General features: G+C 45.9%; 1 long non-coding RNA gene across 1 annotated transcript; it reads left to right on the forward strand.

Moving 5' to 3' along the window:
* Positions 1–24,785: 24,785 nt before the first annotated feature.
* Positions 24,786–95,359, forward strand: LOC138548646 (uncharacterized). Its single transcript, XR_011292444.1, has 3 exons — positions 24,786–24,829; positions 27,435–28,280; positions 91,698–95,359. It is a non-coding gene; the product is annotated as an uncharacterized lncRNA (long non-coding RNA).
* The last annotated feature ends 48,820 nt before the right edge of the window (positions 95,360–144,179 follow it).

Below are 144,179 nucleotides of genomic sequence, written 5' to 3' on the forward strand. Positions count from 1 at the left end.
AGTAGTTCCTTTTTCATCTGGAAGTTGTAGAATGATCTGCCAGGTAAGGAAATTGCAGCATGGTCTGCCAGGTAAGTTTGCACCAAACACTATTCCTTCCATATCTTGTATGAGCCTGGCGCTGATGGTGCCAGGACTGTTATCCCTTATGAGCCTGACGCCAACTGCGCCAGGACTGAGTCCAAAGAGCCCCTATCTGGGGTGGCTGGGACTTCCCTAGTATACATGTTGCCTGCCTCTGAGGGTGCCGGGCCCTGTCTGGCCCCTTGGAGGTAGGCATCATGACATCTACTGAATTGGGCCTTTCACAAGACCTTTCTTCTGTTTGGCAGACTTCCTTTTCCGCTGCACCTGAGTCCACTCATCCTTTGACTCAGAGCTGCTACTCTTGGTGGTCCATTCCATGTCCTCTAGGTGCTTCCAAACTCGATGAGACTGGAATACCTCCCAAAATTACAGGGTCTGGACTCTTCTCTCCTGTGGTGCTGTGGGCTCTCATGGTAATTTCCCTTTTCTCCCCTTTTCGCTCTGGAAAGTACTCATCCTCCTCATCCCTCCTTCCAGGGATGGTGGGGAATTCCCCCCACCTCCCTGAATGTGTGGAGGTTTTTACTATGCTCTTTTGAGGCCTAAACTCTGTTTCTTCTCTGTCTGCAAAGTAGACCAGGTGGTCCCTTTGTAACTTCATTTTCTGCCAGTCCAATTCCCTGATCTTTTCATCATAGGAGCCCTCCTGGTCATCAGTACATGCCAGTGTATTTTTAAATTCCCAGAGCCCACTGGTCTGGCCACCTTCCCTTCTACTTGGAAACCCTGAACCCTCATCAATGTCGGGTAAAGACTGGCCTTCTGGATCAGTTGGACTAGGCCTGGGTGAGTCCAGCTGCCTCATATTTTCCTGTTCTTGAGAAGGTGGATGCATGAGGTCAGCTGCACTCTGCACAAATGAGGTTGTTGACTTGAGGTTCCTGGTAGAGAGGACATTACTCCCTAATCGGAGTGCACTTTTCCATACCCTGACTGGTGAGGGTCCCTCAAAGCCTGTTTATATTTGGCTATTTTACTTTCCAATTTCTCACATTTATTTTACTCCGACCCTATCTCTTGGTGGTATGCAGAGACCTGAGGTTTCAATTCGTACACCAGTGCTTGAATGGCTTCCAGCACTTTACTTTGTGCCATTAATCAGTCTCATAGTCATTTGTTCTCTTCACAATGGGACTCATTTTTCTTCTGCGAGGCTTTCATCATCTGCGCATATTCAGAGCGTTTCTTTTTCAGGAGACTAATCTCCTCACCTTTCACAATTTCTGCCTGTGTTGCCTGCTCTAGGTCAATCTCTGCTTGCCTCACACGTTCCTTTAATTGTGCATTTTGTAACCTACTGTCAGTCAGTTCCCGAGAACATGACTCACTTTTCTCCACGTCTATCCTTAACTGATGCAGTTCCTAAAACAGGGCCTAATTTTCTTGACTTAATGTGTTATTTTCTTCCCTCAACTGCTCTCTCTGCTTTTTCAAGGCGTTCAGTTCTTGGCGCAACTGATCAAACTCACCCTGAGAATCAACACCTTTGATAATAAACTGGCTGTTTTCAGCTTTCAGTTGTTTTACTTGTGATTGAAATGTGAAGAATGTCCTGTAAGCAGGCTCTAGTATGAATAACCTGTTCATTTAATTTATGTTGACTTGCTCTCAGATTTTCAACACATTCTTTATACCCCCATTGCAGTGCATAAAATGGAATCTCTTGTTCTACATTTTCTTGCTGCTGTGTTTTCAACTCTTCGTTTAGCTGTTCAAAACGATTTTATAATTTTAACTCTAAATTTTGGCTCTGTTGTGCTTTCTCTTCTAATTGTTGCAGCTCTTTCTGGGCTTGAGTGAAAAGTTCAGTCTGGTTTTGCACAGTGGCCATACCATGCTGGTGTCTTTCTTCCATATGCTTTGAGCTGAGCCATTTTGATTTGCTCTTCTTTGCTGGTCTGTGGCATGTAAACTTCTGATGTAACAGCCCATTATCCTGCAACATGTCAACATTTGCAGAAGTAACCGCCTGCACTATTCTGGGTTGCCAAATTTCATGTTCTTCCTTCACCTTTGATAAATATTTTGGATAGGAAGTGCACACTAGCAATATTGATTTATAGGGTGCTCATTCTGAAATGTGTTTTGCAACCGTATATACTCTCTATGCAAGGGCAAACATCTCAACCCTGTTACGCTTAGCTCCCACTCACAATGACAACTTAAATTCAACACTGTTTTATCTATACACCACCCTGCAACCCGTGGTACGGTCTGAATGGCACCTTACCAATGCAACACAACTTTCTATCCACTGCAATGCAATTACACCCAAATGAATAATCTGCTGATACTGCAACTGTCACAAGTGAAGACTCTCAACCAAATCCCAGCCACAAGCCTCCAGTTTTGTCACTATTTTATGGGAGGTCACTCTCAACTCAGGGAGTTCCTTTCCCCCAAGCAAGGTGGCATGCAACAAAGCCCTTTGCAGATTAAACTTTAGTGAGGCCTCCAACCTATATCGTGCCATTCAGCAAATATCATCTTTACCACCCATGAGCTAGGAACCAGGAGGGTGTATAGTAAGAATATATATTTATTTAAGGTTTGACAAAGAATAATAGAACGACCAAAACATCAGCCACCAATGCTGTGACACTACACAATATCACAATTTCAAATTACTTGCACCAATTGACTGACGTATATTTCTAAAGGACTTACAGATACTACAACACACAGGTATATCAGATTTTGTGCAATTGCACCAATAGAACAATATAACTCACAAAGTGATATCTTCGTTTGTTATAAGGCTCTTTTCTCCCAGCAGCCAACACCCCCAGGCATCAATTAGATTGGACCCCTCCAATTATAAGGCAGGGTACAGGGAGTGGGAATGCAATGGAAACATCATTTGGCTTTTTTTTTTTATTAGAAAGGATATGCTAGGCAAAAAGGCAGTCCAATGGGGAAATAGTTTTGGACTTTTTATTTTAATAACATGCTGGTCCCTGGGGTTCTGTTTTGGGATAAAAGTGAATAAAAGGGAAATTTTGTTTTGTACACTCTACATTCACTTAAATGCCAACATTTTAAGGTTACTTATTTTGGGAGTATGGACGCCCCCCTTGATAAGGAAGACAGGGGTTTCAGAAAGGTAGAGTTACCCAAGTACTTTATTGTCTATACCAGCTCTAACACACTGGGTATGATCTTTGTTACTTTCAAACTCTATCAACACTCATCCCGTGATTTTTCTAAATCGATTTAACTTTAATTCAATGCGCTAGGGGTCTGCACAGTTTCACCCCCTCCCCCACCATTTAAAGGAAAGTATTAAGGCAGGCAGGTTATGGGGCATCCAGAGCTCCTCTGAAGACAGCACAGATCTGGTAGAAGGCTTCAGTCTAGGATAGTCCTCAGCAACCCAGTCCTCCTCTGGCTCTTCAAATGGCAGGCCCAGCTAGCTTCTAGGGTTCCCAGACTCTGGCTCCCATAAGAGGTTTAAGCTCTTTCCAGGTAACCAGCTCTTCTTCTGGCAAGGTTTACCCTGATGGCCTGGGTAGCTCTCCTTGCCTCTCTGCTAGCTATTCCTTGCAAGAGCCCAGAGGTAGACTACCTCCAGGAATATAGTGGAAACGTCAAGCCAAAAGTCCCTCTCATATTGAAAACTGATCTCTTAAAGGGATGGTGACACTCCATTATTATCATAGTTCCCATGATATGGATTGGCTGGCTCTCTGCTTTCCCCTAATACGCCCACTGCCTGCTGATAAGACAAGGGGTTGGGAGGTGTGGATGATGGAGGCTGAGGGAGGAGAAAGATTCATCATCCCAAAATGACACGTGGGTTTAACTTTTAGTGTTCCTAAAAATCTCACAACATGGCAGCTACCCTAATTTTTCAGATAACTGCAGGCACATATATTTACTTAACTCACATTGTATACATCACAAAGAATTAATATTTACATGGTACTGATGGGCTTCGTATCCCCTTTAATGTGAGTCTGGGATGAGTACACTAGGAGACACAATGCTCTTTTTATTAAGGAAAATGTAATCCTATGTTAATCAGCCAATGCTTCACACGTGCACCTCTGTTTCAAAATAGCCCCCTGCTTTTCTAAGTTTCATTTCACTTCAGTCACATGACATGAACATCTGTTTATCAGCAGGGCCTGTTTTTTTTTACAAGGTTTGAAGATCCATTAGTGGCTCTGCAGGACATTTCTTGAGGTCGAGTCAGCCCTAAAAAGGTAATTTCTGTTGGCAACTAATGCATAGTTAATGGGGAGGCCTTACCTTAAAGGTAATTTCTGCTGGCCGGCGTATCTACCCCTCCACAATTTGGATGTAATTCTCTGTAATTCTTATCATTTAACTGAACACCAGGCCTTTTTCTCCTAGAGTGCCATAGCCCAAAGATCTGGAGATCATAGTTCCAGATACAAAGCAGTTCAGTGGGGAAAGCAGCAGCAGCCAGTTACACGCATAATTCTGAGAAAAATAGTATTTTAAATTGAAAAGATGTGTTTACATGTAACATTTTACATTGCCTATGGGGCTTCTGGTCATATGTTAACATATTTCTTTCATCTGCTGATTGAAAAGACATGAGTGTTCCTCTTAACTTCTCCACATATAGGCTATATTTAACATGGGAAAGCAGTGTCCCTTTTTAAAACAAAGTAGGTCTTTACAACATTTAAATGCCAGTTTATTTGGGAAAGGTAAGTGTCTTTCTCTGTGTCAAATGAAATATGTCACTTGTCTTAACTTTTTAAATGTAAGGCACAAGCCCTCCTTTTTATTTTTCAAAGGCACAGCATTTCTATGTATCTTTTCCCATGTGTACTGCTGCAATTTGGAATCCTTCAAAAGGTTCCTTTTTCCGGTTTACGAGATGTCAGCATCTGCAGAACCACATGTCTTTTTCCATTCATTGGGCATATCCTGCATTCTAAGCTCTCAGGTAGATTCCCTTTCACTTGAGCACCGGTCCATTTTAGTAGAGTTGAAATAGGCCCATTTCTTTCATTTCACTAGGCCTTATGTCGAAATCACTGTTTTGTACTGGCTTTTATATTTCAATGCAACCCCACAGCTGGTAAACATTTGCATAGATAGAGGAGGGAAACATGGGAGGAGTCCTTTGGGGATTGATAGGATATTAAAAGGGAACACTCTTTGAGTTCTCTCTCATAGTAGAAGGAGGCAATGGAGTGCATCACCGATGCACACCCAGGGACTCAACAGTGCACTTGGGAAGGTCAGATCTCGCAGAACTATAGCTGTAACGAGACTACAGATTCAGAACGTCCCTGACTCATATTGAGTCCACATGTCCCTCCCTAACAGGTATCCCTGGTCTGTAACACGCAGTATACCCCTCTTTTCATATCCTTCCTTCTGTGCACACACTGCTCTATTCTGTAATGTTAGCTATATTATTATTTTATTGCATTACTGTGTCCCCTCATTGCAGTTGTATTTGCATGCATTGAGCGTACAGGATGACCTTGACCTCTGGAGGCTCTCATACCTCATGTAGCAAAACCATCTAAAGGTTGGAGTGCAAACTAGCCAGTAAAGAGAAGACTCGCAACCCGTCCTCCTGCTGTCGCACTCTGGCCATCTGGAACTCAATTCTGGCAGAGGATCAAAATGCCCGCCCACCTTACTCCAATTCCGTGAACTACTAAAAATATGTCTCTTTCAACAATACCTGCCGAAAAAAATAAAAATCCCTTTCTCCCTCCATCAACAGTGCTGCGCTACTGTATAAAATGCTCAACCCAATGATGGCACCCGCCTAATGTAATGCAATCTGCTGCTCTCAAGATAAATCTGCATAATAGGCAATAATATTAAATTACAAAATTCACTTTGAAACACTTTTAAACCAATTAACCATCAGAGGTCCAATCCTGAGGCAGTTACCTTATATAAGCAAGAGAGAGAGAAACGGACCTGTGGATGATTGGAGTACGTGTTACAGAAAAAGGAACCAGATATTTAGAAGCAGAGGGCCAATGGAAGAGGCTATTTATGGGATTGAATGTGCATTCACACCCGGGGAAAGGTGCTCAGCCAATCACATGGTTGTAAATATGGGCGAGAACACAGTGTCCCACCCGTGATTCTCCAGCCATCCAAGACCTTTGCTGGGTGCCACCATCTTGAGTGTGGGAAGGTAGCAGGGAGCCCCTCCCTCTTGCCTCCCTACATCCCCACTCTCTCCTGACCGCCAAGACATCCTGCACCTTTCCCCCACCCACCTCCCTCTCTACACACTTACCTTCTGGACTGGAGTTTTGTACTCCGGTCCTGGTGCTCCATTCTGCCCATGGCCACCATAGAAACAAAAAAGCGACTAATTCCCTTTTTATTTACTATGGCAGCAGCCATCTTGCTTACTTTTCCAGTACTGGAGATTGGGTTCGCTCGTATCCAGTAAAAAAAAATCTATGTGTACTCCGAACGACCCTTAGGGCGCAAATAGCAATCCCCCCACTTAAGGGGGGGCATATGGTGGTATTGGCCCTTAGCTCTTGCAGAGGCCCTCATTTTGCTCGGACATGCCTACGCGCTGGCTGGTGGGTGTTACCGGCCCTGTGCGCCCTCTAAGTCAGGGTGATTGCTACAGTAAAGTAGGGTTCATTACTAGGCTTCTGTAGATTGTGCAATGGTCTTTTGCTTCCTAGCTAAATTGGCACTGTATAAAATCCAAAGCATACACAGAAACTGTGAGGGAGCCATGGTGCTCTGGTGCTGACCAAGGGGTGCCACAGTGTTAATATGAGACAATAATGTGCCCAAACAATAGGGAGCAAAAATGGTACTCTTGCATGTGTCCATGCCAAGGCAAGTTATGTTATTTTATATGTCACTTGTATAGCGCTGTGGGGTTGAACGCACATCGGAAGACCTTAGTCAAGAGATGAAGAAAGGATTTCTAAGATGTATGTGTGCATTTTTAGCCATGACGAATGTCGGAGTGGCTATGTCCCTGGGAGCTACCCATAGTTATCCGGTGAGACAATGGGTGCCGTGGCAAACTGTCAGGGAAGTGGGACAGTTCTAAGGGTCCGATTAAGTGAACGGCTGGTTCTAATTTTGCATGGGTCTCAACTGTATTTTATAGGATATGATGATGCATGTTATGGGTGTGTGTAATTGAGAAGACTTTATTGATATGTTGAAGAGGGAAAATCCGAGGAGACGCTCAGTCCCGGACGAGCCCCTAACTGGAAGAAGCACCAGCAACAGCACGGCCGCCGATCCTATGAACTTATGCCGGACCTCACTGTACCAGCCGTGGACAACTACCTCGAAAAGTACCCTGCAGGCCAACCATATGCTCCTGCTACCATGCAAACTCTGCCTAGAGTGGACGAAGAAACACAAGACAGAGTTGGGGACACCCCATGGATCGACTTGACTAAAAGCATTGAATCAAAGCCGGCAGGATGCAGGTTGTTAGAGACATCCCAACGACATAGCTCCGTTAGACACGAAGCACAGGTGCAATCCCCACAACTCACATGCACACACACTCACCAATTTACACGAAGAACACGTAAGGTTTATGAGATAGAGGACGGTGACACATACACATGGTCAGCACGTTTATTATTTTGTAATTAGGCTTACCATAGCACCCCAGCAACGCAAGACGCAAAGAAGAGCTTGTGTAGATGCTTACATGCAATTAACCCTATGGAAGGACAGAAGCACTCAAGGGACAAGGGACCTGACCCCCCATAAAGCTTTCACTAACCTATGGACACTATGACGACTCCATAATGGATGCCAGAGAAGGCATCAGGAGAATACAATAGGCCGCAATGATCTCAGATAAATCCCAAACCGCAAGGTGCTGTGCTAGCAGAATAAACCCTGGTGTGAGCAGCAGGCTGCCAAGGCCACCATGTTGCAAAGCTGCACTCCACATCCCGAGCCAAGGTGACTTTTGCTGCTGCAGGGAATACTCCATACAAAATCCACATTAATTTGAAGTAATTGAGCCTGCAAGAGTGGTCTCCGACCACGTGACTCGGCCAAGCTGTGAACAGGCCAAGACGTGGAGGTTGGGAACGAGCAGCAGCCCCACGGCTGTACAGCGACTTGCAACATAATTGTTACCTCCAGACACCTTGCACAATGGGAATGGAGCACTCCCATGGCATTAGTCGTCTTCACACTATTGTAATATGCAGACGCATAGTTACAATTGGGTAAACACAGTACTATGAACAGGTGTCTTGCGGGTTGGGAACGAAGTTTGTCCCAGACTTGGGGGCCCGCAGCTCGACCAATCAGGACTTTGGGTTCTGGGGGTAGATGACGAGGGTTGCCAACCAATCATGAGGCCTCCTTGCTCTAACTATTTTGATGGAGCAACGTTCAGGGATGATCCAAGTACACCACCGGACACAACAAAGTCCAATGGTAAAACGTACCTGTAGGGTCCTCTACGAGACCTTTCACTCAGGGACCTATCCTAGGCCTCGATATGTTTAGGAAGGAGTTTGCTGAGTGACAAAGGCTATTAAGTCACGGGTGTATAAAACTGGCCTGCGAGCCAGACTGCAGCGAGATGTGCCTGAAAGTCATCAACGCATATGACCCCGGTGCTTTTTGTATAATAAACCACAGTTATCCTTGCTCCTTGTGTGGACCTCGACTTCTTGGGACCAGGGAAGGAGTTAGGGCCTTTCGTGAGCTGGGAGTCTGCAGACCCTTGTCACGGCTCTGCCGGCCCCAGAAATTACCCTAACAATGTATGCAGGTGAGTGGGCTGAGCCTGTGCGGTTACGGATATGCTTTGTTTTGAAGGCGTGCTTGCCGTTCCATGGTAGAGATACTGATAGGTGTTTGCAGAAGATCTTGTCAAGCTTGTCATAAATGCTTGGCTGGGGTGCCTTCTGAGGTGTGGTGATGTATCCCTATTTATTTATTTATTTATTCATTTATTTATTTATTTATTTATTGATTTATTTTTTTGGATTTAAAAAGCGCGTAGTGGCCCAGAAGCATTGTGGCGCTGTTACAGATTGTTTGCTTCTTACAGCGTATACAGGTTATGACAGACTTTCACAGGAGGTGCATACAAATATGATACGCATTTCATAGTAGGTGCATACAAGTTATTACAGATAGTTTCTTAGGCATATACAGGTGACAGAAAGTTTTAGATGACAGTGTTAGATAGATATTCCTACCTGCAGAGGAACTGTGTCAGGGACTGTACTGTGTTGATGAGTAGTCTAATTGAATAGTTTCGGTTTTAGCACCTTTCGGAATACAGTGAGGGAGTTTTCGTTTCTTAGGCTGGGTGGGAGAGCATTCCAGGCTTTAAGGGCTAGTACTTCTAAGCTTGGCCTGCCTGTTTTAGCTCTGTTGAATGCCGAGACTGAAGGTAGGTGGGAGTATTGCTCACGTTTTGGCCTGTTAGTTGGAGCCTGGTGTATTCTGTCTGAGAGGTAGGCTGGAGCAGTCTGGGTGAGGCATTTGTGTGTGATTGTGAGGGCCTTGAATGTTATGCGTTCCTTGATTGGGAGCCAGTGGGCATCTTTTCTTGCCTGGGAGATGTGCTCTCTCCTGGGGATGCTGAGGGCCGCTCTTAGGGCGCTGTTCTGTGCAGTTTGTAGTCTGTTAATGTTATTATTGGAGGTGCCTAGGAGTAGAATGTTAAAGTAATCAAGTTTTGTGCCAATAGTGGCTCTGGCAATGTTAAGGCGGTTCATTGATGACAGATGGGGTTTTACTGCGTTTATGATTTTTGTTGTTAGTGCAGCTAAGGACGATATGACGCTGACTTGCCTGTCCATTGATAAGGTTGAGTCCAGATAGACTCCAAGGGTTTTCACTGCAGTGGAGGCTGTGATGACCGTGTTTTCAATAATGAAGGAGCTGTATTTTTCATTTAGTTTGTTTAGGGATTCTTTGGGGCCTATCAATAAAATTTCAGTTTTTTACCCCTTTAGACAGAGACCATTGGTTGTCATCCAGGCTTGGATGTGCGCATACGTCTTCTGGAGTGTTTTGAGGTCTTGTTCATAGTTTCCTGTTAGGGGGAGAAGAATTTGGGTGTCGTCGGCATAGTTGGTAAAGGCTATGCCGAAGTCTTCTAGGTCGCTGAAGAGTGGGAAGGTGAATAGGTTGTATAATGTCGGGGAGGTGCACGATCCTTTTGGCACTCCGTATTCAATGGGGGATGGAGAGGCTGAAGCCTGGTCAGAAAAGGCTCTCATGGCTCGGCCTTCCAGGAAGGAAGTGATCCTGGCTGTGGCTCCTTGGGAGAATTGAGCGGTGTTGGTGAGATGTTTACAAAGGTTCTTGTGGTCAACCAAGTCAAAGGCTGCCGAGAGATCCAGGATTAGGAGGAGTGAGGGTTTGCTTTTGTCCATGGCTTCGAGTAATTGATTCTTAAGGTCCAATAGAGTTGATTCTGTGCTGTGACGCGGGTGGAAGCCAGATTGTTTTTTGCCTAATATGTTGTGAGTTTCAAGGTAGGACTGAATCTGTAAATAAGCAGCCTTGTCCAGAATTTTTAACAGGAATGGCACGGTGGTGATTGGGCGGTAGTTATTAGGGAAGTTAGGGTCAAGGGTAGGTTTCTTTAATAGTGGCCTAAACCACGCTTCCTTAAGGGTGAGCGGGACGGTGCTGTTCACGAAGGAGGTGTTGATAAATGATGTGACAAACGGTGCTAGGGCTGTCACACACTCCTTGATTAGGTTGTCTGGGCAGGTGTTCCCTTTACATAAAGATGTTTTGATGCGTTTCATGATTAGAAGTCCTTCAGGGGTTGTTACTTCCCTGAATGCAAAGGGTGCAGGTTTGTTAGAGGCATGTGTGGGGTATGCTATTGGTAGAGTGGCTACAGGAGGCGATGTGGAGGGTGTGGCTTTGGGTAGTTTGTCAAATTGAGTCTTGATTTTGTTTTGAAGAGTTGTGCTTTTGGTTAGCATGACCTGCTGGATGTTGTTGCACCAGATTTCGTTTTTTTCTGTAGATTGTGTGGAGGTATGGGGGCCAGTCAGCTCGGTGGGTGGATGGACTGAGAAAGATGAGCCCCCTATTCATGTTGATTTTGTCACTGTTATTGTGAGAGTGCTGCGCCTGTTCTGAGGTTGCTGTTATGCTTGTATTGTGTGAGTTTGTGCTGCAGGTTTTCTGGTCATGTGTTGTGGAGTGCCTGGTTGGTTATGCACATTGCCTTGAAGGTGGATCGTTACCCGATTTGGAGCCATTGTAGGACGCGGAGGTCGGGTGAGAAGTGATCTCTAGGTCGAAGTGCTAGGAGGAGTATATTTTGCCCCCGTTGGAGTATTCATAGTTTTGACGCAGGGCCTCCAGGTATAGTGCGTTGGCATGGTTTAAACATAAAAAGGATGATAGCCATCATTGCAGACATTCTGTGAGGGAAGGTCAGGTAGAGGAATACGCAGCTGGGAAAGTGAATGTGTAAGTAGCAGCTTTTTGTCACAGAGTTGATATGATGTGATAGGGTCGGTCCGCGTCCATAATACATCTGAGGTGTTTTACTGTGTTGGAGGTCGTGAGGGTGGACCTGGAGTGGGTGGCCACGGGCGACCACGGGATGGGTTGGGGGAAGAGGGCGGTCTTCCCATAAAGCATGGTCTCAGTTGTGCTATGCTTGAGTACGAGGTGCTTGACAGTCATCCAGTGCTCCCTTTCTGAGAGGCATGTTGTGAGATTGGGAAATGAGGCAGTGGGGTTCTTTGGGTTTTTAAGACAATTTGGGTGTCATCTGCTTAATTGTAGCAGGTTAGGCCTTGGGATCGAATGAGTGTGGGAAGGAGGCTCAGGTAGAGATTAAAGAGCTGTGGGGCGAGAGCAGCCCCCTGCGGCACACCGCGGGCGACTGGGCAGGGGGTAGAGGAGAAAAGAGGAAGGTGTACTCATTGGGATCTATTGCAGAGGAAGTAGGATGTCCACTTCAGAGCCATGATGCTGAGAGAGTGAAGTCTGTCCATGAGGGTGGTCTTTTAAGATCATCTCAGATGAAAACTAGGCAGGATTCAGTACCTCGTTGGGGTCTGAAGCCAGATTGGACGGGGTCGAAGATCTGGTTCGATTCTGTGTACTGGCATAGTTGTGTGTATGCCGCTTAGTCAATTAGTTTAGCTACAAATCGGTTGTTTGAGATGGGTCTGTAATTGGTCAGGATGAGGGGGTCGAGTGTGATTTTTTTGAGGAGGGGCTTGATGTTGGAGTTTTGGAATTCTGCGTGGAACGTACCGGAGATCAGAGATGTGTTGACGATGGACCATGCAAATTCATCGGTGCAGGTGGTTGTCAGGATTTCTTTAAGTAGAGCGAGGGGCAGGAGTCTCCGTGGGATACTGAGGCATGGCTGCTTGTTAATAGCTTGATAAATTCAGGGTTGGAAAAAGGAGTGAAGAATGAGAAGAGCATGGGTGGAGGGTTGTCCTGGTGTCCCAATTGAGGTCAGAAATGAAGGAAGCATGAGCAATGCTATTTTCGAGGCAATGGTGTTGTTTCTTTCTAGAGCTATGTTGTGGGAGTCATCAGAGTGGGAGTCACAGAGGGTTTGTGTTTGGATGGAAGTAGAGGCAGTGCATTCTGGTGAATAGAATTCGGAAATTAGCTTGTTGAGTTATCTGTAGGGGTTAGGCGTGTTGTTGATTCTATTCCAGTAACATGTTTTTTGACCTTGTGTATTTCTGTCTGTTAATGCCTGATGTATGCTAATTTGTTTGACGGCGAAGGGTCTGCCCTCCAAGCTGTGGTTCTATGATTTCAGTGTTTTATGGCCAGTTGGTAACCATTTGGGGTAGAGGGCTTGTCTTTTGGGGAGGGATCTGAGCAGGAGGAGGGGGCTGAGGTCTTCAGAGTGCCAACAATCGAGGTGGGGGATGGAGATTTAGCCGCAGTGGGGGAGTGAGGACATCAGGGAGGCCAGAAGGGAATCTGCAAGATCAGGAATTACTTTCTGTTTTTTCCACAGATGAGAGTGGGTAGGTGTCACCGGGGCTGGTGGAGGGGAGGGAGTGTTTACTGTGGGAAGGCTGCACAAGATGGCTGCATTGTCAGTTTAGATAAGTGGGTGGGGTGGGGTGGCAGTGCAGTGATGAGATCTGGTGAGCTAAAGATTGTGTTGGGGCTGTGAGCTGCAGATTGTGAAGCGCCTGGCACTAGTTGTGCTAGCTGCAGGGTTATGTGTGTTAGGGCTGGGTGGGATGTATAGATAAATAAATAAATAAATAAATGTCCAACCCAATATTTAAGCACCCTAGTATTGTGAGGAGGAGGTGGGAGACTATGAGACCATTATGGCTGCTACGGAGTCACTAAGGGATTCTTCAAAGCATCTATTGTATACTGAAAGTCTATATATAAGCCTGAAACTGTGAGTGAGCAAGAGGGTGACCTGAAATTCTCCCAGGAGTGATCTGCGGTCTGCTTTGCTGGCTTCTATCTCAGTGTGCGAATTGGAGAGGAAGGGTTTGTGGAGGATAGCAATGCCCCCTGCCCTGCTGGTCCTGTTATGTACAGTAGGATTATAGCCAGGGGGAAGGCTTCATGTGCAATGGGCCGGACGTCTTGGGAGTACCAGGTTTCAACGATGAAGAGAATATCAGGGCCCTCCACTGAGGTGATCAGGTCATAAAAGTCGTGGCATTTTTTGTGATGGCTCCGGTGTTGATCAGCATGCACTTAGGCTGCCAATTGGTTGTTCGTTTGATTTCAGGGGGGGGGGTGTAAATTATGAGAGGGAGCTGGGGGAGAGAGGTTCTAGGTGGGAGGGCTGAGAGGATGTAGATGTGAGGGAGTGTGAAGGTTGAAATGGTGATAGCAGTAGTGAAGTGGGGGAAGGCTGCTGGGGTTGGTCAGGTGGATGGCTTGTGCTTGTAATGTCCTACGATCGGAAGACAGGTTTTGGTAGCAGGTCTGAGATGGGTTTGAAGGTGAGGTGTTACCGTGGTGTGGCCGAGGATTTTCGGTGGAGGGAGGGGCGAAGGTGGCTTTATTTATTTTTGGTCAGTGTGTGTGAAGGGGGCTGGGGCAGTGGAAGGCCTAGGGTTAGGGGTGGGTATAGGGGATATCAGGGATGCAAATTTGTGCGGGGATAAGAATTGCAGTCCCTCATGTGTTATAGAGGGTCTGGCTAGGTTTCCCTGTCAGAACTGATTGAAAGACCTACCTACCATATTTGGTAATCCTGGCTATTCCCAGAATGATCTAAAAACCTACCCACCATCCATGGGATCTACAAGGAAAGTTGCATATGCCCATTAAGATCAAAAGACTGACTGACAATATGTGGCATTTCTCAGGATGCCTGCCTATGCCCAGTATGATCTAAAGATTTACCCACCTTCTGTGGCATCTCCAAGGGTTTCTGCTTGTGCCAATTATGCTCTATAGACTTAACAACACATGGGTTAGCTCCCAAGATGTATGCCCTTGTCCAGTATGATCTACAGACCTACCCATCATTTACAAAATCTCACAGGAATCCTGCCTATACCCAGTAAGATTTAAAGACCTACCTACCAACCATCCGTGTCATCAGTCAGAAATCCCACCTGTGCCCAGTATGATCTATATCCCTAACCACTATCCTTGGCATCTCCCAGGATTGCTGCCTGTGTCCAGAATTCTCTATGGACATTATGTGGCATCTACCAGGAACTATACTTATGCCCAGTATGATATATAGGCCTACCCACTATCTGTGGCATCTACCAGGACTCCAACTTGTGTCCAATATAATCTATAGACCTCACCACTATCTGTGGCATCGCCCAATAATGCTCCCCTATGCAGATACCACCCATTGCCAAATATGGTCAAAAGACTGAACCACCATCTGTGGCCTATACCAGGAATCCATCCTATGCCATATGTAATCAAATGACCACCACCTTCCATTGCAACTCTCAAGAATCCTGCCTGTGCCCACAATGATCTATAGACATACCGGCCATCTGTTGCAACTTTCAGGAATCCTGCCTGTGTCCATTATGAACTATAGATCTAACCACTATCCTTGGCATCTTCAGGAATCCTGCCTGTGTCCATTATGAACTATAGATCTAACCACTATCCTTGGCATCTTCAGGAATCCTGCCTGTGTCCATTATGAACTATAGATCTAACCACTATCCTTGGCATCTTCAGGAATCCTGCCTGTGTCCAGTATGATCTAACCTAACCACCATCCATTGCTTCTGCCAGGAATCCTGCCTGTGTCCATTATGAACTATAGATCTAACCACTATCCTTGGCATCTTCAGGAATCCTGCCTGTGTCCATTATGAACTATAGATCTAACCACTATCCTTGGCATCTTCAGGAATCCTGCCTGTGTCCATTATGAACTATAGATCTAACCACTATCCTTGGCATCTTCAGGAATCCTGCCTGTGTCCAGTATGATCTAACCTAACCACCATCCATTGCTTCTGCCAGGAATCCTGCCTGTGTCCATTTTGAACTATAGATCTAACCACTATCCTTGGCATCTTCAGGAATCCTGCCTGTGTCCATTATGAACTATAGATCTAACCACTATCCTTGGCATCTTCAGGAACCCTGCCTGTGTCCAGTATGATCTACCCTAACCACCATCCATTGCTTCTGCCAGCAATCCTGCCTGTGTCCATTATGAACTATAGATCTAACCACTATCCTTGGCATCTTCAGGAATCCTGCCTGTGTCCAGTATGATCTAACCTAACCACCATCCATTGCTTCTGCCAGGAATCCTGCCTGTGTCCATTATGAACTATAGATCTAACCACTATCCTTGGCATCTTCAGGAATCCTGCCTGTGTCCATTATGAACTATAGATCTAACCACTATCCTTGGCATCTTCAGGAACCCTGCCTGTGTCCAGTATGATCTACCCTAACCACCATCCATTGCTTCTGCCAGCAATCCTGCCTGTGTCCATTATGAACTATAGATCTAAGCACTATCCTTGGCATCTTCAGGAATCCTGCCTGTGTCCAGTATGATCTAACCTAACCACCATCCATTGCTTCTGCCAGGAATCCTGCCTGTGTCCATTATGAACTATAGATCTAACCACTATCCTTGGCATCTTCAGGAATCCTGCCTGTGTCCAGTATGATCTAACCTAATCACCATCCATTGCTTCTGCCAGGAATCCTGCCTGTGTCCATTATGAACTATAGATCTAACCACTATCCTTGGCATCTTCAGGAATCCTGCCTGTGTCCAGTATGATCTAACCTTACCACCATCCATTGCTTCTGCCAGGAATCCTGCCTGTGTCCATTATGAACTATAGATCTAACCACTATCCGTGGCATCTTCAGGAATCCTGCCTGGGTCCAGTATGAACTATAGATCTAACCACTATCCGTGGCATCTTCAGGAATCCTGCCTGGGTCCATTATAATCTAACCTAACCATCATCCGTGGCATCGCCCAGGAACCTGCCTATGCCAAGTGTGATCTAGAGTCCCACTTACAATCCGTGGCATCTCCCAGGAATCCCATCTATGCCCAGGATCTTTCAGTGCCCAGGTCTTCCCTTTATGAGATCTAATCTAGGTCTGTGATCCCCTCCATCGTGAAATGTAGAAATATGACCCGACTTTTAGCAGAGAACAGAATGCCCACGGGTCATTTGAACCCTGTCAGCTGCCTCTCAGGCCTCCAGCAGATGATGTTTCACAAATGTCTCATCTCTATCATTTCACATCCTGCTAGTAGGCTCTCAATTCTCGCTAAATCCATTCCCTGTGAATTTGCTCTGTGCCTCAACACCACAATAGTGCCCCCAGCTGAACTCTTTTGGGTTGATTCATGGAATTTTAGCATGGTCCAAAGTGACTTTGCACTGGTGCAAAGTAACTTTGCACTGACTTTGCAATGGTGCACTGCAAAAATACACTTTGCACCGCTCTGTGAATCAGGGTGATTGTTGGCAATGCGAAGTCACTTTGCACCGCAAAGAAAATTCCATGACACAGGCCCTTTGTCTTGCTAGTTGACTTATCACTCACCTCCCAACAGATCCTCATGAAAGCAGCAGGAGTGTGGCTATACCCCCACACAAATTTACCTGCTAGGCCCCATCTCTCCCCTTATCATCGAATGACTGTCATACTCACACAGATATGATCAAGTCTAGGCGGTGTTCATAACATTTTGATTGGGAGAGGAGAGTGGTCACACACGTCATCTGATAGTGTGTGCGGACGGGAGCACATGGATGGGGCATACGTACCCCCTCTGTAGAGCGACCCTCCATGCCCTCTAAAATCTATTTCTAACCCTAGCTTGGCCGGCGGCACAGGGTTGGAGGATGAACCTTGGGGGGAAGAAGCACACTGGGCATGGTTGGCAAATCTTGTTGCACAAAATGGGAAAAAGGGCTTTTGGCCCCCATTCAAGGGCATTCTGCCCAAATGATCTGTTGGAATAACCGTGGCAACCACCACGTTTTGTGGTGGATGGTCTGATGGAACATATACCGTGTGGTATGGCTCGGAAAAGAGCCAATCCACACGTTGTATTCCTGGTGCGAAGCACGTGCCGGGTACTCTGTTTCCGCCGAGGGGCATGGCAGCCCCTTAGCCAAAGAGGAGGCTCGAAATGGGGCAATCCCTGCGCCGAGCCTCCCCATGGCTGGAAGCTGCCTTTGTCGCTCGCTGGGGACTCAGGTAAGTGTTTCGAGGTACGACAAGACAAGGTAAGGAGGACAGAGGGAGGACAAGACAACAATCTTACTAGGCCTTGTAACATTCAGATTGTGCAAGTGCAACAGTGTCTGTTTCCAGACAAGAGTCTACACACAAACGGCAAAAACGTTGGTAAGCTCCACTAATTTCAAAGGTTTTAACCTCCTTCATTTTTAGCCTCAAGTAATCCCAGACCAGAGAGTTTCCCACAAACTGCTGGAGGTAGCCAGGTGGGCACTCTCTGTATATGATGTATTCAAAGAGATGGTTTAAACTTCCACGTGCAGCATTGGCCAGTTTCCAGTGGGTGTTAAGGCTAGAGAGCTGGGCTCTCGCTGCATATGGCACTATACGCAATTCTAAGTAGATCATTTCAACCGGTGTATGTGTCGGAAGTCGAAACCACTTTTTCAGGAGTACACCCTCCATATTAGACAGTTCAGGATGTTAGTGGTGGCCCAACTTTCCACTCCATACATGAAGATTGTCAGGAGTTTGGCTGAACACAATTGCAGCAAAATGCCCACAGAGTAACCCACGCCTTTGCAACCCAGTTTCTTCAAGCGCCCGATAACCTGGGCACCTTTCAATTTAAGATGTCCCATATGGCGGGAGCCGGTTAAATTAAAGTTGAATAGGATACCAAGATATTTGTAATCACGAACCACCTCCAGCGGGCTCCCATCCAGACTCCATCCCGTTTGTTTGATTTTACAATGACAGGGACTGAAGACCATAACCTTGGTCTCATTGATGTTAATGACCAAGGAGTTGGCTTCCAAAAATGAGGCTTGCAGGCCAGCCCGAGTGAGGTCCATCAACACTATATCATCTGCGTACCCCATCCACAACAGTGGCAAGGTACCCAACTTTGGCGCAATTGAGACAGGATTGCTCAATGCCGTTACCATGTCAGCTAGATATAGATTAAAAAGGAGGGAGAAGATCTTGGACGTGGTGTCTAGAATCGCGAGTAGGTGATAGTTACCCAGCTCCGCGTGGCAGCCCTTCTTCCAAATAGGTACGATAATGCTGTCATGCCATGAAGGTGGAATGAGTTGACATTCATCAATCCAATGGAAAAGCCGGCCGAATGCAGCGGCCCAGTGAACAGCATCCTTTTTAATCAATGAGCTGCAAATGCCATCCGGGCCTACAACTCTTGAACTATTGCTTCCCGTGATCAGTTTCAGGATATCAAGAGGAACCTTGCTGTAGTGCCATTTAGCCTGTTGCATTTTTGGCATGGGTAACGCATTCCCTCAATTTCCGTAGGTTTTTGTAAGGAATGCAATCCATACACCAATGATGTCACGTGGTGCTGGGCTATGGCCCTCTATAGCCCTCCAGAACTGCTGGCTGTCTTTCTATAGCGCCAGCCCGACCAACGATCGCCAGTAGGCACATTCTTGGTGGTATCAATGACATCTCAGCCATTTACGATACTGATTCTTTGCAGAATTAATGCATGATGCAAGTACAACTCGATCCAGAGATAATCTTGATAATTTACGCAGAGTAGCCCGGGGTTCCTTCTCCTCTTAACAATGAGCTGATCAAAGAGGTGACTATGAGCAGGTCTTGTATTTTGACGTCCTCTGGTGTTTCTCTCAATAATTAATGCAACAATAACCCCAAATTCTTTAATCATAGACTCCGGTGTATTAGGGAAGTTATTAATGGCCCGTTTATTGCAGTGCGCAATGAAACATACCAAAGCAACCTGCATGTTAGCCGAAACCTCCTCAAGGCGTCGGTCATTCCAAGAGATGCGCTTCAGTGCAGAACTGACACCCAACACCCCTGTGGAAGTGGGAAGCAGAGCGGGCGGAAATACATTCCGGCTAAGAACAAGGGGACGGTCAGTCTCGAGCCTATGTATTATGGTAATATCCGTGATGAAAGTAGAAGTATTGGCCATAAAAGCATAGTCCAAGATGTTACAGGACTAATGACCAATGTGTGTAATCTAGGGGGGAGAGTCTGAAAGGAACAAACCATAGATCATCATAAATTGGGGAAAATAGAGAACACTAGCCCACTCCAACCTCTGTTTGCAGTATTTTGAGATCCGGTCACCATCCTCTGACAGGGGGGGTGAGGAATTCTTCCGCTCCATGGATTCCAAGGCCTTTGGGATTTTAGAGTTGAAGTCGCCACATATGATGAGCGGGAGAAATCCCAATTGGTCATCCATCAAGGAGTTTACTTCCGCTAACACTGTCCCATGGGCGAGCCTGTAGCGTGGATCGTAGATGGTAACAATAATACATTCCTTATTGTCTCCATTGTGAGCTACTGGACCAGAAACTGTACCCCAAAATATTCGGGGAGTTTGTAACAAGTTCTTCCAAGTTCATGGGTTTCCAGATGCGAGTAATAATCCTCCCTTTGGACGTCCCTGTTCACCTTTTGTGGCCAATTTAAAGAGGAAGTGCCGCCATCCACAAGAACGGGGATGGTGAGCCAAGTCTCCTGTAAGGCTACGATGGAATATTGTGGCAATAAGACCCGAGGCGGTGGGCCAATACCGCCCCAGGTAATGCCCCCGGGGCCATAGTTACAGGCACGAGCGTAGCGAGGGCCTTAATGAAGCCCTGGGGGCATTACCGTGGGCGGTATTGGCCCGCCGACGAGGGTCCTATAGCCATTAGTACCCCGGCCCGTTAGACCGGGGTACTAATGGCATTTTTTTCTGTTTCAAAATGCCGCGTTTCGAAACAGAAAAAAAAGTGAACAAAAAATGGCCGCTGGGAAAGGGAAAACGTAGTCCGGTGTCCCTTTCCATTGCGGCCATCCGGACCGGACGCGCTGGGAACAGAAGTGTTTCAGCGCGTTCGCTCCCAAGAAAAGAAGAAAAAAGAAGGTAAGTTGGGTTGGGAGGGCAGGGGGGTATAGTTTGCGGGGGAGCGGGGTGAAGGGAAAAAAAAACGTACCTGAGTCCCCAGCGAGCGACAAAGGCAGCTTCCAGCCATGGGGAGGGGAGGGTGTTATAAATGACATGTATCATATCATGGTTTTCTTTCGATTGGGGTTTTGATCAGCATGCATGCATTGCTTTGGATGGGGTGGTGATCAGTATGGATGATATCCTTTGGTTGGTGTGATCAGCATGTATGATGGTTTTGGTTGGAGTTTTGATCAGCGTGCATATTTTTTGTTTGGTTGGGGTGGTGATGAGCATGGATGATTGAATTGTTTGGGGTTTTGATCAGCATGAGCGATTTGGCTTGGTTGCAGTGATGATCAAAATGCATGATTTGCTTTGGTTGGGGTTTTGATCAGCATGCATGCATTGCTTTGGATGGGGTGGTGATCAGTATGTACGCTCTGCTTTGCTTTGGTTGAGGGGTGATTAGCATGCATGCTTTGCTTTGATTGAGGTAGTGATGTGCATGGATGATTTGCTTTGGTTGGGGTTTTGATCAGCATGCATGCATTGCTTTGGGTGAGGGGTGATCAGCATGCACGCATTGCTTTGGATGGGGTGGTGATCAGTATGGATGATATCCTTTGGTTGGGGTTGTGATCAGCACGCACACTTTGCTTTGGGTGAGGGGTGATCAGCGTTCACGCGTTTCTTTGGTTGGTGTGATCAGCATGCACGCATTGCTTTGGATGGGGTGGTGATCAGTATGGATGATATCCTTTGGTTGGGGTTGTGATCAGCACGCACACTTTGCTTTGGGTGAGGGGTGATCAGCGTTCACGCGTTTCTTTGGTTGGTGTGATCAGCATGCATGCTTTGCTTTGGATGGGGTGGTGATCAGTATGGATGATATCCTTTGGTTGGGGTTGTGATCAGCATGCATTGCTTTGGGTGAGGGGTGATCAGCATTCACGTGTTTCTTTGGTTGGTGTGATCAGCATGCATGCTTTGCTTTGGATGGGGTGGTGATCAGTATGGATGATATCCTTTGGTTGGGGTTGTGATCAGCATGCACGCTCTGCTTTGGTTGGGGTGATAGTATGAACACTTTGGAATGGTTGGGTTGGTGGGTCAGCTTGCATGATTTGCTCTGGCTGGAATGGTGATGAATATTTTGCTTTGGTTGGGGTGGTGATCAGCATGTACGCTCTGCTTTGCTTTGGGTGAGGGGTGATTAGCATTCACGTTTTCCTTTGGTTGGTGTGATCAGCATGCATGCATTGCTTTGGATGGGGTGGTGATCAGTATGGATGATATCCTTTGGTTGGGGTTGTGATCAGCATGCACACTGTGCTTTGGGTGAGGGGTGATCAGCATTCACGTGTTTCTTTGGTTGGTGTGATCAGCATGCATGCTTTGCTTTGGATGGGGTGGTGATCAGTATGGATGATATCCTTTGGTTGGGGTTGTGATCAGCATGCACGCTCTGCTTTGGTTGGGGTGATAGTATGAACACTTTGGAATGGTTGGGTTGGTGGGTCAGCTTGCATGATTTGCTCTGGCTGGAATGGTGATGAATATTTTGCTTTGGTTGGGGTGGTGATCAGCATGCACGCTCTGCTTTGCTTTGGTTGAGGGGTGATTAGCATTCACGTTTTCCTTTGGTTGGTGTGGCTGGTGAGCAGCTCATTCCAGATCCAGTTGAGATGCTCAACAGCCTGACTGGAAATGGGAATAACCTCAGAGACGATTGGAAGTAAGGATGACTGGGAATTATGGAGCCACCACAGTTTCCAGTGTCGTACTACCCATGATAAATGCAAGCTGGATCGATAGTCGAACAGTATCAGGATCCGCACTTGGTGTGCCAGGAGTAAAGTCACGAAGGATTACTTCTTTTAGTTTTGGGGGGACTCGCCCAGTGAAGGGTGAAGCCTAGAAGAGGTTGGTGAGGAAACCCAACATTTACGACACTTATATTTATGATTTCTGACTCTTAGGTCCTGCGGAACTTGCACAAGGGTGTTTTTGATACAGTGGGTGCTCAAGGAAGGCAGCCATTCTGGACAGCTCAGCGAGTGCACGATTCCCCCAAAGAGTAGTGATCTTATTGTGGCAGAAGCCCGGCAGAAGTCCTTGGAGGTGATGGGGTGCTTCATGTCAGTTTGGGGGCCAGAACCTGCTTGTAGATTTGTGAGGGTCCACACTAGACTGTTGTGCCTCTGGGTTGCTGACCTGGAAGTCAGACTTCTTTACCCGACTGTCGTCTGGATTATAACCACTGGATTGTACCAACTGCTCCGTGTGGTCTATCGGCAGTTAATTCACTTCATTGCTCTACCATTGCCGACCTTTGCAGTTCATTAGCAAGAGGGCATCCATAACCATTTTTTAGGGGAGGTGGCACATTTGCCAGGGTAATATTCACATTGATTTGCAGTCGAGAAGTATTTTGCTTGGGTTGGGTGTAGAATGCCACGGCTTGGTATGAGAAGATAGGTTATAGTAAAGAGGAATGCAACCTGCAGCTTTCCAGATGTTTTGGAATACAACTCCCATAATTGCTCGCTAGAGACTATGCTGGCTCAGGCTGATGGGAGCTGGAAACATCTGGAGATCCAAAGGTTGCAGACCCTGAAGTTTGATCAGGCTAGGCCATATGTAGGTACCTATGCCTCTCCAGGTGTTCCTAGCTGCAACTCGTTGACAATACTAGCTAAGGCTGATGGAAATTGTAGACCAAAACATCTGGAAAGATCCATATTGCCTACCATCGGGCTTTTCTGTGATGCATGGTTGCATACACTATATGGACTTCCAAGTGGAAGAGAAGGTTGGATAGTAGGGGGTGCTTGGCACGCATTCTTGTCATGTAAACACAATTTTGGGAATAGTTAGAGTGATATTTCCTTCGACCCTGTTGACTCCCCTTCAACATCATATGTAGAGGTAGTTAAAGTGACCCAATAGCATAGCTCTGTGGCAGCAGATGGTAAACTTGGCGGTCAATGTGACATTCTCTTCCATGGTATGGAGTTCCTGAGGGTGGAGTGTTCTGCATGCTCTGATTGGCTGAAATCCCCAGCGTTCTGGAGCATTCTGAACCCTAGGAATGACAGCAATGTGTGTGCACCGCTTGAGTCGGCTTTGACCGTGTCAATGGTTGATATTGCAACATGGTGGGGTTTGGGGTTGGAATGGAGAGATCCACCCTTGCCTAACCATGTGGCTGTCCATGCCGATGACATACAGGAAGTGACAGCACACATCCTTCAACCATGATGTATTCACAGGAAGTGGATGAAAACAGTCATACACTAAGTGTAAAACCAGCAGATGGGCCCAGATTCTTAAAGCGTAAGCCAAGAGGCAGGCGTTGGAGAGCTACTCATAGAATGACGCAGATGCCACCAGCGACTTTGGCGCAGAACGCCTGCCCATCATGCCACCTCCTTACAGGCTCTTGGTGTGTGGGGGTGGTGCAGAGCACACGTATTCCTGCGCCCATGGGTGCTTCAGAATCAGGAGTTGGCATTTCTGAAAGCTAGCAGTCTGTGAAGTATATGCGTTGCAAGGGAGCCCGTAGGAACTAGCAATTTGAACCTTTGAAAGCATGCCTTGCCCTTTGGTTATTCGGGGTGGCAGGGAGGTCCTGTCAGGAGTTGGATCCTACTTAGGCGGGCACATGCTTCTATATACCCCCTTATGCTGCTTACCCGGGCATAGCCAGCCATCCTGTTGCTGGGGCCTCGCCAATCCTTCCGTCACCCACCTACCACCTGCTCTGTGCCTAGAAGCCTCTCTGAAGCTGCCGATTTTTCTGCAGACAGCTCATTCCATTTAATTATTTCTTAAGACGAGTGCCATTCCCCTCCCCAAGGTGAGAGCACCAGGATGGGTGGCGAGGTGAAAGCCCCCGACTCCCCCCTCCAGGCTGCTGCCTCCCTGCTTCTGTGTTTCCATGGGCAGAGAATCGACTCTGCCTCCCTACACGCTGCGGGAGCCCAGCGCCCTGCCAACCAGAAGACGCGGCTCCACTCACACGACTTCCAGAATTCTCCTGCCCTGGCACCGCGACAACCAATCGGGAGGCGGCGGCCGGCTGTCCAATCCCAGGCCTTCCCAGTGATATCATTCAAGAAGGGAAAGTTTAACTGTGTCTCTGCCAGGCTGGCACTATCATTGCTGCCACAAGAGCAAAGGGGGAGAAATGTCTGTCTATGTATCTATCTATATATCCGTATAGCTGTCTATGTATCTGCCTACAGTATCCTTCTATGTATCTGTTTTATATCTATGTACTTATGCACTGTATATATATATGTCTATCTATTCATCTGACTATTCATTCATGTGTGTATCTATGCAACTATGTAAACCTCTATGTATCTGTCTACATACCTGTCGTATATCTATGTACCTATCCACTGTATATGTCTATATGCCTGTCTATGGATCTGTATATGCATCTGACCATCTATCCCTACATCAATGTATCTATGCAACGATGTAAACATCTATGCATCTATCTACTGTATCTGCCTATTTATATGTCTATATATCTATGTATTTCTTTGCTGTATATATCTATATATCTGTCGTATATCTATGTATTGTATATGTCCATATCTCTGTCTATTTATTTATGTATCTATCTTCTGTATATAGCTATATAAATGTCTGTTTAGCTATCTATGTAGCTGATTATCTATGCATGCATCTATTTATATATCTAACTACTGTGTATGTATCCCTCTGTGTATGTATATGTCTATCTAAGCGCCTGCCTCTCTATCATCAACCTACCTATCTACCCACCTATCTATATATCCACCTATCTATCTATTAAACTATCTATCTATCTATCCAACAGCCTATCTATCTATCCACCTATCTACCTATCCATCTATCTATATATCCACCTATCTATCTATTAAACTATCTATCTATCCAACAGCCTCTCTATCTATCCACCTATCCATCTATCTATATATCCACCTATCTATCTATCAAACTATCTATCTACTCATCTACCTATCTATATATCCACCTATCTATCTATCTATATATCCACCTATCTATCTATCAGACTATCTATATATCTATCCAACAGCCTCTCTATCTATCCACCTATCCATCTATCTATATATCCACCTATCTATGTATCCACCTATTTATATATCCATCTACCTGTCTATCCGCCAACCTATCTGGCCACCTACCTATCTATCCATCTATGTATATATCCACCTATCTATCTATTAAACTATCTATCTATCTATCCACCTATCTATATATCCACCTATCTATCTATCTATCTATCTATCTATATATCCACCTATCTATCTATCAGACTATCTATATATCTATCCAACAGCCTCTCTATCTATCCACCTATCCATCTATCTATATATCCACCTATCTATCTATCAGACTATCTATATATCTATCCAAAAGCCTCTCTATCTATCCACCTATCCATCTATCTATATATCCACCTGTCTATCTATCAAACTATCTATCTACTCATCCACCTATCTATGTATCCACCTATTTATATATCCATCTACCTGTCTATCCGCCAACCTATCTGGCCACCTACCTATCTATCCATCTATGTATATATCCACATATCTATCTATTAAACTATCTATCTATCTATCTATCTATCTATCTATCTATCTATCTATCTATCTATCTATCCAACAGCCTATCTATCTATTAAACTATCTATCTATCTATCTATCTATCTATCTATTAAACTATCTATCTATCTATCCACCTATCTATATATCCACGTGTCTATTTATTAAACTATCTATCTATCCATCTACCTATCTATCAATGCACATGTGTATCTATGTAACTATGTATGTATCTGTGTACGCATCTGTGTATCTATTTAACGAATCTATGTATATAGAGTGTATGCACCTGTCTATCTAGGTACCCCTTTAGCTGTCTATGTGTGTATGTATGCATCTAGCTATCTATGTGCGCATGTTTCTGACTTTCTATGTATGTATGTGTGTGTGTGTGTGTGTGTGTGTGTGTGTGTGTGTGTGTGTGTGTGTGTGTGTGTGTGTGTGTGTGTGTGTGTGTGTGTGTGTGTGTGTGTGTGTGTGTGTGTGTGTGTGTGTGTGTGTGTGTGTGTGTGTGTGTGTGTGTGTGTGTGTGTGTGTGTGTGTGTGTGTGTGTGTGTGTGTGTGTGTGTGTGTGTGTGTGTGTGTGTGACTGTGCGCGCGTGTCCATCAATTTAAGTGTCAGTCTTTTGGCATGTCGGTCTGTGGGTCTGTCCAGCTGTTGGCATCTGTCTGGCTGTCCCCCTATGTATCTGTCTTTCTGCATACCCATCTCTCTGTATGTCTGGCTGTCTGCCTATCCTTCTTTCTGTCTATGTCTACTACCTGTCTGCCTACCTGGTTGTCTTCCTTTACACTGAGCACTAGTGGCACCTGATCTTACAGTGCCTAGAAGTCGGGGAAAATATCATGAAACGCTTTAAACAGTTGTGATATTATTAATATTATTATCACTCATATATGTTTGCCCATCTACCCACCCTGCCTGTCTCCCTCTCTTGGTTAAGTCGTCGTGCTACATTACGTCATCATATCGATGCAAGTGCTGCTGTCTGTGGGGGTTGGGGGGCGGGTGCAGAGCGCGTGAATGGCCTGCGCCGTATTGCGGGTCCATTATGCGCTATTACTGACCTCTCGGTTTTCGGGGCAACACTTGACAGTTGTCCTGGGGGACAGACAAGTGTATGTGTGTTTGAGAGAATACGCTTTAACTTTGTGTAACTTTTAATTGGCAGGTGACATAAGGTGTTTTGAAGACGGAAGAAAGAGCGATCAAAGGTTATGAACAATGACCGTTACGATCTGGTGACAGCAACTGCCCCTTTCTAAAAGCCCTGCCCGCGCTGTCGGGGTCTCCGGGGAGGAGACGGGGCTGTGAGCCACGCTCGAGTCTCTGGGCTGTGGAGCGACGTGTCTAACACCGACCACAACTAGAGCGCTTCGTCAACTCTACAGGCTCCATTATGTTAGCGCTTCGACGCCCTGCAAGGCCATGCGGGCGCTGCCTTACCACGGGTGACCGATGGCGCTGATTGCATTTTGAGAGGCAGGGGCAAGATTACAGAGACTGTCTACTCCTGCACTCCTGTACCCGCCGGTGCCGGGAAGTATTGCAAAAACATCTCACCAAAAATGTGAACGATTTCCCTGCGCACTTGGGTGCTAATGTCAGTGCCAACACTCCTCCATTTGCGAATCATGGCCCCTAATGGAGCAAACCATATATTCGGGTCTTGAGAAATGTACGAGGAAGAATGGGCACGAAAACAAGAAGCCTTCGCCAGAATGTCAAGCGCTATTTGAATTGTTAAAAAGGCACGTGAAGTCCAGCAGTATTTGCGTTGCTAAAGTGGTCCAATGTTTGGTATTTCATAAACGCGGGTTCTTGACCCCTGACCTGTCACGAATCCCATCGGTCGAGGAGCTAGCCACCTGAAGGCAGGTTGGATGAAATCAGGGGTCTGTCTCCGGGTTGGTGCCCTGTCCGGCTGTCTGCCAGAAGATTGTGTTTTTGGGGTGCAGCAGAGGTCGAAGAGTTGAAGGAGAATCGGCCCTGGCAGGCCAGCCCCTTTGAAAAGCAGGTAGGACTGGGTTGGAATCAGTACTTGTTAGGCTGGTTTGCGGGACTGTAGGATGAGGCATTGCTGTCGATGTATGGGGTTCGGCCTTTTGATCGAAGTTCGTAAACTGTGACTTGATGTCCTTGCTCAGGCACACGGCACTGTGTGATCCTGGGCAGGTGCTGGCCCCAAGTCCAAACATATAGACTGATAAAGTCAGGAGTGGAGGCGGTGCTCCTGCAAAACTGGGCCCCCTGGAAACTATGACTAAGTGAGAAAACAGGAATAACTCTAACACACGTGTAAGAGATGATATGCAACAAAATAAAATAGTCAAACCCACGGCATGTTTTCAGGGTATCCCTACAATACACATTAGGGTTCATCTACAGAGTAGACAGTTATCCTGAATATCTGGTGGGATGGGGCTCTCACGGACGACACGAGGACCCTGGGTGAGAATCACTGTGGGACGACTCCGCCTTTTATCCCTCCCAGGTACTTAGAGTGGATGTTATTCACTTGGCATTAGATACACTTTGATCTGTCAGACGTTGGATGAGGCCGTGCGATGGAACATCCCATTACTGGTATTCACATTACTCTATCTGCCCCCATGTGAGACGGAGTGTCCCCTCCCAAAGGTGCACTCCAGGGTGCACGAGCATCCATTCAGGGCGATGAAGTGTCCCCTCCCAAAGGTGCAGTCCAGGGTCCACGTACGTCCATTCAGGGCGATGACGTAACCCCTCCCAAAGGTGCACTCCAGGGTGCACGTACGCCCATTCAGGGCGATGAAGTGTCCCCTCCCAAAGGTGCATTACAGGGTGCACGTACGCCCATTCAGGGCGATGACGTAACCCCTCCCAAAGGTGCATTACAGGGTGCACGTACGCCCATTCAGGGCGATGAAGTGTCCCCTCCCAAAGGTGCCATCCAGGGTGCACGTGCATCCATTCAGGGCGATGAAGTGTCCCCTCCCAAAGGTGCAGTCCAGGGTGCACGTACGTCCATTCAGGGCGATGAAGTGTCCCCTCCCAAAGGTGCATTACAGGGTGCACGTACGCCCATTCAGGGCGATGAAGTGTCCCCTCCCAAAGGTGCCATCGAGGGTGCACGTGCATCCATCCAGGGCGATGAAGTGTCCCCTCACAAAGGTGCAGTCCAGGGTGCACTTACGTCCATTCAGGGCGATGACGTAACCCCTCCCAAAGGTGCCATCCAGGGTGCACGTGCATCCATTCAGAGCGATGAAGTGTCCTCTCCCAAAGGTGCCATCCAGGGTGCACGTGCACCCATTCAGGGCGATGAAGTATCCCCTCCCAAAGGTGCATTACAGGGTGCACGTACGCCCATTCAGGGCGATGAAGTGTCCCCTCCCAAAGGTGCCATCCAGGGTGCACGTGCATCCGTTCAGGGCGATGAAGTGTCCCCTCCCAAAGGTGCCATCCAGGGTGCACGTGCATCCATTCAGGGCGATGAAGTGTCCCCTCCCAAAGGTGCAGTCCAGGGTGCACGTGCATCCATTCAGGGCGATGAAGTGTCCCCTCCCAAAGGTGCACGTACGTCCATTCAGGGCGATGACGTAATCCCATCCCAAAGGTGCATTACAGGGTGCACGTACGTCCATTCAGGGCGATGAAGTGTCCCCTCCCAAAGGTGGAGTCCAGGGCGCACGTACGTCCATTCAGGGCGATGACGTAACCCCTCCCAAAGGTGCACGTACGTCCATTCAGGGCGATGACGTAATCCCCTCCCAAAGGTGCATTACAGGGTGCACGTACGTCCATTCAGGGCGATGAAGTGTCCCCTCCCAAAGGTGCAGTCCAGGGTGCACGTACGTCCATTCAGGGCGATGACGTAACCCCTCCCAAAGGTGCACGTACGTCCATTCAGGGCGATGACGTAACCCCTCCCAAAGGTGCATTACAGGGTGCACGTACGTCCATTCAGGGCGATGAAGTGTCCCCCCAAAGGTGCACTCCAGGGTGTACGTACGTCCATTCACGGCGATGACGTAATCCCCTCCCAAAGGTGCACTCCAGGGTGCATGTACAGCCATTCAGGGCGATGAAGCGTCCCCTCCCAGAGGTGCACTCCAGGGTGCATGTGCTTCCATTCAGGGAGATGACGTAATCCAATCCCAAAGGTGCACTACGGGGTGCACGCACGTCCATTCAGGGCAATGACGTAATGCCCTCCCAAAGATGCACTCTAGGGTGCATGTGCATCTTCCAGGGCGATGAAGTGTCCTCTCCCAAAGGTGCACACCAGGGTGCACGTGCGTCCATTCAGGGCGATGACGTAATGCCCTCCCAAAGGTGCACGGCAGGGTGCGTGTGCATCTTCCATGGCGATGCAGCGACCCCTCCCAAAGGTGCACTACAGGGTGCATGTGCATCTTCCAGGGCGATGAAGTGTCCCCTCCCAAAGGTGCACGGCAGGGTGCATGTGCATCTTCCAGGGCGATGCAGTGACCCCTCCCAAAGGTGCACTACAGGGTGCATGTACATCCATTCAGGGCGATGAAGTATCCCCTCCCAAAGGTGCACGGCAGGGTGCATGTGCATCTTCCAGGGCGATGCAGTGACCCCTCCCAAAGGTGCACTACAGGGTGCATGTACATCCATTCAGGGCGATGAAGTATCCCCTCCCAAAGGTGCACGGCAGGGTGCATGTGCATCTTCCAGGGCGATGCAGTGACCCCTCCCAAAGGTGCACTACAGGGTGCATGTACATCCATTCAGGGCGATGAAGTATCCCCTCCCAAAGGTGCACTACAGGGTGCATGTACATCCATTCAGGGTGATGAAGTATCCCCTCCCAAAGGTGCACGGCAGGGTGCATGTGCATCTTCCAGGGCGATGAAGTGTCCCCTCCCAAAGGTGCACTCCAGGGTGCACGTACATCCATTCAGGGCGATGACGTAATCCCCTCCCAAAGGTACACTACAGGGTCACTTACGTCCATTCAGGGCAATGGCGTAATCCTCTCCCAAAGGTGCACTCCAGGGTGCACGTGCATCCATTCAGGGCGATGAATTATCCCCTCCCAAAGGTGCACTCCAGGGTGCACATGTATCCATTCAGGGTGATAACGTAATCCCCTCCCAAAGGTGCTCTCCAGGGTGCACGTGCATCCATTCAGGGCGATGAAGTGCCCCCCCCCCAAAGGTGCACACCAGGGTGCATGTGCTTCCATTCAGGGTAGTGAAGTGTCCTCTCCCGAAGGTGCACACCAGGGTGCACGTACATCTATTCAGGGCATTGAAGCGAGCACTCACAAAGGTGCACTCCAAGGTGCACGTACATCCATTCAGGGCATTGAAGCGAGCACTCACAAAGGTGCACTCCAAGGTGCACGTACATCCATTCAGGGCATTGACATGAGCACTCACAAAGGTGCACTCCAGGGTGCATTCACCAACAGCTTCCACATTCACATGATTTATTGGGAAATGATGCGTTGAGAAGCAAGGTGCACACTTACACTCCTTGCATAATGTGCATGAGCAGAGGCAAAATCCACCCCCTCCCTCCCATATATGGTTTGCTCTTCATAGCTACAGTTCTTGCAAATCTGGGGACCATTCCAATCACCGCCGGCACATTGCTCCGTTCCTTGGAAACACATTATTCCTCTGCACTTTTAGTTCTCGAATATTCGAGGGATGGGGCCGGGTTGGGGGTTCTTAATTCACCGCGTCCTCTTTCTCAGCACAGACTGTTGTGAGTGGGAGCTTTGTGTGTAATCCCCCACACGATCAATGGCGTGTTGCTTGAGATGGGTTGAACCCATTGAAAACGCATGGTGAATTGGCCGTCTGAATCAATCAGTGAGATGTGGGCTGTTTCATTTATAAGGGAGATTGTTAGTCAATCAGGGAGACTTGGGCTGCCTGACCTACAAGGGAGACTGTTAGTCAATCCACGAGACTTGGGCTGCCCGACCTACAAGTGAGACAGTCGGTCAATCCGGCAGACTTGGGCTGTCTGATTTACTCACAAGGGAGAGTGTTAGTCAACCAGGGAGACTTGGGATTTTTGATTCAAAAGGGAGAGTGTTAATCGTTCCGGGAGACTTGGGGTTTTTGATTTATAAGGGAGTGTGTTAGTCAATCAGGAAGAAAGGACGAGTGTCAGTCAATCAGGGAGACTTTGGCTGCCTGACCTCCAAGAGAGACTGTGGGACAATTGGGGAGACCTGGCCTGTCTGATTTACAAGAGAGAGTGTTAGCCAATCAGGCAGACTAGGGCTGTCTGATCTACTCGCAGGGGGACTGTGAGTCAACCAAGGGGACGTGTTCTGTTTCATTGATAAGGGAGACTGTGAGTGACTGGGGAGGCTCGGTCTGTTTCATTTATAAGGGAGACTGTGAGTGACTCGGGGAGGCTCGGTCTGTTTCATTTATAAGGGAGACTGTGAGTGAATCAGGGAGACTTGGTCTGTTTCATGTATAAGGCAGACTGCGAGTCAATCGGGGAGACGTGGGCGTTTGATTTACAAGGGAGACTGTGAGTGAATCATGGAGACTTAGTCTGTTTCATTTATAAGGGAGATTGCGAGTCCATTGGGGAGACGTGGGCTGTTTGATTTACAAGGAAGACTGTGAGTGAATCAGGGAGACTTGGTCTGTTTCATGTATAAGGGAGACTGTGAGTGAAACAGGGAGACTTGGTCTGTTTCATATATAAGGGAGACTATGAGTGAATCAGGGAGACTTGGTCTGTTTCATTTATAAGGGAGATTGCGAGTCAATCGGAGAGACGTGGGCTGTTTCATTTATAAGGGAGACTGTGAGTGAATCAGGGAGACGTGGTCTGTTTCATGTATAAGGGAGACTGTGTGTGAATCAGGGAGACTTGGTCTATTTCATTTATAAGGGAGACTGTGTGTGAATCAGGGCGACTTGGTCTATTTCATTTATAAGGGAGACTGTGAGTGAATCAGGGAGACTTGGTCTATTTCATTTATAAGGGAGACTGTGAGTGAATCAGGGAGACGTGGTCTGTTTCATGTATAAGGGAGACTGTGTGTGAATCAGGGAGACTTGGTCTGTTTCATGTATAAGGGGGACTGTGAGTGAATCACTGAGACTTGGTCTGTTTCATGTATAAGGGAGACTGTGAGTGAATCAGGGAGGCTCGGTCTGTTTCATGTATAAGGGAGACTGTGTGTGAATCAGGGAGACTTGGTCTATTTCATTTATAAGGGAGACCGCGAGTCAGTGCGGGGGCCCTGGAACACACCAGTCTCCCTGTATTCCTCCCCATGCACACTTTAGCATATCAGAGGGCCGAGTCGGTGCTTTGGTAAATGAGGGCACCCCCAAACTGTGTATGTTTAGGAGAAATGTCGCCCCGCATTTAGGGCGCTCTCTAATTATTTCCCCTCGACAATGCAGCTGTTCTGATTGGAAAAGTCAGGCGGAAGTCAGGCGGCTCAGCGCTTCTGCAAGGGCCTCGTACTGACCTGCAGGCCACAGTCCAGCATTGTCGACTCGACCTTTCATCCTTCCATAGCCGTTAAAAGGAGTACATGCGAGTTGTGGAACAGTAGCAGCCATTATTAGGACAGCCCAGACCATTGAGTTTGTGGAGGGCTCGAAAGAAAGAGAATGATTATTTAATTATTTATGAGTACTCTTATTATGGTTGCTTTTAGAATGATTACATGTTTTAGTTCTATCGGTATAAGAAAGAACCCAAAGAATCAGTAACTGAAAATATGTACTATTATTATTAGTAGTAGTAGTAGTAGTAGTAGTAGTAGTATTATGATAATGATACATGGCAGCCTGCATGAGCTTTATAAAAGCTTGGAAATAAGTGTGTTATTACAGGCTAGTTGTGACATCACAACTGAACTGTAATAAGAAAATGGCATCAGAGCAGCACTGCAATCAGTTATTACGCTTCGGTTGTGGCGTCACAGTGCCGCCTGCTTGTGCCAGCGTGCAGCATTTCAGGTGTCCCTGCAGAACTTAATTAAAGCTGCAGGGAGCTGCTCAGACTCCTGGCTTGCAGAGGGGTTGCACCCGAGATCTGCTCAGACTCCTGCCTTGCAGAGGGGTTGCAGCAGAGATCTGCTCAGACTCCTGCCTTGCAGAGGGGTTGCAGTGGGGAACTGCTCAGACTCCTGGCTTGCAGAGGGGTTGTAGTGGGGAGCTGCTCAGACTCCTGCCTTGCAGAGGGGTTGTAGCAGGGAGCTGCTCAGACTCCTGCCTTGCAGAGGCGGTGCAGCAGGGAGCTGCTCAGACTCCTGCCTTGCAGAGGGGTTGCAACGGGGAGCTGCTCAGACTCCTGCCTTGCAGATGGGTTGCAGCGGGAGCTGCTGGGGTTGCTGCAGGGAACTGCTCAGACTCTTGCGTAGCAGACGGCTTGTAGCAGGGAGCTGCTCAGACTCCTGCCTTGCAGAGTGGTTTCAGCAGGGAGCTGCTGGGGTTGCAGCAGGGAACTGCTGAGACTCTTGCCTAGCAGAGGGGTTGTAGCAGGGAGCTGCTCAGACTCCTGCCTTGCAGAGGGGTTTCAGCAGGGTGCTTTTCTTGCAGAGGGTTTGCAGCGGGGAGCTGCTCAGACTCCTGGCCTGCAGAGGGGTTGCAGCAGGAAGCTGTTCAGACTCCTGCCTTGCAGAGGAGTTGCAGCAGGGAGCTCCTCAGACTCCTGCCTTGCAGAGGGGTTGCAGCAGAGAGCTTTTCAGACTGATGCATTGCAGAGGGGTTTCAGCAAGGTGCTTTTCTTGCAGAGGGTTTGCAGCAGGGAGCTGCTCAGACTCCTGGCCTGCAGATGGGTTGTAGTGGGGAGCTGCTCAGACTCCTGCCTTGCAGAGGGGTTGCAGCAGGAAGCTGTTTAGACTCCTGCCTTGCAGAGGAGTTGCAGCAGGGAGCTCCTCAGACTCCTGCCTTGCAGAGGGGTTGCAGCAGAGAGCTTTTCAGACTGCTGTCTTGCAGAGGGGTTACAGCGGGGAGCTGCTCAGACTCCTGCCTTGCAGAGGGGTTGCACCGGGTAATTGACAAGAAACTGTTTATGGTACAATATTTAAATTGTGCACCACTGGAGTTTTACTCACGTGACCAAGAAGCTCCATGGTATAACTTATGCACAAAATGAAAACTTCTCCCAAGACATTTTACTAAACAGTTTGAACTATTTGTTCTCCTACACATTAAGAGCTGCGTCTTTTCTCTTTCAAATCCAAGCAGATTCTCCATTGATTATAAGGATCAGCAAATGGGAGATCTCTTACATTACATGAAGCAAGAGACGCGGCATCAAAGGGAACGTCAGTGTGTGGCCATGTATTATAATGAATAAAATCCCCCCTGCCGTGCATACAAAGGAGACTGCAAGTCGCCGTAGAGTTCCGTAGCCTTTGAAAGGCTCCCGGCCTCCTGAGTCATTTGCAATGTCCTTATAGTGTACGGTAAGGGGTGCATTATCCCATATATCATATGATGTTATTAGTGGGGCACATGAACTGAGAAGATACAGTGGGCAATGGATTAGTATCAACACTATAATGAATATTATTGTGGTTCACATTATAAGAAAGGGACATGGGCTTAAAAGATACCGTTGAATTGGCTCGATGTAGATTTGATTTGATGGTTTTTTTTTGTATTTATAACGCGCACCAAAAGGACTTAATTGTATATTGGCGCAGATGACATCAACCATGGTAGACGATATAATTCAGAGCAGTGCCTCCAGAATACAAAAGGCCATCTACCTAAACAGAAAAGTCTTCAGTGCTCGGTGAAATTGCAGGAGTGAGCTCCTTGTCCCGAGTTCTAGTGGTCGAGAGTTCCACCACCTGGGGCCAAAGACAGAGAGTCTTCCGTCACCTGGGGATGTGCAGACGGAGTGAGGAATGATCAGAAGATGGCTGTCACTAGAGCGTAGTTGTCTCGTCAGGTGACAGAGGAGCAGGGCCATTTATGCATTAAAAGACCACGCAAGTTGTCTTACATGTAATGCGGCTCCTGACGGAGTAGGAGCACAGGGGCAGCTTTGTTTAGCTTGAATAGCAATCTGTGCTCTCTGGAGCCGCTGGAGCTGTTTGGAGGGAATGCCCAACAATTGACTGTCACAATAGTCCAGGTGGGCACTCGTTAGTGCCAGATGTCGTATTATTAATAATATTCCTCTTACCGTTGTCATTGTTATTGTCATCATGCGTGGTATTAGTATTACACAGATGCAGGTGGCTATGCAATACTGCCCTTTTCTTATTTGTTTATTTAGTGTGTTTAGGGTGCATTAAGCATCCTTTCACTCTACCTTTAAAATGCCATATCACAATATAAATGTGCATAACACGATATAATACTGCCATTGTTATTACCCTATCTAGCTTCATTATTATTGTTGTTATCAGCGAAACTACAAAGAAACACGAACTTAGAAGGCACATTTGGAAATGGCGGATTGTTAATGGTATTATTAGTAGTTTTTGATATTACAAAGATCGATGAATTTACTTATGTATTTATGTGTGCATTTATATAGCGCACATAAACCGAAGGTATCTAGGCAACTTCGCGCTATGTAAATGCACACATAAATAAATAAATAAGTAGATTCATCGATCTTTGTAATATTAGTAGTGTTATTATTCATATTAGGATTATGGCATTAATATTAGAGGTGCAATCGGCTGGGAAGGCGCCTGTGCCCGTCGGTTGGTGTGTTGCTACTGCCCTTATTCTCAGTGTTAAACTCGATGCCCCAGTTTCTTTGCCCTGCGCCTGGGATGGTGGGCCTCTGTACTGTGCTTGGAAGGGGCCTCGTTGCAGCTGTGCTCTTGCCCCCGACCCCTCCCTCCCCGAGGCCCAGCGGAGGGACACACTGACGCCCCACACGCAGGAATGAGACAGGGCTCTGCATTTATTTTTTATTTGGCAATGGTTGTCGTAGATTGTCCTTCCGAGTGTGGAATCAGTCAGGCTGTACCATGAGATAATGGCCCGGAACAGCATTCTTGATACAGTGGGCTATTAATAAAGGCCTATTGGTATTAATCCGGATAGAGGGGAGAACCTCAACGAGGAACTCTGCACATGAGCACGTATGACTCCCAGGGCCGTCACACCACGGGGTGCCTTGCAGCGCCGCAACGCACACGTGGCGCTATATGAAACCCCACCTGGTGCAATTATTATCCCCCAGCCTGTCTTGCACGCTGCCCCAGCGCTCCGGGTTAGGTTTGCACTCTTATGAATGCCATCCAGACGCACACATCAAGTCCCAGGCCTCTCTGCTGAGATTGGGACGAGGGCTCAAACTGCTTGTGTGATGGGGAGAGGGAGGGTCTTCCTAAACTGCCCACCCCCCCGCCCCCTGGTAACTTGCTGTGAGACCACCATCCCATTACCACCTGGGCCACCCGTTTGATTTTAAAGCTCCTTTGTAATGCATGCCGTATGAAGCCACACACATGTACCATGTATGAGGCGCATGCATGTAAATCAGAGCAGTGTTAGTTTAATTTAGACTGGGAGTAACCCATGATGCGTGGTGCAGACGCCCTGCGGTGTCTCGTCGTCCAGTCGTGTGCGTGTAGAACTGTTCGGTGTGAGATCCACGCACTGTGGGCGAGATGGCGGCCTGAATGCGGGTGTCGCCGGGAGACACTGAGCTAAGGGGGCCGGAAGAACGGTTTCCATGTTGACAGTTCATGCAGCGGTGATTACATTTAAAAGTAAACCTCGGGTTTATTCTTGTGTTTGCACCCCACATCACTCAGATTAATCACAGGCGTGTTAGGGAGAAAAAGAGCAATTTAATATCTCGCAATAGCACACGCAGCACACCGAACTTTCTCTCGAGTCGCCAGTGTCCTGCCAACTCATCGGCGCTCATTTTAGTGCCATGAAGCAGATTAAAGAGGCACGCAATCGATGGAAGTGGCACCTGGGGTTCATGCAGCTCGCCCACGGCTCGTGCGGCGCAGCCCTCCTGTCAGCCTGCACCCGAGGGAGCCTGTTCCGCGGCGCAGACCGTGTGCTCTTGCCCTCGCCCCGGACGCTCCCAGTGGATCGGGTTAGAAACAAAAATAAGGCTGGGCTTTACTGCCATTTTAGAAATGGGACCAGGCCCCGCGAAAATGCAGTGTCATGGCCGCGTAGGGCAGGTAATGAGCGCAGCATTCACCGTGCTCCGCTCCTGGTTTCCCCACCCCTACCCCCGGGAGCTGCGGGGGAACCGCTCTGTGTCCGAGCAAGGGCTGCTGCAGGGGTCCGTGTGCAACCTGCAGCTCTGGGGCTTAAACCCCAACAGGGAAGACTCAGCCTTTCATCATTGGCTCGGTGATTAACATCTATTGTTTACGTTTTAAGGCCACGTTATTTTACTCAGTGTGCTTTATAAAGGCTTTTGAATAATGCGTAATAATACTATTATCCGTGGGTTATTGCTATTAATGCCTGCCTTATTTTGTTTACGTACACGGGAAATAAATGCATGCATGCCTGACTGATATGTTCCTATGACATGCAAGGTGTGGCGGTATGCAATGTAAGAGTCATTTATACTTCGCTAGTTAACTCTGCACTCGGCTGATGTCACAGCTCACTTGCATTTGGTATCTGGGCTTATTTTGCACAAACCTGCGCTTTCCAAGTTATGTTATGTTATTTGATATTTGTGTAGTGCCTATTGCCGATGCTATGGCCTCGAGGCGCTGTGGTTGGAGACCGTAGTCAAGTGATTTGTGGTTTAAGAGAGGCTGGTGGCAGGGGAGGTTCCGGGTTACATTTATGGGGGTATATATGCGTAGGAACAACAGGTCCAAATGAACTGGACCCGCGGTCTGGCGTCCGCTCGGCTGTGCTCCAGCACGCAGCCGGCCCCCACTTTCGCTGACTGCGCTATCCGGAGAGAAGGGGGTTCACTTGCCTCAAACCGAGAGAAACAAGCGTACACAAAAAAGACTGACAGAAAATGAAGTCGCTGACAAAAAAACAAACACAGCCGCAGAGAAGGGGAAGGAGATGAAAGAGAGAAGCGCATGGAAACGCAGGCAGAGCACGAATAGAAAGGCAGAGCAAAGGAATGGTGAAAGAGGGACAGGGATGCCCTAGAAGCCAGGCGCTGCGAGCACAGCAGTGCCTATGAGAAAAGGAGGAGCAGCGCTCTTTAGTAGCAGCCATGTCACGACAGACACGGATAGAGCTGAAGCAATGTAGCCTGCAAATGACCAGCGACTCGAGACAGCGCATCTTGTCATCAGTGTGTCATTTCAATAGCGTATTAAAGTTGCCTAGTGACACCCCGGAGCCCCGTCAAAGACCCCCCACACCCCACACTACCCGCTGGGACTAAGCCTTTAGGGATGTTTACAGTGAAGAGGGGAGTGTTGCTTGGGATGGGGGGAGTGGGGGGGGGGGGGGGTTAAGGTAAAACAGTGGAATGGAAAAATAAACGAGAGAAGGGGGAGAAGGCTCCACTTTGGAGATTGCTGTGACAGAGGCTGAAAGGAGGAGAATAATGGAACACATGGAAAAAAGGAGACCCACAGAAAAAGAGAAAGGGAGGGAAAGGAGGTGGACAAAGGCACACATAAAAAGAAAAGCAGGCGAGTGAAAAAATACGAATGGGGCAAATAAAACGCAGACATACAACTGCAGGTTTAAAAAGAAGAGAAGGAGAAGGAGGGGGGAGTGAAAAGGGGTGAAAGAATGGATGACAGCAACGCATTTACCAGCAAAAGACAGTAAAATATAAAAGGAAAAAGAAAAGGGCGGGAAATAAAGCAGGAGCAATCGGAGCATTGGGCGGGAGTATATGGGACAGTGTAGAGGCTGGCAGCCATGTAGTATAAGGGCTAACATGCCCCCACCTGCAGCCTAAAATCCCAGAAGGCCGCCATGCAGCTTGCAGGCCTTATAGCCCCCACCCCATGGGCTTATTCTTGAAATCCGCCTCCTTAGCAGACATTTGATGGCCGGGCATTAACGGGGGAGGTGTTCAAGGGCTGCTGCACGCCTTAGCAGACATTTGATGGCCGGGCATTAACGGGGGAGGTGTTCAAGGGCTGCTGCACGCCTTATCAGACATCTGATGGTCGGGCATTAACAGAGGAGGCGATCAAGGGCTGCTGCACTCCTTACCAGACATCTGCTGGTCGGGCATTAACGGTGGATGTGTTCAAGAACTGCTGCACTCCTTACCAGACATCTGGTGGTCGGGCATTAACAGAGGAGGCGTTCAAGGGCTGCTGCACTCCTTCCAAGTCATCTGATGGTCGGGCATTAACAGAGGAGGCGTTCAAGGGCTGCTGCGAGCCTCTTTTTTGAAAGCTCGACCTCTGCTTCTCGATATTGTTTTTTTAACCACGTCCTAAGCAGCCAGATTATGTAAAAGCCGTGGATGGGGGCCGCGGCCTAGCAATGTCTCAAGGAAGGCTCGTTCCACCCTTTTCTGCATTCCATTGCAATGGGGCTGAGACGGGACGCATCCGCGAGACCCACATTTGAGCCCCCACCCCCTGAGGTGTATCATGCAGAACACTTCCTGCATGCAGTGCCTAATCTGTGAAAGAATAAGTGTCAGGGCTCAAATAGTGTCTCGCCTGCCCATGGCACACCAGGACGGGTACGCTCACTGTTGCCGCCAACCATTTAGGGGCGTCAAGCTGCAACTCCCCTGGCCCATTGGTGTCCATGGATGTACTGACTATGGCAGATGTGTGATGTACACATTACCATCGACATAACATAACATAACATAACATACATGTTGTATCTTGATATCAGACGCATGTTTAAGTGTGTCTTTAACCCCTTGACTGCCAAGCTATTATGCAAGTATATGCAAAAAGGACGAGCATACTCGTCCATGGCACTTATTAAACACAATCATTGATTTAATAGATAACCACAGTTAAAATAATAAAGTAGCCAAAACACCAAGGCCCTGACTTTGCACTGGTGCAATTTGCACTGCAAACATGGACTTTGCACGAAAACATAGACTTTGCAGCGCTCTGTGAATCAGGATGTTTTTTGGAAGTGCAAAGTCACTCTGCAGCACTCTGTTAATCAGGATTTGCACCAGTGCAAAGTCACTCTGCAGCGCTCTGTTAATCAGGGTTTGCACCAGTGCAAAGTCATTCTGCAGCGCTCTGTGAATCAGGGTGTTTTTTGGCAGTGCAAAGTCACTTCGCAGCACTCTGAGAATCAGGGTGTTTGGTGGCAGTGCAAAGTCATTTTTCACCAGTGCAAAGTCACTTTGCAGCACGCTGTGAATCGGGGTGTTTTTTGGCAGTGCAAAGTCAATGTGCACCAGTGCACAGTCACTTTGCAGTGCTCTGTGAATCAGGGTGTTTGTTGGCATTGCAAAGTCACTTCGCAGCACTCTGAGAATCAGGGTGTTTGGTGGCAGTGCAAAGTCATTTTTCACCAGTGCAAAGTCACTTTGCAGCACGCTGTGAATCGGGGTGTTTTTTGGCAGTGCAAAGTCAATGTGCACCAGTGCACAGTCACTTTGCAGTGCTCTGTGAATCAGGGTGTTTGTTGGCATTGCAAAGTCACTTCGCAGCACTCTGAGAATCAGGGTGTTTGGTGGCAGTGCAAAGTCATTTTTCACCAGTGCAAAGTCACTTTGCAGCACGCTGTGAATCGGGGTGTTTGGTGGCAGTGCAAAGTCATTTTGCACCAGTGTAAAGTCACTTTGCTGCGCTCTGTGAATCAGGGTGTGTGTTGGCAGTGCAAAGTCACTTTGCACTGTGCTATAAATTCCATGAATCTGGCCCCAAATATTAATTGAACTGAGTCTGAGACAATAAGGTCCGGCGCTCGGACGGAAATTAGTGCCGGGGCTGAGCCCTGGCAAACACTGTGACAGATTAAGCACTGCGCTGCATGGAAGGGACACGTTCGTGCTCTGCTCCCTGCATCAAAGAACGTTTTTAAATTTCAGTGCCGTGTTACCATTTTTCCGGCCTCCTTTCTGGGCGGGGGCAAACGCTTGAGGGTCCTTTGGTAGTTATTAAAGCATATTTTTTTCAGCCTACCACAGAGGCAAAATATCTCCAAAGCCATACTCTGGCAGGCAGTAAAAAGAGGCAGTATTTGAAATGCTTTTTATATAAGCTAGCAGTGGCCCCGGTTGAGTCTCCAGCAGACCCCCGAGGAAAACCATAACATAACAAGAAAGTTTGTGATTATACTTCGCAAAAAAATGTGACTTCCTTGCGTATTTTAGGTGGGACGAAGTATTTCCCCCATTGGGAATTTCTGTTGTTATATTGTTTGAAATACAAGCTATTTTTTGTCAAGAGCAGACTGGGCCTGGTTCATGCAATTTTTTAGCACAGTGCTTAGTCGCTTTGCAATAGTGCGCAGTCACTTTGCACAGCCAACAAAAACCCTGATTCATAGAGTGGTGCAAAGTGTATTTTGCACCAGTGCAATGTCACTTTGCACTGCAAAAATACACTTTGCACTACTCTGTGAATCAGGGTCTTTGTTAGCAGTGCAAAGTCACTTTTCACCAGTGCAAAGTCACTTTGTGCCATGCAAAAAAAAATTCCATAAATCAGGCACACAATTGTTTATGTAACCCATGTTAGGTCATTACTGGTGGGTGGTGCAATCCTCCCACTTGCCGGCCAAGGCATGCGCGCCGAGACCACAGGGGCAGTATACAAACTTCATAACGCAGCATAAGATGGCCGTGCGAATTCCCAGTGTCTTCGAATATGCTGAAGACGTAGAGTTGAAGAATCTTACAGGGTCACGTGCAACCAATATATAAATGCGTGTTGGTTTATAGTCATTGCATCGAATGCAATAGCATCGAATGCCATAGCAGAGGAAAAAAAGCATCGAAAAAAAGCATCAAATGCATTTTTTTCATGTTTTTTTTTTTAATCGGGGGTCCCTCCCATCCCCCCTTTTTTAACCTTTAAACCCCATTTTAATTAAACTAAACCCTTTACCTTTAAAAAAAAAGCATTCAATGATTTTTTTCGATGCTTTTTTTCCTCTGGTATGGCATTCAATGCTATTGCATTCGATGCAATGACCAGATACCATGCATGTTTATTGCAAGCGAGTTGTGACATCACATCTCACGTGCACTTGGGAAATCAGCTGCCATGATGCAGCTAATTAGTGATGGGACTCAAGAATGCCAGGCACACAGCCCCGGTGCCTGCCTCGTCTACCTGATCGATTCTAAGGGCTGGTGCTTAAGTGCAGCTCACTTGCAGGGCCACATTACCCATTAGGTCAAGTAGGCACCAGCCTATGGGCCCTTCTCCTTTCAGGGGCCCCGCGACAACGGATCAAAATAACGCGGTGCAGAAAATTAAAAATGTATTAGGAGATCATTTGCGAGGGGAGGGGGGCTACATTTACACCGCCGAAGGGCCTCCACAGGGTTTAATCTGGCACTGCTCGCTTGCAGGCCAGAAGTGAACAATATGGAACGACAAAAAGGCAAAGTGCAGCGCTAAAGCAAACTGAACACTACACCGAGAACAGGATGTCGGAGAAGAGGGGTAGAATCGGAGGCCGGAGAAGAGGGGTAGAAAAGGGAACCAGAGAAGAGGGGAAGAAAAGGAAACCAGAGAAGAAGGGAAGAAAAGGGAACCAGAGAAGAGGGGAAGAAAAGGAAACCAGAGAAGAGGGGAAGAAAAGGGGGCCTGAGAAGAGGGGTAGAAAAGGGAACCAGAGAAGAGGGGAAGAAAAGGAAACCAGAGAAGAAGGGAAGAAAAGGGGGCCTGAGAAGAGGGATAGAAAAGGAAACCTGAGAAGAGGGGAAGAAAAGGAAAACAGAGAAGAGGGGAAGAAAAGGGGGCCTGAGAAGAGGGGTAGAAAAAGAAACCAAAGAAGAGGGGAAGAAAAGGAAACCATAGAAGAGGGGAAGAAAAGGGGGCCTGAGAAGAGGGGAAGAAAAGGGAACCAGAGAAGAGGGGAAGAAAAGGAAACCAGAGAAGAGGGGAAGAAAAGAGGGCATGAGAAGAGGGGAAGAAAGGGGGGCCCGAGAAGAGGGGAAGAAAAGGAAACCAGAGAAGAGGGGAAGAAAAGGGGGCCTGAGAAGAGGGGTAGAAAAAGAAACCAAAGAAGAGGGGAGGAAAAGGAAACCAGAGAAGAGGGGAAGAAAAGGGGGCCTGAGAAGAGGGGAAGAAAAGGAAACCAGAGAAGAGGGGAAGAAAAGGGGGCCTGAGAAGAGGGGTAGAAAAAGAAACCAAAGAAGAGGGGAAGAAAAGGGGGCCTGAGAAGAGGGGTAGAAAAGGGAACCAGAGAAGAGGGGAAGAAAAGGAAACCAGAGAAGAGTGGAAGAAAAGGGGGCCTGAGAAGAGGGGTAGAAAAAGAAACCAAAGAAGAGGGGAAGGAAAGGGGGCCTGAGAAGAGGGGTAGAAAAGGAGAAAGATAAAATAGAGACATACGAGTGCAGATAGGCAACACAGAGGGGGGGATAACGCTGAGTGAAAAGACAAACGGGAAGGGGGACACAGCTAAAAACCGTGACAGTGTGCCAGTAGAGGCAGACAAGGAGAGTAAAAATGAAAAGCCGAAAGATAAAATGAAGAAAGAAAAGTGAAACTAGACAAGGGAGGGCTAGACAACGCAGAGTGAAAAGACAAAAGGGGAAAAGAGTAGAGCACCAGAATAATAAAGGCAGAAAAGGAGAGTAAACAAGCATTGGCAATGCCAACAGTTTGGGCTTTTGTGTAGGCGTGGAAAAGGCCCTTGCCGAGCGCTGCTGTAGTGGGATTAACTGGCAACCGATAGAGGCAGGTGCAAAATGGTGCCAGTGCTTATAGTGCCTGAAAGCAGGCCTGCTTAAGACATTTTTGTTACACCAGTAGCGTGTTTACAACTCCAATTAAGTGATGATCTCTTAGAAGACTGCTATGAAAAAATACTGGCAAGCACTTCGAGTGCAAAGGTTGATGGTAAGGCTTGTTTAAAGCAATCTCAAAGAGTTCCCATGAGGAGATGTTTTGGGCAAGGAGGGGCAGGAACATGGTGGGAATAGCCATAAGGATTATTTGTATTTTATTATTTGTATAGCGCACCAGGCCCGATGGCAACCGGGCGCATATCATGGCCATGGGCCATGTGTCGCATAGCAGGGCCATGGGCTTTCAATGGGTGGGCAAATAACCAAACAACACTTTCAAGCTCTGTGCCCCTTCTCATTTGCTATTACTCCCATTATGTACTGTAAGGCAACAGTTCAAACTTAATCGCCCAAAACTCAAAAGAAAAGGAGAACAATAAAACAGAGACAGAAAAGTGTATATAGAGCACATGGGAGGGCAGCGAAAATGCAGAGGAAAGACGAAAGGAAACAGAGCACAGTCCCAGAATAAGAGAGGCAGAAAAGGAGGATAAAAATATAAAAGGAGAAAGATAAAATGGAGACAGAAGAGCACAGATAGACAACAAGGAGGGGAAAGACAGCACAGAATAAAAAGACAAAAAGGAATGCTAACACAGCAAAACAAAGGGGCACATGATACCTTCAGGTGACCGTGCGCTCTAGAAATGCGATAACATAACAGTGACAGAGAAAGAGAGGCAGAAAAGGAGAGTAAAAAAGAACGGGAGAAAGAAAACCACAGAAAATAAAAAAGGGCAAATACATGAAAAGGGCAAATTAATGTTTTTCTTCCGGTGTCTGATATAGCGAAGACCTAGTCCCATGGTGGAACAGAGCGCCTGCGACCACAGCATCTGAAGCTGATATGTATGCTGTGTGCAGTCCTCAGCTGCAGGGGGCTCGGACACATCTTGCTGCTTTCTCTTCCATTCCTCTCCCTCTTGCCCTGGCTGCTTTACCGTACTTTGTTTTATTTCAAGCCCATGTCCCCTTATTCAGAGAGACCGTGTTCTGTGGCAGGCAACACTTCCAGACGAGCGTCACTAGTGCTGCCTGCTGGCACGACTGTTCGGCTGTAATAGTAAAATTCAGATATATTGACTATCCAGTTCTAATAGTAAAATGCAGATATATTGATTAGCAGCTGTAATAGTACAATGCAGAGATATGATAGGGGTTATTTTTAACACACTTAATACCCAGGCGTTTCTAAGTGTAGACCTGGGGATTGAAACTGTGTTGCTCCATGTCGTCTTGATTCCAAGGCGAGAACGTTGCCCCTGAGCTATCCTCCCGGGACCATTGACTAGCAGCTGCAATAGTCAAAGGCGGATGTAATTTTCTTATTACAGTCAAGCTGCCAGGAAGATGAAACTGAATGGCAGCCAAATGTTTGTTTACTCATTTACTTATTTAGTTATTGGCGATTATTATGGCACCAACTGGGAATGTGGTCAATTTGTAACATACACGTTAAGAGAGCGTTCCGCGACAGTGGGACCTGCAAGAGGCGCGAGGGCCAGTGACTTAATTACGCAGCAGAACTGCCAGGTGACTCTGCACTTGCACGATCCGAATGCACCGTGCTTGAAAATTGTCTGTCTGTTCTCCCCGTCTTCACCCCTTAATTGCACTTGGTGAAACTGCAGAATCGCCGACAGGCCTATTTGCTGTGTCTCAAATGTTAATTGTATTATATGCACTTACTCTTCCTGTGCAGACTATTATCGTCTCAGAATTTCAAGGGCTCTGAAGGACTGTTGTTTTTTCCCCATGTTCCCACCCTCCTTGAGCGCTTTGAAACACTTGCCTTGTGTATAGGCGCTTTATAAATAAACATTACCATTACCAATGGCCTCTTTCCTTATCGTAGGGGGTATGTAATTTGTGACGATACATGGCGGGGAAATCCAAATCCCACTTCCAAACCTCCACCGTCGTTTTATGCAGGTGCCCTTTCATTTTCTGCATTGGTTTCTCGTTTTATGCTTTTATTTTCTCCTTTCATGCCTGCTGTCCAGCACAGCACCCTATTTTGTCTGTCGTCTTTTATTGACATTACCTTTTTCTTTCTCTGTAATTTTGATGGTCCTTTCTTGCATTTTCTCCAGTTCTAGTTTTCATGCTCGATTCCCTTTATATGAGTGGTTTCTTTTCGTCTCTATTCCACCATATGATCTCTTTCTGAATTTACTATTTTCAATACTTTTTTCTCCCAGGCTCCCTTTTCTAGCTCTGTTTTTGTTCCAGCATTTCCTAACACGCCAAAAACCGGTTGCACTCAAAATTCACAATCTTGTTCAAAGTTTTACCATATTTTCGGTCATCATTCATTTGAGTAACTTATGGTGCTGTGGAGTAATAGGTACAGTGAATACTTAGTGCCCGATTCATGGAATATTTAGCGGTTCAAAGTGAATTTGCACTGCTGAAAAGGGACTTTGCACTGCTGACACAAACCCTGATGCATGGAACCGTGCAAAGTGTATTTTTGCCATGCAAAGTCCGGGCAAAGTCATTTTGAACAGCAAAAATACACTTTGCACGGTTCCATGAATCAGAGTTTGTGTCAGTAGTGCAAAGTCACTTTTCGGCAGTGCAAATTCACTTGGAACTGGGCAGGTATTCTATGAATCAGGCCCTTAATGTACAAATACAAAGCCAATAGAACAAAGCAAAACAAAAAAAAATAAATTGAGGTTGTATTTCCCGCACTCTACATGGGGTAAAAAAAACTCCCCCACACAAAGATAACTATTTAAACAAAAATGTAATATTTCAATAAAGAACATAGTGCATATTTTCTGTAGTATAACAACCAATTTCCCAAATTAATTACATTAGGAAAAGGTAAAGATTTGCACAATACATTTGTGCATTTTAGTTATACAAAATCCCATAGGTATGATTTCAAAGGAAAAATGCAATGTTTATATGGTTCATAGTTCTAGAAGAATCTTATTTAGAGAAAAGATGGTGCGCTATACAAATTACAATTGAATTGATATTTTATTTCTATCGTGCTTACCTTTGAATTGAATTGAATTGATAATGTATTTCTATCACGCTCATATACAAGTGTTTATACACATCTACTAACTAAATTTCACCAATTTTCAGTGGTTATAGATTTCATGTCCAACGTGTTTCAAAAATGACTTTCTTCATCAGGGACAAATACCACTAGTATTTTCTACAAATAACAAAAAATAAACATCCATTCATGTTTAATATGGGACACTGGTAGGGCTTCAAAAAATAATAAAATAAGCCAATTTTCTCCACCCAAACTTTATTCTTTTCTTAAATGCAACTGTTGAGTCACTAATAACAGTACATTTAGTTAGTAGATGTGTATAAAGGAGACATTTCTTTAAATAAGGTTCTTCTAGAATTTTTAACCCTTTAAAAACATGAATGTTTCCTTTGGAATCATACCAATGGGATTTTGTATAACTAAAATGCACAATTGTATTGTGTAATTATTTACCTTTTCCTAATGTAATTTATTTGGGAAATTGGTTGTTATACTACAGAAAACATGCTCTATGTTCTTTTTTTAAATATTGCATTTTTTGTTTAAAACGTTATCTTTGTGTGGGGGAGTTTTTTTACGCCGTGTAGAGTGCAGTAGTACAACCTTTTTTTTTGCGTTGTTCTATTGGTTTTGTATTTGCACACTAAGGGCCAGATTCATAGAATATTTGCCCGGTTGAAAGTGAATTTGCACTGCTGACTTTGCACTGCCAACACAAACCCTGATTCATGGAATCGTGCAAAGTGTATTTTTGCTGTGCAAAGCCGGTGCAAAATCATTTTGTACTGAAAAAATGGCTATGCACTGACTTTGCCCGGACTTTGCATGGCAAAAATACACTTTGCTACCGAAAATATGTTCTATTTCCTTTTTTGAAATATGAAATCTTTGCTTAAATAGCTATCTTTGTTTGGCAGAGGTTTTTACTCCATGTAGAGTGCCAGGAGTTCAACCTCAATTTCTTTGTTCTTTTGGTTGTGTTTCAGCATTTCCCATTTTCAGTCTACTTTCTCCTCCTCTTTTCTACCTGCCTTTTAAAATCTTTTTTTCCCAACTCACTACACCCTTTCCTAAGCAATGGTCTTTTTGCGTAAACTGAAGAGTGTTCATGTAACACTATATCACAATAAGTGAGCCCTGACTGCTACTAGCAGCTGTGTCTGTTCAGGCTCTTGTGGCGCCATGACATCACACCTCAACCGTGATGCCATTTAGTTTTTATTCGCACCAGGGTAAGAAGTGCCAACCAATCAGGAGGCAGGGACCAAAGGTATGAATCCATAAACACCATCTGTGTTTTCTACTACCTCCGTCGCCTCCCCCATGGGTCTGTAATTTCTTTCTCTGCCTCCACAAGCCTTGTTGTCCCCCCGCCAGTCCCGCAAGCACCCCACTAAATTAACTGCTCTCTCTCTCTCAACCAACAGTGCCATGGAAATAGAAAAAGGATTTACTCCCTTTCTAGTTTCCATGACAGAGGCCACGTTTGTTTTTTATCTACTGGAAAATGAGCATGCATAATATGTGCAGAGTTCATTTCCTGTGGAAAAAGAACCACTTTAGAAGTAGTTGCATAGCAGAGGGAGGCGCAGTGTGCGAATAGCGATCAACCCCATACGCAAGGACATTTCATGGTCTGTAACGACCCTGAGCCATCGCAGATGGCTTCCCATTGCTTGGGCCTATGTTAGGCTCAGGGTGGCATCTTGCAGGCCGTTATTGGCCCTGTAAGCTCCCGAATGATGGTGATCGCTATATTACATTTTCATTATTTACATATGTTCTGGTTTACATAAAACCTTACAGAGTCATTAATTAATAAAATGCATTTAAAATATGATTGGAGAACATGTTGAGTGTCCTATATCATACAACCTATCACAATTCTAACAACATTATAAACATTATTTTAAAAATACATTTATAGTAGTTGCTCAGATAGTAGTATCATTTTAACTACTCATTTACCAAACCATCGAGAATCAGTGGTTTTTAAGGATTTGATGACGTTATATAATTCCAGCTCTGAAAGCTGGCTCCTCCATGAGGGAAGCATTTCAACCCATACCCGCTCTCCAGATCATGGAGGCGCTGCAAATCCAGGACCTATGTGTTCTTGACAGCAATATTCTCCAATTGGATTTATCTAGACAATGTTTGTGCAACCTGCGGCTTCCCAGATGTTTCGGACAACTACTCCCATGATGCCTGACCATTGACTATGCTTGCTGATGGGAGTTGTATTCCAAAGCACATTTTGCGAGTCAAAGGTTGCAGACCATGTCAATCCACAATTTGAAATTATTCATCACTGACAAACATTTTTCATATTCCCCTACCCACATTTTTATACATCTGCTGCCATTGCTTGTTAACAAGGTTTTTACTGTAAAACTGCAACTAGGTTTTATAACCTTATTTCACTATTCTTTTTCATGTGATCAATACCAGGACCTCATCACATTCGACCCTCTCTATCATTTTCAATTTTCTCCTCAATTCCTTTTAGTTTCCCACAAGTACTGATCATATTTTGTAGACCATCATTCCCAGTGGTGGTAGAATAATCTGGTATTACTGCTAATATTCTCATCCAGGCCTTAAACCTATAAGGAAAACACCCTGGGTTTATAATATCCTCTATACTCTGCAAGACCACCAGCAATGTTTCTTGAAATTTCTCCACGTGTGAGTTCATAAAAGTCCATCTGATTTAGCACTGATTTTTTTTATTTCAAACCTTTTCTATTTAAATGTGCAAATTATTTCAATTCAGTACAGCAGAAAAATGTGAGGGAACCCACCTAAATCTCCCCATTAACTCCCTAATCCAAACCCACGCCTAAAAAACATTATCCCCTTTCCCAAACTTAACATCTCTATTTTTCTTTTCAATTATATATTGTAGGAGAATTTATTTGAGATGAAAATTCTGCACTGAAAATTGTGTGCAGTGATTATTCTGCACTGAAATCACAGAGGACTGTTCATAATACCAGCATTCTTATATGACCATTTTAATCTGTCGACAGAACTAGTCACTACAATACCACCTTTATTCTTAACTTCCCTTTTAACATTTAAACAAAGAGAGACAGCAAGCGGTGCGTGAATGCCTACAGCAATTTTGAGTGATTAACAGCTTTCCTGCATAATAAAAAGGTGTCATAAATATAAATTCAAGTGTCGAAAAGGTCCCCTAGCTTACTCATGTAAACTCTTATAGAACATAACCCCTACCTCGGGAAGTCATCATTACTGGCCCCAAAACATAATAACTCCAGCAAAAAGATCCCCCTTTGTTAGATTGTGTTTTTTGCTTGAGGATAGCATCAGTAAAATGCAATCCTCCTTTATTCTCCTCTTCCTTCATTATTTTATATTTCTTGGGCCTTTGGGATTAATATTCCCAGTGAATATTACGGAACTGAGGCTGAATTTCCAAACCATTTTTCCATTATTTCTACTATGTTGTGCTAACGCCTCCATTGTATATGTTATTTCAAAAGCATAATACACATTAATTACCAAGTGTTCAACATCTTTTCATGTTCCTGGTATGAGCAGTAGGCAACTAACATGATTCAGAACTTGTGTAATACTTCAAATGTTTTGAATCCTACCATAAACCCACACTTAGGCCGTCCTGTATCCCCTTTTAATATAGGTTGCAGTGAAATCAAGATCCTGCCTATGGAAGGCGGTACACAATGCCAAACATCCTACAATGAAACAATATCATGCAATAAAAGAAAACCAAAGCTTGTTCCCTCCTTCTTCCAGTGTTCGTGTCCCCTCTTATTCCATCATGATTTGTGTTCCTTGCAACCATGACCAATTTCTCCCACCATGTTCTTCCAGGGTTAGGTGATGGCCTGTATGTTCCACTGTACAAATACTAGAATCGAGAGTGCATCTTATTATTATTCGTTCACGGGTGTGAAAATCATGACCAGCTGCACCCACACTCTTGACCATCACCTTGACTTTCTTTCTCTACTCCAATACCCTCAGGTAGATCCTTAGGTATGTCGTGGTAAAATCCGATGATGAAAACTGTTTCTTTTACACCTCTCACTAATCTGGGTATAGCAGAAGTCACAAGGTGCAATTTTAATCTGCCTCTAATTTGCATGATCTGGAAATTCAATTCAATCCACGTCTTTAGATGTTAAAACTCTCAATGATGGAATTTCATTAAATATGTTGAGTATTCAACTTCTGTTTAAAGGCATATATTTTTTGTCTTGAAAATTGTCCTCTAATACCAACTTGTTTATTTGCTGCTATAAATACCACCATTCTCTTAGGCTCCTTTTAGGATGTTCTGCTTAACTCATCTTTCTGGGCAGATTTTAGGTTTTGCCTTCTTATCATCCCCTGTAAGGCTTTCATAATAGCCTATTTATTTAATGTATTTTTTCTTTTTGGCCCGTCACCCATGTGTTTAGTTTCTATGAGGAAGATAATGCATAAGCCATTTGCATTATTCAGTGTCACCATCCAAACATATTTCTAGAGCTCTGATCAAATTCTCCTTCATCATGATGAGCTTCTTATCTTGGACCTTCAGCTGCCGTGTCTTCCGTTTCGTTTTAGTTTCTTTCCATTTTTAAGGTCATTCACTTTTTTTCCACTTAATTGCCTTCCATTTCTTTGACTGTATGAGAACAGATTTTATGGCGCTTGATGGTCATTTGTGCCGACTTTTTCTTTAAGTCACGATAATGAGTAGCCACTTTATTTTCCTTCTTTTATTTCTTCTTTCAACACTAAATTACTTTATTACATGATGTTGTTCATCCTCATACGCGCTATCGTCCTTTTCCAAGAGACCGTCTGGGGCAGACCCATAAACAAATACAATTCAAACATATTCTTTTTCTTCATTATTCCAAACCATTAAATGAAGAGATTTCTCTTTAGACTATCTCTCTCGAGTTACGTAATTTAATTTATCGTCATATTTTTTATCGTATTTCACTGTGAATCTGAACCTGATCCTCTTATGTTAAACCGACCTCAACGCAATAAGAGGACCAATTTTCTGTTTAATTAACAAAGCACATGTATTTATTATAATCTGTAATGGTGAACTATGTTGTTTTACTTCCAGTGCAATTTGGTCATATAATTTAACTATCAATTCCAACACTGCATGTAGGTTTTGGAGAGACAAAGATGCTGGAGTTTATATCTTCTAAAACAATCACTCATCTACCCCTCACGCCAGTGCCTTCAATACTACCAAATAATATAGCAATGCCCTGAGAATTACCTCCAATATTCAATGTCTCCATCTTGCAACTCTTATAAAAACATAGGTAGTCTATCCTTCCAAATAGACCGCTCTCCCACGGTTCCTTCCCTTTTTCCAGACTCGTCCAACGGCCTTTCGTTAGCTTGAATCTCTTCTTCCAAGCTAAGACAAGTTCTATTATGGGAGTTATCCACCAATTTAGGGGTCTGCAAATTTATGCTCTCTCAATATGTTGGACTACAACTTCCAGCTGCCGTAGACAACATATACAATGATGACGGATCATCGGATTCAGAGTCCGAAAGATCCAGCGAGGTAGCTGATCTTTGTCATATTGAATGAAGAGAGTCATATCTACAACGAGCTGCTAAAAAAGGAATACCTAATGGCGAAGCTATGGAGGTTAGTTGCTGCATATTTTGGATTTTATACACTTCTTGTATGTTACTCCTATTTTCAACAGGGAAAAATTATGTGATTTTACTTAATGATTCAGATTTCATTCTTTTAATATCATTTCTTTGTTTCGATTTTACCTGATCTTTTATGTCTTTTTGTGGCCTTCTATTTTCCATGTTTTCCACTAGTATTTATTACATAAATTATGACAAATTTCGGGTCGTGTTACAATTTATGATACTTTCTATGTTAAAAGTAGTCAAATGTTTTCATTTTGGTTCAAATTAAAACCAAGTAAAACACAGAATATGTATTTACTTGGCCACCATATAGGGCAACGTGCAGAATCTCCCTTTGCACTTGACTACTTAACCCTTTGCAGATTAGCGGCTGTCATTGGCAGCACCCAAATTACAGCCAGTTCCACTCCCAATCCCGGAAATACCATTTGGGGCAATATCTAAAAAGGTGTCAATAAGCCAAAGCCTCCCCTCAAAGCCCTGATCCACCAAGTAAAATGGGAAGATTTCCTAATTGACATCAGTTTCTGCATAACCCTAAACATACATTGGTTTTAGACCATGATGTTTTGAATTCCATCCGGCATAAAAAGAGCCCTTAATCAGTTTCTTTGGAGCAAATCTATCGCATTCTTAATGTTTACTGTTTACTGCTTTCATGTTATTACTTCTTCAGGGAATATTTACTCCTCATTAGTGCCACGTTAAGGCCGCTTCATTTCCACACTGGCACTCAAGAAGCAGGCGAAATAGAAGGAGCAAAATGATCAGGGTGAGTGTCAGTAATCAGTGAAACAATATTGACACACTAACCTCTATCTTTAAAATCGCCTATAGTACTCTCTTTGCTGCAGATCACTCGCTGCTCTCGGCCACTGTACCGTGTGTCCAATATTACAAAGCAAAGAGGAGAGACAAAGCAAAAGAAGGTAGGCCTGCTCTGAAATAGTGTAATCCTAACCAAGCACTTGTTTATGGATAATTATATGGACATAATGAATATTTTTAAGAGACTACTTTGACAGCTGTTTTCCCGATACACCAATGACCTAGAAGCGGCATTGTTGGATAGGCAAGTGGATGTGCCACGTCTAGGCTCTAGAAGCGGCATTGTTGGGTAGGCAAGTGGATGTGCCACGTCTAGGCTCTAGAAGCGGCATTGTTGGATAGGCAAGTGGATGTGCCACGTCTAGGCTCTAGAAGCGGCATTGTTGGATAGGCAAGTGGATGTGCCACGTCTAGGCTCTAGAAGCGGCATTGTTGGATAGGCAAGTGGATGTGCCACGTCTAGGCTCTAGAAGCGGCATTGTTGGATAGGCAAGTGGATGTGCCACGTCTAGGCTCTAGAAGCGGCATTGTTGGGTAGGCAAGTGGATGTGCCACGTCTAGGCTCTAGAAGCGGCATTGTTGGGTAGGCAAGTGGATGTGCCACGTCTAGGCTCTAGAAGCGGCATTGGTGGGTAGGCAAGTGGATGTGCCACGTCTAGGCTCTAGAAGCGGCATTGTTGGATAGGCAAGTGGATGTGCCACGTCTAGGCTCTAGAAGTATTCAGGTCCTGGTGTACGCTGATGACCTTGCCTTTATCGCCAGGACACCTTGGCCATTACCAAAACGTATCAATAGATATGTAGAATTTGATGGAAACTTTAGATTGAAAAGTCAATATGGCCAAATCGGTGGTAGTTCTTTTACTTACCAAATAAAAAACGGCCCTGATGAAGGTACCCCAAAGAAAGACTCCTTTTCTTACTTAGGGGTTATGTTTGCCACTTAGGGGCTTTGAGCATCTCTCTAATACTGCCGGAAAGATGACACAAAGTATTGGGGCCATCAATACATTTGGCTCTGTTTACAGACGACAGTCAGTGCCAATCTTTATGGGTATTTGCACAGCTTGGGTCAGAGCAATTGCTAATTTGGTGCAGAGGTGTGGGCCTTTCAGGAATCAGAGGAGATCCAAACAGTAGAAAACCAATTTTGTCATGAGATGTTGGGTCTTCCTAGATGCTCCCCTGGCTTTAAATCATATATCGTTCTTGGTATTTGTCCTATATCTCAGACCTGAGAGAGTGCACCACTTAAGCTATGGCTATCCGCTCGGTCAAACAAGGCAGTTTTATCTATTATTCTACTAGAGCATATCATCCTCCAACAGGGTGGCAATAAAATTCCATGTTGCAATCAAGTTCTACAATGTTTACCAGTCATGATGATGTACGACGACCTATGGTCTTCCATCTTCGCCTTGAACGAAGTGCAAATTAACCAAATAATTACGACGCTAGGCCTAGTTAGAAGTGGCAACTCTGCTGAGGGTGTGACGTCAGAGGAAAATATTTTGGAGTATCGAACTATGTCATCTTCAGGATTACAGTCATACCTAAACACCTCAATGTATGTCCATGAACGTTGGAGTGTTACTAGGTTTCGATTTATTTTATTGACAATAGATTTACATTATGGAAAAGTCAAGTCCAATCATTACATGGTCGTTGTCCCTTCTGTGCTAATAAGGCCCAGGTAAGCCTTAATTTCGTTTTACTGTGCCCAACATATGCTATTTTTTACGTGTACAATACCTGATTTCTATATTGAAACATACTATCGTAAGGGAGTGTTCTTTGGCTTTTAACAATTTGATTTTATGTAAACATATTTGAGAACAGCTATTCGCCTTAGATGTACTACATTAGGTGCACTGACTTAATGACCACGAAGTATATGGGACTGTGCTTTTATGCACTCTTCCTTTTTTAACTGTTAATGTTAATGTTAAAGGATATTTATACCACGGTCCATCACCATTGGAGTGGCCCCCAGATGCTCTGGTGGATCAGAAAGAATAGGGAGTGTGATCGATTAGTAAGGTGTAGCGGGATAAAGACAGAGGGAGATTTGTGATGTCCTGTTGGCAGTTTCAGTTCAGTTAGCATCGTTCGCTGAGCCTGGGTGCGGTTTATGGCTATGTGGGCTCCCATGTGCTGTTGTGTGAAACTATCAGCCTCATTACGACCCTGGCGGTAGAGTGATAACGGCGCTGGTAGTGCTGCTGGCACCATTATCACTCTACCGCCACATTACGAGATCTGCTCGCGGGGCCGCCCTGTATGCCTGGTCAGACCAGACGTGCCGAGCAGCACCAGCTAGCAGAACAGGATGATAACAACGGTCCCGTCAATAATGGGAAAGTTGTTAGCATCCTCCCCATTCCCATTGAGCCCTATAGGGGCTCAATGGGAATGGGGACATACCAGGTCCGGACCCAAGTTTGGGGGTAGCCATGCCGCTAAAAACGGCATGGCTACCTCCAAACTCGTAATGAGGTCCTATGTGTGGTTTGTTTTGTTGTTGCAGTGCAGTGAAGTGCTTGTGGTTTGCTGTGCATGAAAGTGGTTGTGTTTGTTTAGGGTTTGAGAGGTGCGTACAGAGAAGTTAAGGTTTTAGCAGATGGGTTAGTGGGGTTACCTCGTTGTTTCAGATATCTGTGTTGGGTGTCTTTTGGCCTTGCTGTCTGCTGGAGCATTACTCTGTGATTAATATGTTAAATATATACTATGTACTTTTAAGAGTTATAATGTTCACTTTGAATAAAATTATAATGAATTAATGACTGTTTTGGAATAGATTTATTTCTTAACCATGTTTTCCTCAGGTGCCAACAACTCTTTTGTTCAAAGAGCTTCTTCAGGACTGTTTATATTCTGTGGGTGCGTGAAAGTACATTGCTGCATATCTGCTCTCTCCAATTTAGGAAAATGGGCACTTTAATGTCAGTTCAAAATGGTTATTCTTTTGTGATCCATCTCATGGGTGTCGGCACATTAATTGAATTTTTCCAGTGTGTATCCATTGGGAATGTGCAACAAACATGGACAATGCAACGCAGAACACCCACCAAGGCCAACACACCTTGCAGTGGTGATTATAGAACAGGATTCCATTTCCATTTTAATACAATAACCTATTGAGTACACAATCACACTAAGTTTACCTCCACTTGATATGTCCCAGGCCTGGTTTGGTGGTGGTGACTGTTCTGCCTAGAGAGGAGGACCGATTGAGGCAGCCGTTTTATCACAGCCATGCTTTTGGTTTTGCCAAATTAAGTCTTTTCAGAGTTGCCCACAGGCACGATCGTCACCATACATTATCTTTACTCAGTTCTGGCATATTAGTGGACATCACTTTGCAAGTCCCAGCATGCTAAGTGCTGTTGGTTATACATCCTGGACTGTAGAAAGATGATCTGGGTGCTATCTGGATGTTTGCATCTTCTTCTGGCCAGCTATGTTATCACTGCAGATGTTGGTTCTCCCTTTCTCCCCCCAGAGCTTTAAGTGTTTCAGACTTAGTTTCTGAAGCTTTTCTCCTGCCTGCAGAAGCGTAGGAGCACTTTGTAAGGGTAGTAAGATGATCTACAGATGCCAACTCCTAGGCCAAACTCCTTAGATGCCCATTGGTCACAAGCAGCCAAACAACCTGCTTTCACTTAAACCAGCGGGTGCTTGAGATCTTGATATTCCAAAACATTCCCATATAGGCCTGGAGGAAATTCACAGAGAACTATAGGAACTGCATAGCAAGAGCAATCCACTCACGGAAGGCAATAGTCACTGCACACTAGCTCTCACCACCCACCTAATGCCACCTGTTCCTTAAAATACAGCAAGTTCCCCCACATCCTGCACACCTTAAACTCTCATCAAATCCTAGATGTGCAGTCTACACACTGACCTGCATGCAAGTACCTACCAATGCCTATTCTGAGGAAGGCAAAGAACAAGAAGTCCAAGAAGGCATCAAGCTGTCTGACCATCCATAGACATCACCCTAGAACCCACACATCATCCCACGCTACATTGCACTTAAGACCCTTACCCGAAGCAAATCTTGGGTTCTTGATTAGCCTTCCATCACCATCTGAGCATATAACAACATTGCTCTCTGCCCCCTATCCTGTTTAAAAAAACACATTGCACCAGTATTTGCCAGACCCAATCAAACTGCCTCAATACGGATGCCCACAGTGCCATCCCTCCAACCATCCTAAATCGGTTCTATGAAATTAGATCGTAGAGATTTGGTTGAATGCAAAACTATTGAATTTTCTTTTTTTCTTTTAATCCATTTGGCCGCCAATATATGCAGGGGGAGACCCCCAATCTTCCGCCTCTGCCACTGTAATTATTACCCTTACCCAATCCCCACATATATTTTCGGTCACATTCGGTCAAAAGAATGCAATGGTTTTTGCATTCGACCAAATCTACTGCAATAGAATCTTCCTATCCCTCCTAAATCTAGATAAGCTATTTTTTAATCCTCAACAGTCTTGGGAAACTCTCCAAGTTACAGTAATTTATAGGACAATGGGAAAATGATATTGTTGTGTTCCCTAAGCACGTAAGAGTACCATTCAGTAACCCCCCCCTCTATGGATATGGAAGTACATGGGATCTTACAACAAAGGAAAGGGACATTTATCCTGAGAAGGGTTCCACATGAACTTGGTTTGATGGTGTATGTACATTTCTTAAGCATGCAAAGCAATCATTCAGGAATACACTTTGTACCATTGATATTGTGCAGGAAAAGCATGAGGACATTTCTGCTGAAAATGGACCCAGATGGAATCCTTCCTCTCCTCCACCTCTATCTCTATCTGTGGAAAATCTATCTATCTTTATCAGCCTGAAAAATTAAGGGCTTTTCTAGGGAAGGAACTGATTTCCTTCACTTAAAAATAGGGATGAACTCTAAAACCACAGTGAATCTTGTTCTCATCTATCGGCCCCCGTCTTGCATTGGCAAATTTGGTACGGATCTTGTAAGTTACCTTTTGCCACTACTGAAACCTAATTCTCGTTTTATAGTACTTGGAGACTTTAATTACTGGCTGGGTCACCCCAAAGACCAGAATGCACTTGAACTTGCACAATCATTTACAGATTTGGGCTTCTCGCAAATAGTTCAAGCCCCTACTCATAACCTGGGACATACCCTGGACTGGGTATCTGTCATCAACATCCCGCATCACGACGTATTGGTCTCTCCTTGCCCATGGTCGGATCACAGTTCTGTGAATTTCTCGATCCAAGTTCCCTTTGTCACAAAAATCCAGCCTATTCATTCGGAAGTGATCTCATATCGCAACACGAAACCTCTCACCCTGGACAAAATAGAAGCTCTTACTTCTAAGACTCTACATATCCTAGAGACGGACGACATCGATGTGCTCTCTAAGAAAATCAGCTCTAACCTCAAACTGGTAGCAGACTCCCTCGCACCTTTGAAAGATAAAAAAATATCATCTGAAAGGAAACCTACCAATCCTTGGTTTTCTCCTGAACTTCAATCTTTGAAAGCCGCCTCACTTAAGTTATTCTATATTTGGAAAATTAATCAATCCCCTATAATGTTATCCAAGTATAAAGTATCGCTCATAACTACAAAAGAGCTATTACTAAAGCCAAGAAATCCTATCTGGACACTAGAATTCTACAGGCTACCTCGAATTCTAAAGAATTATTCAAAATTCTGAAAGAACAAGAGACTGTTCCAGAACCTGTAGTATCAATGATTATGAAAAATGACGACTGGTGCTTGAATATTCAGAATGCCATGGCCAATAAACTCAATGGCATTCGAGAATCTGTAGCCAGTGAAAAAAAAGTGCTCTCGACACACAGGGCACTCACATGGCCAATAACATCTTTACTAGAGATCCAAACATCCCTATCTTTGACTTTGTTCCCATATCAGAGGTGGAGCTTGCCTCCATTATCGACAAACTCAAAGCTACTAACTGCACAGGGGATCCATGTGCTTCCATTATCATTAAAACATGCCCCCCACGCTGGTACAGGCTATATGTAAATTCGTTAATGCCTCACTTCAGAGTTGTACAGTTCCAGACGACCTGAAACAAGCCTGGGCTACCCCATTATTGAAAAAACCTAGTCTAGATCAAGGAGTACCCACTAACTATAGTCCAATAACTAATACCCTGTTCCTATTAACGATACTGGATCGAGTTGCCTATATTCAGTTGGCCCAACACCTTAATTCACACCCTATTCTCAATTCTTTCCAGTCAGGGTTTAGACAAGGCTTCGGCACTGAAACTTCATTACTGGATCTTAAGTCACAACTGCTCCAGAGAATGGACAGTCAGAAGGCCTCTCTTCTCATCTCTCTGGACCAATCGGCAGCGTTCGACCTTGTCGATCATAGCATACTGGCAGAAAGGCTTAGGTCTGTAGCCAACTGCTCGCAGTCCGGAACTAATTGGCTACTCTCCTTTCTTTCTAATAGATCTAGTAGAGTATGCGCTCATGATGCCAAAGCTCCTGCTATTAAGATACACTTCAGAGTACCTCAAGGAGCCAGTCTGTCTCCGTTCATATATAATATCTTCATGACTCCTTTCTTCGCACACCTTGCCCAGGAGGGTATTTTATTCTCTAATTACGCAGATGACACACAATGTGTCATCCCCCTCACGGGTCAGCACAACCAGGACGAAAGAGAACTAAATTGCATATTAACAATCATCGAACACTGGATGATGCTGAATAATCTCGCCTTAAATCGAGGCAAGACGGAACTCATGGTTGTGGGATCTGACAGCATCTTGTCTAAATTAGACCCAGCGTATAAACATTTTCAGCTGGGAGATGCTCTCATTCCCTCTCTCCCTAAAGTTAAGATCCTAGGGGTGGTGCTGGACCAATCGCTTACTATGAATTCCTATCTGGCTAATACTGTGTCCTCAGCCACCTACTATATTAAATTGCTATCCCACATGCGACCATTTATCTCTCAACCCAATGCATAGTCCATTGTTCGTGCCATTATAGGATCTAAATTGGATTATTGTTGCAGCCTCTTAGCAGATGCTAGCAAAAAGACCATTAGTCGCCTTCAGGTGGTCCAGAATGGAGCGGTCAGAGTTATCTTGGGCCTGGCCTACAGAGCACATGTGTCTGAGGCACGTCGCGCGTTGCACTGGTTGCCCGTGGATGCACGTATCACCTTCAGACTCATGTTTATTACTTTCAAATGTCTCAAGGGCATATGCCCACTTACCTTCAAAGATACATAGAAATAAAATCCAATCGCAGAAATCTTCGCTCCAACAATCAGAACCTGCTGCACCAGCCCAAATTTAAAAAAACCAAAAAAGCCCAATGAGGTGCCTTTGCCTTTGTGGCACCAGCTATCTGGAACACCCTACCACTGCAGTTGAGCTACTCTGTAGCCCTGAACAACTTCAAGAAGGGCCTAAAAACCTTACTTTTCAAGTAGTAGTACACAAACCTCAATCTCTCCGTCCGCTTCCGCATCTACTAATATGCCTGACCTTTCTTCTTTTTGTCTTGTCTGCGACCTCACACCTACGGGTTTATGGCTACGCAATATAAATGTATTAAAGTAAAGTAAAGTAACGTGGTGTTCCCCAGGTGCTATAACTTCTCTCCCTGGCCTTTCAACCAATACTTGGCACTTCCTTCCCACCGTATTGCTGCTCTCTGCCCCAACTTGCCATCCTGATCTACCGTCTCCATGATAACCCAGGTATCACTGATCAAGCCCTGGCTTGGCTGAACTCTTTCCTCTCCGATCGGCCCTCCCAGGTCCAACTTGAGTCCTTCCTCTCCTCTATCTCTATCTCTACCTGTTGTGTTCCCCAGGGGTCTAACCTCTCTCCCTGGCTTTTCAACCAATACCTGGCATTTCTTCCACACTGCATTGCCGCTCTCTGCCCCAACTTTCAGTGCTATGCAGATGACACTAAAATCATTTTCAGGATCCCTTCGGTCACCTCTTCTCCTCCTCTCATCTCTGACTGTCTGTCTGATATCTAGGAGTGGTGTGCCGCCAATGATCTCTGCCTCAATGCCAGTAAGACCAAGATTCTCCTCATCGGCACACCTACTCCCTCCTTTCCTGTCACTCTCTGGCCGGCCTCTCTTGGCCCGCTTCCTGCTCCCACCTGTGGGGCTAAAAACCGCGGGGTCATCTACGACTCCACACTCTCCTTCTCTCCTCATATCTCTGACGTCTCTAAGAAGTGCCACTACCAGCTGCACCTCCTCAGAGGTATTCTTCCTTTCCTCTACTTCCCCCAGAAGCTCACTGTCTCCAGAGCTCTGTTCCTCTCTAGGTTGGACTACTGCAACAGCCTCTTTCTAAATCTGTTTGCTTCTACTCTCCGCCCTTTGCAAATCATCCAGAACAGGACTGCAAGACTTGTCCTTGGCCTCAAGCCTATGGATCGTACCTCTACAGGACTGAAATGTCTGCACTGGCACCCAGTGGCTGCGAGGATTAAATTCAGAACCCTCTGCATTGTCCACAAGGCCTTCTGGGGCCTCAATACCTTCAACTCTCTCTTCCTAAATACCTTCCTTCTCGAGATCTTCTCGCATCTGCCTCCAACTCCCTCAGAGACAGTCGCTTCTCCAAGCAACGAGTTGGTGGCAGTTCTCTTTCTTCGGCTGGGGCCTCCCTCTGGAACAGCCTCCCTGCCTCCCCGAAACTTGAGGAGAACCATCTCCGGTTCCGGAGGCACCTCAAAACCTTACTCATTTCTTCTGCTTTCTCTCCTCCTCTCCCCTCCTGAACTCCTGGCTGAAACTGAAACTGCACTGGTCACCTGGCTATCCTCTGATCTCAGGCCCAGGCCCCACGCCCCGCCAGTTGCACACCTGCACTGCATCCTTGGCAACCCCCACTCTTGGGGACTGTTTTCTGTATCCCTACAGTCCCCTACCAGCACTTGACAACTGATGTCTGCACTTACCTTTGCATTTGTCACCAGCTGGCGGCACTTTTTACTTTTTGGTTTTATTTATTCTATTTATTTTTACTGTCGATTCCATGTACTGCACTGCCCCTCTAACCCCCCCCACACTTTTCTCCTTCCCCTGCACTTGCGCAATCTCAATGTCACCTAGCCTAGTAAGATCGTTGTCTCTGTCTTCCATCTGTTCCCCCTCGCTTACCTTGTCACGTCTTGAAACACTTGTGTATAGGCGTGTTATAAATGCCATATCATATCATATTATATCATATAATGTACAACTCAAATATTCAGAGCCAACAAATTATAAAGGAATGAGAAGATGGAATTCAAGCACTGGGAATGACTGTCACGTCACCATCCAGGAAGCACTACACCATGGACCAGGGAACTCTGGCAAGAATGGAATTTGGGCATTTCCCCTCAGGGGGATCTATGATGGTGTGGGAACATCAAAACACTCAAAATCAAGGATCATTTCTTAGCACCTTTTCCTGCACACAGTGGGAGGGGAGGGCCCTTAATTTTAATGAAGGCCCATCAGGTTGTGGTTTACCATAGAAAAGGTTATCTTGGAAAAAAGTGTTGGGATGAGGGAGTAACACAATCGGTGAAAAGGTGTTTTTCCTGAACATAAAATTACCTGGCTTCAAAATAAGACCTACTTTCCACATCCAAGGCTACTTCTGAGCTGTTCCTGAGACTGATCTGTAACACTATGGATGAATGTTGACCAGCAACAATGTAAAAGTCACCTTTTCATTAGGGGATACCTAAGACTTTTACCATCAGGAATGCCCCCTCTCACCGCTGGGGTGCCTGTCAGACTGAAGGTAGTCAGTCAATCCACCAGCCAAAGGCTAACATCCAAGCCTTCTCCATCCTCTCTCTCCAGTTCACTGACTCTTGCCAGAGTCTGGACTAGAGTCCCCAGCTGGCAAATACCAAGTACTCTCTATTATTGCCCAGGATATGAGCTATATCCCCCAGCAGGCTCACTGCAACACACTCTCCCTGTTGCCTGACCTGGATCAAGGACTGTGTTGTAACTCACAGCAAACAGGATCTCCTCCCTAACCCCTTCTCCTTCTCCCTCTCTCTCTCTGGGTCACCATCCTGGCTCCCTGGTGATTCCTTTTATACTCCTCCTCATCCACCAAAGTGCCCAATAAAGTGGGAGATTGGCCAGGCAAAATTGACATGATTGGCGAGGGACCATGGGGCCCACCCCCTCCACCTGGTGTTTCAGCTGGGGCCACAGATGCTCTTTCTTATTCCTGCCTTAGAACCTATCCATTGTGAAATTGCTTTCCTGAATGCAGGTTGAGGGTTCTAGACCCCATTCCACCATCTTGGAGGCATAAGGTCAGTCAGTGCATCAGGTCAGTCCACTGCATTCTCTGCACTAGTCCATGCAAATGTAGGATGGGCTTTTCTCTCTGTTCCTCAGTCTCCCAGAGGCATTCACAAACCACCCGCTTCACTACCCTTGTGTGTAAAGGATTTCCCCCCCCCCTTGGAATTTCTGTGATTGGATGCAGGGCTCTTGGCCAATTGACTTGGCTTCACTCTCTTGTGTATTCACTGATGTTATTCAGAGTCAAACCTAGGCCTATACCCATATACTACATCAGGGGTCTGAAACCTGTGGCTCTCCAGATATTGTGGACGGACAATCCCATGATCCCTCACCATTGACTGTACTGGATAAGGCTGGTGGGAGTTGAAGTTCAAACCATGTGGAGATCCTAAGGTTGCAGACCACTGCACTACATACCCTGATGAACTATGTTGGAAGGAAATTCCTTAAGGGGGCTATGTATTTGTATTTGTATTTTATTTATTTGTAAATCACACCAAGCCTGAGGCATCTGGGTGCATTTCCTGAGGTTACATAGTTTCATATATGTAGGGAGCTAAAAGATACAGGATAAAAGATACGTTACTTACAAATTGAGCATGCTAAGCAAAGGTACATAGGCACAAAAGCAAGGATACAGGTTACAAAGATGCAGGATACAAATTACTTTACTTACAAATAGGGCATGTTGGTCATAAGGGTAGGTAGTAGGCAATTTACATGATTGCATGAAGGTTTGCAAGTAATAGGTTGGATGAGGCGGAGGCCGGGTATTGCAGAGCTAGTGGTCTTGCGCTATGAGCCAGGCTATGGCTTTCCTTCTAAAGGATTGGAAGGAAAGTTCAGTTCTGAGTGTGATGGGTAGAGTGTTCCATAGCTTCGCAGCCAGCGCAGGGAAGCTGCTGTTCCAGCATTTTGGCCTGGGCAGCTCTAAGGGGACGGTCAAAGGTGTTGCGAGTGAATATATTGGATAGGTAACTCGGTGCAAGGTTTGCGAGGAACTTGTGCTTGAGTGGGTCAGTACTACCCTCGGTAGTCTACACTTTGGAAGGTTGGCTTGTCTCTAAGGGATCTCCCATAATTCACCTCGAGGGGTAACATCCCCTTAGCCCCAGTGACCCTCTCTAATGAAACCAAATGGATTCTACAAATTACAATTGCCTGATTACTCCTGGGAATTAGATGACTGAGAAAGCCATTGTGGCAGACCTGACACACACAAACACACACTGTGGAATTACATCGTGAGAGACCTTCCTAAACATGTGTACACACACATACACACACACTTTATCTACCTCCTGACCCACAAGACTCGTAATACAAAAGTAAATACATTGCTGCACAGAAAAGTGGGGAAAATCATGCGCACGGAAGGTCTGTCTGCCATCACCTGAGCAATGTTGTAACTACTACAGAGGAATCATTAGACGGACCAAACCCCTTTCCAAAGGGGAGTGGTGCTTCACTTGGGTTATAACAGAATCAGAAACAAGCTCTGGAAAAGCCAATAGCTTTGGTTTTGTAAATGTAGATGGTAAGAGTAATTTGTTTGTATAGCCGCCACAGGACAAAAATGCACTTGAAAGCAACAGACAACACATCTCGCCTCATCGCGACCATTTCCATTCACGCAGATAAAATCCATGCCACTATAACAGGAGTTCACAAAGATGCACTCTTTTTGCAACACGGATCAGCTGATTGACACCCGGTTCCCTCTAATAAGAATCCTCAAGTGCCCAGGTAGAAGCAAAAGCTGTCTCTAGCCAGACCAAAAAGGATACCAATCAGTGATGTTGCAGAGGCAGATGGGCCTATCACTGGCCTCCCATGTCACCTGGAAGCTACCATTGTCCTGTTTTACTGACTATCATCCACCCTGATGTAGAGTGAACAAACGACAGTAACGCCATCTTGAAGACTAGCCGGTCCGTCCTAGACTGTTGGAAGCGTGAAGACGTATTTGCTAAGGGATTGCATAAGAGTGACATTTCCCTGTCTAAACCAATAAATACTATGGACATTAGAGTGCTCTCGTTCTACTCTCCCCGCCGGTGGCGCGAGTGAGGAACGCTCCTCCCAAAAGCCCCATTACTATTCTTGGCCATTATATTCCAGGTATCCATCCACACATCTTGATGGTCTCAGAGATCACAAAGAATTACCTGGATCCATAGAATCTCTACTAACAAACACACTACCCACACACCGGAAGAACAGATACAGAGCCCAGTGCAACCCTCACGAGAAGCAAGGGAGAAGAAAACAACCTGGCCCCTAAGCCCACCATCCACGGACAGGGCTGCAAGCCAGAGAAAGCTTCAGCAACGACTACGGATGAAAGTCGGATCCGCTTCCTGAGTGTCCACTATATCAACAGATACATGAAGCCCACCATGAAGCCCACGAAGGCACATGAAGGTTCAAATGAATTCCACACCACCAATGAGGCAGATCAATGCATTTCTGAGTCATGGGCTGGCACAGGCTTGTGTATTTCTGTAGCACCCACCTAACAGTGGTTTGAATTTCTGCAACATTGCACTTCAATTAGTTCCTGCAATCCAGATTGTGTTTGTGACTTAACTAGAATGTAAATTACTGAATGAATTAATCTTGTGTACCATGCTTAATACCAGAGACCAGTATCCAAGCACAGGACTCGGACACTGTGTAGTCTTGCTTCCAAGACAAACGAGTGCCACCTTAGCCATCCTCCACGCCCAACTGATTTGCTGGTCACTGAAATAACTTTAAAGCTTTACCTGTCTCAGTGATGTAATGTTGTTATTAATCTGTTGCATATGCATAGTATTTACGCTCATTAATATATTTGAAATATTCCTTTGAACATATTATAATCCCACCACACTTGTGCTTTTAGGCAATAGGCTTGTTCCTTTGCATTGGTATTTCTGAGTGCCTTTGCCACCACACGTTTGGTGTTCTTCTTGGGCTTTCTTTTGCTATATTCACTATTGTGATCCGACCTAGGCCGGTTAGCCTCTTTCATCCTCCTCAAGCACATCTGCCCTCTGAGATACAACCGGTGGTACTGGTCACCTCTTGTGACTTTAGTTCCCCTACAGAGTCCTTCCTTTCAACATGACTGAGCAAGGCACCCTAAGTTTCTCTGAACAACAACACTTAGACATACTCACAGGCCCGCCCTTTTTAATATACATGTGGACATCACAGCCCAATCTAAGATCACACAAGATTACCTATTAAAATTGAACAAAACGAAGTTCAGTACGGAACTCCACGGCCATCTCGTAAAAGATTATCCCCACTCCAATATCATTCCTGTGAGTTTACAAGTATCAATCTACCCTGTCCTTTTTCTGGACAACCAAAACTACAAAACTGGGGTTCAGCCAAATCGCCAACAAATGTAGTCGCAATCTAATGCTCCACACCATAACCACAGCTACTCAAATAGCCAACGAGATTGGTGAGGAACTCGAGACTGCTACCAAATTCTTTCTCAAGAGTTCACTTATAGTTGATGTCAGAACTAAATTTGAAGCAATCGGCAGAGAAATGGACGCATTTCAGAAGTTTAATGCTGCCAAAAAAGCTGATAGGCTTAAGAGATATATCTCAGCCTTCTCCAAACAGAAGGCTTACCCATATTTAGTGACCGACTATACATCCTATCCCCAATATTTTCTGTCCGGTTATTACACAGATCCCAAAAACAGAAGACATTGTGTAACTTTTTCAGAGTCAAGCTCGGCTAGTAATGGGTCAAAAACAACTAGGACCGCACCGACCTCTGAAAACCAGATTTTAGGAAGAGGCCAAAGCAGAAGCCAAAGACCAACCAAGGCCAGACAGCTTCAAATACAAGGACCATTCAGACAATTCAACACTAGGATGAGGGCATATCCACAGTGAAATCCTCCATCTTTAACCTCTCTGAAACCAATCTAGATATCAGCCACACTTCATTATTAAATAGAGGACTGTCCTTTGTTCACACACAATCAGCGACTCTTCAACAAACTGAACTCGAGATTTGGGCATTTCATTGCTGAGTCCGTTTGAAGAATTACTTTCTAGACACTGAAATCGATAAGGCTTTCACAAATGTTTAGTATAAGTCTAATTTTACTCCACAGGATGCAGACATGCCTTCTGATATTTTGTCATTTGACAATTGCATCTTTAGAGACCTTCACAGACAATTTCAAGGCCAGAATCCATTTGTGCCTGACAATGTGCATAAAGAAGAGAGAATAGAATTCATTCTAGAAATGCTCAGAATGAACCATGATCTAGTGATCAAACCTGCAGATAAATGTGGGGGCCTGATAGTACAGGATAGATCCCAATATGAACGTATGGCCAATGAGCTCTAATCCAATGAGACATGCTATAAAATATTACCTGAGGACCCAACCAATGACATTGTGTCCTACTTACAAGACATCTATGACGCCGCCATTGTAATAGGTTTCCTGAACTGAACAAGAAGCTAGGTTTCTAACTCCACTTGATGTAAGAACTTCCACTTTACGCATTACCCTGCGTAGAACAATAGTGTCTTTGTGCAGGTCCATCCTACAACCCATGGGCCAGTTTGTGGATTATCTCTTAAGACCATTGGCTTTCGCCACAGGCTCAAATCTGAAAGACATGCGGGACGCCATTAAACTCATTGAGGGCTATGAGTTTGATGAAAACACAGATTACTTGGTAACCCTCGACTTCACAGCCATGTCTGCTAACATTCCACAGGATGTGGCACTGGCAGTGGCAGAAACAGCTCTCTACACTCGTGAAGCCCCACATACCATATCGACTGAATTATCTGATACGGTTTTTGAAGATTGCTCTTAGCTGCAACTTTTTTATGTTTGGGAAAAAAATATATTTCCAGTTTAAGGTACAGAAATGGGCGTATCCTTTGTCCCTTCAGCGCCAACCGCTTCATGGCTGCATTTGATGAAAAATGCATCTTTTCCCCTCATCAATTCACTCATAACTACCCCCTATGGCTTTGCGTTATCAGTGACATTTTGTGCATCTGGCTATGTAGCATTGATGAATTGCATCAATTCATAAGGTGAATGACCAACATCACTCCAAATGTACCCTTCACAGCCCAATGGAGTAAAGACGAGACCACTGTTCTTGACTTGACAAACTGACAGACTAACAGCAGACTGTACGCCACCCTGTATACTACACCAACAGACAGCAATACATTATTACAATAATCCAGTCAACATCTGCAATATCTCTGAGACAGTCTTCCCTTTAGCCAGATCTTGCACTTATGGCACAGCTGTACCAAAAAATCAGACTGCACCGTCCAAGCTAATCACATGATTGACAAATTCCTGGAGAGGGGTTACCCATTACATCTACTTGAATGAACGGCCAAGAGAGTCTGGTTCATTAAATGAGAAACATTACTCGAACAGCCAAGAGAGTCTGGTTCATTAAATGATAAACATTACTCAACTCTGAAAAACAGAACACAACAGTGACCCGATATGCGCTCTAGGTTTACTCCCCGCTTGAAACAACTTGTTCGCAAACACTGGGCATCATTAGACATTAACACCTTGACTGGGTTCCTATTGCTGTTCTCTCTCAAAAATGGTTGCAACCTGGTTAATTCAGACTTTGAAAGCACTGCTAGGCCACCTAACATTGCTAGATCCCTTGGTAATCTCACTACATTGTCCACTGGGTACCACCTATGTGGCCATTGTGCAGCCTGTCCCTTCACCAACAAAATGCACACCGTTACCTACACAGACCTTTCATGGACCTTACAACAAATTGCTACATACCAGACTAAACACAGAATATACATCATTAGTTTCCCTTTTGATCTACGGTACAATGGCATGACAACGCGCAACACTAGCATTCGTATTAATGCACTCAGATCCAAGATCAGAACGGCTGAAACCCAAGCCCCACTGGTCAAGCATTTTCCCTTTTGGATTACTGCACAAAAACCCAGACTCATTTAAAAGTGGAAAAGGTTGCTTTAATGTGACAGGCCCAAGCTTACAATTAATGCTCACCTGGCTCCATGGCCTTACAGACTAACGAAATATTTAAACCACCAATTAACTAATTACACATTTTCATTTCCCCCCAACAATTAAATAATTAAATAAAGCCATTTCCTCCCTAAATGTCCCTTGGACCCTACCATCTCCTTACCCCTTTCCCAGGCGTCCCGCTTTCTACATGGGGCCATGCCCCTCCAGGCTCAATATCTGTTCCCCTGGGGTGGCCCGCTTGTGCAAACAGCACCACCCCCTCCTTTCCTGTGTCATTCCCCCATTGTGCTTCCCTCCCCCCACATCAAAAGGGGCCATGCCCCCGGCACCAGAAAAACCCTCCCCCGAGGTGTTCTTTCTGCCCCACCCCCCCAACCCCTTTCCTTTATTTCCAACTCTTCACCCAATCTCCCAGCCAACAGCACAAGTCCGCCAAATAGTGATTGTTCCCATAAACCGACAAATGCACCCCATCCTCCCTAAAAATCATAAAGCCCTCATACACTATGTCCTTAAGATCCATCACCTGTACTGCCACCGAGGCACAAAACTTCACCATCTCTCTGTTGATCCCCTTTCTAGCCCGCTCTATAGCACCCTCGCTCCTTGCTCCCCTCCATACCCTACGCGGCAACAACTTAGTCCACAACACCTCCGCTTGCGGCCACATTTCCCGCACCCAGACCAAATCCCTTTTCATTTTCCTTAGTAGGGCCACCCCAGTATCCCTCACCAAGTCATTCTCCCCAGCGTGAATAATCAACACCTCTGGCGCCCCGTAGCGCTCCCGCAACCCTGCCAACATAGGCAGCAACTGGTCCCAGTGCATGCTCCCTAACCCGTGCCATCTTACCACCACATCCTTATAGCTACACCCCAGTTGCCTGCCCAGAACCCTTTTGTCTGCTTCTTTCCCAGCCCATTTAACAATGGAATGGCCGACAATCCACACTTGCGCCAACTCCCCCTCATTTTGCACAGCATCTGAAAAAGAAATTACAAAATTACCACCACAATACAATACCCCAACCCCTCGTTGTTGTCAGCCCCGCTCAAACCCCCCATCCTTCAACAATTTCCCTTATGAAAATCCCTGACGTACCCCTTGTATCTCCCAGACTTCCACCGCCCCAAACTTTTCACCTTATCCTCCGTGAAACCCAACCTCTTTCCCTCCGATGCCGCACCCATCCTGGATGAATGTGTCCCAAAATCCTCACCCTTTTCTCCCAACACCCGCAGAGCCTTACGCAGTACCCCCAAAACTTGTGCCGCTGAACCCGCTGCCCCATCCTCATGCATGAACACCAAGCCCGTCTCCACACCACACCGCTCCTTCCACAACCTGCCTGCCAGCACTGGGCATAAATCCTTACTCCCCCGCCCCAACAAAACCCAGGAACCCCTTCCCTTCTGGTCCGTTTTAGACTTATTAATCCTTATGTCCAAACCCAATTCTGTAATGTGCACATCCTCCCACTGCAGACCCCCAGATTCCCCTTTTCCCCCCACCAACTCCGAAACCCGAAAGGCCCCGAAAAATAGCCACGTAAAACATGTCGCAAACAACTCCCCCTCCAATACTGACCAGCAAATTCCCCCTACTGCCTTAACCAACCTTTGCAGCAATTCCGCCGATATCGGCCTCCTCCTGTCCTTGTCCCTCTTACTTTCCCTTGCCCATCCTTCCAACATCCTACTCGCCATTTCCCCCCCACTCGGCTGGAAACCCCAAAACCACTTCCCGTAAAATGCAATTCCTGCTAACTTCCCCGCTATAGTCGCTCTTGACCATCCCCTGTCCATACACCTCAGGAGGAAATTCACGACATCGTCCCTCCTCCTCTCTTCCGCATCCCATGTTCCTTTCCAACTACGCGCTCCTCCCCCAATAAAATCCTCCCATGCCCTCCTGTACGCCTCCTTAGACGCCCCGGCCAATGAACCCTCCACCAAAGCCAGCGCTCTCATCTTCCTATCTTCCACAGCTCTTCGGGAATCTGCTGCCCCTCCTGATCCGCCTCTGGAGCCAATCCACGGAATCTCTGCCATTGAAAACGAGATAATGCATCAGCGATGCCATTATCCTTCCCCGGCACATGTGTTGCCTTAAACACCACATTCAGTTCCATGCATCTCAGCACAAACTCCCTCATGAGTCTCGCCACCCCTGATCCTTTGCTGACTGCCTGTTTACCACGTGGACCACACATTCATTGTCCACATTAAAATTCACTTTCCTATCCCGCAAATCCTTCCCCCACAGCTCCAGTGCCACCAATAGAGGGAAAAACTCCAGGAACGCTATACTCCTTCCCTCCTTCAGCCACAGGTCAGGCCATTTCTCCGCACACCATTTTCCCCCCCAAAACACTCCAAAACCCCCCGTTCCTGCAGCGTCTGAAAATATCTGTACCTCCCATGTCACCGGGTCCCCTTGCAACCACATTGACACCCCATTGAACTTCTCCAAAAAATGCAGCCAAATTCTGCAGTCCTCCCGCACTGACCCCGATACTCTTATCCGGTGATGTGGGCACTTTGCTCCCGCCATAGCCCTCGCCATGTTCCTACAAAACGTCCTCCCTGGGGCTACCACTTTACATGCAAAATTCAGATGCCCTACCAATCTCTGCATGTCAACCAGCGTCATTTTCTTGGCCCCCACTGCCTTTTCCAGCAACACTACCAGTTTGCTCATCTTGTCGTGCGGCAAGCGTGAGGTCATAGCCACTGAGTCCAGTTCAATTCCCAAAAATGTCAATACCACTGCAGGCCCTTCTGTTTTGTCTTCCGCTACCACCCAACTCCTCCATTAGCTCCTGGAACAACTTGAGCATCCCTCTGCACTCACCCTCTCTATCTGCCCCGCTAATGAACAGAAAATCGTCCAGATAGTGCAGCACACTCTCCCAACCCGAGTTAAATGAAAAAACCCACTGTAGAAATGAGCTGAATCTTTCAAACAGCGCACAGGAAATTGCGCACCCCATTGGCAAGGCTTTGTCTATGTATATGCGATCCTCAAACTGCAAACCTAGCAACCAAAAATCCTCCGGGTGCACCGGCAGTAACCTGAACGCCGCTTTGATGTCACACTTGGCCATGAAGGCCCCCCACCCTTCCTTCCTTACCAGATCCACTGCCTGGTCAACACTTGCATATACCACCCCACATTCCTCGGGGGCAATGAAGTCATTCACCGACATGCCCTCCGGCCACGACAAATGGTGTATTAACCGAAACTCCCCCGGGGCTTTCTTGGGCACCACCCCCAATGGGGATATCACTAGGTCACCCGGCAGATCATCAAATGGCCCCACGATCCTTCCCGCCGCTATTTCTTTGCTCAATTTTTGCCTTACCACTTCCACATTTTCTTTGGCTGACTTCAGATTTTCAGCCCACCGGCGCACCCTTGGGCCCTGATACCCCAATCTGAAACCTTGACTGAACCCCTCACTCAAAATCTTTGCCCCCTCCCGATCCGGATAAAATTGCAACCATTTTTGCAGAACCCCCACCTTAATTGGCGTAAAAGCCTTTCCCCACAACCCCTCTGCCCGAACCTCTCCCCCTCCCCCTGTCTCCCTGTTGGAAGCACTGCGTAAGCGGGTGTTTTCCACCACACTTGCTACACTCATGCCTAAATCTACACAGGGTCCTATTGCAGCCGTCCTTGTTGAACGCCCAACATGCCACTGGGCCCTGCCCTCTTCCCCCTCCCCCCACCCCTTCATGGGCGGGGCAACCAAGAAAGGGCCGGAAGGGCACCGGCAGCCCGCTTGCTGTGTGCAATGTCGGGGCAGGCCTCGTTGGAGCCATCCATTGCAGCCAAAGGCCCATGTCTATCTCTCCCCAGATCGCTTGACTGTACTCCGCCATTCTCGCTCTGAATTCCTCGTCATACCTCACCCATGCAAAACCCCCAAAACTCGTGAAAGCCTTCCTAATTGCGTCCATATATTTAAGTAGGGCCACACAACGGTCAGGAAATTTTTCACAATAAACACTGGCATAAATAATAAATGCCGACGTCCAATTCTCAATGGTCACCGGTACCTTAGGTCGCGCAGCCAGTTCCCTCTGCTCTTCTTTAGACCCCTCCTTAGCTCTCACTTCCCTATGGAGCAATTTAAAAACGTCTACAAATTCCCCCGCCTGAATTTTCTCCCTGGTCGCCGCCATCAAGTGCGCCCCCAACGGTTTTGTTGTCCCCATGTATGGCAATTTCTTTTCTTTTCCTTTCACCTCAACCTCCTTTTCTTTTCCCCCTTGCACCTGGAGCCCCAATGGCTCGACCACTTTGTCCGTCTGAATTTCCACTGAGCAAATGCTCTTCTCAACCCCCAAGGCTCCAATGGCCTGTACCCCAACTACTTTCCTCATCCCTTGCAAACCCGACCCCTCGTTTCCCATCCCCCCTCCTGGGACCCCTCTCTGCCATGCAGATGACCATTCCCTTTCCAGCTCACCTCTTTCTGCACCCGCCGTCTGCTGCCTTGCATCCACACCAATGCTCCTCATCTCCTTCCTCAAAGGGCTCCTACTGCGGGGACAAAACATGTCAGCAGACTCACCCAGCCAACCTTTCCCCCTCCCGCTTGCCCCCCACCCCCCTGCACCTGTCTTTCCATATCCCAAGCCCAACTTCTTCTCTCCTCCCCCCTTTCACCCGCCGGCCTATCGCCATCCACCTCCCACTGCCCCACATAATCCTCCAAACCCATTTCATCACCCATCAAATACCATTGCGGCTGCGAGCTCGTGCCCCAGTCGAGTTGCTCATCCTCTTGCGAGCCCGGGGTGTCCACCCCGCCACTCCTTCGACGTCTTCTTGGCGGGGCCGTGGAAACCCCTGCCTGGTCCTCTTCTCTCGGGCAAGGCGCTCCGACCTCCACCCTGGGGTCCTCATTGCTAGGGGCCCGTGCTGCACCCTCTAGGCTCTCTGTACGCTGACCGAGTAGGGGCCGCTTTCAAACCCTCTACTTCCGTTTGACCAGCGGGGGCTGCGCAGCGCCCTCCGCCCTCACTCACCCTACCCGGGGGGGCCGTTACGCACCCCGCCCTATCCACCTCAATTGACGGGGACCTCCCTCTCCGTCTCCCACCCGTAGGTATTCCCCCCTCTTCCCAATCGCCAAGTCCAACCGTCGCCTGCCTCCCGAACCTTCCCTGCCCCCTTAAATACCCCAGAGGGGCGCTCTGCCCCCACGGCCACTCGCTGGCCGTGTGCAGCGACAAAAACTTCCCTGGGGGAAAACGCTTTGCGTTCCCCCCGGGGACCCCCTTCTGTAAGCGAACTTCTGTGGTTCATACTGGAAGCCATGCATCCTGACATTAATAATTTGTCTGTCTTGCACAGGCTACACAAATTGGAACAGCATTGGATCCATAGATTAGATACACACAACTCCAACTTGAACGAGACCATCAATTGGCCCATTCCCCTTCAAACATAAGCTGCATTTTACTACTATTTCTTTTCCCATGAGTATTTAATTTTACTATTCCGCATAGTCCATGCAGTCTCTTTTCCTGATTCTGATATTGATTTTTGTCTTTCTGTATCCATTTGCTTTTTCACCTCTTTGATGTGATTATTCTCATGCACTATCCACACCACCCTCCATTGATTGCAGCCACAGCCTCACTGATTCAGACATTTCCAAGATGGCCGTCAGCTTCGCTTGCACATAGCATTACTCTCTAGCAGCCCTTGTTTATGTATATGCTAGCTCAGCTCTGCGTACACCGCGCTTGAGCATTTAATTGAGAGTGACACTCCTGGCTCATATTCTGCTTTGGTATGACCTCCGGTGAACACAGCCACCGCGGCACTGGAATTGTTGTCAGTCAAGGTGCCTGCATACCCACCCCACAGAGCCCCCAGGTGAGAACCACACTGCCCATCCTGAAGTGCCGTCAATATGGATCTCTGCACACGTTGCTGGGCACACGCACATCTTTCCACTGCCTCACCCAGTGACTATCACGCAGCTCTGTCTGCTATGTGGGCCTACACGATCACCCACGCATGGTGGTCGCACAGCAGAAACATTTCTATCGGCATCATTAATTCCACCACTCGTTTGGCATGGCTTCACGTGGTAGCCTGTTCAGCCATGTATCTTCAGGATTACCCCACTGCCACCGGTTGGTTAATACGTGGACCTTTGCCACCACAAAGGCTCTGCACCTTTCACCCTTCTGCACACTTTGTGCCTCCCTTCACTTTTAGGCACATATCGTTCTCCATCTACAGTGTACATTTCGATCTCCTCACAGGATCTTCCCTGGTGTACCTTCAGAGAGAGATCTGCTTAACCGCATTGTCAGATTTGATGGTTGGATTCTACTGATAGGACAGACTGCAACCACCATCTTCCCGAATAAATTGAATAGAAGCTTTGAGACCCCTTCAACAGGTACCCTATTCCTTTGTACATTATCTATTGCCCCTTTCCGCTTAAATATTTACACATTGGTGTTGTGCTCTTGCCAGCCCACGCTCACACTTTTTACATTGGATCTGTCTTTATCAGCACTGTGCCTATGCTGGCAACCAAGCGACATCCTGCATTGACCTATGCACCACTGTTTGCTGCCCTCCCTTGCTCCTTCTTTGCCCTGAGTTTGGCCTGGCCCATTTGCTGCAGAAATGTGGACCCCTTCATCGGCCGAAATACAAGCTCTTGAGTGGACAATATATAAACCTTTAGGGTTATCTACCCACTGCGCTCTGATGGAGACACTTTCAAAATTGACTGGTGACAGTCACCATTAAGTAGACAGATGTCACTGTTCGATTAAACGACCCTCTAAAACACAGTGTATATTCCAAATATTGTGTTCTATATTAGTACCCGGTGAGAACGCAATCAGAATGAAAGAGCCATTCTAATTGGCCCTCGCTGAGTCGTTACCAGGCTGGGAATCCCTCCATCGGGATTCCACGGCCTTTGTCCCCGTCGGGGGGGCGTGGCAGTCCCTCAGCCAATGAGGAGGCTCGAAGCAGGGTAATCCCCGCTCCGAGCCTCCCCAAGGCTGAGAGGCCACCTTCGCCCCCCGCCGGGGACAGAGGTAAGGCTTTTTTTTTCCTCCCTCCTCCCACCTCCCTGCCCTCCCCACCCCACTTACCTTCTATGCCTTGATCCACGGCGGGGGACAATGAAAGCCTCCAAACGTGTGAAGACTCGGAGCGGGGCCATCCCCGCTCCGAGCCTCCACACGGCTGGAGACTTCCATCGTCCCCCGCAGGGGACCCAGGTATGTTTTTTTTTTTCTTGTTTTTTTTCCTTGCACCTTCCTTCCGCCCTCCCATCCCCACTTACCTTCTTTTTTTTCATGAACGGATGTGCTGGAAAGTCTTCTGTTTCCAGCGCGTCTGCTCCCGATGGCTGCCATGGAAAGGGAAAACGGACTCCATTTTCCCTTTCCATGGCGGCCATTTTCTTTGACGTCTTTTTTTTTTCTTCCCAAAACGCCACCGCTTTTAGTGCCCCGGTCATGCAGTTTTTGCAGGCCGGGGTACCAATAGCTATATGCCCCTCGCGGAGGGAGGCATTACCGACTCTGGTAATGCCCAGGGGCCTTCGTTAAGGCCCTCGCTTCGCTTATGGGCCCCGTGGCATTTCCTGAGTTGGTAACGCCCCCCCCCGCTCGGGGCATATTGCTTAATCATTATGTTTTTTCGCATTGTCCTAATTTTGGGGCCTTTATGCCATTGTTTTCTTTTTTCTAGTTTTTGTGTTAATGTTTTGTTTGTGAAATGGGTGCACTTTCATGGTTTTCCAGGGCACAACGGTGTGCCCAAGCTGTTTGATTGATCAACTGATTTATCTTTGTGTTGGTTATTATACTGCATTTCATTTACTTACTTTTGTTGCATTATCAAAAATGTTTTATTTTTATTAAAGTATCCTATCTGATACTCAACTTATGTTGCATTATCAAAAAATTTTTTTAAATTAAAATGTAATATTTGATATCTGTTTATACATATCACTGTGGGTTTTGTTGTGCCTACCTAGGGTTTGTTCTTACACTTATAAATATATGTGAAACATATTAGAATCACACAACACTTGTGCTTTCAGGCATTAGGCTTCTTCCTTTGCATTAGCATATGTTTGTTAGGACAGCGATGTGGAGGGGAAGGCAAGGGGAGGTCAGTGGGGTGGGGGAACAATGGAGATAGTGGTGGGAGGGCGCCTGAAGAGAGAGAAAGGCACCCGGCGTGGCACATGGAAAGCCGCCGGGATCCATGACTACACCTGCGCATATCACCCAGAAGCCCTGAACTCTTCTTCTTCTTGTTAGGGTGACTCCAGAAACCCAGAGCCGGCGATTTCCAACTAGATGTTGTTTGCCAAAATATGCACCAATCCCCCTCTGATCGGCTTCCAGAGTTGCAGCGTTCTATCCCAGGTGCTAATACAAGATAATACACCTGACACTTCCCAGAATAACTTTTAAAAATAATTAGAAGGAGGGAATTGATAGAGAGTACAATTAAAATGAGTCACCACTGTCCATTTTAGGCCCTCTTCTTTCTGCTGATGTGGCTTGGTTTCAGTTTGTGAATGGAGCAGGGCCAAAAACAGGAATTTCAAGTCTTAAGAGTTCCTACTCCTCCTATCCAGCTCCTGCCGGGAGGCTCCTTTTTGGATCTCAGCCATCTCCGATTCAGCTAACCCTCCTGAGCCGCAGTCATGTGGAGGGTAAGCAGTTTAAAGTAGCTGAAGGGGTCGTCTGGCAGATAGGATTGGCTGGGTTAGTCAGGCAGGACCTTATTGTGCAAAGCCTCCCCAGTACCTGCTCACGCCATGTATCGCCGCCGCTCACGCCATGCATCGCACTCAACAGGGGGCCGGCTAATTGGGCAAACCTCTGCAGGAACAATCCCTATGCCCATATTTGGAACTAATCCCATTACTGCTCAAGCTTTTTCTGCCCAATAAAATCACATTAGTGGTTAGACAATCATGAAAAATACAGATGAAGGGCTGGAGGGTGGAATCTGCGAAGAAGTGAGAGAGGGTCCTGGTGCCCGAGAGTGCAGTACAGGAGGGTGAGAAACTGGGGAGAAGTGAGAGAGGGTCCTGGTGCCCGAGAGTGCAGTACAGGAGGATGAGAAACTGGGGAGAAGTGAGAGAGCGTCCTGGTGCCCGAGAGTGCAGTACAGGAGGATGAGAAACTGGGGAGAAGTGAGAGAGGGTCCTGGTGCCTGAGAGTGCAGTACAGGAGGGTGGAAACTGCGAAGAAGTGAGAGAGGGTACTGGTGCCCGAGAGTGCAGTACAGGAGGATGAGAAACTGGGAAGAAGTGAGAGAGGGTCCTGGTGCCCGGGAGTGCAGTACAGGAGGATGAGAAACGGGGCAGAAGTGAAAGAGGGTCCTGGTGCTAGAGAGTGCAGTACAGGAGGATGAGAAACTGGGGAGAAGTGAGAGAGGGTCCTGATGCCCGAGAGTGCAGTACAGGAGGATGAGAAACTGGGGAGAAGTGAGAGAGAGTCCTGATGCCCGAGAGTGCAGTACAGGAGGATGAGAAACTGGGGAGAACTGAGAGAGCATCCTGGTGTCGAGACTGCAGTACAGGAGGATGAGAAACTGGGGAGAAGTGAGAGAGGGTCCTGGTGCCAGAGAGTGCAGTACAGGAGGATGATAAACTGGGGAGAACTGAGAGAGGATTCTGCTGCCAGAGAGTGCAGTACAGGAGGATGAAAAACTGGGGAGAAATGAGGGAGGTTCCTGCTGCCTGAGAGTGCAGTACAGGAGGATGAGAAACTGGGGAGAAGTGAGAGAGGGTCCTGGTGACTGAGAGTGCAGTACAGGAGGATGAGAAACTGGGGAGAAATGAGAGAGTGACCTGGTGCCAGGGAGTGCAGTAGGGTCCTGGTGCCAAAGAGTGCAGTACAGCAGGATGAGAACATGGGCAGAAGTGAGAGAGGGTCCTGGTGCCAGGGAGTTCAGTACATGAGGATGAGAAACTGGGGAGAAATGAGAGAGGGTCCTGGTGCCAGGGCGTGCAGTACAGGAGGATAAGAAACTGGGGAGAAATGAGAGAAGGTCCTGGTGCCAGGGAGTGCAGTACAAAAGGATGAACAACTTGGGAGGAGTGAGAGAGGGTCCTGGTGCCAGGGAGTGCAGTACAGGAGGATGAGAATCTGGGGAGAAGTGAGATAGGGTCCTGGTGCCCGAGAGTGCAGTAGAGGAGCATGAGAAACTGGAGAGAAGTGAGAGAGGGTCCTGGTGCCAGAGAGTGCATAGAGAAGGATGAGAAACTGGGGAGAAATGAGAGAGGGTCTTGGTGCCAGAGAGTTCAGTAGGGTCCTGCTGCCAGAGAGTGCAGTACAGGAGGATGAGAAACTGGGGACAAGTTAGAGAGCGTTCTGGTGCCAGAGATTTCATTAGGGTCCTGGTGCCAGAGAGTGCAGTACATGAGGATGAGAAACTGGGGACAAGTGAGAGAGGGTCCTGGTGCCAGAGAGTGCATACAGAGGGACGAGAAAATGGAGAGAAATGAGAGAGGGTCCTTGTGCCACAGCGTGCAGTACAGGAGGATGAGAAACTTGAGAGTAGTCAGGGAGGGTCCTGGTGCCCGAGAGTGCAGTACAGGAGGATGAGAAACTGGGGAGAACTGAGAGAGCGTCCTGGTGCCTGAGAGTGCAGTACAGGAGGATGATAAACTGGGGAGAACTGAGAGAGGATTCTGCTGCCAGAGAGTGCAGTACAGGAGGATGAAAAACTGTCGAGAAATGAGGGAGGGTCCTGCTGCCTGAGAGTGCAGTACAGGAGGATGAGAAACTGGGGAGAACTGAGAGAGCGTCCTGGTGTCAGAGACTGCAGTACAGGAGGATGAGAAACTGGGGAGAAGTGAGAGAGGGTCCTGGTGACTGAGAGTGCAGTACAGGAGGATGAGAAACTGGGGAGAAATGAGAGAGGGTCCTGGTGCCAGGGAATGCAGTAGGGTCCTGGTGCCAAAGAGTGCAGTACAGCAGGATGAGAACGTGGGGAGAAGTGAGAGAGGGTCCTGGTGCCAGGCAATTCAGTACATGAGGATGAGAAACTGGGGAGAAATCAGAGAGGGTCCTGGTGCCAGGGAGTGCAGTACAGGAGGATAAGAAACTGGGGAGAAATGAGAGAAGGTCCTGGTGCCAGGGAGTGCAGTACAAAAGGATGAGTAACTTGGGTGGAGTGAGAGAGGGTCCTGGTGCCAGGGAGTGCAGTACAAGAGGATGAGAAACTGGAGAGAAGTGGGAGAGGGTCCTGGTGCCAGAGAGTGCATACAGAAGGATGAGAAACTGGGGAGAAATGAGAGAGGGTCTTGGTGCCAGAGAGTTCAGTAGGGTCCTGCTGCCAGAGAGTGCAGTACGGGAGGATGAGAAACTGGGGACAAGTGAGAGAGGGTTCTGGTGCCAGAGCTTCAGTTGGGTTCTGGTGCCAGAGAGTGCAGTACATGAAGATGAGAAACTGGGGACAAGTGAGAGAGGGTCCTGGTGCCAGAGAGCGCGTACAGAAGGATGAGAAACTGGAGAGAAATGCGAGAGGGTCCTTGTGCCACAGAGTGCAGTACAGGAGGATGGGAAACTTGAGAGTAGTCAGGGAGGGTCCTGGTGCCAGAGAGTGCAGTACATGAGGATGAGAAACTGGGGAGAAGTGAGAGAGGGTCCTCCTGCCCGAGGGTGCAGTACAGGAGCATGAGAAACTGGGGAGAAGTGAGAGAGGGTCCTGGTGCCAGTGAGTGCGTACAGAAGGATGAGAAACTGGGTAGAAATGAGAGAGTGTCCTGGTGCCAGAGAGTTCACTAGGGTCCTGCTGCCAGAGATTTCCGTACAGGAGGATGAGAAACTGGGGAGAAGTGAGATAGGGTCCTGGTGCCATAGAGTGCAGTACAAGAGGATGAGAAACTGGGAATAAGCGAGAGAGGGTCCTGGTGCCTGAGAGTGCGTACAGAAGGATGAGAAACTGGAGAGAAATGAGAGAGGGTCCTGGTGCCAGAGAGTTCATTAGGGTCCTGGTGCCAGTGAGTGCAGTACAGGAGGATGGGGAACTGGGGAAGAGTGAGAGAGGGTCCTGGTGCCAGAGAGTACAGTACAGGAGGGTGTGATACTGGGGAGATGTGAGAGGGGGTCCTGGTGCCAGGGAGTGTAGGTAGTATAGGAGGATGAGAAACTGGGGTGGAGTGAGATAGGGTCCTGGTGCCAGAGAGTGCAGTACAGGAGGATGGGGAACTGGGGAGAAGTGAGAGAGGGTCCTGGTGCCAGGTAGTGTAGGTAGTACAGGAGGATAAGAAACGGCGGTGAAGTGAGACAGGGTCCTGGTGCCAGGTAGTGTAGGTATTACGGGAGGATAAGAAACTGGGGAGAAGTGAGAGAGTGTCCTGGTGCCCGAGAGTGCAGTAAAGGAGGATGAGAAACTGGGGAGAAGTGAAAGAGTGCCCTGGTGCCAGAGAGTGCAGTACAGGAGGATCAGAAACTGGGGAGAAGTAAGAGAGGGTCCTGGTGCCAGAGAGCGTGTACAGAAGGATGAGAAACTGGGGAGAAGTGAGAGAGGGCCCTGGTGCCAGAGAGTGCAGTACAGGAGGATCAGAAACTGGGGAGAAGTGAGAGAGGGTCCTGATTCCTGAGAGTGCAGAGGAGATTGTCCAGGACGAGAGGGTGTTACAGGTGAATAGAATATCTTAAACGTGGACCGGTTAACAATAACAAGCAGCTAACGGTATCCAACAGGGTACGGCCCCAGTGTGCCTTTTGGCTAAGTGATGCGTTCCTAAAAAAAGTGTTTTACTCAGAGAGGCGGGTCCGAGGCTAACCTCTGCAATCTTCACTTTCAGAACTTGAATAAGTACCTTTCTCAGTTTCATCAGTTCTCTCTGTTGCACCATTTTATTTTTACATCTTCTCTTGACTTTTCTAAAAAGGTTAACGTTGGACGCAATGGGCCTCATTATGAGGTTGGAGGTAGCCATGGCGCTACTAGCGCCATGGCTGCCTCCAAACTCATTCCGACTCCGCTCTGGTTAATGGAGCAATTACCGGTCCATTCCAAGGTTGGCGGGACCGGTAATTCCCCATTCACCAGGGCCATTCCCCATTCCCATTTGAGCCCCCATAGGGATCAATGGGAATGGGAAAGGCGCTAATAACGGTACCGCAAATTGCGGTACCGTTATTAGCTCTAGAGTCCCTTTGCTGTTCCCATCCTTAACACCTGAAAAAAACAGGCGTTAAGGAAGGACCCGCAAAGGGAACTCGTAGTAGGGCGGTAAGGGATTACCGGCACCTGTGCCCTTACCGTGCCGGTAATCCCTTACCGCCCACCTCGTTATGAGGCCCAATGTGTTAGTGTTCTAGTGCTCGTGGATATACTCACTCGAGACCCTTGTTGTTTTCTGTCTTTCTTTACCGGACTTCACACTCTGCGCAGTTCCATCTGCCTTCATGTCTTTCCGCAAATACCTGACCATCTACCTATCTAACTAGCTGTCTGTTTGTTTGTCTATCAATCTATGCATCTACTTATCCATCTACCTATCTATCCCTCTATCTGTGCATCTACCTATCAATTTATCCCTCTTTCTGTCTATCTACTGCTATCCATCCCACTATCTATCTATGTGTCAATCTATTCATCAATCTACTGATATATCCATCTATCTGTCTGTGCATTTATCTAGCTCTCTATCTGGGAATTTACCCATCTATCTAACTATCTATCTGTCCGTCTATTGTGCATCTACCTATCTATCGGTCTATCTATCTATCTATCTATCTATCTATCTATCTATCTATCTATCTCTCTATCAATATGTGTATCCCCTATCTGTGCATCAATCTATCTATCCCGCTATCTGTGCATCTACCTATCAATCTATCCCTCTGCCTATCTACTGCTATCCATCCCACTATTTATCTATGTATCAATCTATTCATCAATCTACTGATATATCCATCTATCTGTCTGTGCATTTATCTAGCTCTCTATCTGGGAATCTACCCATCTATCTAACTATCTATCTGTCCGTCTATTGTGCATCTACCTATCTATCGGTCTATCTATCTATCGGTCTATCTATCTATCTATCTCTCTATCAATATTTATATCCCCTATCTGTGCATCAATCTGTCTATCCCGCTAACTGTGCAGCTACCTATCTGTCTATCTATCCGCTGTTTATTTATATGTATCCTCTATGTGTGCATCTATCCATCCCTCTATATGTGAATCTATCTATCTCTATCTGTGCATCTATCTTTATATCTATCAATCTATCTATTTATCTATATAGCTATGCCTCTATATGTGCATCAATCTGTCTATCCCTCTATCTATGCATCTATATATCCCTCTACCTGTGCATCTATCTATCTCCTTGTCTGTGCATTACTCTTTATATCTATCCCTCTATCTGTGCATCTATATATCTATTCCTCTATATGTGCATCTATATACCTATTTTTAAGGTGCTTTCGCCATAGCACGTAACATATAGAATCACTACAATGGGTTCTGAGTTGTGTGTGAAAAAGGGAGTAGGTGGGGATAGATGTGATGTGGAGTGGCAGGGAATTCCACAGCTTGGGGGCAAGAGCGAGAACCAGCCAAAGCTCGATTGGGCACAGGGTGGCATAGGAACAGTTAACAAAAAGAGATTGAGTCACAAGGGAAGAAGGAGGAATTTATAGAGAAACGAGACAACAAAGATAGGTAGGAGGGAGCCTGTGAAGACGTTGAAATGTGATTCAAAGAAAGTGAAACAGAAGGCGAGATTGAAAAGATAGCCAATGAAAGGAGTGTAAGGAGGGCATAAGGCATAATAGGAGCAGAAGGAGAAATTCAGCAAAGAGTGTGAATAGAAGAACTAAAGACAAAACAAAGAGGCACCAGTTGAGAACCAGGAAGACCAATAAGAGTACAAGAGCAATAACCGAGACGGGAAAAAAGTAGAGCAGTAAGAAGCAGTTTGGTGTCAAGGAACGTTGGAAATGGACAGGCTGTAGGGATGTTAAAGAGTTGGAAATGAGAGGAACGGGCAATATTAGCAAATATGAAGTGTAAAGGAGAGGGAGGAATCGAAGGTAATACCTACATTTCGAGCAGAAGTAGAAACAAGAAGAGCGGAAAGAGGAAAAAGAATAGAAGGGAGACAGAGGAGAGGTGGGATCGTAGAGGTTTGAAAGAAAGGAATTGCAACCTTTGAAGCATTCGGATGTAAGAAATGGGAATTCGTGCAAGATTGGATGGCCAGGAGTCAGAGATGGTCGAGGAGAAAGCGACAAAGAGACAAGGAGCTGAGAATTATCTTCATAAAAATGTGCAGAAAGACCAAAGAACGATACAATAGAGGGCAAGAGATGACGACCCAGGACCGTACCCTGGAGAATGTCATAAGTCCGCGACAAAATAGAAGACTATAAGCCACTTCGAAGAAACAGAAAAGGAACGGCCGGCTAGTCAGGTTTAAACCAGCAAAGAGTAGTACCAGAAAAGCCCAGGGAATGTAAAGACGAAAGAAGAGAAGGATGGTGACTGTATCACAAGCTGCAGAGAGATCAATAAGATCAGAAAAGAGGAGAGCTTAGAGTGATGTGGGGACAGAATAGAATTGGAAACATAGAGGAGTGCAGTTGTGGAGTTGTGCTTAGATTTGATGTTGGTGTGTGTAGAACCAGCAGCAGCTGGCATCTGTGTGGATGTGATTTTTGGAAGGATATTAGTGTGTAGACTGGAGACATTTTGGTTCGAGATGTGGGGGCTAAAATGTTTTTTTGATTTTTTATTAAGTGCATATGGTCAAAAAACTACCTTTCACACTACAACGTAAAAATAAAGTAAATACACAAAACGTTCTTTCACAATCATCATATAATTTCGTCGATAGCATCATATTGGCCAATTAGATAATAACATGCTTTAAAAATGCCACAGCACTCTAAAATCATTAAATAAACCATTTATAAGATTCTTCTTCGTTAAAAACAGTGCATAGTCAGTGCTTATATCCTGTTAAACACATTAAAGACACTTGGTTCAATACAATTTAAGAAGCATTCAATTTGGCTTCCACAATCTGCCAAATATGGAGTGCAGATGTAGTTGTGACCAGTGATTCCGGCGAGAATATATCTCTCTAAAGTTGGCAGATTCGATGTTGTGGAATTTGACATAGCCCTTCTTGTAGAGTGAACTCAAACAGATACATTGGGTCTCATTACAAGTAGGGTGCAAATGGATACCGGGCACCGGTAATGACACCGGTGCCGGTAATCCCTTTGCGCCTTACTACGAGTTCCCTTTGCGGGTCCTTCCTTAACGCCTGCTTTCAGCAGGCGTTAAGGACAGTAAACGCAAAGGGACACCGGGGTCAATAACGGTACCGCAAATGGGGGCTCAAATGGGAATGAGGAATGGCCCTGGTGAATGGGGAATGTGCTTAGTTTGAAATACCTGGATGTTAAACACAGTAGAGCAATATATAGAAGAACATTGAAATGCTCTTTTTCCCGGTGGGGGGCCTAGATGTGACCAGTATAAGCCACAGTAGAGAAACAGAGCATTGTACTTGAATATGGATAAGTGAACACAAAACAGCACAGATATAGAGATAATGTGCTTTCATAAAGGTACGTAGATGCGAAACTCATTGCCTAGACATTCTGCAATATCACACCTGCTGTGGGGGATTTTTGCATATTTTTTTCCTGTGTCTTCATGGACAAATCCAGAGCTCTGCTGCTTTCTAGCTATTCAGGGCCTTTCAAGAAGACGGTTAGTGGGGCCTGGAGTATTCTAAGTGGAGGGCAAAGTGAATGGATTGGGTTGTTGCCTGTCATGGGTACAGGAAGTGTCCAACGTCTGAATAGCTAGACTCTGCCTGTTTATACAAGCCATTGAACCTATACCAACTCAGGAAGCAGGTTGGTACGTCCGTGTGTCAAACTTTCACCTGTGTTGTTTGCTATAATTGAGTTGCTGTAGTGATATTGGCTGTTGCCACAACATTCGTGGCTGATGTTAGCATTTTTGTTCAACTTTAAATAAATAAATACATATTCTTACTACACACCGGCCTGGTTCCTAGTCCATTGGTGACAAAGGGTATTTGTTTGGGTTGGGTGCGAGATGGGTTGGAGACCTCACCAAAGTTAACCTGAATCAAAAGTGCTTTATTGTGCGCCATCTTGCTTGGGGGGGAAAGAAACTCCCTGAGTTGAGTGTGACTGCATAATAAACTGTGACAAAACTGGGGGCTTGTGCCGGGATTGGTAGACCAGTACAAGCTTGCCTTTACCTTCAGGGGGCAGCAATTCACATGGACCCAAAACCCATTTGGATACATAAACTCTGGGAACAAATGTAATATTCTACATAAGGCCATGCACGGGGAGGAACACATAGCTGAAATGGTTTATAGTGAAAAACCGAATTACAAAATATCGAAAACAAAAATCTCGAATCCAAAATATCGAAAACAAAAATCTCGAATTTCTTTTTTAATACGTTTTTATTTCGAAATGGGGGGGTTCCCCCCCAACCCCCCTTTTTTCTTTTTTTTTTTTATTTTATCCTTTTTTTATACTTACCTGAACCCACAAATACATATAAATAAATAAATAAATAATTCGAGATTTTTTTTTTCGAGATTTTGGATTCGATATTTTTGTGATTCGATATTTTTTATTCGGTTTTTTGACCGACCACCAGCTGAAATATGCTATGTTCTGATCCAGTTGCAAATACCTGTAGCAGAAACTGTAGTTTCAGAAGGCACAGTGGTGTAATACCTGCGTGAAATTCTTAGGGCATGAAATGACCCCTGAGGGTCTCAGTCCCCAGGCAAAAAAGGTAAAAGCTTTATTGAAATTGAAAGACCCTACTACTCTTCGAGAACTAAGAAGCATTCTTGGACTCAGTAATTATAGTACAAAGTCCATTGAAGACTACGCAGAGGTCACACAACCGTTGGTCCATGTATTAAATGCCGAGGTCAAGTCGGAGTGGGGTCCAGAACAATCTGAGGCAGTAAAACAACTAAAGAGAAGCCTTTCCCAAGCCCTTTGAGTTCTTCTTGGTGACAGGGTTCTCATATACTTGCTTAACGGTGGTATTATACCAAAAGCATGATAAGGGCAACAAAGTAATCTCGTACGTGAGCAAGACTTTGTCCACTGTGGAAGAAAAATTAAACGATTGCGAAATGGCACTCCTGGCAACGGTGTAGCTGTTGAAGAATCACTGCCCATTCTTCCAGGGGGAGCACATCATTGTGGAGACTCCTCACCAACCCTTGTAATATCTCCAAAGTGACCAAATACAAACAGTAAACGTGAGTAATTCCAGAATCACTTCCTGGATTCTGTCCATTCAAGGCTTTCCTGTGGAGGTCAGATATGGCTAAAAAATGAAGAGTCCTCTAGCGCAAGGATTGTCTAATTAACATGAATGTGCTCAAGAAAACTCGAGGACGAAGGTCTAAGGACCAACGACAATATGCAGGCATACCTTACTTTCCCTCACAAAGTCTATGAGAAAAACACATGTCAGGGCATACCCACAATTTATGTGGATGGGTGCTCCAACCATGTTGACAATCACAGGGAAAAATAACTAGTGGCTGGCATTGGGAAAGCATGGCTGAATGATGCCCCAGAACCACCTGCTGGGTACATAATAGGTCACCAAAGTAGTCAAGTGGCAGAGTTGATGGCCATACATCAGCCCATCCTCACTGCCCTGCAACACGAACTCAGAAAACTCGTCACAATCACTGATTCAGATTATGTCAGGAATGGGTTCGTGGAATACCTAATTAACTGGAAGAATCGAGACATGCTGTGTGTGAATAACGAACCGCTCAAGCACGGGAAATTAATCCAATCAATTGACAATCTGGTCACCTCTAATGAGATGACCATCTATTGGAAAAATATCAAAGGTCACTCCAAAATAGAGGGACCAGACAAAACTGTAAATTACTTGGCGGACCAGTTGCCCAAACCAGAGCCATTCATAGGAATCTCTTAGGAAGCGAATCCCTGTTGGGGGAAATCCAGGTCACTGCTGTCACCAGGTCCCAAGCCCATGACAAAAATGAACTCTGAACTGCCTTTAGGAGTAAAGAAATCCCAGATGCATATTTGATTACAGCACAAAAAGATGACCCAATTATTGGGAAATTTGATCTACTTGTTGAAGGCCCTGTGAATATTCTGTGGCAGAATCTGATTATATCAGGAAGGGGGATCTCCGGGTGTTGATGAAGTTTTCCAAAATTTACAGAATCCAAGACGGTTTGTTGGTACGGAGATCCATATTTGGATGTGACCACTGGGTGGTATCTACCTCATTCCCAAGCCTGATGTTAAGTCACGCCCATGACGGGGCCACTGCCAATCATAGGGGGTTTCATACTACATTAGAAATATTGCGAGAGGTTGCATACTGGCCACACATGGGTCAGGACCTCGACCTATACTATAAGAGGTGTCTTGTCTGTGCTCAGTTCCAGCCACGTTCCCTCACACACAGAGCTCCCCTACAGAAAATGAGAATGACACTGCCTTGGTCGGATTTGCAAGTCAATTTTATCGGGCCAGTGATTCGCTCCTCTAGTGGAAATAAGTACATGTTGACTGCGACATGCTTATTTAGCAAGTGGGTGGAATGTCTTCCGGACCTAAATTGTAAGGCGGAGACAGCTGCAGCACTAATGATCAATCACATTTTCTCTCGTTTCGGCCTTCCCCAAAGGATTGAGTCAGACCGAGGAAGTCATTTTACCAGTGAGGTGATGACAAAGATGTGGGCGATACTAGGGGGAAAGAGAAAACTCCACATTTCCTACCACCCAGCTTCAAACAGGGGAGTTGAGAGGTACAATAAAACAATTGTGGGCATCTTGAAGAGGTTTGTGGTGGACTCTGGACCTAGTTGGGACATCAGATTACCACTTGTACTGATGGCCATTAGGTCTACACCATCTTCTGCAACAAAAATGTCTCCATTTGAGCTCACGACTGAATGAAAAATGGTGCTACCTCAGCATCTGCTCTGCAGAACTCAAGAGCAAACCCTGATCAATGCATCCATGACCCATGAGTACATTGGACATTTACGAAAACACCTTCAGCACACTTATGCTTACGCTCAGCGCAATTTAGAAAAGTCGGCAGAGGGGAGGAAAACACATTATGACTTGAAGACTACCAAGAAAGAGTGTGAATTAGGAGACAGGGTCTACCTGTACAATTTCCAGAGGAACCAGACCAAGGAGCAGAAGTTCCTCCCATCTTGGCACATTGCCTTGATGCTAACATCTCACATGTCGCCTATACGATCTGCAACCCTAGGAGAACAGATGGAAGATTAATGGGTCCATTGCAATCAGTTGATGAGCTGCCACCCCAGACAGACTTTATGACTGATTGAAGAACCCAGTGAGGGTATAGGACAGGAACAATCTGAAGAATGAAAGGAAAGGACGGAAACCCTGACGGTGAAAATAACACATTTACAGGGGGTATAAGTATTCATACTTTGGACGTATATAAAATTAGAGAAGGTTGTGAATTGTATATGTCAAGTGAAAAGTAACGTGTAACTTGTTGTTTTGTTGTCAATTTGTATGTTGATAATACTAGGGAAATTAGTACTGAATAACATTCTTAACCTCTCTTTTACTCTCAGCAGATTAAATAACTCCTTGCCCCTACAGCCCAGGGGTGGAGCTACTGGAAATGGAGGGGTCCAGGACCAAAACTCCAGAATCCAAAAAGAGTGGAGTGCAGACAAGAACACCACTCCCCCACGATGGGAAAAGAACAGACATGCTCCGACGAGGAATGATCCCAAAATCCACAAAAAAAAACACTCTCTCCTTACTCTTTTCTCCAAGTCACCTGAATCAAAAGAGCAAAGGAGGGATCTGTGGGGCAAAATATAGCCCCTAAATGTTAGAAATAAAGAGGCTAGGCCAGGCCAGTATTTAAGAGTGAAGCTACACAATGTTATCCATTGGAAAATGCAGGTCAGCCAAAACACTTCTTTCTCCAATTTAAGGCCTAGGAACCTGGAAAGAAATGGGCCTAGTTAAATACTACTGCAATGTACAAGTGCACAAGTGGAGGAAGACACTTACGTTTCACAAATAAACTGACAGTTAAAGGGTAAATCATGGCCTATGGGTGGACAATACCGAAGAGTTACTCATGTCAGTCCAACTGTAATATTAAAGAAATACATTAGACATGGACAGATTTAAAAACTGCAGCAGTGTACATGGAATGAAAAGAAATAGTTCCGCATTTAGAAGCTAAAATGAGGAACAAGGCCTTTGCAATTCAGAAATAAAGTGAAGGTCAGATTTACATTCAGATTACATTCATCAGGGGGAAAGAGACTTAAATTCACCATATACAATGACATTTGTAAGAGAAAGGCCCATTTCTCCTTCATAAAGGAACACTGATTCCCTGTGCTAATTTTGGCCTATTTTGCATGCAGGAGATTGTTTCATTGACCTCTGTTCTAATATTGTTTAAAGAAAAGATTGTATGTATGTACAACAGGCCCTGGTGCAGCATTGAAAGTTGCAAGTACACAGTGGTTAAATGTAATATGCTAGCTTCACAGAATGATAAACTGCAACTTGTTCTCTCTGACCTGAAATCCCCAATTTAACTATGAACTGAATAGTGCATCCGGATCCTGACTTTACAGCCCTTTGGTTTGATGAATACTAGGGATGCAGGACTGGTTTCCAACATATTCTTAAATAGACAAAGAAATAGATCGAATATGTGGTGAATTGCTGATAACACAACCAACATAAATGACCTTTAAGGTCAGGTTCCCATAAACAGGGCATTTAGCTCTAAACAAAGACCCTTTGAAAATCTGATTACCCAGACCAAGAAGAATGTCTTGTTGTCAATGAGTTGCTGATAACATGTCCTGCATAAACTGTATTTTAACCACCAGTCATGGACACTTTGAAGCTAAGCAGAATAAAATGTTAAGATAAACATGGATAAACCAGATGGCTGCTCACATGTAGTAACAGAAATGGAAACTTGAGAGAAATGAAACTTACTGACTCATGTAATGAATTCCCATTGATTAAACATTGAATACAGTTTTTCCTAAATTACAGGAGCATTGTGTGTCCTATCGAGCCCACCCCAGGTTCAAATTAAACAGAAGAGAAAGTCCATTGAAACCCTGTTAAAACGGAAAATTATGATTCTGCCATTTTCATAAACCCGAGCAATGGGAAAGTTGTCAAAGCGCTAAATCATGAAAATAATGTGTAAATTGGAATTGGAATAGCTATTTGCCGTAAAATATAGGACCAGATATATATACCTTCATGGGGTTATCTGAAAGACCAGGGAAGCTATAACATTATGAGATTTTTTAGAACAAAAGATTTAGAAACTCCCTGTCATTATGTATTGATGTATCTAGTCTCCTCCCTCAGCCGACATTATACATATCTCCCAACTTCTGATCCTATCAGAAGCCAGTGGGCATCCTTGCAGGAGGGCGATTGGAGCAAGCGAGCCAATCCAGACCATGGGAATTATGACCATGTTGTAGTGTCATCCACGCTATAAGAGGGCAGGGGTGCATCAGAACGGGGCTTTTGGGGGGCTTTTTGGACTTTATTCTGGGAGACAGTCTGCTGCTGGACTATAGCGAGGAACCACTAGTAGAAAGGCAAGGAGAGCTACCAAGGCCATCCTGGTTAATCTTGCATAGAAACCTGGGAGCCCTATCTGAGAGAGGTTTGTCTGGAGGGAGCTTGCTGTTGGAGAGGCCTGGTGTAAGCTGCCCACCAAAAGAGCATCCTTGAAATCTGGCAGGCCTCCTGAGCAAAGCGCAGAGAGCTCCCATGTAAGTAGATATCTCAAAGCCATACATTGTGTGGGGAGCCATCTGCCTCTATCCCTTTCCATTAGTGGGTAATAGGTGGAGGGAAGGTGAAAATGGGTAGGCCCTTCGCACAATGTATTGAATCTCATTCAACTTATTTCCCCATAGAAAACCACACCTCTGTTGAAATTGCATTGTTGGAGACTGCCTGCCTTAATCCTTTCCATATAGTTGTCTGAAGAGGAAACACTGTGTAGATCCTTAGCACATTTGATTAAAGTAAATCAATTAATTCCCATATAGAAAATCATGGGATCGGTGTGGTTAGAATTCAAAACTAACAAATCTCATACCCAGTTTGTTAGAGCCGGTATAGCCCATAAAGACTTGGTTGACTGTTTCTGAAATCCTTGACTTCCACATAGAAAGGGTGGAGTGTCCATAATCCCAAAATACGTAATCCTAAACACTGCCTTTCAAGTGATTGTAAAGGGTGCAACACGAAATTCCCCATATATTTTAAATCAGAATTACAAAGTATTGCAACTCATCTGTCTGTGTGTTACGAAACAAAATGTTCCCTTTTGCTTCACACTTTTCTCTGACCCCAAATTACCAAGTCATGCATTTTATTTCATGGTGTTGAAAAACAATTTCCATTTGAGTCCTTTTTTCCCAACCTTGTGCCTCATTACGACGCAGGCGTTAACCATGGCACTGTTAGCGCCATGGTTGACGCCGGATTCCGCCATGGTGAATGGCGGAATTACCGCCCCGTTCCAAGGTTGGCGGGGTGGTAATTCCCCATTCACCATTGGCCCTTCCCCATTCCCATTCTTGCCCCCATAGGGCTCAATGGGAATGGGGAAGGTGGTAATTACGGCACCGCAAATTGCAGTAACGTAATTACCTCCAAGGTCCCTTTGCGGGTCCCTTCCTTAACGGCTGGTAAAACCAGGGTGCCCTAACCGGTACTGGTAATCCCTTACTGCCCGGGTCGTAATGAGGCCCCTTGTCTTTTAAATCAAAGTTGAAAAAACGATTTGTTCCATTGTACTCCTTTCCCTAATATTGCATTTCTAGTAACAACGCCAATACGATTTTTCCCATTGAATTCCCTTCCCAAACAGTGTCTTTTTAAATCAGTAGCCGAACCAAATTTTCCATTGTGCTCTCACTGCCTACACCTTGCCTTTCAATCAAAGGGGTCATATTTAATTGAGACCTGAAGGGCGAGGGTTGCTGGGAGAAAAGTATTGTTTCATATTAAACCATTCCTGTGGACCTTGTATTGTATTGTGAATGTTGTCTATGGATTCAATTGAAATTAAATTTGTTGTAAGTTATTTCGTACGTCAAACTTTCACCTGTGTTGTTTTTTATAATTGAGTTACTGTTGTGATATTGGCTGTTGCCACAGCATTGGTCTCTGATGTTAGCATTTTTCTCCAACCTGCAATAAATAAATACATATATATTCGTGCTACACATCGGCCTGGTTCCTAGTCTATTGGTGACAGAGGGTATTTGTTGGGGTTGGGTGTGAGACAGGTTGGAGGCCTCACCAAAGTTAACCTGAATCAAGAGTGCATTATTGTGCACCACCTTGCTTGGAGGGGAAAGGAACTCCCTGAATTGAGTGTGACCGCATAATAAACTGCAACAAAACATTTGTAGTGTGGTGATATGTAACAGTTGTTTAACTTGCTCCATGAATTTGCTTATGAAAATAGACCCCTGGTCAGTTAATATTTCCTTTGGAAACCCTACTCGGGGAAAAGAAAGGGGGCAGGTGCTTCAAATTGTGCTGTTTGGTGGAGGCTCTCAGAGAAACGGCCTTTAGGTATTGTGTGGCATAGTCCACAATTAGCAAACTAAATGTATTTCCCAGTTTGGAAGTGTCTAGAGATCTCACAATGTCCATACCAATCCTTGAGAATGGAATTTAAATGATTGGTAATGGATGTAACGGTAATGGCATTGATATATGAGTGCTAGTCTTCTGGCGGATTTCACAAACCTGAATAAAGTTTTTAATATCAGCATGTATACAGGCCAGTAAAATGTATGCGTTATCTGGGCATGAGTCATGTACTGTCCTAGATGGCCTCCCATCAGATGTGAATGGGCTATCTATACGACAACCTTTTTATGACTTTTAGGGACAACCAACTGTGTTTTTACCAAGCCCTCTGAAGTGGTATCTCCTCTATATAGAAGTCCAGGTTTAAAAAATAAAAGGGTCCCTGTTTTTCACGACCCTATGGCTCAGATAAGACTTGTAAGAAAGGCCTCAGCCAATAAGAGATCATTCCTTTGGGCAAAGGCTAGATCTGGAAGTGTCTCAGGTTCTTCCTCTTTAACTTTTCTGTGTCCAGAATTGGGATGGGTATCTCCGAAACCTTGAGTAGCTCCATCTGTTCTTTCTTTCCCAGATTCTTCTTTAACCCTAGGGAACAATGCTTTCTCAAGCACCCCTTGAGCAATTATATTCCCCCGATGGATTTGGAAGGGATACTTCCTGTGATTTTGTAACAACACCTTAACATCACCTCTAAAGTCTGGGTCTATAACTCCAGCTAACACATCAATTCCAAACCACCATGCTAGTCCAGATTTTGGTGTTAGTCTAATATAAGTATCAGGGGGTGTAATTAGAATCAAATCAGTGGGTATCAATCTTCTTTCACCCGGGGGTATGGTCTCCTCCCTAATGCTACACATGTCAAACACAATACAGACCTTTATGGCTACTGATTGGTCTAGTGCTCTGGCACTTAACTTCTCAAATGTTAGGATTCTGCAACTTGTGTCGGTGGAGCCACATCCCAAAGCTGACACCATTTGTGAAGGCATCATGAGGCAAGACACAGTCAACATATTCAAAGTTCATAGTTTTATTAACTCAAATGTCAGGATGGCTGAAGGCCTAACTTGCCCTACTCTAAGGTGGGATGTTCCTACCTAAAGAAACTACGGATAATATGAGTTAGTATGTTCAACTTAAAAGTCTGTCTGTGGCCAAAACCTATACTTTTACTTGTACAACTAAAGCTAAACAATGTTTAGGGATGTCAACAACAAATCAAGAAGTGTCTCAAAATAAAGTTTGGAGCTTCTTCCAGCTCTTGGCTTGCTTTACAGCTCCCCCTATCCAAGTTCAAGACATATCCACAAAGTCTCAGGGTTCCCTTCACGAAGAGGACAACACAGTTCAGAAAAGATCTTGAGATTCCCTTCCCCAAGAAGACAACCTAGTTACAAAATAGTCTTTGGGTTCCTTTCCCAAAAGAAGACAAGAATGTTCCAAAATGGCATCAGAGTTCTCTTCCCCAAGGTGCCAGCTTGTCCAGCTTGTCATATGACACTTAGTTTCAGTCTCTTAATATTAAAAACTAGTTCTTGGTGTCATGGGTACTGGCCAAGGACTCCCTGATATGTCTTTTTCACCCCTAGGTAAGGGTAATGTATGGAGAGGACAATTAGGAGCCATTTGGGTGGGAGCCTGGCATGCCAAGAACTCCTTTCATCCATACAGTAATACTTAGACATGCCCATATTACAAGCTAGATAGTTAGGATATCACTTCCTGTTACTGTTTTCTGTGTGCCAACCAGGAACTAGCAGCACGCTCTAGTCTCTGAGCATGACTGCCTTTATAAGCCAAGCCCAGATACCGGCCCGTGCTTCGTGTGTTCTCTGTTGCTGAATGCACACGCCTACCTTCGTTCGGATCCAGCGTTCATCCAGCGGCTTCTCGTCTTATGCACGCTGACGCAGCTGCTTCTAAAAGAGAGAAGAAAAACAGAGGAAACAGTGAGTACATGCTGTTAGCACCTCGCCGCCCTCACTGCCAGAACTTAATTGCTCACCTCGGACGTCGTCCTGTTGAAGCCGGAGCCGCTCCCTTCTTTCACTTCAGACCAAGTCTTCCGACCTGCAAGAGAAAACAGACATAAATGTTATTGGGACACTTTTCTTTTGCCGGCGCCAGAGCCATTACACAAGAATTTACCTGAAACTGGACTCACCTGAATAGAACTCCAGTGAAGCAACTGGTACCTTCCTCTAGAACTGAGTTACAAGGCCTTACTCGAACTGAACTTACCAGAATTGGTTTTCACCAGTGAATTAACTGGCACCTTGCATGACTTCAGATTAACCCAGTGGAGTTAACTGGGCCCTCTCCAACTCGCAAGGACTAATAGTCGGATTCCAGACAGATCCACGGCAGTACACCCGCCAGCACATCGTCTCGCCACCAGTAGCACCTCTGCGGATGCAGGACGGAGAGCGCACCAACCTTAAAGAGAAGGTGAGATATCCCCTAGATTAGCAATCAGTATTCAGGGAAGAAGGGTGTGAGGGGTGGGGAGTGATACTTACCAGGGCCCCTCACTAATACCTCCTTCTCTTAACAGATCACCCTCCCAAGAGTTGGCAAGATGAAGGTAGGGAATCAGAGGTTCTTGTTGCTCCCGCAATGACCCAGGTGAGCGTGACAGAATGAGAAGACTCCTTAAAACCTCTGCCTGAACAATGGACACCTCAGAAGTTGATCAGTTGTCCCAGTTGTTAGGGGAATTGCGGGCCGAGGTGCATGCGGCCCGTGCTCAAACAAACCTCCTAAGGCGAGCACTAGTGGTAAACAGGGACAAAACCGATGAAATAGGCCGACAGTTGCTTCAGACACAGGCTGGCCTGGCCCCACTACCTGGGGGAGCTACGGCGGGTCCGCCCTCACAACCCCAACCAGTACCCCTTGTGCAAGTTGTTGTTCTTTGTAATATTCTATTGACTCCACCGGAACGGTTCACGGGAAATCCGAAGAGTGAATCAGTGTTGCCTCCATTTTTCTATGCAAACTTGGGTTATTCCCAACAGATCAGTCTAAGGTGGCCTTTGTATTATCTTATTTGGGGGGTCATACGGCAGACTGGTTGGTCCTGTTGGTGAATAGGGATGACCCATTACTGCGCAATTATGTTGGTTTCCAACGTGAGCTCGAGAAACTCTTCGCCCGTCATACACAGGGTCAGGCCTTAGACGATGAACTATTATCCCTCTGACAAGGCAGCCAAGATCTACTGGCTTATGTGGCTACATTCAATCAGCTGCTAGCCAAAGCAAACTGGCCCGAAGAAAAACAAACTTCTCTATTTTATAGAGGTCTACGTGGAGAGCTTAAAGACGTATTGGCACAGGTGGTGAACCCCCCCCGATGACTGTGCGGATTACATTGATTTAGCCATTCAGCTGGATCACAGCTTACAAAACAGGAAGGCTGACCGTGCCCATACTGTGTTGTATGTGCGACCAAAAGAAACACCAGGTCGCCCTGCTGCAGAAGCACATCCCAAACCCATGCAATTGGGCGTGGCGACCCCCTCTCACCAAAGCCAAGTGTGACAGAAGATGCCAGGAGCAGTTATGTTTATACTGTGGCCAAGCAGGTCACTTCCTTCATAGTTGCCCGGCCAAACCCCCTCGGAAAACGTTGGGAGCTATCGATGGGAGAAACAAGGACACAGACGAGGCAGAAAACTCCAACCCCCGGCAGACCTAGAGGTCGGTTTGTCAAGCGCAGAAAGAATACACATAACCTCACACTTTACTATTCCAGTGATCATCGTATATCCGCTACATCCCTCTAGAATGCACGCGCTCGAAGCAGTAGTGGATAGCGGCGCGGTCGGCAATTACATGGACCAGAAAAATGTGGAAAAGATAGGCTTGCTGGTACGGAACAAGGACACTGCGGACAATGTGACCACAGTTGATGGCACACAACTACTTTCAGGCCCTGTAACCCAATGCACCACCAACGTCACTTTGCTTTGTCAAGACGGCCATAAGGAGGAAATTTCTTTTGACCTCATTGCTGCCCCACAGTTCCAAATGATCCTTGGTATACCCTGGTTGGAAACACATAACCCACAGATTAACTGGAATGCTAGAACGTTGATCTTTCCCAAAGAATGTAATCATCGTTATGGCCAAGACCATGCGTCGATACACCCACTTTCAGCATCCCTGAAGGCAGCACCCGTGCTGTGGCTATTTGGAACCTTGCCCACCAAATACCAGGACTTTTAAGATGTGTTTGCTAAGGAACAGGCTAATGTGCTGCCGCCCTACTGTTCCTATGACTGCCAGATCGATTTAATACCAGGAGCACAGGTACCCTGTAGACAAATCTACACCTTAACTGAAGGCAAAAGCGTGCATCTAAAAGAGTACCTCGATCAGTATTTAGCAAACAGATTAATTCGCCCATCAAAGTCACCAGCAACATCTCCCCTATTCTTCGTTCCCAAGAAGGAGGGGGACTGAGAACGTGTGTCGATTATCGCGCACTGAACCAGGTAACCATAAAAAATCGGTATCCACTACCGTTAATACCAGTATTAATCGATCAGATTCGGCAGGCAAAGATCTACACCATGCTCGATCTCCGAGGGACCTATCACCTAGTACGCGTAAAAAAGGCGACGAATGGAAAACTGCATTTTGCACCCGGTACGGCCTCTACGAATATCAGGTGATGCCGTTTGGACTTTGTAATACCTCAGCGGCATTTCACCATTTCATGACCGATGTGCTACGCGAGCTACTGGACATATTTGCCGTAGTGTACATAGACGATATCCTCATTTATTCGGCTAATCTTCAGGAACGTGTATCACACGTCCGGCCTGTCCTCCACAAGTTACCTGATAACCATCTGTACGCTAAACTTGAGAAATGTAGCTTCCATGTTACCAAAGTGGAGTTTTTGGGGTTTGTGCTGTCCCCACAAGGCATCAAAATGGACAACAGGAAAGTGGAAGCCATCCTCACCTGGCCCTCACCCACATCGTTAAAAGGGGTACAAAGCTTCCTTGGCTTTGCAAACTTCTACCGACGCTTCATACCTGGTTTTTCTCACGTGGTGCACCCAATAACCTCACTTCTGCGCAAACATAAAAAATTTGAATGGACACCCGACGCAGAGAAGGCATCCCGTGCCCTAAAAGACAAATTCACGTCTGCTCTAATCCTGCAGCATCCACAACCCTATCTTCCCTATGTCGTGGAAACAGATGCATCAAGTGTCGCCATGGGCGCGGTCCTATCCCAACGAAACCCAGAAACTGGATGCTTGCACCCAGCCGCGTTCTGGTCTAAGAGGTTTACCCCGGCAGAATTAAACTATGCAGTCACCGATAAAGAGTTACTGGCGAAAATACACCCTCAAGGTATGGAGGCATTATTTACTTGGAGCTAGGCCCACCATCACAATAATAACAGATCATCGAAACCTGCATATTTACGCTCTGCCAAGGCGCAGTCCTCCAGACAATTACATTGGGCCTTGTTCTTAACTGAATATGACTTTGTGATCACTTACCTACCGGGGGTCAAGAACGGTCAGGCTGATGCCCTGTCACGTATAGGGAAAGGAGAAGAGGCCTACAACAACCTTGATTCGGTAAACATCATCCCAGAAAACAAGATCCTAGGCCTCTCCATAGGCAGCCCTTCACCATTGGACATGCTCCAACAAGACGTTATGAACTGTATGCCTGCCGCTGAACTGATGGGTTGGGATGGAAGAGGTATCCATTTTACAGTTCGGGACGGCCTTCCATACTGCCAAGATCGACTGTATCTACCAACACAAGTCTTACAAGAAAAAGTACTCACCAGCTACCATGAGTCGTTACTTGATGGCCATCCTGGCGTCAAGAAAACCCTTGCAAAGATTAAAAGATCCTATTGGTGGCCAACGTGGCGAGAAGACTCCAAAAAGTTCATAAAAACATGTGGGATATGTGCCCGGAACAAGGCTTCAAGACAAAAACCAACAGGTCTGTTACAACCTCTAGAAATCCCACCTGCACCGTGGCACACGGTATCAATGGACTTAGTCACGGATCTACCTCCTAGCTCTGGGTTTAACACCATTCTGGTAGTAATCGACCTTTTTTTCCAAGATGGCCCACTTCATTGCTTTAAAAGGAATACCATCGGCTCAGACCCTAGCACAAACATTCCTCAAACAAATAGTAAAGTTACACGGGTTCCCGTCTGTGATAATATCAGACAGAGGGAGTCCATTTGTGGCTAAGTTCTGGAATAAATGCTGCTCATTAGCTGGAGTGGAAATCTGATTATCTACCAGCCACCACCCTCAAACTGATGGGCAGACAGAGTGCACAAATCAAAAGCTGGATCAGTACCTATGCAGCCTTCTGCACCAGACAGACCACGCTTGGGTGGATAGTCTATGGATAGTGGAATATGCTTATAACAACTCAACACACACCTCCACACAATTGACCCCCTTTTTACACCTTGTATGGACGAAGCCCGAGGACTTCAGTGTATGACCCCCCCTGATGCACTAGAAATGCCAGCGGTCAAGACCCTACATGAACAAATCACACAGGCAGCTAAGGATGCTATAACCCACCTAGAGCAAGCCAAGGAAACACAGAAAAAGTATGCTGATCAGCATCGGGCAAAAGCCCCGACTTATCAACCAGGAGATTCAGTACAGTATGGTTAGCATCCAAGCACATCGCCTTGAAGGGGCCTAAGAAGTTCCAACCTAAGTTACTCTGCCCCTTTACAATTGAAGCCGTAATCAACCCTGTGGCCATGAAACTAACCCTGCCCTCTTGCATGCGCATACACCCAGGGTTCCATGTTTCCTTATTAAAACCAGTACACCCGGAAACTAGAGTACGAACACCCCCAGCTCCAGTTATTATACAGGGTGAGGAACCAGAGTACGAGGTAAAACAGATCCTAGATTCCAAGGTAGTAAGGGGAACATTGTACTACTTGATAGACTGGAAGGGATACGGGCCCCAAGATTGGTCATGGGAATCTTTTAAGAACATTCATGCTCCCCGATTGCTACGCAGGTTTCACTTAAATAACCCCACTAAACCTAGGCCGGAAAAAACATCCTTGAAAGGGGCCTTGAGGGAGAAGACTGTCAGGGGTACTGGCCAGGGACTCCCTGTTATGTCTTTTTCACCCCTAGGTAAGGGTAATATATGGAGAGGACAATTATGAGCCATTTTGGTGAGAGCCTGGTGTTCCAATAACTCCTTTCATCCATACAGTAATACTTAGACATGCCCATATTACAAGCTATGTAGTTAGGATATCACTTCCTGTTACTGTTTCCTGTGTGCAAACCAGGAACTAGCAGCGCGCTCTAGTCTCTGAGCGTGGCTGCCTTTATAAGCCACGCCCAGAGACCGGCTCGTGCTTCGCATGTTCTCTGTTGCTGAATGCACACGCTTACCTTCGTTTGGATCCAGCGTTCATTCCCGCGGCTTCTCGTCTTCTGCACGCCGACGCAGCTGCTTCTAGAAGAGAGAAGAAAAACAGAGGAAACAGTGAGTACATGCTGTTAGCACCTCGCCGCCCGCGCTGCCACAACTTACTTGCTCACCTTGGACGTCACCCTGTTGGAGCCAGAGCCGCTCCCTTCTTTCACTTCAGCCCAAGTCTTCCGACCTACAAGAGAAAACAGACATAAATGTTATTGGGACACTTTTATTTCGCCGGCGCTAGAGCATTTATACAAGAACTTACCTGAAACTGAACTCACCTGAATAGAACTCCAGTGAAGCAACTGGTACCTTCCTCTAGAACTGAGTTACAGGGCCTTACTCAAACTGAACTTACCAAAATTGGTTTTCGCCAGTGAATTAACTGGCACCTTGCATGACTTCAGATCAACCCAGTGGAGTTAACTGGGCCCTCTCCGACTCGCAAGGACTAATAGTCGGATTCCAGACAGATCCACGGCAGTACACCCGCCAGCACATCGCTCTCGCCACCAGTAACACCCCTGCGGATGCAGGACGGAGAGCACACCAACCTTAAAGAGAAGGTGAGATATCCCCTAGATTAGAAATCAGTATTCAGGGAAGAAGGGTGTGAGGGGTGGGGAGTGATACTTACCAAGGCCCCTCACTAATACCTCCTTCTCTTAACAGATCACCCTTCCCAGAGTTGGCAAGAAGAAGGAAGGGAATCGGAGGTTCTTGTTGCTCCCACAGAGACCCAGGTGAGCGTGACACTTGGTCAACTTTACACTTTATCTGATTCCTTGACAGTTTATACACATTTCTTTTTTCTTTTTCTGCTTCACTTTAGCAATCCCTTTCATTCAAATAGATGTGTTATTTGTATGTTTCCTTAACTTTCACAGATGGATATCCTCGGTCTTGGCACAGTTGCCGGACCACACGGTTGACCCAATACAGGTCACACAAATGATAACCCTAGGCTTGCTTGCCCACACAGGTGTATCTGTCACTGTACCTGTATTCCGGTTCACATTCACTTTGCTTTCTCCTCACCAGTCTTTTGGCTTTGCCACAATGTGTTTCCTCCGTGCTAGTGTCGTGGCTTTGCCACAATATGTTCTTTCACATAGTTCACTCTGTAGTGCTCTCTTTCCTTCACCACATTACTTACACACTCTTCAGTAACGTTCATGACTCGCTTTTCAATGTATTTCAAAAGATTAGTTCTTTTCTTTTCAGTTTATATTATGTGTGTTTGCATTCTATTCATAGGTTTTTCAAAGCTGTCCTTTAGTTTTTTGGGGTGAAATCTGGCCCCTGGATGCCAGAAATAAAGAGGCCAGAGTCAGTTATGTGGGCTTACCAAAATAAAAGGTTAGCGTGGAAATGATGTCCAATATAAGGCCTACGGAACCCAAGTTAAAAGGAAAGAAAGTGGGCCTCAATTTCAAGACGGCTAAAATGGGCACAATACTTTTCATGAAGGAAAAGAAAGACACGTGGAAATGATGTTTGGACAAATCTATGGAGAGCTTCACTGACCGATATGAAATCCACAGTGCACAGTATCTTCAATGGTATGCCAAAATTGTGTTTCAAGCAGCCATTGTGAAACCGAGCATTTTACATGTAAATTAAATGAAATAATGTATTTTGGCTTTTTCCCTCAAAGATTAACAACATCCTCAGAAAAATGCCCACCAGATTTTCAAGCTTGGGAATAGTGTTCTCATGTACATGTACCAGTCAGAAACCGTTTGCATATATTGTTAAATTGTGTGCTGTAGAAGATGTTGTTTAAAGTAATTGTATGTGAGTTTGAAAGGCTATGAGCTTCTGGCCGTTTCTCATATGTGAAACTAAACTCCAGGACCTCCCCCGGTTGCCCTGGAAATTGAGCTCTGGTTGTCTTCATCCATCAGTGCACTGCAAACAAAATACAAGTAGGAATATTTTTGAGATCAGAAATGTGGGAGAGACCAGATAAGTTTAGGTCTGTTCTTCAGCACTTGTGACCTCCAGGTCACAAGTCCCATAAAGAAAATCCATTAGTGGCCATTAGACCTTGAAGGGAGAGGCACAATTTAAACACAGATGTCTCTGCTGACATCATGTATCTAAAGAGAGAAAGTGAAACTTAAAAGGTGGGGCTCCAGCAAATGAGGAGTGAGACTGTACATTGACTTAAAATGGGAGAAAAACATTTTATTGCATAAAATGGACAGCATACATCACACAACAGTCATTGTAGGCATGTATTAAAGATGAGAGTTAACCCATTCTAGCCATGCTAAAACAATTTTGGTGGGATACACACAACTAAAGTTATTAATGATAATGTGATTTGGGCCTTCCCGTGATTACCCGAGATGCGAAAGTTGATGACAACATGGCAATCGTAATTAATATGACACCCATAAAGTGTCATATTTTTTACTGACATGGTTCCGGAGATGATGAAGAAAAATTGTATCTCTACACAGAAAGGATGTGCAGAGTCCATACTAGTGTTCTCTGATTCACCTTGAAATCTAGTTTTCAAAAATGTATTCATACATGTAAAGTTTTGGAAATTAAGGGTACTTGCCATGTTGAGATATTTTGAGTTCAAAAACATGGCCGTGCCTATCGGTCAAAGTGGGATGAGGAAGCTCTCTCCTCCCATTGCTATGCTAAAGAACTCCCCTATCCCCTTGTTCTATCAGCACCCAAGTGGGAGGGAGTAGTAGAGGCTAACCAATCCCTTGTGCGAGAATTATGACAAGTTAGTGATGCAATTTGCCCATTAAACAAGCCAGTTTGCCTCATTGCTGGAGTTCTTTCACTAATTCCAAGAGGTGACCTGCTGCTTAAATCTGGCAAGAACAATCCAGCAGAGAGAGGCCTAATCCTGCAGTGGAGACAGGGGCCAGGAGACATTGAACTGATTGGGACACCTTGATGGAAAGAGAAGAAATCCTTGATAGACCCCCTTGCTGTCCCAGTGGTGTGTTCTGATGCTCCCTGATGCCCAGTCCAGACTTCTTCTCTAAGTAGAGCTACCCCCAAAAGCCTTAGATTGTATAGGCCCTATATTTACAAGCATTGTGTTAGTTATTTCCCCATTGAAAAGTACCCTGTTTGCTTGTGTAGATCCATAGCATATTTATCAAAGTAAATCAATTAATTCCCCTATTGAATTCACAGGATCTGTATTGCTGGCATTCAAAACCAACAATCTTTTCCCTGTGTGTTGTGAGCCGACATAGTCATAAATATTTGCCAGAAGAATTAACCCCTTAGCCTTGTTCCACGAGTGTGTGCAGGGTGTAAAAACAAAATTCCCCATTGATCCCCTTCATGTTAAATCTGAAATGGGAAGCCCACTAGTGCCTGTACATATGCAAGCAGCAGAACGAAATTGCCCCTGTGTGCCCATTGTGCTCAGCAAAACAAATGTTCCAATTTACATTTTCTGTCTTACCTTGCATCTGTGCTAAGCATCCCAAAATTGATTTTCACATTTTGTTCTGATAAAAACCCCAAAGCCCTGTGTGTTATTGTTAGGTGTAGCAAAACACATTTTTCCCAATGCATTTCTCTCTACACTATTGGTTCTGTGATCAAATATTCCAAAATCCGATATTCCCATTGTGTGCTGACTAAAACCCCTGAACCCTGCCTGTGCCTATTAGGTGTGGCCAAACACATTTCCATTGCTTTTCTTCCTTTCACATTGTTTCTGTGTGCTAGACCACAAATCCGATTTTCCCATTGTGTTCTAACTCCCTACCACTGCCTTCCACTCAAAGGAATCAAGCCTAATTGATGTTTGGAGGGTGAGGGTTGCTGGGAGAAAGCTTAACTAAATCTGCTATCTTTGGTGGGTTGAATTGTTCTTCTTCTGTCTTGGTGGGTAATCTAAAAGGAATTAATTGTGAAAGCATATCCTATGTTAGTGCCTTTACAGAAGTCATTGTGTTTTTGTGTTGCCACAACATTGGTGGCTGATGTAATCTATTTGCGATATATGGCTAAATAAATAAATTAATAAATATATTCTTAATATACACAATCCTGGTTCCTAGTCCATTGTGATACCGGTATTTGTTGGGGTTGTGTGTGAGATGGGTTGGATGCCTTATCAAAAAGAACCTGAAATGAATAAAAGCGATTCATTGTGCTGCACATTCATTGTGGGGGAAGGAACTCCCTGACTTGGGTGTGACCGTATAATAAACTGCGACAGTATGATGTTCAAGAGTTTTTAATTCACGTTCTTTCACTTACAATTCACCTTACTCGTATTCTTCACTACAACCTTTTTTCTTTGGGTTCACTTTAATTTGCATATCTAATTTATATCATTCTGCAGTTTCATTTGCCCTGCAGTAGCTCCCGGGAGTGCCTCGTTACAAGTGTTCCCTTTTTTACACCCACTCGTCCCTAGCGGCTCCCCTGGACGGCTTCATTCCTCTTCTTCTGCCCCGTATACACGTCTCTGCGGTATTGGGATCTGCACTGACAGAATGGAATTCTCTCCATGGGTTGCTGCCAGCTCCGCTTGCCTCTCGCTGATGCTGCGGGTAGCCTGCAGCAATGGGGTCTCTCCCATGCCCCACAGCTCCTGCTGCGGGCACCTGACCAGGGATGCTCTACCCGCTGTGACCCTCTACGGTCTGATCTGTCCTCGGCATCCCAGTCTCTCCTAGGTGTTTGCCCACGTCCTGGCTCCCTGGCCAACCCGCCTTGGAAGCCTCCTGCTCCACAGGATTTCACTCCTCACAGGCCCCCACACTCGCCCTGGCATCCCTCTTGCTGGTCTGTCCTTACTAATTGTCGGTTCCACCTTTTATGCACCTGCAACCATTTAACAGGCTGCAGGTGTGAGTATTCAAGTCAAGTTGACTGACCATAGTTATTGGTGTTCTTTGGCAGTGCCTGACCCTCAAACTAGTCTTCAGGTCTCTTCCTCATCTCAGTTCCAGAGTGTTGAATTGGCACGTTAGTGTGTACCTCCTAGTCGCCTCTTCCTCATCCCACTACTATAGCTATATGACTGAGGGGAAATTGGGGGAACTGAAGGCAACAGCCTATAAGAGCAGGGGAGGGTGAGGTTGGTTATTACAAGGAAAGGGGGATACCATGTCTAACCTGCAGACATCCTCTCACCAATCCCCAAGGACCCTCCACCCAGGAGATCCTCCCTCACATCTCACCCCCACGGTCAGGATAAAAAAGCAATGGCCTTTCTCTGGCCACCTGAGAAGAGGATCCAAGGGGAGTAAGTTTGAGGATACCTCAGGTTTCTCACTTCCCCACAAGCACAAATATGTGACATAGTGTAGGAAAATGCACCCAAAAAATTAATTTAGACTGCACACACCAAAACAGTCAATATCACACCCAAATAGCCCATCCACAGCATCCACTATCATCACTAAACTATGCATTACAAAAATAAAATGCTATAACAAAAACAACTCACAACATACTCCACACATGCACTAACTATGACATACAAACAATAGTGTCATCCCCTATTGGTGAGAAATAGCCCCTACCAAGGAAACAATCAAAATTAAAAAAAATGATATATTACTCATTGCAATAGATAAATACCATTTATGTTGGTGCTGGAATCCTGTTAGACAAGAAGGGGGGTAATACTAATATGGCATCCTTAACCCGTTCAACGGGCCATACCGGGGTAAACACCCCAGAAGCCAAAGATAATTACCCAAGTGAGGCGAGGCTAGTTAACAAGGGCACCATGGCATTATGGCCATTGGAATGGTTTGAGAACGCCATTAGCACCCCAGGTTACCAAAGGGGTAACCCCGGGTGTTAAAAAGAAATGTTCATTCATTGAACGGAACGCCACGCGCATCCTGTTCAATGATTGAAGAGGCAGGGAAGCTGCTGTGGCGGCAGCGCACGGCACTGCCGTTACTATCCGGCAAGTGGGGATAGGGAGGAGGGGTTGGGATCATTAAAAAAAAATAGAACGGAGGGTGGAGGAAAGATGGCGGGCTAAGGAGTCGGCCATCAGATGGTTTGGAATGCGGGATGGATCGGGAGTATCAGCCTGCGTTTTCAGCTACCTGATAGGCTGGCTCCCACACGCAGGGTTTTAATTAAAATGAACAAATACACACTACACTTCCTATTCCATTACTGAAGAAACGTTCCTTTAGGAAAGAAACTAAAAACTATAACTATCCAATATGCATCATCTTGCTACCCACAGAACAGTGTTTAATCAATGGATCGACTATAAAACCTACCTTTCCTGAAACAATAATCTCCATAGATAAGGAATATAATTTAATCTGTTGAAGAGACCATGCCTGCCAAGAAGCCATCACAGTACACACGGATCATCAGTCAATAGACCCTTAACCCAGGGATGTCACTTGGGAGTCACCAGGGGTCGCAACTGCGACTCCTGAGGTCTCCCTTGCTACCCCTAAAAAAATGTATACATTTTATTTATTTTTTAGGTGTAAGCTCCTGGGCTCTGGTGAGTGCCATGTGGCTCTAAGTTTCTGGAGTGACTGGCTTTCTTGCTCAGGCCTCTTAAAAAAACATGGGGTTCCAAAACATGGGGTTCCAAAAGTGTAACACTTTGAGCAGTGACCCTAAAAAAGAAAGAATAGGAATGACAAATAATGTGTCTTTCTGGAATTCTATACAATAATTTCTAGACTCATTAAAGGTTTGTTTCAGGCACACTTCAGGGGGTGAGTCACTGATTTAGTCTGTTCTCAAACGCCTCAACTCAGCCTTTCATTCTTCTGAGGTCGCTAAATGGGTACCAAAACAGGTTGGGTGATATTGTGTGTATATTTGTTCTATATAAAGTGCTTAAGCGAAAGTGCTAAATAATAACACATCATTATCATTTGCCCTTGGACTTCTGCTTGCATTAATAGTCATTTGGTAATATGAGCCTATACAGATTGATATTAACAATACATATGGTGATCCATTCTTGTATGAAATGTATATCACATTATAGTGATATCATAAACATATTTTTGTAGTGTACTTAGGAACAATTCTATGTGATGCCACTTCCTGTTCTGTCAAGGGTTGAAAGGTTATGTTCCATCGCTTTCCGTGAGGGGGTGGTCAAATGACATCACTTCCTGTGATGTCATTAGAGGTCATGGGTGTTGTGATGTCACTTCCGCTACTCGTGGCATTTTGGTTAAATGACGTCCAACCCTTAACCCTCTTACAATCACAGGTTACCCATGCAACAGATCCCCCCTGCCCAAAAGCCATGATATGCACAACATTTACACATCAATTAAATGGCCCATTTACAAAACGTAGATAATAGATAAGTACCAAACTATTGAAGTCAGTCATTGCAACAGAGGAACGGTCTGTGCACATGGTCCTTTGTAAAAGTGTTTAAAGGAGTGAGCAACCAATCACACACTTGATATTGTGCGTCATTACTTTCATTGTAATTGTTGATTTGTAAAGCGCTTATACACAAGCAAAGTTCTTCAAAGCACTTGAAGGCGGGAAGGGAACAAGGGGATATAGTCGCCATTCTTAGGCCTTGAAGATTCCGAATGATCTAAACAACAAACACTAGGATACTAGGCCAGAGGCATTTCTACTTATATAAGTATGTGAGAAAAGAGTGGAGAGAGAGTGGAGGAGAGGGAGAAGGACATACAAAGATAAAAAAGGTTGGTCACCAGTGTGCCTATTGATGATTATTTCAGCCACAACCAATCTAGGGAGGGGGACAGATGAGGTCATGACAGACAAACCTGCTAGTCCTAGTTTCATTCAAAGTCGTGCCAGTGCGCGGACAGGAAGTTCGAGGGAGGCAGGGGGCAAGTGCGCCCAGTCCAGCAGGGGCCAGGGTTAAGTGCAGAGTGGTTGCCACTCTCATGGAATGTATTCCAAGTGCTTAGTGAGGCAGAGCGCGGAGGCCGGGGAGGCAAGTGCAGGACTGGCAGGGTAGCCTGGGACTTTTGAGGCTCTGGAAGGGCACCAGGTGACCAGTCAGCGACATGAGCAGTTTGGGGAAGAGAACGATGGAAGGAAGCAAGGGAGAGGGAGAGAGAAAGAGGAAGAGAAGAGGAAGGTCTTGAGGAGTTTAAAGAACTTAAGGAGGCCCAGCTCAAGACGGAGAGAGGCAGGTAGGCTGTTCCAGAGGGAGGCATCTGCAGTGGATATGGATATGGATCTACACCCAAATCTCTGTTTGGAAAAACGGTTCACCCTCAGAGAGTTGGAGGAGGCCGAGCGGAGGGCTCTGGAAGGGGAGTATTTAGGAAGAGAGCGTTGTAGATAGTAAGCGCCCCAGCCCCAGAAAGTAATGTGGACCATGTAGAGGGATTTGACCTTGAACTGATAGATCATATGATATCACTTTCACTTGTACACACTCATCTAATCCTGAATACTTTTTCTTCATAAAAGGGAACATCCCCTAAAAGCATATTAAAACACCAGCTACAGTCCAGCACCTTCTGCGGTATGTTTTATAAACCATACACACACAGATCACTTCGAAAATATTATTCACTCGCCAACACAAAAATACTTGAAAATCATATCACATTACTTGAACATCCACACCCAAACTGAAGCTTGTATCACTGGTAGATGTTGCTAGTGGTAGAACATGCCATGTGGTACCCTGAATCAGTCCCCCTGAGGAGTATCGAAGCCCCTGTGGTGGTAGGAAATCAGATTTGACAGGAAAAGGTGAGCTTCTTCCAAAGAGGTGAGTTTGAGGGGAATTCTGACCTCGTTGTGGAGAGGAGTAAATGGAACAGCCACTAGGGACAATACATAGGTAGACATACATAGATTAAAGACAACCAACATTGGACCTTTTTACGTGCATGAAGGCGGTACAGCCAGCTGTGCTGTGGACGTGACCATGATGGGTGAAGTGCTAGAGTGGAGGCAGAGGAAGTGAAGGACAGAGGCAGGTTAGAGGCGAGGGAAAAATGTTAGCTAGCTGGCAGATGATGAGGTAGGTTCAGAGGGTAACTCAGAGGTGAGAATGTAGGATTTTTGTTGGGTTTTGAACACATCTGTGTGGTCTGTTTCTGGGATATCTGGGGGAAGAGAAAAACATGCAAGTGGAGCAAGATGAGAGAAAGAGCAGAAGCGAGAGGAAGCAGGGAGAGTGCGAGGGGCCACAAGGGCAGTGAAGGAGGTGGAGCATAGATTATGAGAATGCTTCTAGAGTTGGATAGAGGAGGATGGATACAGTGGTCCTGTTTTGCATCGTCAGCCATCCAGACTTGTGACCGTACGACAGAGTAAGTGTGAAGTGAAGGAGTTCAAGGACAGTCCGGGTAGCCAAGTTAATGATCTTGTTGAGAGGACAGAAAGAATAATTGGTGAGATCAAAAAGGACGCTGGCACATTAGTCCAGTTTAGAGAAGACAAGAGTTGTTAAAAGATGCTTGGCAAAGTGGAAAGGACGGATGTGTCTGATAACCCTAATATTTAAGAGGTTGAGGCGAGCTGCTGTTGCAGTTTTGGCGATAAAAGCAGAGAAGGTGTTAGAAGGGTCATAGATGGCACAGAGGTTTTTAGCTAAAGAAGAGTAGGGGATAGTTTCAGGTGGGACATTTCATTAGGCAGAGGAAGAGATAAGTGAGAGCTTTTGGTGGGGGAGAAGAGCACCTTTGTTTTGGTAGAGTTTAACATCAGACAGTGCAAAGCCATCCAATATTTAATGACAGAGAGACAGTTGAAAATTTTAATAGAGCGTACAGACAAGAGTTCAGGAAAAGAGAACAAGATCTGGGTGTCATCCGTGAAGAGTTAGTACGAGAACCCAAAGGAGGAGATTAGTGACCGAAGAGCAGAGGTGTATAGTGTACAGAGGAGCCGACCCAAGACAGATCCTTGTAGAACCCCAACAGTTAGAGGAGCGAGTTGAGAGGTTCTGTTGCTCCAGGAGACAAAGAATTGGCCGATGCAAGGTAGGATTCAATCCAGGTAAGGGCTTGATTGCGAATCCCAAGAAGAAAGAGAGTATTAAGGTGATCAAAGTGATCAACAGGGTCAAAGGCAGCGATGGTTGAAGGAGAATTAGGATAGAGGATAAGTTGGAGTGCTTAGCAGAGCCGATGAAGTTGGAAACATTCATGGAAGCTGTTTCCGTGAAGTGACAGTTGCGGAAACCTGCTTGTAAGGGGTCTGGAAGGTTGTGGATGTCTAAGAAATTGGTAAAACGGTTGAACACAACCCTTTTGAGCACTTTAGATGAGTGTGGAAGGAAATACACAGGGTGAAAGTTAGCTGGTAGGTTTGGGTCAGCCCCTTGCTGTTTTAGGAGAGGGAAGATCGCGGCAGTTTTGAAGACAGGGAAAGCAAGCAAAGTCGAAGGGCAGGTTGAGTTCAGCGAGTTCAGAGGACAGTAAAGGGGCAATAGGCTTGACTAGCTGAGGAGCAAGAAGGTCTGATGGAGCACAGAAGGGGGTAGCTATAATGTGGCTAAAGTGGGCACTAGAGGATAAAGGATGATGGTAGAGTATCAGGGAAGGGTGGTGGAGTAGCCATAATTGCCAAACGAGACCTCAACCTTTTCCCTGCCCCCATACAATGTACAGGTTGTGAGATCTTACACCTTAAACTGACACACACTCCAATTGATTGTATCAACTTGATAGTCGTTTACAGACCCCCCTCCCTTGTATCAGACTTCAATGAAGAGTTAACCCAACTATTGAACAACCTGAAAACATCTAATTCAGGGACAATACTGTTGGGAGACTTAAACCGCTGGAGGGGTAATCCCAAAGATCCAGATGCTATAAGCCTAGAGGAAGACCTATCGAATTGTTCCTACAACATAATAAACAAAGATCCCACAGCCATCACAGGTAACCAGCTAGACTGGATAATTACCAATAACACAGATATGACGATGCTAGGTACACATCCCTGCATATGGTCAGACCACCATAAAATTGAATCCAAGTTAGTGCTTAAACCAAAAGCAGCCAAACTTGACAATTCCCCCAAAATGGTATTAGACAGAAATCTAAAAAAAATCACGTCAAACATCCTTCAGGAAGGCATTACGCAAATTATGCTTGATACTAAAGACACAGACTCATGTGAAGATATCATCTCCGCATATAATAAACACATGAACGACATATTAAACAAACATGCCCCCCTTAAAAACAAGCAAGTCCGACCTAATATTAACCACCAGAAATGGTTCAACTCCGAAGCTTTGACCTCCAAAAAGGAAAAACGGAAACTTGAAAGAATATGGCAAAAAGACCCTACAGACAACAACAAAAAAAAACTGGAAAATCGCCGACATATCATACAGGGCCATAATAACTAAACTGAAGAAAAATCACTATAATGAACAAATCAACACTGCATCTAATTCTACTGGGAAACTTTTTCAAATACTTAAAAACATTGAAAAACCAGTAGCACTATCTCCCCCTTTTCAACCCACTCAAAAAGACTGTGAAGCAGTTCAAACTGCATTTCACAATAAAATCATCAAGGCGAGAGAAACAATCTCTAATTGTAAGGTAACAAATATCACTACCCCAGGGACAGATAAGATTGACTCACAAAGTCCAAAATTCTACTTTAAACCCATATCACTGGAAGGTATGAACAAAACCCTCTCAAGTATCAAATGCACTTCATGCACGGAAAATGTACTGCCCCCAAAACTAATCCTTGACAACGCCACCATTTTCGCACCTTTTCTGACAAGGATGGTAAATGCGTCATTTAGAGATGGTAACGTCCCAGCCGCTATCAAAACAGTCACAGTGACACCATTGCCTAAAAAACCTGAACTTAACCAACAGGACCCTGCCAATCTAAGACCAATTACAAATTGCAATTTTTTACTAAAAATACTTGACAGGATTGCTACAGAACAACTCCAAGAATTTGTAGATGACAACAACCTATTACACCCACAACAATCGGGCTTTAGGACGGCCCATAGCACAGAATCAGCGCTTTTGGATCTGCAGACGGAAATGCTGAGCATCCTAGATCAAGGTAAATCTGGTTTACTGATCCTACTGGCCCTCTCGGCAGCCTTCGATCTATTGGATCACCGAAGGCTCCGAGAGGCCTTAGATCAATCGGGAAACTGCTCTGATGAGGCCATAGTTTGGGTGTCATCATTTCTGCAGGATAGGCAATCTAAAATCGTCTGGGGCAAACACTCCTCTAAAGCTAAACCAGTAAACTGTGGAGTTCCACAGGGCGCCAGCTTCTCCCCGCTACTATTTAACTTATACATGCGATGCCTATGCTCACTTCTGTCCCATCTAGGCATATTTTTCACCAATTTCGCCGATGACACCCAATTGGTGTTTGAACTTACCGGCAACTACAATCAGGACAGTGAAAAACTCTCAAGAATCTACAACATTATCGAGAGTTGGATGAAAGACAATTGGATGTGCTTAAATGCCTCCAAAACGGAACTTATGATCTTCGGTTCTCCTCATGCTAGAAAAAAACTTAGCCTACAATACACCGACTTTAAGATCAAAGAGACACAGATAGCTATAGCAGAAAAAGTCAAAACACTAGGCATCTATCTTCAGGCATCTTTGGGAGCAGAAGCCCATATTGCCTACCTCCAAAGGAACTGTCGCTATTACTTAAAACTATTGAAAAAACTCAGACCCTTGCTGAGCTTACAAAATAGTGCGACAATAGCAAGAGCCACAATTCTCTCCCGGTTAGATTATGGAAACTCTTTACTCCTTGGCGCAAGCACTAAATGCTTAAAACAATGCCAAGTGGTGCAAAACAATATAGTCAGAATAATCACCAACACACCCTTGAGAGATCATATCACAAAAAACAGAAAGGACCTACATTGGCTTGCGATCGAGGATCGCATTACATTCAAAGCCATTACCCTGGTACACCGATGCTTACATGGTAAAGCACCAACTTACCTAAAAAAGCAATTCGTATGGTATGAATCACATTGCAACCTGAGATCCAATAAATCAGGCCTCTTACGAGTTTTCCCCACCAAAAAAGCTAAAGGATTAGGTAGGGCATTCACGACCAAGGCAATCCTCATATGGAATAAACTCCCCCCGGGGCTGAGATTGGAAGCTAACCATCTAATCTTCAGAAAGCAACTCAAGACATTCCTCTTTAAATAAAATTCCCACACACATCTCTGCCCCAAATGTCTATTACATGTGATCCTGACTGTCCCGTCTTCATACTCCGTCTGTCTTTATGTAAAGCGCTCTGATGCCTGCGGGCTGCAGCGCTATATAAACATATAAATAAAATAAAATAAAATAAAATAAAGAGTAGGCAGAGTGTAGAATGTAGGAGGAGGGAGTGTGAGGAAGGTCAGGAGAGTGTCTCCCATTTTGGAAATGTTTGCCGCTGAGTATTCAGCTAGGTCATTAGCTGTGAGAGTGGAGTTGATATTCATAGCCTTAGGAGGAGTGAGGAGTGAGTTTATGTTGCCCTGGAGCCGGCAGGCTAAAGCAGTATAAATACTAGGTTTAAGAAACTGAAATGCGGTCCCTCCTTTGGTAAGAAAGAGAGGACCTGTCCCTAGAAATAAAAGGGCAGGAGCTCGTAGAAGTTTCTATGAGGAACTGTGCCTTACCTGACTTACTAGAAGAGGCACTCACAGTACTTTCTAGGGTTACCCATCGTAACTTCTTTGTGATTCAAACAGTCCTCTCCATGTTCAGCTGAGGACAAGACAGGGTAACCTCTTTGTGAATTGGCCATTTAGGATGTGGGCATGGACAGGACCAGCCAGGCCCATCCAGTGTTGCTTTATCCATCTTTCACTGGAGCGGCAGGCCTGTACCTATTCTGCTCAACCTACGTGAATGTTCTGATTACAATCCATTGTTAAGAGGAACAAACAAAATACACACATACGTTTTTATCTTGAAAGTTAGGTCTGCGTCTCATCGAGAGCGACTGTTGAAAGGTATTAAACAGCAGGGCACAGCAGGGTAACTAGTGGGATTTCCCTCAGGGCCGACGGTTTATGATTATTTATTTATGCATTTACATTGCACTGAAGCCCGCAGGCATCGAATGTATGTATCCTCCATCGAATACAAGGCACATGGGGCAGAGGCACTGCAAATATGCCCTGAATGTGGGAAGAGGTTAAATGTAGCCTTATAGACGTGTAGCCTGTTAGGCAGCCTGTTTACAAGGCGTGTACCTCACCTAATGTTTACACCTGAGGTAGAGGCAAGGTTATGCAGCTCATGAACGTGTCAGCCATCGCACCCATAGTCGGGTGTCTGTGCACCAGTGTTTCATCCACACCTCGCAATCTACACGAAGCAAACGCCACAAACGGAAAGAGAGGAAATGCATAATCAGTCATTCCTGCTCTCTCTTGAGAGCCGAGTTCCTTCATTTATCTGTAATAAAGCTATTGTAAGTGTAGTAATTGGTTATTTATAACGTACTTAATACCAAGAGGTTTCCAAGGGCGGACCCGGGGATAGAACCTGTGTTGCTCCTGTCGTCTTGCTTCCAAGGCAAATGCATTGCCCCTGAGCTATCCTCCCCTCATATTGATGCTTGACGTTTACCACCAACTCTTGACCTGCCTTAACCCAAGTTGGTTGCAGCAGTCTGAAATCATCAAATATCCCTTTGGTGTATTCGGTCTGTTGTGGGTTGTTTGGCAGTTCCTACAGCAGCGCTTAGAGGGAAATGTGCACAAATCGCAAAAGTGAAGGGCATAAAACCGCAAATTAGATATTAGAGGTTAACAGTACTTAATATTCTGCTAGTAATAGCATAGACCTTATGCGGACAATCCCACAGACGGCAATGAGCTTCAATTCTGTAACCACCTGTATGTTAAAACAGACCCGGCTTAGGCATAGACAGGGTAGGGCCTGAGCAGGCAAGGCCCACCCAAAATGTCTAAATGCCCACTCAACAGCGCTGTGTGGGCATTTACAGAGGTTAATGTCACTGCCGTGAGCCCATCTACATTAGCTTCAGGCCCCACTTTTTAGACTATCCTGGCTACGCCTCTGCTTAGGGACACAAACCCTGAGAGACCAACAAATACCTTAGACAGTGTCATGCGGGTAGTCAGTGTGGACACCAGGTTTTGGGTGAGTATGTTTGCCCCGGCAGTGCTGCTTTTTTCTATACAGTGCCCTTGACTTTCAGCAACGCTCTCTGGATGAGTGCGGCGTCCTCCGCTCCCAGGGCGTAGTTGCCAAATGGCTGGGCGGCCCACTCCGCCAGGCTTCTTAAACCTCACCAACGGGAGGAAAATGGCAGATACTTAGCATTATAAAATAGAAGCATTAATCAAACACACATGGCACATTTCCGCCAGTAGAAAGAATTTTAATGGCTACAATTTGCATATAGACATTTATAACCCAGATTTAGCAGCGTTCTTAATGCGGGGTAATTTCTAGTTAAAATGAACAAATGAAAGATGTCCGCCGTGCTGCCTACAGTATTCTGCCACACTTATGCAGGAGCTCATTTTCGACTTCTGGGTACATTTCCCGGAGTGGAGCTGCTAGGTGTACACTTTTGTGTAGGCAGTTTTCAACATTTGCACAGCAGAATGCAAAAGTAAAGAGCGAAAAGGTGGAGCGCACTCTTTTGCACTCAAAATGAGTAAAGGCAGCAGGCAGTGTTTACAATGGATTCCTAGGGAGTCTGACTGCATTTTGATGGTGTAAAATGGAGGCGGAGTCCATAGGAATCCACAGCATTTGCACCAGGAGGAAAATACATGCTGGTGAAAAAAGGATGGAGGGTTTGTATGGTGGAGAGGTAGGGTGAGGTGGAATCGGAAATTATTATCTGTCCCTCCCTCCGCCATGAAAATGAGGCGCACTTTTAATTGAATGCATGCATGTTTTTCACAGGACTTTAATGAAATTAATTCAGGTTACGCCAGGAGCCAAATGGGCTCCACTGTCTAATGCTGACTTTCTGTAGGTCTCACAATGTCCACACTGTTACTATGGTGCAGCAGTGCCACCTATTTTTGAAATGTCACCATTTGTGAAAGTGAAAAGACAAAAGCTAAACATCAAGAGTCAAGTTACATTTACAAAAAGAGATAATACTATCTGTGCACCCATCTGGGTGCTAAACACAGGTGCATAGCTATTACACAAAAGCAATCCAGTCACACCCATCAATCGGGGAAAACGCTCGTTCTACACTGCATGTGGCCGGGTGCACGCATGGCACCCTCAGTGTGGGTTGGCACTATCCCCCAAGACCTCCCCACACTCCGGCAGGCTCAGGGTTTCAGAGCAGCATGCATTCTGGGGTAGTGTCCAACATTTCTGGGTCTAACTGTGGGCACTGATCTGCATGGTTGCTCTGTTACTGTTACACCAACATGGGATACTGCATTGAAGGCGTGGGCGCGGGTATGGGGGTGGGATTGCCCCCATGCCAGTGTGCCATGCTCCAAATGATGGAGCTGAGTGGAGGGCAGCATCAACGAGGTAATCCTGCTGGCAAAGTCCTTTTTTCAGCTCCACTATTATTGGTGAATTTGATCCTTTGCCCTTTACCATAAAGACCTCGGCATACAGGCGTGTGGTAGCTTAGGTTGCCTCTTTGCAGACAATTCCACCAAGGCCCTTCACATGCATGTGATATAGCAGTACAATATGTGTGGCTGAGCTGTTGCAGGCACCATTGGTACAAGGTTCCGAAGCTAACCATGAAGAACCACCATAGGCACATCTCCTAAACCATTAGGACAAGTGCATGTTGGGGGAAGCACAGGATCATTTTAAAGCTAATGCAAAATACTCAGGTTAGAAAATGACGCACTGGAGACACTTATAGAGCTGTTCAGAGCAGCTCAGAGATGGCACGTGCCAATGGCAACTGCCCATGTGCAACCAGGTGATGTGCTATGCGTCCATGAGATGTCCTATGACTCCCCAGTGCATCCCCAGACCACACCTTTGGGCATGATATGACCTGGCTAGAATGTACTGTGGCCACGCAAAGATGCTACCAAGACTAGCTTGGCTCTTCTCAGGGTGGGAATTTGTGGGAAAGGAAGATTCAAGAATTCCAGCAAGGGTGATACTGCGACGTCCTTTCACCAAAATGCCTGGGGTAGCGGAAGTGACATCACACGACCCATGACCTCTGATGACATCACAGGAAGTGATGTTATTTGACCGCACCCCGGTTAGAACAAATATACATACAACACCACCCAACCTATATTGGTACTCATTTAGCGACCTCAGAAGGATGAAAGGCAGAGTTGAGGTGTTTAAGTACAGACTAAATCAGTGACTCACCCCCTGAAGTGTGGCTGAAATAAACCTTTAATGAGTCTAGCAATTATTGTATAGGATTCCAGAAAGACACATTATTTGTTATTCCTATTCTTTCTCATTTAGGGTCACTGCTCAAAGTGTTACACTTTTGGAACCCCATGTATTTTTTTAAGAGGCCTCAGCAAGAAAGCCAGTCACTCCAGAAACAAAGAGCAACATGGCATTCGCCAGAGCCCAGAAGCTTACATTTAAAAAATCAATATCTTTTTTATTGATTTTTTTAGGTTAGGGGTAGCAATGGAGACCACAGGGGTAGCAAGGAAAACCTCAGGGGTCGAAGTTGCAACCCCTGGCGACCCTCAAATGACGTCCTTGGGGTGATACTGTGATGCTTACCGCAAAATCAACAAATCACTGAATGACAGTGCTCACACCCCACAGCGGTATTTTAGCAATGCCTGTGTAGTAAGTGCCACGAAACTTATGGATCCCACCTCCATTCAGGAGTTCTGCGTGCCGCTATCCGCTTACTGCCGCTTCAGAAGACCTTCTGTGGTCAACTGTTCCCGGCAAGCAGGAGATGATCCTTGGTGGACATGAGTCCGGACTCTGGCCATTTGGGCTGACAGTCCTGGGACCTTGCCTCCCCACTTCCCTGTGGAGTTGCCAGTGGCTTTCAAGGGCCTCATCAGTTTAGAAGGCCCTCAAAATTCCAGTGGAGTTCCCTGGGCCCTGGTACAGCAACAGCTCAGACTCCAAGTGTGTCTCTGACCTTTGGGCATCAAGGCAGACCAGCAATGGCATGGCACATCTATAGCACGGGAAGGCCCGGTGGCTCCTGGGCTTGCTAACACTGCCCCCAGTGGTGAAATAAGTCAACAAAGCTAAGAGGCTTTGGAGCTCCTTATGAGTAAAGTGATGAAGGGAAAACAGGCCTTATTACAAATTAATGTGTTTGGTGGGAATGAAAATGACCACCATCTTGGGTTGAATGAGGTATGTTGATTTTTTAACGAAGAGACCATTGTTCACGGAGTACGTGCCATTTAATTAGGCACAGAAGCACTCCTTTTGCCGCTGTCTACATACTGTCGTTGGTTAAAATGATGTTGTCTTTATGCATGATTGCATTTCTGGCAACCAATTGAACCGATTTGCCGCCTTTATGAACTTTTTGTTTTGTATGTATACCAATAAAATTGATATTTTTGTATGATAAATCCAACTGACCATATATTTAATTCAGTTTATAAGTCAGTACTGCTTCTCAGTAGTGCTCGATAGGGCATAGGGCCCCGCCCTGAAACCTCCCTTTGCTCACCAGCAGTGTTGTGTCAGTGTGTACAGAGGATTTAGCTGGATGAGCAACTCAATTTACCTTCACCCCTCTTCTAGTGTGTTGTCACTTATTACAAACACCCCCTGTTTGTCATGTCAACCTGATTACAACCTATGAACGTTCTACCTCACATGGTATTCAGGAATACCACCAGTGGCAAAGGCCTCATATTTACAAGGTAAAATACCTGTGAAAACATTTGCAAATGTTTACCTCAATCCTAAAGGAAGAGATCAAATCTAAAACCCCCAGAATTACACCCCCAGCATTAAAAAGATGATTATCTTCAATTTACACGACAGAAATGTACTGGGGGGCTGCACGTGCCATATTTGGTGTCTTGCACGCAAAAGTGACGTTAATGATATTTGGCCCATTATTTACCATGACTGTTGCGGTATCATCCACTACTTACTCAACAAAATGCATGAGTGTGCTTGTGTTAACTGGCCCTGCACCTTAACCAGGCGGTGGTGCAACAACATAATATTGGGCCTCATTGTAGGTTTTGTGGCGCGGGGAAAAAAGTGGCGATAATTCCGTTAGCACGACTTGTCCTGCAGAGCCAAATTATAACTTTTGTTGGATTTACCGCCGGTGGAATTACTGCACTGTAAATCTTCCGATTTTCGTTGAAAAAGTGTGGGGGGGGGTCACCTTCCAATTTCTGTTGGAGGTAAATCCTCCAGTTGACCTCCAAAAGTCTGCAGATTTACCACACAGTAATACCACAGGCGGAAAATCGACAAAAAATCTGCATGCACTACAAAAATGGTGAATAACCACAGTTGCCGCAAGATCAAGTGGCAGTGATGATAATTGAGTTTTGAGGTATTTCAGCATTTACCACTGAAATACCGCAAAAGTTCTAACCAGGACCAATGATCGCTAATCTCTTCAGTGCAGTGGTATCCAAACTTTTTATTCTGTGCCGCCCATTGAGCAGCTGCCCCTCCACCAAAAAAAAATGCTTATATTGTCTATTAAAAGCAGTCACCACTACTGCCTCAGGGTAAATGGGGGGGGGGGCGGGTGCAAGATGCCACGGGTAAACAGAGGCCTCCAGTCTTACATTTCGAAATTCGCAGGGGCGCATTGGAAAATAAAATACGGTCGAAGCCGCCTCGTAGCTTCAAAAGCAAGCTTTTGATCTGGCAATCCGCGCTGCGCGGCAGAATAATGTCGCGTAACTTTTGGTTGTTCTCTTTTTTTAATTAGGCACTCTGTATTCAGCTGGGAATGGCTTTCCAAAAACATTTCTAGGAACTGAAACATAGCATAGCTAATCTTAGAAGCCTTTCTTCGCTGACAGCACGGCGGCAGCGCTTGATTACAGAGCCTGGGAGAGTGCTGGCTGTTTCTTCCTGCATCTCCTGTGCTTTGCGTGCAGTCTGGGGAGCACGGCGCTGGCGCCGCCCCCAAACAGCGCGGCAGTTGGGAGGAAGGTTCTCGAGTTCCGTTCTTGCGTCTTTGCAGCTTTTGCCTGAGCTTTGACAACGTGTGTTTTGAAAGACTTGTAACTGATTCTACCTTACAATGACGCCATTGGATGCCTTCTTAATCATGACTAGAATCTGCCACTGCGCAGCGGCTCCTGGTATGCTTGGTCGCTGGTGCCCGGGCACAGGCCGCAAAACCGGTGTTAGACCGGTACGCTAATCATTCGCTTCCTCGAATGCTCGAGGTCACCCCTAAAATCGGAGCCCTGGCACCCTCCTGGGGAAATTCAAAAGGCAATCGTAATGCACTGGTGTGACCCAAATGGTGGCAGAGAATGCACACCCAACAACCGCACAAGTGCGCAGTGACAATGTTTTCCCAAAATTGCACTGAACAGGGTTCAGCTGTCTGCTTCGGAGACCAAGTTCTTACAAGCTTGTTCTAGAAGCGGATCTCTTTTCTGAGTTCTGCAAACTCCACCAAGACGGGGTCCGAGCTGCATCGGTGGCAGGAGTCTTCTCTCTGGACCTTGCTCATTTTCCCAAACCCGGCTTGGCCTTACTTGGTGTGTCAAGATGTCCCACTTTTTCATTCCCTGGGAGAAATATCTTTTCACACACCAGTTGGCCTGTAGGCTGGCTGGGTTTTAAGACATAGTCAAGAATTCCCAAGTTATAAAAGACTACATTCACCTCCCATCCATTGTCCAGATTGATAACTCTGATTACCATATCCAGGGAAGGTTTATGGGCCAGTCCTGATTTGGGGACGAACGGCCCCTATATCCCTTCTGGTACTTTCACCCACAGGTCGGTCTTGACTGGAGCCTTGGTCCGGTGGGGCCGATCACATACTCATCTCCATACAGGTCATATCCTGCGGCCCTCTGTGTTGCTCTAGTGGGACTATGGCAGCCTTTGGCTGTGGGTGACCTCTATATCAAGGTCTGGAAAATCCAACGATGACACCTCATGTCACAGATGGCCTCAAGAACATGCCAATTCTCATAGATTGTTCCAGATTTTTATTACAATATTTGAACATTCTCTCACTAAGGACCATCCCTCTTTCTCTCACTCCCTGTGGGGTTGAACCTCACTAGTACAGGCGTCCCTAAACCCCAAGATGTTCACTAGAGATTGGATATCCCTATTATCTAAAAGTCTGTCAGGCTTTGCAGGTGGGACCAAGCCTGATTTGCATATGGTCTTTCCCTTTCTGTAATGGCTCATCAGGCAAAGAACTGCATGGTCTGATGGGTTTAATTCTAAGCCTTCCAGCCATCACCTCATTTGTTTTGTTATAGTCACCCCAAGTGGGACTAGTATACCCACACGTCAGATCTGTGCCTTTTGGGCACAGAGACCAAAGCTACACCTCACTGATGATGCACAAAGAGGCCGAAACACGTCTGGGGTTGCTTGTGGTCTCTTGCAGAACGGATGTGACTTAGTCGTTTGTGCTGGACTGCCCCTTTGGAGCTGGGACAAAGCCTGATTTGCATATGGTCTTTCCCCTTTTTGTAATGTCCCGGCAGGCAAAGAATGATGGTCTGCATGGTTGCCCTGAAGAATAGCCAGAGGTTTAAGAATAATTCTAAGCCTTCCAGCCATCACCTCTTTGTTTTGCTTTGGCTAATAGAGTTGGCCTAAAGGCAATCACATTATCACTTTCACTCCTTCCACGGTCAAACTAGGTGGATCCTAATTTGGGTCCCACAATAAGAAGGAAATCAAGAAGCAGTGCCTTTCAAACACACAAGTGTCACTCGGCCTCTACCTGTCACCGTCACGTATTATTCCTTGCCTGATGTTCTTTCTTTCCTTTCTCTTCCTTCTATGTCTCTTCCCTTCTCTTCCTCCAACTCTCCTCTTTCTCTCCCTTTCTCTTATTCTTAGACCCACCAATGTTCTTCCATCTGCTACTATTCTCCCTCACTTTCTACTACACTCAACTCCCCTTTCTACTAGTCCTCATTCCCTTCTCTAGTACTCTCCATTCTCCTTTTGACTCTTCTCTACTCTCCTCACACCAGTCTCCACTACTCTGTACTCCCACTGCACTCAACTACTCTCTCTTCCTACTACTCTCTCTCCCTCTGCACTACTCTCCACCCCTCTTTCTCCCACAGTCACCCTCCTTCCACTGTTCCACGCTTCTCTTTCAGCGTAACTTTCTTCTGTACACTCCCACTTAAGCGTATTCACTCTCTTTAATCAACATACCAGGACTCACGCACCTTAGTACCACATTCTCTCACCAACCAATGCCTCATCTTGCACATGCTCACTATACTCCTGCACCATCCTTCTTCTGCCTGGAATCTCATCCGTCTTCTCCTTCCTCAACCTCACCCAAGCAATCCACACTCCTTGACTTTGCTTATCCCTTTTTATTCTGCTCCACCCCCTCCCATTGGCTCTGGTGCCCACTTCGTCTTTCTCCCCCCAGGGGCAAGGTTACAGACATCAGAAGACATACATTCCTCCTTTCCAGTTGCTGGTCCGTCATCCTTCTCTGATGGTGGCACGGTGCACCGAGTGTCTCCCTTTATGCCTGTGGCTGACTTAGTTGACCTTGATTGCCAGTCTGTAACAAGGAACGGTCTGCTGGCTCTCTGTGCATCACTGTCTCTCTCGCTGGTGAGTAGCTCGCTTATCCGCCCTGATCTCGGGAAGTTTTCGTCCTAGGAGGGAAGAGAGAAAACACTAGCCAATATTGGGCAAGGCAGGTATGGCATGATCAAAAGTTGTACCTAATACTGCAACCTGGTACATGGCGAGGGGATAGAGACTGAGGGCCTCCTGATTCCCTCTCCCTGCCTCTAGGGCAGGACTGGCTCTGGCAAATATGATAGCAGGTCTCCTGCCACAGGTTGTGAGGCATCACCATCCCCCCTTCACAGGATCAGATCTCTACCCTGTCACAAAGTGTAGGAGCAAACACATGATAGTGCCAGTATTTCCATTGTAAAAAGACAAGGTCATGCTTAGTGTGCTGATATACGCTAGTATTGCCAGTGTAAGATCACACTCATGTTAACTAAGCCCAAGAATGCCAGCGTTGCCATCAAGAAGGTGGTTTCATGCTGGCCACGCCAGCATATGCCAGTATTGCCACTGTAAGCATATACTCACTTTGGCTATGCACATGCATGGGCACACTGGCTGTGCCTAATACTGTCAATATTGCCACTGCAAGAAAATGTTTTTCTGTTGGCTATGCCAATATATGCCAGTATTGCCCACTTCAGTTGGTTATGCCACAAATAATGCCACTATTGCCGATGTAAAATGACGTTTACATTCTGGCATTACCAAAATATACAACTACTGGCTAACATCTTGTCTCTCCACCTGACCCCTCCCCTTATTGGAAGTATAGACCCTTGCACATTGCAATCATTCACAAACATGGACACACATTTACACATTCAAAGGTACTCACAGAACCCCAGACAAACCCTCACATGCTCACACACATGCACACACACCCACACACTTTAGTTTTTTCCTCTGACCCTTAGAACTCGAAACTGCCACAATCACAGAGTGTCCAGAGGTAGCAATCACGAAGTGTGGAGAGATTTAAATCAACATCTTTTCCCTCTTCCCTGCTGCCTGTGCGTGCCCCGGTACCCCAAATGACAGTCATTAGTGGGAAGGCACAGGACCACCCCCTTGCACAAAAAAGCAGGTAGAACGGAAGCCAGCATGCACAATGGGCCATACAGGCCGGGGACCCAAGCACTGCAGCCCTGGCATGGATCTTTGGCAATGCACAGCTAGAGTATTCCATGCAAAGGGGAGACCATGGGCCTGATTCACAGAAGGTCTTCCAATGGGATGACGCCATTATAAAAGCTTCTGTGAATCAGGCCCCATGTTTCCACACAAGCTCAGGAGTGCTCCCGTAGGTGCTTGGTGCAGCTGGGGGAGCGCTCATGTTTCCTGTCCCCTGTCACCTATTATGGATGAGCCCCTACCCTACTTCTAGCTCTGGTGTTTAGAATCACAGAAAGGGTTGTCATTGTAGTGCTTTGTGCAGCAATTTCTTTTAAGTAAACACAGTCAAATTGGGGGGGGGGTGGGGCGTAAATATAGCAGATTACTTTATTTTTTATTTTTTTGCCACCGTACAAACTATTTTTGCTTTTTAGATTTAATGATCTTAAGAAGGAATCGTTTGCCTTTTTTATTTAAAAAAAATATTCCACTACTGTCTCTCCTTCTCCTTTTGCTCCTACTAAAATATATCAAAGCTTTAATTTTGTAATTTTGAAACTGGGCTATCACAGCACCAAACACTGCTTTCATTATACAACTATCAATCCTCCCTTTAAAGGGAATGAGTTTTTAATGAAATAAAATCAAAGCAGCTGCTGCTGCTGTTGATGAAGAGTTAAGTGGAGCGCCCCCCCCCAACATCAAGCATCTCCAGTTGGCACACATTGCTTCTATGTCCCTCGTGACGGGTCTGTAGTTCTGGGACTACATCTGAGTGGCTACAGGTGAGCATACATGCTTTAATGCCCCGTTGTCATTTCGGGAGATGCTCACCCAAACCAGGACTGGTAGTTTTGCTTTACCCCCTGCAAATCTGCACTACAAGGCCTTGTATGCAATGTGAAGGGCAGGGCTGCATGGTTATTTGCCATGCATGCCCCAGGGCATGTATGTATGTCTGCACAAAGTACATTGGCTCCCGGTGAAGAACTGAGTATGTTCAAAACTAGCCAACTTGGTTCATAAATGCACTAAGTCAAGCGTTGTTTTGTACCACAAAATACACTAGATCTTCCCAACATGGTCTACATTAAAGGATCATGGGAGTCGTAGACCAAAGCACCTGAGAGTCACAGGTTGCAGATCTCTACTCTATATGTTCCTCCGAGAGCACTTAGACTATCAAACCGGGGCAATTATAGGTTCCCGCCGCCGCGTGGTGAAGGAAGGGAAGCACAGTCTTTCGCACATGGCCTCAGCCATCTGGAAAGTTCTTACACAAATTAATTAAAATAACTCAGAGGGTGTGGTGTCGTCGGACACCCATATCACGTGACGGGGCACACAAGGACACAGGAAGGGGAGGAGCGGGTGGCGGGAAGGGAGGGCATTCGCATTGTTGATGTCAAAGTATAAAGAGGTGTTGAAACCGCTCTCTGACTCCCGCCTCGTATGTCCCTGATGCTGCATCCTGGAGGCCAGGGAAGGATATAGCAGGTCCGCCAAGGATTCTACAGAGGGCTTTTCCTTCTGTAAAGATATGAAGAATTATCTGTTTGACTTATTTGCCGTCTGTGGTATTGAGACAGTGATGAACATTACCTTGAGAGGTTCTAGGGAAGTGTTGTTGGTGACTCACATGTGTCCGAAGGATAATGGTCCCAGCTTGGTTCAACCACATACGTGCCTTGTATCTATGCTGCATAGCTACTTCAGATCTCCAAACAAACACACACAGAAACACAGTACAAGGTGGCTGAATTCATGAATTGTACACACAAACACATGCATGTGCACACACATACACACACACGTGTCTGCATCTTTACACAAGTAGAGGCGGACTAATCTCAAACTAAATTTAAACAGAAATGCACAGAAGCACACTCACATACACATATCCCAAAAGGTCCTGCGTGGGGGAAGCATGCACCTTTATATTGGGCAATTCCCTGATGTGAACACTCACACATGTGTGTTTATTTATTTTTAGCCAACTCACTCATAACATAATGGTTTGCTGTCATTTTGGCATATTTCAGAGGCGGTTTCTCTTGGGTGTCTGTTCCTCACAGGGGGTTCATCCTGGGTGTCTGTTCCTCACAGGGGGTTCATCCTGGGTGTCTGTTCCTCACAGGGGGTTCATCCTGGGTGTTTGTTCCTCCTAAGGTGTAGTTCCTGGGTGGTTGTTAGGACAGATGGGTCTTGAGTTTTGCCCTGCCAGATATTTGGTTGGGGACGAGTCACATGTCACCTAGCTGTTAATCTAATGGAAGACACTGATTGCAGTTGAAAGATATATTTTAGTTAATGTATGATGTCTACATTTAGTGGGAACCCGTGGTGTAATGCCCCCTGGCATACGGTCCTACCCCACAATTCTGGGCAAGAAACAGGAGTTTTGATCAACACTGAAATGTATTGAAAAACATTAATTAAAGGTGCTTACAAGACACGAAAGTCACCATAATATTACTGAACTACAGGCAACACGTCCATAGAACACTGAAAACAGCCTGTCTTCTTGAATATCACTATTTACTATACACAATCATTAATTTACATAATCAAATCTCTATATGATTAATTCTGAATAACAATAGGCATTATAATTATAATTCTGCCATTTGTAGGTTAATATAGCAGCACTTCCTAAGCCATCAAAACATTTCCAGACTACACATAAACATTTGAAATGACACACAGACCACAGAGCATTGCTTTCACCAATAACACCAGCATTTTATGAAATCAGAGGACTGTTGCATAGGAAAATGACATTTCTATACAAATATGTATTCCAATATGTTTCTTTTCCTTCCCCCTAGTGTAAGTGCAGGATTGTGTGCTTCTATCTTGTGCATCTAATTGGAGGAATACTATTATGAATTGCATGTTTTGCAGGCTTGGGTTATTAAATCAGTGTTATCAATTTGGGATGCACAGTTTAGAGGAGCATTTGCATGCCTCTGCAGGACATCCTGCCCTCTGCCTCCTATATGTTGGAAGTCGGAGACTATGCCATGTTTGACACCATCAATTGTGCCAATTTTGAGAAAATGTATCCTCTGAGAAAACCCTATTGAATGTATCCCTGAAGAAACGACAATCTGAGGGAGGAACTCCCTGAAGGAATATGCATAAGAGTGAAAGAAAAGCTAGTGACGTCACAAGAGACGAGCGTGACGCACTGAGACTACTTGCTGAAGAAAATGTATGGATTTTACAGAACTGATGACGAAGTTATGAATTGAGTAAACGTTCATATGCGTAAAAGAAGATTGCACGCATGCAAAGTTCTATAGAAATGCAACGGTTCAATGATTGTACAGACGCTGAAACGCAAGTAGACTAAGTGATCATAGAAGCTGGCTATACGTAGTGAATAAGGCTGCAGGCGAAGCTGCCATTGTATAGAAGCTGGACATCAGTGTCATGAATTTAGTAAGCTGAAAACCATGGAGAGTAAAGGCTGAAAATCGCGTTGGAGCAAGAATAAGCTGAGATTGTGGAAGGGCCTGGCGAGGCTGTCAGGCCGGGCATCAAAATAGAAGTAGCCAAGGTCGGTTATCTATTCTTGAAAGCAATAAACGTTAGAAGGATGAATCACCCATTATCGGGGAGAAAAGAAAGAACAACAAGAGTGCCAAGTTTTATTCATTTGAGACTTTAAATGCTGCAGAACAGATCAGAATCATGGTCTCTTGTCACGTGAGCTAAGGATGGAAATAGAGTCCTGGAACAACGATAGTAAAAGCCTGTACTCCCGGATATTCCCACAGACATGGATACTTTGCAAGGGCAAGTTCAAAGACAATCTGCATGGCAGAAGGCATGGGTGATGAGAGATGTTGGGTTAATTGTGTGGGGAGGTAAAGTCAAGTCCACCTCCTGGCACCTTGGTATTAGCTTGTGTGCTGCTAAGTGAACCAAATATTCCAGACATGGCACGAGCGTGCCAACCAATTGTAGAGGGCTGTATAACAAAGGGCCTTATACTTTGAGAGCCAATTATATACTGTGTACTTAACAGCGTTAAAGATGACATGTTTTTAGAGGTTGGCATACGTTGTCCACCTGATAGTAGACAGCCAATCACAATTCCAGTCCTTATAGAAAGTATACGTAGATGTTCCCTTGAACCTATCACAATCCCTCGTAGGTTTTTGCATACAAGGATGTTTTTATAGGAAAATTGCAGAGAACTGAGCAAATGTCGGTTGATGTCCGTTGTAACCTCACTGTTTTAGATGATTGTAAATAAAACAGCAACCACTGCCAGCTTCCTGAGTTGGTTTGATTATTTGGACTCAGAGTTATTCTGCGAACCCCATCCATTGCATGCCCGATACTAAAGAACCATACGTTCAACAGACTATTTTGACTAACCCTCCCAACCTGGGAGAATGGTTTGATAATTTGATTAAAAAGGTATAAGTGTCCCTCCCCTCTCACCTCACTAATAGAGTGCAACTGTGCAGTTTTAAGAGGAGAAGGGATTTACATTTGCTTCAATTTTAAGGTGGTAGAGATGACACATTTAGACTTGCTTTTATTTACCATTCCTTATTAAATAGCTATAGCCTTCACAAAACACATTCTCAAGCCAATCTTCATTAGGGTATGGTACAGATGCCATCATGTCAGAGCTTAATGTTAACTATTTCTGTGAAAACACTTCGGGTACAAATAAATGAGATTATAATTCACAAAGAGCTATGCTCTAACTACACCGAATTGCCATCTGTGCCACTGAGCACACAGCTCAAAATGTATTTTGGGTTGGAATGAAATGACATCTTGATTTTAAATGCAGTGGCCTTACACTGTACATTTCCCATTTAATCAACATACTTTGGTATTACCTTCCAAAACCATCCCCATTTCTCGAACTTAACAAGGAAAATAAAAATTGTGAATATGGATCTGATATCATCTATTTTGGGGAATTATCATACTCACTTTAAATTGTTGTTTAATGGCATGGAGCCAATAGTAACCCGCAAGTATTCCCAGGGAAGTGTCAGTCAGCAGTTCTCTCCTGGTTACTTCCTCCCTTTTCAGGAAAAAGCAGGCCTGCCTACCGTTAAATTGGCTCAGGATCTCTCATGGAAAAGGTCTTCATCTGCAGATAATGTCCATATTCAGCACTTATCCCGTAGTTACAGGTAGTGTTTACTTCTGCAGTTTTTGACCAGAATCAGAATTCTATCCCCTGTGTGCTCCCCTATTTAAAGTGTAAAATATTCCCATGCTTAGGGCACGTGGGGGCTGCACTGAGCTTCACCACTGTGCTAAGGGCTCACTTGTTTGGCGCTCCCCATGGGAACGCTGAGTGCTTCACCTTCATCACTGCCATCTGGGCTGCTCTGTTCTACACAGCACTCCCTGTGAGATGAGGGGGGGAGACCACATGATAAGTGCTATACCCGCCCTCTGCCACTGTGTGCCCGAATTGACAGCCCAATTCATGGAAATTCGCTCAGAAATCCTGCAAAGGGCACACTCCGAGAAGGACACTGCTCGAGCCAGCGCACAGAAAGAAAAATGCACGGCACACCTATTCATGAAATCTACAGAGCATAGTCACTGTATTTGCAAGTCGTGCCCGCAACTCCCAAAACACGCCCAAACGCAAAGCATATACAGCCAGAACAGCCAGCTTTGCACGCTCGTCCGGTCAGGAATACATGCACCCTTCAAACAGTGCATGGTGTCCCGCGTAAGCATGCCTGCAACTCAGGGATCCTGTGCGGGGTCCCCCGTAACTGTATCCAGTACCCCGACAACATGCATATGAAAAATCATAACTCGCGTGAACTTCCGTAAAACGTTCCTGCACCCCGTTACACTGCTTACGCGCACTCCTAAGATACATCAGAACCCTGATTGAGTACACGCACCCTAAAATCCAACATGCAAACCCATCTGCATGCTGCAAATCCTATGCGCACGTGTACTTACACCTGCCTTCGGGTGGCGGGTCGTACGTAGGACTTGCATGGCCATTTCCAAGCTGAAAGGTTGCGTGTTCAAATCCATAAATATGTCTTGCGCCATGCAATTGTGGGCATGCGAGTGACTGCCTGCAGGCCGTCCCTAGGAATGCCCACTTTTTTGCAAGTTCTTCCCCATTCATGGTGTTCCGCCCCCTTCCCAGCCCTCTGCGCAAGCCACACCCATGCTGTGCTTGCAGTCTCACGCAAGGACCTTGATGGCTCGTACAGACGTGCCGAGGCAGCACAAACTCCACGTGAGTCCAGGAAAAGTATTGCGCATTCGATTTCATGAATCGACAAAGGCGGATCTGCGTGCAGTTGTGCGCTCAAGTACCCTATTTTCTGCTCTGCTAATTCCATGAATCAGGCCCTGAATCTCTGGGCTGCTGCTAACAGATATGGGCCATGTTAAAGGACTTGCCTTGGGCCCCGTGCGGCTGCAATTAACACCTGGACGCATCTGACATATGCAGCCTGGCTAGGACTCTTTAAGCTAGGGGCTCCCACACAGATTGTAACATGCTGAGCTGCCCCTGGCATATGCTATCTAGCATAAAAGAAGTTTGGGGGTACACCCAACAATTATTATTTTAATTGGTTACTTATAACGGGCTTAATAACCAGAGGTTTCTAAGCGCGGACCCAGGGATCGAACCTGTGTTGCTACACATCGTCTTGCTTCCAAAGTGAGTGCATGGTCCCTGAGCTTTCCTCCCTCCACGCTGCTGTTGACATGCCTGCGCCATTTAAGAGCACCTAGGGCAAGATCATTGGTAGCACAAGGGAAGATTGTGTATATGTTTATTGTAACATAAAGTGCACTTCATAATACCTTTTTATATATTTTGAAAGGACGCTTTTTAGGGCAGATGGGAGTTGTTGTGCAGAACATCTGTAGAGCCAATGTTTCAGACCCCTGTACTAAACCTATTGCCTTTCCGGACTAAGTTCTTTCCCTATCCCTAGAGCAGCACATACAGGGTGATCCAGAACTCAGGTAAGCAGCGGCGGTGGAGACAGGTAAGAGGCGGGTGAAGTCTTTAAGTGCAAAAGTGCATTACCATACCATTTCTCTCACCAAGAGGGAATAGATCCATCCCCGGCCATAATAATCTTTGATGGTATCCGGTCATTGCATCTAAAACAAAGCATCGAATGTAAAAGCATTGAATGCAAAAGCCTCGAAAACATGCATTTTTTTGTAGCTAAAGGTTTTTTAAAAATTAAAATGGGTTTTAAGGGGTAAAAAAATGGTGGTTGGGGTATTCCCCCATTGAAAAAAATGCATTTTTTCGATGCACTTTTTTCAAGGCTTTTGCATTCGTTGCTTTTGCATTCGATGCTATCACTAGGAACCATCTTTGCCAGCTGTGACCCATTACCACCTGCATTGTCTTGACAGAAAGTTCCCACCAAATTATGGGTTATTTACTCCATTCAGTACCTTATATGTACCCGAGGCCGTAGACGCGGCTTCCAAAGGGAGATAACTTATTAAATGGCATTTTGAAACTAGGTGGTAGTCTCGGGAGGATAGCTCAGGAGCAACGCGCTCACCTTGGAAGCATGACGACACGGAGCAACACAGATTCAATCCCCGGGTCTGCGCTTGGAAACCGCTGGGTATTATGCGCATTATAAATAACCTGTCATATCATAATTTAAAATACACTTTTCGATTACCACCCTACTCAAAAGAAGGCACGTGGTTTCTAGCTTCAGCCACGATGGCCCAAAACTTTTACCTTCCTGTCTACACCCCTTTCCTGTGTTTTTACTTCATTTTAGAGTGCCCTCTTTACCATCTACTTTGGGAGATTTGCATCTATAAATAACCCGGCCCTTAATTCTGCGCCTCAGTCCCATTCCGGCCTTGCGTCAGGCAGCATCCGGCTCCGCCGCCGAGGCACGCAGACGCGCCGCGCACGCATACACGCCCCCAGTGCCGTATGAGTTAACTTATAATTGGTCCCAAGTTATAAAAGACGGCTGGCACCCAGCAGCCGGCGTGTGATGTGGCGGCTGTAATAGCCCAGAGTTATTTGCCTGCAGCCACACAGTAATGCATACTCTGTAGGAGCGGGGTGACTTCCAGGAGAGGAGAACTCAGTGCCCTGTGCGCTTTGGCAGCCGCCTCGACCGCAAGCCCCTCCAAGGCCTGTGTGGATCTCAAAGGAAAATCTAGCACCTGTGGGGCCCAACTTGGACAGTGATAGCAGCCGAGGGGCGTAGCTCACACCAGTGAGTGTGTAGCAGTCTATCAAATGCTTGGAAAGTAAAGCTGCCTTCCCAACTTTCTTCCAGTAAATTCTGCAGACAGGGTTACGCGCAGGCCTCAAAGGATTTGATCCCAGGCTCGTCGTTGTGACTGCAAAGTGATTTTGCGTGTCATTAGAAGTTTTCCGGTATCCCATCAGTAATACCTGCGGGAAACCGGCGAATGGATTTGGCATTCACGATGCCAAATATCCTGGTATTTCCGAGATAGTACAGGTGGTGGGTATGTCAGTAATTCCTCATTCCATGGAGTCCCGTAGCACTAATTACCTGAATTACCGGCACTGGCATTACCGGTGATGATAATTCCATCAGTTTTTTGCCAGTGGGGACCTGATTTACCTCCAGCTCTTGGCTGGCGGTAAATCGGGTAAACCCCCACCGGCAAACCTGAAATTTGGCAGGGCAGTAAAAGTGACAGTAACGGATTTACCACATTTGTACCGGCACTTTTACCACGCTGCCAAACTTGTAATGACCTTTCTCTTTTTTAACACTTTTCCACTCTTTAGCTGGTAAAGTAGCTCAAGAGGTTCAGCAAACACATTAAAATCTGCATGCTGCCTAATGGGGTTATGTGGCCCCCTGCAAAATACAAGTGGTATCAACAGGACGTCTGCAAAACCGGGACAGTGGTCCATGGGCTCTCAGACCCTGACAGGCTAGACATAGTGCGGTTTGCCAGTACAGAGAGTCTGAAACCTGGTCGGACAAGACCTGCCCGCAGAGTGGATATTCAAGGAACCATTTATGTGGTCAGTAATGGCTGTTTTTCACATTAGAGCAGAGGTACTCAAACTTTGGGTCGCGCCCCCACAGAGGGGCGCGGCCGCATGTGTGCGGGAATGGAGGGGCACGAGAGCACAGCATGAAATGTAAAAAAAAAAAATGGATTGAGGAAATGGGCTGGGGCCACTCAAATGGTCGGACTGGAGCATGCAATTGTTTAAGGCAAAAATGAAAAAGTGGGCCACAGTTGCAAATGGATATCTATTCCTTTAGCACAGACTGTTTGACTAGTACCCAAGAGGGTGTTTTCTGTTAAAATGTAAGTAAATTGTGATATTTAAAGAATATTTCTTCAGCAACAATGGTCACAACTACTAGCTGCATAGTAAAGTAACTCATCAAACTGGCCCACATTGGCAAAGAAAGTGGCCCATTTTGACTGGTGCACTCAAGCATTTTACATTTTTGGTATGGGCATCGCCCTATTGCCCTATAGGCCAGTCTGAGCCTGGCAGCTCATCCATAATGGGCATGGGCGAAGGGACATCCACCCAGTGGCCCGCTCACCCATGATGGAGGAGCCAAGGAGCTAGCCCAGTGAAACACTGAGCACTCTCTCAGCTGCTTTTTCCAGCTGAGGGAGTGCTCCTGGGCTGGCTGAACTGTCAAAGGGAAACACTTTTTCCCTTTGACAATTCAGTTGCCCAGCCGCGCATGCTCACTGAGTCATGCAAGGCTGGGGGCGTTTTGCTTTGCCAGCCCTGCATAGCTCATTGGAAATGTTGGCTGGGGAACTGCAAGTCTTTAACTGCCAGGGGGCGCTCCTGCGCCTCCTCGCACATACAGACAGAGCAGTCTGGAGCAGAGCATTTCAGCACCCACGCACAGGCCCCTGTAGAAGGTACATTTATATTCATTTATTTTAATGTTTGTATGCATGTGTGCATGCGTGTGTTACGAGTGAGTGTATGGTAATGGGTGCTCATGTGAATGATAGAGTGATTGCTGTATGAATGTATGTGTGTATGTGTGGAGGAGGGATGTGGGGGTGTGTGCGGGTGTCTGTGTTTGTTTTGGTCCGTTGAGCTGATTTTGGCGAGTGGGCTATAGAAGTGGGAAGGAGGGTTGTACAAAAAATGCTTTGTTGCACAATCCCCCTACCCACCTGCCGAAAACTGCTCTCCTTCTGAGGTGCTTTGGAGCCCAGAGGACAGGGATGTTATTTATTTACTGGATATATATCATAGATGTCCAGTCAAAAATACCATGCTTCCCCCTCTGGCCCCCCAGTGCCTTGCATACACATATAATCATATTGATTGTCTTAGGCAGTGTGGGGCCTAGTGCATATAATATGATAGGTTATTTATAACGCGCTTAATAGCCAGACGTTTCTAAGCGCGGCCCCCAGGGTTTGAACCTGTGTTGCTCTGTGTCGTCTTGCTTCCAAGGCAAGCACGTTGCCCCTGAGCTATCCTCCCTGGGATGGTATCGTTTTACTGGACATCTATGCTAGATGTCCAGTAAAAAATATCTTGCCTGCCCTCTGTGACCCCCAGTGCCAATTGCAAACTGTTTGGCTTTTTACCCATTTTAATTTTAAAGTATGCTCTAAAGTGCACCATTTTAACCCATTATTTAAAAAGAATTAATGGGGGGAAAACCCATGATTGGTTCGGGCTCCCTCGCTGTGCTCGGTCGCAATGCCATATCTGGTGGAAATAGTTATGCCCCTCCGTTGAAAAAATTCACCAGCCACCACTGGCCCCGGGACTGTGCTGGGAGCAGGGTGGGGGAGCCCAGGGACTGTGGTGGAAGCAGGCTGGGTGGGAGCCATTGGATAGTGGTGGGAGCAGAGTGGGAAGAGCCCAGTGTCTGTGGTGGGGTGTAGTGGGGTGGGGAGAGCACAGAGACTGGGGTAGGAGTGAGATGAGAGGGCAGAGACTATGATGGGAGCAGGTGGGGGAGCCCAGGGACTATACTGGGAGTAGGGTGCGGTGATGGCGTGCGATAGTTCATAGCCATTTGGACTTACTGTCTTACCGGCCTGCCCACATTTTGCTTGAGGGACAGGGGGGTTAGGCCAAACATTTTGAAGACCACTACTATAGAGGAATGAATAGAATTAGTCTGCTTTAAATGTACATTGAACTATATGGACAGCCATGTCTTTGAATGGACTGCGATTTGCTTCAATGGATAATGACCCAGCTGAACTGGAGCTATCCTCAGCTCAGAACTCCAAAACCCCTTGAAGCAAATCTCCTTGGCCTTCGCCTTTGCCCTGTGTTTGCTTGTTTTTCACCCAGTACTTTAAGTGGGATGCAAATGCGAGGGTGGTGCGCTAGAAAGGCAGTATGGCCAAAGTGTGTTGTATCACATAAATAGTGATGGACATGGACGAAAGGAGGGACAGCTGGGTTAGGTAAGGACTGTCTGAGCCAAACCATATATATCATGAGACCCTGCAAACATATATTTTCGGTTATTCAGCATTGTCGCAGGTGGTCTTGTTTGCATCCAACCTCTCTCTAGTTCAGTTTGTAAATACTTCTCTGTAAATAAATAATTTTCATATTTAGTTTATAAAGAAGTAAATCAGTGACTTAATAAACCTCCTCCAGTAAATAAATTACTCAGGTCTGATATCAGAGACTGCTTAATAATCCCCATTTAATTAGTCATTTAGGATGAGCTCCCCAGCTGCCTGCCTTCCTTGTTCTGCTGTGTAGAGGCCAGTACACCTTTCTTGTTTTAATCTGCCACACTCACCGATCCCCGTCCATTGCTTAAACTAGGATTTTACCACAGAATGCAACCTCAAGTTGGGTCAGGTGACATGTGCACCTTTTCCCACCTGCAAGGCTAAAATTCTTGCGGTTATCTTCGACTCCACAGAATCCTTCTCTCCTTACATCTCTGACGTCTCTAAGAAGTTACACTACCAGCTGCACCTCCTCAGAGGTATTCTTCCTTTCCTCTCCTTCCCCCAGAAGCTCACCTTCTCCAGTGCCCTGGTTCTCTCCAGGCTGGACCATTGTAACAGCCTCTATCTAAATTTGTCTGCCTCTACTCTCCGCCCTCTGCAACTTATCCAGAACAGGACTGCAAGACTTGTCCTTCGCCTCAAGCCCAGGGATCGTATCTCTCCAGGACTGAAATCTCTGCACTGGCTCCCAGATGCTGCGAGGATTAAGTTCAACACCCTCTGCATTGTCCACAAGGCCTACTGGGGCCGAAATACCTTCAACTCTCTCTTCCCAAATATCTTCCTTCTCGGGCTCTTCGCTCATCTGCCTCCAAATTCCTCAGTGTCAGTCGCTTCTCTAAGCAACGAGTTGGTGCTAGATCTCTCTCTTCGGTAGGGGCCTCCGTCTGGGACAGCCTCCTGCCTCCCTGAAACTTGAGGAGAACCATCTCCAATTTCCGTAAGCACCTCAAAACCTTCCTCTTTGCTTCTGCTTTCTCTCCCTCTCTCCCCTGCTGAATTCCTGGCTGAATCTGCACTGGTCAAATCTACCTGCCCACCCTGTCTGATTCGGGCGCAGGCACTGCCAGCTGCACACTTGCACTGCCTTCCCTGGCAACCCTGCGCCTAGGGACTGTTTCTGTCTCCCTACAGTCCTACCTACTTATGTCTGCACTTGCCTTGCACTTGCCACCATCTGGCTGTTTTTAGTATCTTATTTATTCTACTTCCCCCTTGTACTGCACTTTCCCCTCTCCTTTCCCCTTCCCCCCTTCCATGCACTTGCGCAAACTGAATGACACCGGGCCGAGTAGGATCGTTGTCTGTCGTCCCTTTGTTTCCCCCCACTTGACTCGTCGCACCTTGAAACACTTGTGTAAAGGCGCGTTATAAATGCCATATCAAATCATATCATATATCATATCATATAACATAACACAACATCAGACTTCACAAACTAAAGGCTATGTATCATTAAATGTGCATTTGCTGGCCCAACACAGACCTTTTCAATTCAAAGGATAATTTTAACTTATCACTGACATGTTTCATTTCTTTGGTGTGGGGCAGAGAATATGTTTGGGGATAATAAAATTCAAGGTTGGGCTCATTTTCTGCTCTCTCCAAGATGAACCCAAGCAAGTCACCCATGGCGGTTTGCATTAGGAAACATATCCATTATATTATTTGCACAAAACAACTGCCTCAGAGTAGGTAAGGCAGGGAGCACCACACATCTTCAGCTGGCCCTCAGATCACCTATGAGAAAGGGCATGAAGACAAATAGCACCAATGTAGTTACTGGCTGCATTGCATAAAACAAAAAAAGTATTTCAGGAACAATAGCCTGTTCATACATCATTATATTGTGCAAATATGTTGTTGAAAGGGATTCAAACCGTCTCCGTACCAATGATTTAATTTGTAATAACACCCTAACAGTAAAAAGCTGGCAAAGCACGAGTCAAATATATTCATTTGACAGCTTCAGCTTTTGAGTCTCAGGTGTTGATTGTCCTGCCAGAGCGGAAACACATTTTTTGTTATCCTCCATGCATTCCTGTCATCCCTTGTTCTATTATAGATAGCCTGAGTCTCCTGTGAGCTCTTTCAGGCCCTTTACCTTTGTCTGGACTAATAGTGTGTGCTACTTCATGGCGGTAAAGGGAACTCCAGCCCAGGTGGAGGTTTTTGGAGACTGCCGGGACCCTGACCAGTCTAGCCTGAGCCCACTTAAAGCTCTGTTAACAGATGTTGAACCACCAAGTCTTCTTGGTCCCGCCTTTTCCCTGTAGTGGGTTTTCAGCTCCAATGGAATTTCAAACCATTTATCATGCCTCGGTTCGGTTGTCCCCTATACTTAACACTGAGTGGTTTATCAGATTTCGTTGTACGGGGAAGAGGAGCAGGATGCCCCCTCCTCTGGCCTGATACTACTCTGGAGCTGCATCTAGAATGCGAGGAGGTTTTAGTTAAATTAATTCACTTTATTTTATCATAAAACATTGTGGAACTCTGTTACACATGTTCCGGAACAAATAATTTAAATTCTAGATCTTTCACTAGCTTTTCAGTCATACACTTTGTGTTGAAAATATTTAGTTATTGCACCCCCCTCCCGGGTTTAGGAATTGGTACATCCTTCTGAACCCCACCTGCACCTTTCTGTGTTATGTTTCCACACCCTTGAAAAGATTACCCAAACCCTGGTCTGGCACATCTATCTTGCCCGTACCAACCGAGACTGTTGCTGGTTCCCCCTGTGCTTTCCAGATTCACTTACTGCATCCGGTTGTACTTGGAGCAAGGCCTGGAACTGAGGCCTTATTGCTGGTTGGTTTGCTGTGTGTTCTGCCCTACACTGCACCCAGACTTGATTCCTCTTGTGGAGACTCGGCTGTGGTAGCTGCGTCCCCTGGTGAGCCGCAGCCTGTGAGAGAGCTGCATGAGAATAGTAGAGGAGCCAGGTGGAACCCTCTGGCCCCGGTAAATGTAATGAGAAGGGAGGTTGCCATGGCTCCCCTTCACCGTACGCTAAGGGCTGCAGTGTGCAAAGATCAGAGGAGAAAGAAAGGGTCGCTCGACAGCTGGGGACCCAGTGAATTGCTTCCCAGCTTTGCTGGAAGGACTTGTGGTAGAGCGCTGCTCCTGACAGCCCTACACCTATCAAGGCAACCGTTATAAGCATATACCAATGTTTACTGGTGTAATCCTATGCAAGGCCATCTGGAATAGCGTTTTGATAATAGCTGTACAATCTGGCAGCTTTCTACAATCCAAACTAGGACCAAGTGGAAGAGGTGCAAACCAAGAAAACATGGAGGAAAGACTAAGAGCAGCCTTCCCGTAACCAACTTTCCTATTTAACGCTCAACCGGCGTAGACCCCCACCTTGATTCCTTTGCACCTGACGTCTGATCGCCTTGTCTCTGTCTTGTTTGTCTTGTGTGCACCCTGAGGCCTTTGGGCGTGTTGGCGCATTATCAAGAATTAAAATAAATTGAAGGAGGTGTAAAAGAAAAAAAACATTGAAGAAGGACTCTCACAGCACCTCCAGGACCCACCTGGAACAGGTGCAAACAGAAAAAAACATTGAAGTAGGACTCACAGAGCATGTCTCGGAACCAACTGGATGAGGTGCAAATAGAACAACATGGAGGAAGGACACTCCCCACTGTGGATGAATTGGACTGGTCTTTGAGGTGATTCAGAAAGCACCCACAGACCTTAAAGTAGGAGCAATCACTGAGGTGTTACATCATCTAGATAGAACTCCTTCGACCCGCTCTACCTGTTCTACCTGTTCTACCTGTTCTACCGATTATCGGGCTTCCTCGCTCCAGAGAGCACAGCCTACAGTCCTGCCAATTATGTAACATAGATGATGTGAATCACAACTACTTAATTACGGCCAAATGGAAACCCAAAGGATCTGTACGTTGACGTGGGCATCAACGTATTATGTCACACTGTCGACTGATAAACCTGCAACGCCCTGGGGGTGCATGTTACGGTGTGCAAACAACCTGCATGTGGCAGGTGAAGCAATGGCAAAGAGCATAATTCTAGCTGCTCGCGATATACTGGGCACCTCCCCACGCAGCAATCCAAAGACAAGATTAATTGCAAGGCAGAAATCCAATAAGGCCTGTCAAATGATCCGTTCTAGTCTGAGTTGACACATGGGATAACCAGACATGCCGCAGATACCAGCCGATTCAGGTCACGGCAGAATCCTAGGGAACCTTTTACTGTCTTTCATTTCCTCATACCAGAGGATAGTTTCGCAGAAGACTTTGGCAGTGGCAGGCCGAGAAGGGATATGTGGTATTGATCTTTTTAGATGAAAATATCCCCCAGATTTCACCAGTGCCTACAGAACTGTTTCTTCAAAGATATCATTTCTGGGGGATGGTGTACACCGGGGAAACACCCATATGGTCTCCACAGGTGATAGGTACCCAGGATTCCAACCAATAGTGTTCACAGTACTTCCGGGCAGCAGTAATTGCCTCCACGTTTCTGGCAAGATGGCAGTCCTTAACCCCCGGCCCAGGGCACACAAGTCAACCTGATCCAGAGACCACACACTGTGCAAAACTGTCCCCTAATGTTCCAATCCAAGGACACTATCGATGCTTCCAATGTCTGGAGGAGACTTTTCTTCCCCTGCACTCTGCATCTCAGATCCTGCCCGCCAATCTTCTGTATTCTGCAGGAAAACTACACAATAGATTGGTAGAACTGGACATCTTGTTGGCATCCAGAAGGAGGTCCAAACTCATCTTGTTGGAACAAAGGATGGGCAAAGGAGAAGCGCTCCTAACATTTCAACTCTTTTATCCAAGGATTATTGTGTGGATGAAAGCTCCTGAGATAATAAGGAACCCCAATAAGCTCTAAGATTAACGCCATTTCTCAAGTTCAAAGGTTAGAGTGTTGCTCGGGCCAAGAAAGAAGGAGAAAATGTTCGCCAAATGATGGCAGGAGCCTCTACGCATGTAAGCCACATTTGCGAACTGATTTCCCCGAATCCAAAATCTTAACCAGGATCTCAAGGTGGTGAGGTGGAGTAGGAAGGGGCGGTGCGAAGCCCCCCTGTAAATTTGACATGATAGATTCTATGAACTAGTTCACAGCAAATACTCACATCGCTTGCAAATCAGGATTCAGCAGATATGAGTAAAGGTGACTTTGTCCCAGCATACAGCCATTATAGACAGATGTTCGGGCAGAAACCTTGAATTTTTGATTCATGGAAATGTTAGTGGACCGCACCCCTCCAGGTTGAGTAGGCTTCCTTCCTGGGGCTGTCCAGCCTGTGCTGCACAGAAACACACAAGAGACTAAGTGGCGAATGGCAATATAATGTATCGGTGAGCCCAGACTGGGTCCTGAAGGATTTCCATCATTCAATTTCATTTAAAATTTCCAAAAAGTCCAGGCGAGCACACACCCACCGTGCGGATGCCCGAATTCCTCACCCTTACCATCAAACTCGAAGTGCCTGCCAGTATTTTTTTCAAAGCAGTGTTCTGAAAGCGAATGGTTTAATTGGTGCTGCAAATGCGCTACTGGTGAACCAAAATGTCTTATCCAGGTCTGCCTTCAGCCAATCAATTTAAAAGAACTCTGCGTGTCCTTGACTGGAGTCCTGTTAAAAAGGCATTTGCCAGGCACTGCTATTAGATGCCCAGTTGCTCGGCCATTTTTCACCTGCT

Source organism: Ambystoma mexicanum, chromosome 1q (genome assembly GCF_040938575.1).
Source record: "Ambystoma mexicanum isolate Mex_15411 chromosome 1q, UKY_AmexF1_1, whole genome shotgun sequence".
Classification (NCBI taxonomy): Eukaryota; Metazoa; Chordata; class Amphibia; order Caudata; family Ambystomatidae; genus Ambystoma; species Ambystoma mexicanum.